This window comes from Leiobunum rupestre, chromosome 6, assembly GCF_980474605.1.
Source record: "Leiobunum rupestre chromosome 6, qqLeiRupe1.1.hap1, whole genome shotgun sequence".
Lineage (NCBI taxonomy): Eukaryota > Metazoa > Arthropoda > Arachnida > Opiliones > Sclerosomatidae > Leiobunum > Leiobunum rupestre.
Window position 1 is genome coordinate 41,522,997 of NC_143389.1, and position 121,896 is coordinate 41,644,892.

At 37.5% G+C, this 121,896-nt stretch overlaps 1 protein-coding gene across 1 annotated transcript; it reads right to left on the reverse strand.

Annotated features, from left to right (window-relative positions):
- Positions 1-59,350: 59,350 nt before the first annotated feature.
- Positions 59,351-118,327, reverse strand: LOC149940986 (histamine H1 receptor-like). The gene is made up of 5 exons (XM_090177881.1): positions 117,836-118,327; positions 116,038-116,556; positions 66,205-66,527; positions 61,532-61,854; positions 59,351-61,472 (listed from the first exon to the last, which is right to left on the reverse strand). Exons 2-5 carry the CDS (start codon positions 116,476-116,478, stop codon positions 60,553-60,555), a joined length of 2,007 nt encoding a protein of 668 aa, XP_090034007.1. The 5' UTR covers positions 116,479-116,556; positions 117,836-118,327; the 3' UTR covers positions 59,351-60,552.
- Positions 118,328-121,896: the final 3,569 nt, after the last annotated feature.

Genomic DNA, 121,896 nt, shown 5'->3' on the forward strand with positions numbered 1-121,896 from the left:
GAAAATCCAGGCCAACTTAGGTGAAAATTGCAATGGAAATTGTACAGAGACACATTAACATTTTTGTTGTTGTTCGTCATCTTAAATTGAATTAGGCTGTCATTTCACTAAAAAAACTAATTTTGGTTTATTTTTTCTCAAGGTATCTAATCAAATAATGACATACTTCCTACCATTACAGAAATAACTGGTCCCAATGTCTAAATTTGGATCTCACTGGAATGAAGACACGCAGAGGCGTAGCCCTGTATCGCAGCATCATTATCCTTTGTACCCGAGCGGTTGGACATTCATAGAAATCCCGTACACTTTTCAAGAAATGCAACAAGAAATCCGAAATCAACCCTAGGTTTCTTCAAAATCCCGAAATCCGGCAAGAAATCGAAAAATACCTCATTTCTAACCATCCTGCCGTCGAATATGTCCAGTATAAAAACCCCATGAACTGATCCACAGCTAATGTAACAGATGCAATGTTTCTCCCGTTGTAACGGTGTTATGGTATAGAAGCCCAATATTTCGTCTCCAATCCACTTAATTTTAGATTAAATTAAAAATGACTAAACATTAATATTAATTTAAACTGGTAACTACAATGAAATTATGACCTAGCGTTCTAATAAAGAAATATAACTGATTAAAGTTAAAATTAATAAACATTTAATTAAACACTTAAGAAATGGCAATTGCTTAAACACTATAAAACAGTAATAAAATAAAACTATGTACTGGCTCTCGAGATAATTAATTCCACGCGAGTGATTCGAATCAAATGAAGAACGCTCTATCAGCTCTGTAGTTTTATTCTTAGCGTCGGTTCCGGGAATCATGATCATAAGATCGGCCTCTTCGGTAAACTGGGGCTCCTAAGGTCCTGGCTGATCCGGATTTGCGACTGACGAATACGGCAACGTCCGACTGGTCCCAAAATAATGCTTCTTTCAACGTGTTCGCAGTTTCATATTTTTTTTAGTTAGGGATGCACTTACATATCGGCCTATTTTTCTAATATCGGCTTAAGCGAAGCCAATATTGGCCGATACCGATATTAAAAAAAAAAATATTTTCAGAAAAACATTTAAAAATAAGAATATGATAATATTTTATTTGATTGACCGCGCCACGTACGCCAGACTTCAGAAGCTAGATCATACTTTTTTAGACAGGGGGTTACGAGTGTTAACAAAAAAAAACAACCATATTCGATTGGTGATAGAAAATATGTATCAAGTAAAATGAAAAGAAACATATTCGGATATGCTTTTGCATACTGTTTTCATGAAAAATGAGAATAAAATGGTATGACAGTGTACTGAACCGTCTTTCACAATGATTTATCATATACACCACTGTTATGATAGATAACTTTGTTAATATCGGCTGATATACTATAGATAGCCAGACGGTTATAGTGACGTTTCTAAATTCCAAGGTGTTGAAAAAAAACCTGGAATAGTACAGTTACAATAGCAGCCTCTCCGTTGTCTTTAGCGGTTGGTAGATGACAACTGTTGGACCTTGGAGGAGAGAAGGGGTTCCTGGAGGGGAAAATATAATACCAAGAGCATAGGCGATAGGTACCCGAGCGCGGGACAGGGGGAAGGCAGGGGACGGTAATTTTTGGTCGGACCTAGGACTTTAGTAGCATCTAGCGGTGGATAAATTTATTAAAAAATTCGAATTAGTCGTCTGCACATTTGGTAGACGTTTTTAGATCACACAAGGCTTAGGAATGCCCAACGGTCTTTTACGCGTTAGTTTAAATATTCATTATTATGGGAAAGTACTGTTGTTATATAGATTGTAGAAGTGCTAAGTTAGAACTCATCCAAAAATGTATTTCTAGTATTAACCGAAACTCCATTACTGCATCAAATTAAAAAAAAAAACATCATTATGCAAAAAAAAAAATAATATAGTTCCAAATTCCCCTCAATGGTGGCAGCATTTAACGAGAGTCCGACCAAAAAAAAAGTGCCGAGCTATGGTTTTCATATTTTCCCCTCCAGGAACGAACCCCTTCTCTCCTCCAAGGTTGGACGCTCTTCAAAATAGCGGACCGCTTGGCATAATCACTTCAAATGATCTTCAATATCAATAGTAAATATCCAATCTAAAACTTAAGCACCCTTCTTGAAAGTTTCATTTTGCAATAATATATATACGACTCTGGAGATGTCGCGTTAAACTTAACGAAGTACTTCTTTTGGAATCTTATAAATCAAGTTTTAACTAAATCAAGCTTCTACCCGTTCCTTCTTCTGACAGAAGAATAATTCTGGCAGAAAAGATAATTAAATTTTCGTTTGTTCTCCGCAAAGCTCCTTTAAATTTATATATATTAGGCCAAAGGCGTATTTAAGAGGGTTGTTTGGGGGTGCAACAACCTCGAAATCGATCTAGGGGTTCAAAACGTCCACATTTCTTTTTAGAGCTGCAAAACGTAAGTTACTTTTAGGTCAAAAAGTGTGACGAAATTAAATGCAGTACCCTTGTATCAGGCAGGATAGGCCCACCCTTAAAAACGAGTATGTATAACGTGTGTATGGAAATAAACGTTTTCTAGTGCGAACTTAAACTGTCTACTAGCTTTGATTTTGGTAATCAATCAAGTAACGGCGTTATTACGTTTGAATTTGTATTTCCTATTGACCACTTACGTGTATTGACATACCCAATAAAATACATGTAAGAGAATCTAAAATTCTCGAAGCTTTCAATTTGAAAATTGATAGGAGTATATAAAATTAAAATTATAATTTGGGTCGAGACACCGGCTCTGTTTGCAGTGTAATCAACGAATATTATAATATATTTGTCAAATTGATTTTGTTTGGGCTCAATAGATTTACGTAAGGCGTAGTGGGTATTCAACCGGGACTACACGATTGAAGTATATTGGAATTAAGGGTATAGAACATCGGGTGATAATCAATGTAGACGCTGTTAATCCTGAAAGATCTTTTCGGGTATACCTATTATCCAAATTGCGGAGGCTACTCGGGTCTTTCTTGGTCAGCTGCTAATTTATTCCCGCCACTTATACTGAGCTTCACGTTTCTGGCATCGCCTCAAGGGCATCGCCTTCTCTTCGGCTTTCCCTCTCCGCGCGATAACTCGCCATCTCAACTCGCTTAGCCCTCCCGACAAATTTCCTAGCCTCCGAAATATAATTTTAAAGCGCTAATAAATTGGCTTTAAAATCGGGTCGGCTCTTCGGCAAAATCGGCCGGCGACCGTTCGCAACCTCGCCTTAATTATCGACGACTTTATACGTAGTTTCTCTTTTGCTACAACCCATTCTCATTTTACACCCGTCATTTCGTATCCGCTGATTTTAGGGTACGAGATAATTTACGGTAAAACTTGAAAAGAGCGTAAGGGTTAAGAGTAAAATATAACCAACGCGTCTCGTTAAGAAGAGCCACGTTGGTCGCGCTTATTTTGATTTATTCGTTAGCTTTACACTTTAAAGTTTCGCTAAAGTGTAAAATAGCTTTAAACTTGATTCGTATACAGGAGCTTAAACACCGCTTCCGACAACAGCGAATGGTTTCTGTCATTGTTTGGCAGAAATGAAGGAATTTTATTATAGCCCGGAGAGCGGATCTTAAGATAGACCCGTCTCGTAGAGTGCTCTGAGGATATCCTGTACTCTGCGAAACATTTCCCTCGCTTAATGATCATCTTTCTCATTGAAATTAACGCGAATAAATATATTTTCTCCAATTGCGAACCGAACAACGGTGAAATGGGGTTTGGCTGACAATACCAGCTGGGAATAATTAGAAATTTATCTTCCAAATTGATAGAGGTAATCTTCAGAATTAAAGGAATAGCGGTTCCCTAACGAGATCTTTTTATTAGGAAAATACACATTTGTTTCAAGATACTCCGTTTTCCTTTGTCGTTGTCGAGACATTCGGAATTAATTTTGGTTTCGGAGAATTTAATTAGAAAAGTTTTACTTGTTATTTTAGAAGACTCGTTGATTGGGGCCCTTCGATCGTTTTATGCAATTTAAATCTCGCGGATTTAGACTGAAATGGTATCAACGAGATACCATTTTCTCAATACCGCCCAACTAACGTCAACAAAGTCGACTCTTGTTTCAAATTATCTTTTGTTACATTTCTGGATCGAGTCCCAAGTGGAATGTTGTGATCTGTACCATACGTTTAGCCGCGATATACCTTTGTCTTTTGGTTAGTGAGTTCGTTAATTAGTAATCTAAATGATCTTGTCAGAATTGTTGGCAGATGATACCAAAGATAATATAACTACGTACCCTAGATTCGAAATCACGGCGTTTCTCGATAGCGCGTTTTCTCGTGAGGCTTTTACTGGGTTCGCACCGGAAGTCGAAAAAATCGGGCTCCATAGCAGGGTGAGAAATAAGGAATTTCAATAGATAACCCAAGATTATATTACTCACCTTTAGTTTTCTTTCGTTTAGAAACATTTTTAGAGCTACAGGCATGATCCATTATTGTTTTAAAACAATATAACGCAAAAATATCTGGTATCTTGAAAACCGCGAGTCAAAAACCACGGCGCAATTTTCACTAAAACTTTACGTTTTAACTAGATGTCGGTAGCCCTGTCAGCTCCATAGAGGCAGTTTTTCCCGACTTCCGCCGGGACCTCAGTAAGCGCCTGCGTTTACGTGCAAGGAACTTGATTTCGAATCTAGGGTACGTAGTTATATTATCTTTGGTCTGGTGTGTTTATTGTGATTTTTAGCCTGGCAGTTTGGAGAAGGAAACGGTGTGTCGTTGTGAATGGTGTGTTTTTTGTGCTTTTTAGTCAAGGCCGTGTAGCACCAAAAGTCCCAAATACACCGAAACTCTACCAATATTTTACGGTGTAGTGTATTTTGAGTAAAATTGGGACGCGAATAATTTGCAAAAGCGTAAAAAGTATACACTTTTCGTCCCGGTGTAAGCGAAATATTTGCTAATATGCTAATTATATTACCAAAAAACTGCATTTTAAAAGAAGTGTTTTTCTCTTGTTTTTTTAAAGGGGCTCCAAAGTTCGGTGGCAAAATGTGTGTAAAGTCAGTAAAGTGCGAAATCTACGGTTGACTCTGCCCGCCTCTGAGGGGCGGGGGGAATGAAAAGTATGCTCAATTTTCTTTTTTTTTTTGCCACCGAACATTGGAGCCCCTGTAATGCTACGTTTTCTCATTAAAATATCCGTTGAATGATAATGTTTATTCGACATACAAATGAACTAAAAAACATAAAAATTTGTAAACGATATCTAATTAGAAAAAAATATTACATCCCTATAGCCACAACTGCCGTAGTTTTTAGTCCCTTTTTTCCTGACATTTCCTGTATTGGTTGCTTACACTCGGCATATATGAAAGATTAAAGTTAATAAAAACCAAATAAGGACTATAATGCAGTTAAATTACGCGAAGTAGTAGTAAAGTCCATAATAAAAAGGGCGCAAAAAAAGCTAAACCCTAACAAATTTAAAGTAATGATAAAACTTACGAAATACTTGGGGTCTTCGAGGATAAAATTAAAACGCGAAACTCGGACCGAATAGATCTTCGAGTCAAAAACAAATTGAAATGAAATTAAAATAGCCAGAATTTCCAAGCGGTAGACCGGTTTCGCCCTATTTCGAGCTCTTCAGTATCGCGTAGGGAATGTGGCTTGCGACTATCTAAACCGAAAAGATTATATATGACAGATAAGTATTATGGTTTTCAGTTGAAATGCAACGCCATCTTTTAATGCCTTTAAACAGGTGTCCGGGCCACAATGCGTATAGGACGGTGGTGGCAAGCCCTTCATGCCACGCGAGCAACAGCTCTCTACACTCACTATTACCGTTAAGCTCTACAAGTTTTTATCGAGGGGTCGGACATTTACCAAAATCCCGTACACTTTGTCTAAAATCGCAAAATCTTTTAACTCTCTCAAAAAATCACTTCAAAAAGTAATGATAAAATTGCCAAAATCTCTACGAAATCCCGAAATCCCGTACAAAATAATGGCAAGTGTCCGACCCCTCGTTTTTTATGGTAAGGGGAAACCGAAGATCTCGAGGGCAAAACCCTTAAGCCAGTGGGGAGAGAACTTGCAAACTCAACGCGGAAAGAGTGGTTCCGAGTTTTCACCCTAAAATGGTAGATTTCGCAAAACAAATGATTTTTTACCGATTTAAGGCTGGTTTTCATTAGGGCAAAAACGCCACGACGGTGAACGTCGACGCGAAAAAGTCCCGTTAGGCCCAATGCAATATTTTGCGTCGACCGTTGTGGCGTTTTCGCCCTAGTGAAAACCAGCCTTAAGTTTACATTTGGCATTGGGAAAAATACTAAAAATGTTAATACATTCAACAACCTATTCTCATTAACCTTGATAGAAAATTTAGAGCTACATTAAACAAAACCCGTAGACGTTTGACAGGCCTGCCAACCGACTTCACGGTGGAGAAACGTTGTTTGCGAAACCACAAATATCCGTTTGTGACTGCGGAGGGTATTTTGGTAATGACTTGTTTTGGACTTTCGCGTGTTGTCAAAAATAATTGATTATTCAAGTTAGCCTGTTTTCGTAATTATTTATCGGAAACAATTTGAATACGATAGCTGTTTGCAAATTATTGCGGTAATGGTTGAGTAGGTAGCGTTAAATGCGTTTCACTTTTGGTCGCCATCTGAATTAATGGGGTAGGGTACCACTTCGTAGAGCAAATATTGGATATGACGCCATTCTCAAAGCAGGATTTTCAATGAGGCAAAAGCAATGAAAGTACTATATTTCGTTATTGTGTCCGATAGTACTAGTAGTACAATACTAGATGGCGATATAGTCAGCCAGTTTCTTTCAATTACGTATTTAATTTCAATCCGTGGTAACCCTTCTATTTTAAAATAAAATTAACTACTTAAATCGTGGACATTATTAAAGAGATAGTGACAGAATTTTTTGCCCATATTTAATTTTTACATAAAATATATGAATATGCGTTAATAATAATTGTGGAAATAATGATTTTAATTAAATATTACGCGTTCACTATTATATTTCAGTTCTTAAATGCTTGGGTAGGCTTTCTCTGACGTCACAAATGGGTTTTGAAATCTTTTTTCTCAGCTCGCGCGCGAGTAGGACGTCTCGTGAAAGAATGACATGGAGACTGGGTAAAGACCGTAAAGTTTCAAGGAAGCCAACATAACCCAAAATTTTAAATCGAATTTTCATACTTAAATACATTTTTAAAGTACTATAACATATATATTTTCGGAATCAGGACCTAAAACGCTATCTTATGAAGAACACTAAATTAAAAAATTAAATTGTTTCCCTAGCTGACACTATCTCTTTAACTTTTATATTCTATAATATACTCATAAGTAACATAATAACCATAAGTATGACACTACCTATTGTTTCAATGCTAATTTTAAAAGTGAACCTATATTCAACACCCACCATCCCGCCCAGATCCAACTTGGGCTCGCGACTAAACTAACAAGTAAGTATAAGTATCAGGAGACTTGGAATGTCTAAGGAAGATTTTTCCGGCCGTGATGAAGCTCGTAGAAACGGGCGTGTCTTAAAGCGGGAAAACTCACGAGAAAAACTCTGGCGCCTCGCTACCCTCATTCGACGAAAACTCGTCATTAAGCCTAGTCATGGTTATTATATTATTAGCTTACCTGATTATCTCTTTTATAACCATACAAATACCTGAAATTAGGTATCACTACACTTCTTTGACGAAGAACATTATAATTACTTCAAAATATTAAGTACGATAACAAATTGAGGTTTTTAAATCCATTGTTTTATAAGCCTTTTGTGCGCGGGAAGATCGCCTATTTGTTACCATGACGACGCATTCTCTTCGCGTCAAACCTCGAGCCAATTAATTTGGAATGTTGTGTTACGTCTTAAGGCGGATGCACACATACGGTTCGTAAGCGATTTCGCCTGCGAATTTTCGCCCACGCGCCCATGCGCCATGACTTCCATTCTATTTAAGTCACGCGACGTGATGCGATTTGCTAGCGAAATTTCGCGCGCGAAGGCTATGTGTGCATCCGCCTTTACACTTGACGTATAGTTAAGCCCCGCCTTTTTCTCGACGCGCTTTCGTATCACCGTCGCCATTGGAACCTTAAATATTCCAAGTGTATCCCTCTATAGTTTCCTGGTAGTATATTATCGTCCGTGGCTTTACTATATTTCTATTTGGCATATTTTAGACGCTAGGGGGCTCTGTGCTGAACGAAACCTGGATTGTACAATAATGGTGAAAATTAGTTTGGTGATAATCTACGCTATGTTTCATACTTATATTTTGTAGCGCGTGAGTATGGGACTTAATATATCACGTCGTAAGCTATAAGTTAGATGAAGTTTGTCTAATCTTGAATATCCGACTCCACGCTACAACTACAATAAACTCCGGGTTTCGCCAGGCTTTCACTATTGGGGCCCAAGATAATATCATTATTAAAGGAAATATAAAATGGTGTCTAGGGGTATAAAATAGAGGTTTAGAGGTTTATTTAAGGTGTACCAGAGTATACCCCTTAGAATCAGGGCGGCTCTAAATGGAGCACAGCAAGTAATTACAAAGCAACGATTAAACACTGAACAAAAAATAAACTATATATATATATATATATATATATATATATATATATATAGTTTATTTTTTGTTCAGTGTTTATATATACATAAGAAACGTATAGACGAGCGAGAAGCAAGTCAAAGTTCATAGTAATCATCGGACCAAACTCAAGTAAGATAAAGCACTGGTAGAATCGATAACTTCTGTGACCTCCAACAGGACAGGATAGATTGTACAGCTCTGGGACACCAGTTCTCTGCTTCCAGCCCCAACACTACCCCCAGGAGTATGAAGGCTGCCATGAAATATTTAATTCTAAAGATAACTGTTAATTATTTAAACGAACTATAATGAAATAAAATCCTACTCTATGGTGCACCAATTTCCCTCTCATCTAATAGTGATACGTTTATAAACTTCGAGGATCTAGCGTCTTTCGTTGCCTGGAGTACGATGTCTCTCAATTTAAGCGTTTGACCGGATTCAACGCGATCGATGCGAGCACTTATTTCGAAGGTATAACGTCCGGCGGATATTTTGCCGCAGAGTTGACGATGGTGGTTTATCACTGGGATTGTTGGTAAAAGGTCCTCAACAGTCAATGTCGTCGTCAGCAACTTTTAATAATTTGTTGTACGGATGAAAAGAGATGAGTCCTCGGTTGCGAATTGGATCTCTTCGACAATTCGCGACTGTTCTTGGTTTTTTAACTAGCAATTCTAGAGCTTCAGATAGATTCGATATGTTCAGTTGGATGATCTTTTAATACATAATTAATTAAAACGATTAAAACTGGTCCTTTTCTTCTTTTACAAAAGATAAAAACGTTCTACTCTTTTTAAATTTCACGAGTCACGAGTTTCATTTCAAACGCGGACACCTTTTTTTAAAAGCAAACACAAAAATGCTTGGCAACCTCCAGTTGAGGATTTAAAGTCAAAATGGGGAAAATGAAGAAATGAAAGAAATCGCGGCAAATGACCGAAGGTACCATAGTCGAACGGGAATCGACGCATCTGGACAGATATACGTCAACACCCGATTAAGTTAAAACCCAAGCTACTGCCTCCAAGCGACCCGCACTTGGAGACGACTAAATTAGACTTAACCCAGATGACCACCGAATCTTCGGAAATTATAATTAGTTAATTGAAATGAAATTAATAAATTTTGAAAATGTCCCAAAATTTCACGTTACAAGTTATTATGTTAAGTTAGAAGAAACCACCTATGGACTGTGAGAAGGATGATAAAATACACCACACTCCCCCCTTTTCGGCTTTCCGTTGCTATATGCAACGCGTTTTGAAATTTTTAATGTTTAGGCTTAGTTTCTCTTTTTGATTTGATAGTCGCCAGCTAGATTTCCCGCACGGTACTGATGAGTTCCAAATAGAACGAAACCGGTCTACCGTTGGAATTTCTGGCTATTTTATTTATTTTTAATTTAGTTTATTACTCGACGATCTATTTGATCCGAGTTTCGCGTTGCTCGAAGACCTATCGGTACGAGTTATTAGTAAGTTTTTAAATTTCTTCAAATTTGTTTAGGATTCTACTTTTTCGCGTATTTTATCAAGTTATTATGTTACTTATTAAATAATATACAGGCATTTTTCTCTAAAACTATACTTTCTAGAAATGTGAAAATTTCAGTATGTACTCTCTCGGGGGAGATCGTTGTTATTTGTAAATTTCAGAAAAACCGTGAAATGTTTCACGGTTTTAGAAGTGATAGTTTTGTAACGCTACGTGACGAAAAGTTTCAATTTTGTTTGTTTTTAATGACCAATTATTTCAGTGACGAAATGTCTGATATCCTCCATACCAATTCCATTAAAGGTTTTCGAATATGCTCTACAACTTGCTCATTGAAACTTTGAAATTTTGCATAACCTTTTCAAACACCCTGTATACATGTATAGAATTATCTTTTGTTTAATACCATCAAGTGTTTTATATACACAAAGAATGGTACTCCTTGGTTCGTAGCTTTAGCTGCCAACAACGGAATCCCATATTACTTTTGTTTCCCGGGCGGTCAGGAATAATGCATTTGGTTTGACCAAGTACACCGGGCAAACTAGGCCTGACTTATTAATGGGAAGGGGTGAATTCCATATGGCCACGATAACGAAAAGCGAAACCAAAAGAAAAAAGCGTAATTGGTATAGCATTAAGCGGTATATCGTTTTAATTTGATTGTGTCGGTAGAGTGCGCTGCGTGTAAAAAACCTCACGAGAGGAATGCGATAGGATGGAATACGCGAACCTTTATTATCTTCGTATCGCGTTCCCTTACTCGTGATCTGCTATTCCCATTTATCCAATCTCGTTCTTGGTAACCTCACCCTTCAGTAATGGCGCTAAGAAGGGGTACAAACTATTTACGCAAACCTGCTTAGCGCGATCAACTCGGGTAGCTAATACGATATTCACGTTATTACTTCCACAAGCCTTCGCGAAATTAAAATGTAAATTAATTTTGAAATAACTTAAACTTTCAAATTATGGTATTTTTTGATGGGTAATATGGAAACCCTGAAAGGGGAACGGCCAAGCTTTTCCAAATATGGCCTTATTTCCGTGTCAAAAGATTAACAAGACGTTCAATATACTAACACGTACCTTTTTTTGTCTTGAAAAAATAGCTTTTGGCCCAAAAAGTTGAAACGAAAAATAACGCCAGGTGTTTGGGTTTGAATTTTCGCCGCCATCTTAGGGGCTGCCGCCAGCGCCCCTAACCCCGTATGAGAGTTTTGCGAACTATCCTAACTTTTAAAATCTCGCAATTTAGGCTTAGGTCTCTTATAACTGGAACGCGCCGCGCGTGCAAAACATATTTTTCACGTCTTCAGCAGCGCGCGCTTTTACGTTGTTTTTCTGTCTGACCAACTTCTCACCAGGTGTCGCGGCGGACGCGCGCTTATCGATTTCCCGAAATTTCTTTATTTTATTAAAAATTAACCACTCAATATTTTTTATGCGGTTTTCGCCATAAATTTTAGTTTTTAACGGGCTATATGGCTATCTAACTGGTTAAAGCTTGACCGTTCCCCTTTAATTTAATTTGAATTTAATATCTGAGTTTTGCAGCTTCTTTCGTGAATAGATCTTTTTATAAAATAACCTTGGCCATCTTGTTGAAATGTTGCCTCCCCGCTTCAGCTGTGGATCCGTTTTCTCTCCCACTAAAGAGCTTATGAACTCATTCTTAGGCATTGGCTGAACTACTCCAGGGCAACATTTCAACAAGTTGGGCGAGCGTAAAGACATTTTATAAAATCAACTATTGAAATGAAGTCTCTTCTTTTATTATTATGTTGAACTTTGTTCGACTCCCTCTCGTTTGTGAAAATGTCTGGAAAATGTAATCAACCGTTTCGTACAGATGTTATTGATCGCGTACTGAGTGCCAAATTATTTATTTTTCGCGAGGTCTATTCAATAATTTTAAATTTATTTTGCTATATGTTAGCAGGGAAATAGATTTAGCTGTCCCACTTTCTATTGAAATTTCCATTCGCCAAACGACTATGCAAATAAAACTGTCACAACCTGATATTTATTATTAGATTTTTAATATAATACGCATAATATTCGTCGAGATGAAAGTGGTGTGAATTGGAGAGCCGCAACGGAGCGGATTAATTCCGTTTCCGTGGAGCTGCAATGGAATCGGGAGGTGGAAGAACGGGACAAAAACGGCGCTGATTTTCCAAAAGTAGGAAAAACGGAACGGGATCGGAAGCAAACTTCTGGAAATTAAAGCAACGGAACAGAATCAGAACAAAAATCCAGAAAAATCGTAGAAACGGAACGGGTTTGATGTTGTCGGAAATAATAACTCATTCATAAAACTAAACACGAAAAAAAAACTTAGCGGAAACAGAGTAACGGACGGGAAAAGTTGGGGTTAATTAATCGGAACGGAAATGGACGGAACTAATAGACGAAAAATAAAAGGAGCGAAAACGGACGGAATTAAAAGTCGAAAAATGAAACGGAACGGAAACGGACGGAATTAAAAGTCGAAAAATAAAACGGAACGGAAACGGACGGAAATCTTACATGCGATAACGAAATGGAACAGATTCGTACAAAAAGGTTTAAAACGAAATGAAACGGAACGGAACGGAAACGGATATGAATACTACATCGGGATACATAACGGAGCGGAAACTGAATGCAATTTTGACTACCTCTAGTTAGAATTACAAATTATATTCGTTCTCAGCCTAGTTGTTCGACATCTCCTAGAGCACGAATGCGTTGCTAGTGGAACACGTTTACAGGCGCTATTAGGTCAAAAATAGACTTCGATTGTAATTGCTTCGTGGAAACGGAATAATTAACTCCCTTCTCTATCTAGGCTTTTAAATATTTGATCGTCATTGGAAGAAAGGTCATTAAAGATGATTACGAAAAACGAGACTGCAATCTAAGTATACATTTAGAGTGATTAAATCTAACTTAGCTCCGACTGTTCCGCTAACTTATTTAGTCATTATCTCGTTGTCGTGATGTAATCGGAACGACATTATTTCGTTCGCCTATTTAAGTCGGTCCTCAAAGGGGAAATTCGCCGATATTACCCAATCGCTGCTAAATTACACCCGTCAATCATTTAAAACATTCATAAGAGGGCTTAAAACTTGCCGCTTTTAAATCCGGCTGCAATAAAAAGGCCATAATGGGAATTTTCCGTCTCGACCGCTTTCGAGGCAGCCTTCGCTTCCCGAAACAAATTACCCTTTTGGCGTTACTTTTTTGGACATTCCGTTCAGGGGTGGTAAGCCTCGAGTATCCTTTCGCTCGGATATTCGAGGGGGAACTCGGCTTCGGAATAAGTGAGGAAGTTGTAGTCCCGCGCGCTGGATTCCAGAGTCTGGAATCTCTTATCTAGATCAATGTTATTTTTTGTTGGTCCTTCCCGCTGGTCGGCTTGTTCTATGGGAGCTACGGCGTATATTTATTTCTTTTCCCCTCGTTGTTTAATGCAATCGGAATTATGGCGGAGGCAAACCTCCATCAATCTAAGTCCCCCGAAAACCCTATTCCGGGTTCTATGCCCCTTTGACCGAAACCCCAAAATATATACCCTCTTTTACTATAATGGGAATTTCGCCTCTTCGATATTTATAAATCCCAAGGACGGAAAAAATCTTCCAGATTAGTGTTGCTCCGTTCTTAACCCCCCCCCCCTTAATCCGGCGCATACTAGATGGAGCCAGAATTATATTTCTGATAAAGGGACAAATTGTATAAATTACGATTTGGTTCACAGCATAGCCAAAGGTTCCAGGCATCTAGCTGCCCTTGGTTAGCAGCAAAATAGCTGGGTTTATATAAATACAGCATTAAGTTAATATTAATATGAAATGAAAAATGAGGTTAGTATTAAATTAAAATGAATTTAATATTTAAGTAAATCAAAATTAAAAATGAAGTTAATATTAAATTAAAAATTAAATTAATATTAAATTAATATTAAATTAAAAATTAAATTAATATTAAATTAATATTAAATTAAAAATTAAATTAATATTAAATTAATATTAAAAATTAAATTAATATTAAATTAATATTAAAAATTAAATTAATATTAAATTAATATTAAAAATTAAATTAATATTAAATTAATATTAAAAATTAAATTAATATTAAATTAATATTAAAAATTAAATTAATATTAAATTAATATTAAAAATTAAATTAATATTAAATTAATATTAAAAATTAAATTAATATTAAATTAATATTAAAATTAATATTAAATTAATATTAAAATTAATATTAAAAATTAAATTAACATTAAATTAAAATTAAAATTAATTAAATATGTAATTAACATTAAATTAAAATTAAAATTAATTTCATATTTAATTAAAATGAAATTTATTTAATATTTAATTAAATTGAAATTTATTTCATATTTAATTGAAATGAAATTTATTTAATATTTAATTAAATTTAAATTTATTTAATATTTAATTAAATCAATTTAAAATTAATTAAATCAATTTAAAATTTATTTAATATTTAATTAAATCAATTTAAAATTAATTAAATCAATTTAAAATTTATTTAATATTTAATTAAATCAATTTAAAATTAATTAAATCAATTTAAAATTTATTTAATATTTAATTAAATCAATTTAAAATTAATTTAATGTTTAATTAAATTAAATTAATCTTAAATGAAATGAAAATGAAAATAATATTACAGTGCTTTTCTTGCCAAATATTTGGTTTGAGGATTGCCGATAGCGACTTTAGCGCCGGACTATTTTTTGCCTTGTGTCATTTTGTTTTTTTCGGTATAGTTGTGCCCTTCCTATAAAGCCTAGTCCTTTTTGTTTTTGACGTTCGTCGGTTACCCCCCTCATTGTTTTGGAGTCGTCACTGAAGTAACATATCCGGTCACTTGCGGAGTCCCGCGGGGGTCTTCGCTGGGCCCGCTTCTATTCAATATGTACATCTATGACCTTAAATTTAGTTTAAATCATTCGGAACTTTATCAGTTTGCTGATGATAATAAAGTTTGTCGAGTTATAAAGGATGTAAGTGACTGTGACTCTCTGCAAAGTGACTTAAATATAATTAATTCCTAGTGTAAGCAAAATAATTTACCAATTAATCCCGAAAAATCTGTAGTCGTTTCATTTTCGAGAAAAACCAATGTAATTCGGTATAATTATAAAATTAATAATGATGAAATCGCTCGAAAAAGTAGCACTAAAGATTTAGGGGTTATTTTTGACAAAAACCTAGATTTCCGAGAACAAATACAGAACATTATTAGCTCCTGTAAACGGTTATTAGGAGTAATTCTGAAACTAAGCAAAAACATAAAATCTAGCAAACATTTTATTTTGTTATATGTAAGCTTAATTCGTTCCAAAGCTATGTACGGGTCATTAACTTGGGGGGGTTGCAGTAATTATCTGTTACTAAACATCGAAAAAATTCAACGTAAATTTGTAGATCAACTATATTATTTATTTTTTCGAAAACACTGCAGATATAATTACATAAATATACTTAAAGACATTGGATTAAATACACTTTTCATCATTCGTGAGCAAACCGAGCTAATATTTATGCATAAATTAATAAATAACATTACACTATGCTCGAATCTTTTACCCCATATCAATCTATGCGTGCCTAATTATAAAACAAGAAATTTTAATTTGTATAAAACCGAAAAAAGCCCATTAAATCCAATTAACAGAGCACTAAACACTGTAAATAAATTTAGTAAATAAATAGATATTTATGATTGCAAAATTTCTCATTTAAAACAAATCGTATCTTAAACCTTTCATTTATATAATCATAATATCCTCAAATTTTTTAAATTGTTTTGAAATTTTTCATTGTTAATGTGTTTAATCTGCCACAAGCAATATGTACAATTTTTAAAACTACATGTTTTTCGAAAATTGTTCAAAATTTTTAATATCATGTACTGTGTATAAACTGTGTGTTAACTTGCTGATACAACCCTGTATTGTTTTAATGCACATTAAACCACTTTTTCATTTCATTTCATTTCATTGCCAAATATTTGGTTTGAGGATTGCCGATAGCGACTTTAGCGCCGGACTATTTTTTGCCTTGTGTCATTTTGTTTTTTTTTCGGTATAGTTGTGCCCTTCCTATAAAGCCTAGTCCTTTTTGTTTTTGACGTTCGTCGGTTACCCCCACTCATTGCTTTCGCTTGGTTTCATAAAATGTTGCGTTGTTTGTGTTTTGGGTCACTGTATATATATATATATATATATATATATATATATATATATAGGTCTATATTCCGTGGCTCTTTCCGAAATTCGAAACGACAATATTTGGTATCCTCCCTAATAGGCTGTGATACATTTCGACAATAAACTCTTAATTCCGCTGTTTGAATGGCCGGTATATCTTGGAAATCCATGGACACAAATTTTGTTTTCCTTGATTGTGTAGCGTCATGTTTAAAAGCCATCAATGTAGACATTGGAATAGATTTACTTTTAGATTTGACATCTTGCGGAGGCTCCTCAAGTTTATTTTTGGAAAAAGTAAGGTAACGAATCAACATTATTTATTTTCACAATTAGATCCTTTTAAATCGATTTCATGTAAAGCTTTTTAACTAAATGAATATTAATACCATAGTTAGCTCTTTACAGTGCTAGCGAAAATGTTCGAGTACAGTTTAAATGGTGGTTTCTTAATGACGTTAGTGAAGTTAGTCTACTTCAACACTGAATGATATTTCTATAAGTGCAACCAAGAACGTATTTAGCATACTGAGATAGTACGTGTCTTGCTAGAAAGTGTGTATCATCATAAGTAACATAATTATTCATAAGTTTGCCTCTGTGTAAATTTTCCATAGACAAAATTTCAATGAGACCTACGGAACATATAATAAGTGGATCCAAAAGTTGATAATTCATATACACTTTGATATGTTGCGCAAACCATTTTATTCCCACAAATTGTCACAGTGGCGTAGTTAAGGTCCCCACCGAACAGAAATCCCGGATACACCATGGCATTGCCATAGACGTAATCAACATCTCTGTACCAATTTTTTATCAAATATTTGATAGCTTTTTACACACAATCCGAAGGGATTTGTGTGTAGTTAGATAACGTACCGTGTCGCCGATGCCGCCGCCGAATCTGACATAACGCTTCAACCATAAGGTTTAGAAGGGTCATTGATATGTCAATCGATATAAAAACTCAAATCCTCAATAGCCCGATATTCATTTTGCCACTAGGGGGCCCCAAGTTGGTAATTTGCCCATTTTATAATTTTTGTGGATTTTCGACTTAAAATGTACATAACTTTTTAAATTAAGATCGAAAAAAAATTATATTTATAGTTAGTATAAATCATTTATGAACTACTTATTCGGTTGCATTACGACATTTTTAATGAAATTTCTGGCGAACTCGAGGGACCCAACATTCAACTTACGCACTATTGTGATATTTGAACTTCTTACCAATTGATACAGCCAACTAACTCCAAAAACCGTTCGTGTTTCGCTAACTTTTTTTCAAAACCATTTAACTAGAATAATTCGTTTTGTCTAAAAATTGATTTAAATTAACGCGTTCGGGTTTCGCTACCTTATTTTCAAAACCAGGTAACTCGAAAAATTCGTTTTGTCTAAAAATTGATTTAAATTAACGCGTTCGTATTGCGCTACTTTATTTCAAAGTAAAAATTCCACTTCAACAAAAATATTCTTAAGTAGAAAATTTAAAATTTAAATCTAATATTAAAAATATATTGTGTGTATTTAAATGTCCGTGACATCTTGTTATGAGAGTTTGCTACCTAGACGCTGACTACTTGGGTCGGTAATACTCCGGAGACCAGTAGACTGGCGCTGCTCTTCGTGACAAAGTTCTGCCAGTTAAGCGTTGCGAAGTCGCTTTAGACGTATACGCGGGATGCGTAGGCGTATTTGGGCAACATCTGTTGAGTGAGGAAGAGAAAGTAGTTTCCGTCGTGCGAGCAACAAGCTAAAAGCGAACGTTCGGACAATTTCCCCACTTATACGCCTCGACCAGGCAGAAATGTATCCCGGGGCGGTTCTGGATAATTCGCTTCCTTTCCAACTGCCTCCGTAATCGTATTAAGTCTCCTCCTACGTCTTAGTACTATTCAAAATAACTGCCAATTCTGATCCATTGTAGACGTATATACCATCTTTAATATCTTTTCTTTTTCGCCTCCGTATTCTCCATTGCAGGCTTTTCGCGCCATCTGTTTCCGCCGAGTTGTTTAAGGGAGGGGCGGTTTTGGGGGTTTCACACTTTTCCAATCAAGTTCGTTTTTAGGGTCTCGCACTCCACGAACAGTTAGCGACTTTTCGCGCTTTAAACGGCGAAATAATTGCTCGTAATGCTTAAAAAAACACATCTCTTACCCCAAAATAAGTAAATGTACATTGATAAAGATGGACAAGATTCATAATTTAACTTACAAGGAGACGACCCGAAGTGTAACCCACCGATTTTGTTCAAACCCGGGGGATTGGTAGACCTTCATGTAACTTGAAAAATGCTTAAGGGAAATTATTCAATGGGCAACCATTTTGCCATGGCAACGAATAAATTTTTTGACAACAAAAATGGAAATTTTCCTATTGAATATAACATGGGAATCTGAACAATTTCGAGGGTACCCCTAATAAAAATTTTAATCCATTTCGAACTTTTCGTTCGTGACTTTAAAATTTTTATCCAAAATTTTCGTAGTTAGGACCCTGTGAAACCGAGAAAATCCCATGTTTTTTATTTCGTGACCCCCTATATGGGGGGGGGGGGCAAGAAATTTTGCATTTACTAAATAGTGGTACAAGTAGATGGTTAGCTAGTAGTGCCCGTAAAGGCGGGAGAGAACCGTTCGACATTGTTGAGAGGTCTACGGGTAACCTCTCTGAAAGAGCAGTGGCGGAGAAAACTGCAAATCAGTCACCTCGTAGTGGCCACAAAGGCGCGCTTACTACTCCGAATCCCGAAGAGCAGTATCGGTTAACCTATAAAAAAGTTCTGCGCCACCGTATTCCACAAAACTCTCCAAGAATTAGGCTTAGAAGGGCCAGGGATATCTCAATCTAAAGAAACATCATGCGCTCGGTATCCCGTTATGAATTTTAAGGATCTGTGACCCACAAGTTGTTCATTTTCCCATTTTTGTGATCTTTGTTGTTTTTCGAGTTTAACTTTGGCGATTTAAATTAAGAACGACTTGGTTGAAAATTTTATTTTTAGTTAGTGCTGTATCATTTCCGAACTACGTTTAAGAACTTTTAATTTTAAGTACCAATTCAAGATTCAGAATACAAGCGCCATCATATTTGGAAGTCTCTACGAGCTGTATCCATTGTCTTCTACAAACCGTTGGATACTTTTAGCCTCCCTTTTAGGGCACCTCACGTTTGTTATACAGGGTGCTGGCAATGCTATGTTATTATATCTTGGGTATTTCTATACAGGGGTGATTGATAATGCACTATTTTGTTGAGAAAGTGCTGCTTTTGGTAAAAATTCCTTAAATTAGATTGTTATAGTGTGCTTATCAAGTTAATATAAAGGGTGATTTAAATATTGTTCCCAATGATTAATAAAGCATTGCAGTGAATTTTTGTGAGGTAAAGGAACTGTTTGGTTGTTAAGAATTAGTGCCTGGATTTTGATAAAGCACAGGGTTATTGAAATATTGGATAGAATGCTTAATAAACCGTGGTCATGGGTTTTTATTTGAGTTAAAATTACTCTTTTCTTAGTGGGTTAGTTATGTTTTAATATACTGGGTGGTTGTGAAAAACGCCCATTTTCGACAAAATTCATCTTGGGATATTATGTTACGTTTATTAAGTTAATGTACAAGATGATTGAAAATTGGTTCAAATTTAAATTAAATATTCAAAATGTATTTAATACATCGGGGGATTGTGTTTACTCAAATGTCCGTGACATCTTGTTGTATTCTTTCTTCCGAATTGCACCCATGACATCTATCAAATTGTGTCTTTCCAATTGTTGAAATCCTAAGGTAATGAAGTGAATAATAAATATTTACATTTAGTAATTGAGAACAATAACTTATTCATTTTATTATCTAGGAAACTGCGTTAATAACTTAAACGTTAGTAGTATTACTTTATCCATTTTGAAAAGCATTAAAAACCTAGTATTTAACAATTATTTCTTATCCAAACAGAGATAATTGGTAAAAATAGAACTGCAAAGAAATGATTTTTATCGAACGCCATAGCTGAAACGAATGGTATTATAATATGAATTTATGATTCTATAAAAATGTTGCGATTTTTAGAGCTATTACCCAATCTATGTTAAGGTTAGTTCAGAGCCCGCTAGTGTCCAAATATGCCCAAGGTGAAATATTCCACTACCAAGGACTACAGTATACAACTAACAATAGGTGTATCTATAAAACCATGTATCTGCTTTACGGGCACCCGTTATTTAAGCTCTTTTAGTGAGAGCGCATGGTGATAAATTGTTCGAAATTGGTATACAGCTCTGAAAATTGATATACACGTGCCTTGAACTATACTCTCGACTACCTAAATTTTATTTTTCAAAAAAACCGACTGGAAAAACTTTTATAAGCAAAAAACGCCATTGTTGCCGAGGACGCGCGCATCTTAGTTTATTCAGGGCTGTATTTCCGCCTAGGCCCACCTAGGCCTAGGCCTAGGGGCCCATCCTTGGAAGGGGCCCTCTAGTGACCGTAACTATCGTAAACGGAAGCATGCATCTATAATAGCAATCGTAATTTAAATTAACCAATTTTCTACCTGGCAGTTAACGGTCGTAGCCTTAAATCGCGATATTGCAAAACTATCGCATGTTTAGTCCGCGTTTGTTATGAGCTTTTATTTAGTAATATAACCGCAGAGCTCCGACTTCTATGCTGAATTAGGGAAATTCAGGCACAGCCTAGTTCCAGGGATCAGAGTAACTGCAGCTCGTGAAAGAAAGGTAGCCCGGTATTCGTCGCTAATATAAACGGAAGCAAATAAGAATAAAAAGTTTTTTGCAAAGTCAATTTGGGTACGCGAAGGGTAAAATAAGAGCAATTTTAGGGTTAAACTCTACTAAAATACGTAGGTTAAATCACGGCCAACTTTGATCACGCGCTGTTTGCGCTACTACGGCCAACACATTCGTCGAAATTCCGCGAGCAAGGATTTTCCCCCTATAAACTGTACTATAATGTGTAAGAGGTCAGCGCCACGCTCGGTGGTTATATTGTCTTCAATGTAAAAACTATACTAAAAATAATAATCCGCTAGGGGCGCTGACGTCATACACATCTTTTTCTCCTAGGTTAACACAGAAACGTCAACGAATGAGATGGCCGCTGTAGCGCGAGAGATGCGCGAGAAATCAAAGTTGGCCGTGGTTAAATGTAACATCAAGAATTTTCACTCAACCCGTTTCGATTTGTTTCTAAACGGTTCGAAACGTTTTCTATCTTGTAGTGTAACAGTAGCTATGAGAGTTGTGTAGGTGTGTGTCACCTACTAGGTTAATTTTAAAGGCTTGGGCTAGTGAGCTCCTATAAAGGATTACGTCGGTTGGGTTTGTACGCTATTTCAATGAACATAATTTATATAAATAATATTTTTACATCAGGAAATTTACTATTTCAGTTTATCTAATAATATAGAGCCACGTAGCGGCAAACGTGAGAAGCTCATAAACTGCTGGACGCTTTGTATTTTTATTATGGCAAATCGTCCGCTTAGCAGACAAAATCCAGCAGTCTATGAACTACACGCGTTTGCCACTACGTGACTCTATAAAAACTATATATACTATACTATATTTCTAAGGGGGGGGGGCGGACTTCTTATAGGCCTAGGGGCCCAGCATCTCTAAGTCCGGCCCTGAGTTAATTTGTGTATTTAAAATACCTTATTCTAAGTTGCACCGCATCTCCGCAACTTTAGGAATAAAAAATGGTAAATCGCGTGTAGCTCGCGTGGTAAAGGTGGTAAAGTTATGAATTTTTTTATGGTAATACGTGTCACAGTGCTACTTAAAACCTGATATGGAACCACATTGAGGTATTTTTTTACTTGACGTTTTTTACCATTTTTCATTTTTGTCCATAGGGAAAAATGGTAAATCGCGTGTATCTCGGGTGTTAAAGGTGAAAAAGTTATGAATTTTTTATGATGATACGTGTCATAGTACTACTTAAAACCTGATATGCCATTTTTCCCTATGGAGAAAAACGAAAAATCGTTAAAAACGTCAAGTAAAAAAAATATCTCGATGTGGTTCCATATCAGGTTTTAAGAAGTACTGTGACACGTATCACCATAAAAAAATTTCATATATTTTTCCACCTTTACCACCCGAGATACACGCGATTTACCATTTTTCCCTATGGAGAAAAATGAAAAATGGTAAAAAACGTCAAGTAAAAATAATACCTCGATGTGGTTCCATATCAGGTTTTAAGTAGTACTGTGACACGTATTATCATAAAAAAATTCATAACTTTACCACCTTTGCCACGCGAGCTACACGCGATTTACCATTTTTTATTCCTAAAGTTCAACTTAGAACAGTTATTTTAAAAACACAAATAAACTAAGATGCGCGCGTCCTCGGCAACAAGGGCGTTTTTTCCAGTCGGGTTTTTTGAAAAATAAAATTTAGGTAGTCGAGAGTATAGTTCAAGGCACGTGTATATCAATTTTCAGAGCTGTATACCAATTTAGAACAATTCGGGTATAACCCTGCGCTCTCACTATTTACTTCAGATTCCGAAGGGTCTCGCGACTGCAGCGCGTGCTCTCTACCTTCAAGAGCTACAGCTATAGTGACGTAGACAAAACATTGTCACACGACCTCCCGTATTTTATAGAAGCACCTATTATAAACGGTATACTTACGGTTATTAAGTTACTTATGATATAAATGAAATAATAATTTTTATTTTGTTAGCTTAACGCTGATTAGTTTCTAAAAAGCTTTTGGTGGAATAAAAACGTCGAAATCATTAAGGGAGCCGCATTGATAAAGTTCTATCTTCACTTGTTGCTGTATATAAAATAAGATTGGATTGGGAGCTTTACGGGTCGAACGGCATTCCGTATCCCATCCGATCCCGGCTTCGTTAGAGTTGGCGGTAAACGAATCGAGTAGCGACAAACCCTCAAACTCGGGGTGAAAACGGTTTCGTTTCCGCCCTTACCTTGTTCGATTCGGTTTATTTTCTCTTCGAATCCGTCGCTGATCATCAGTGCAGAGTCGGTGATCGAAGAACAAGCCGTGTACCAATCAAAGGAATTGAGTTCCCGACGGACTACGACTACCGCGATTTATTTTTTGTTAATAGCCGGAGCTTATTGCACTCCGGCTTATTTAGGGATACGGCCCTTTTGATCCAGTTCGTTCGAAGGAACTACGAAGTGCGCGGATCCTTCGGGGTTTCTACCGATATTTATCCGATATTGGTAAGCGCCCATGTTTTTGTTCTTTTCCAAGAGGTTTATTTGGCTTTGTTAGAAAGAAGATTGAGAACTTTGGCGCGTCTTGGCTTTCGGCCCTTTCACGGAAAGGCTATTTTTATCCGTTCTCAGAGTGGTCAAGATCAAAGTCGTTGGCTATATGGACTCCACGCTCCGTTCGTTGATTGTACATTCCGAGAATTCGCTGTTCGATCAGTAAATATGTAACGTAAAGAGCCGCGTTTGAAGCGGAAAGATTACCATTCCCGCAGATTTCGTTGTCAAAATTGCCATTCCCATCTCATTCCCGTTCAAATTACCTTCCATTTTATATCTTTTTCTCATTCCCACCCATTCCCGAAATGTTTAGACCGGACTAAAAGTATCGCAACCAGAGTTAAATTCTATTCCCGAAATGCCTAGTCCAGATTGAAAGTATCGCAACCGGAGTTAAATTCCATTCCCAAAATGCCTAGTCCCGATTGAAAGTATGGCAACCAGAGTTAAATTCCATTCCCGAAATGCCTAATTCCGATTGAAAGTATCGCAACCAGAGTTAAATTCCATTCCAGAAATGCCTATTCCCGATTGAAAGTATCGCAACCAGAGTTAAATTCCATTCCCAAAATGCCTAGTCCCGATTTTAAGTATACGCAACCAGAGTTAAATTCCATTCCCAAAATGCCTAGTCCCGATTGAAAGTATGGCAACCAGAGTTAAATTCCATTCCCGAAATGCCTAGTCCAGATTGAAAGTATCGCAACCGGAGTTAAATTCCATTCCCGAAATGCCTAGTTCCGATTGAAAGTATCGCAATCAGATTTAAATTCAATTCCCGAAATGCCTAGTCCAGATTGAAAGTATCGCAACCGGAGTTAAATTCCATTCCCAAAATGCCTAGTCCCGATTGAAAGTATGGCAACCAGAGTTAAATTCTATTCCAGAAATGCCTATTCCCGATTGAAAGTATCGCAACCAGAGTTAAATTCTATTCCAGAAATGCCTATTCCCGATTGAAAGTATCGCAACCAGAGTTAAATTCCATTCCAGAAATGCCTATTCCCGATTGAAAGTATCGCAACCAGAGTTAAATTCCATTCCAGAAATGCCTATTCCCGATTGAAAGTAACGCAACCAGAGTTAAATTCTATTCCAGAAATGCCTATTCCCGATTGAAAGTATCGCAACCAGAGTTAAATTCCATTCCAGAAATGCCTATTCCCGATTGAAAGTATCGCATCCAGAGTTAAATTCCATTCCCAAAATGCCTAGTTCCGATTGAAAGTATCGCAACCAGAGTTAAATTCCATTCCCGAAATGCCTAATTCCGATTGAAAGTATCGCAACCAGAGTTAAATTCCATTCCCGAAATGCCTATTCCCGATTGAAAGTATCGCAACCACAGTTAAATTCCATTCCAGAAATGCCTATTCCCGATTGAAAGTATCGCAACCAGAGTTAAATTCTATTCCAGAAATGCCTATTCCCGATTGAAAGTATCGCAACCAGAGTTAAATTCCATTCCAGAAATGCCTATTCCCGATTGAAAGTATCGCAACCAGAGTTAAATTCCATTCCAGAAATGCCTATTCCCGATTGAAAGTATCGCAACCAGAGTTAAAGTCCATTCCAGAAATGCCTATTCCCGATTGAAAGTATCGCAACCAGAGTTAAATTCCATTCCAGAAATGCCTAGTCCAGATTGGGGTGACGGAGTGGTTAGCACTTTCACCTCGCAGCAAGAGGAGCCGGGTTCGATCCCATCTTGTGGTGAAAACTCCGAGCAACTCCTTCCGCGTTGAGTTTGCAAGTTCTCTCCCCACTGATTTAAGGGGTTTTGCCTCGAGATCTTCGGTTTCCCCTTCCAAAGAAAACTATGGTTAACGGTAATAGTGAGTGTAGGGAGCTGTTGGCTCGCGTGGCTTGCAGGGGTTGTCACCACCCTCCTACGCATTGTAACACGAATAACTGAATTAAGGCTTTAAAAGTCGCTCGATGACTTAGGCCTAAGGTGGTGCCAAGGGTATTAGCCTAGCTGATTATTAAATTGACAGTATCGCAACCACATTTAAATTCCATTTCCGAAATGCCTAGTCCCGAACTATTCCCAAACTCGTAAAAAATTATCCTTTCCATCCATTACCTAACCGAAAACCAAATATCAATCTGCAGCTACAGTGGTAAATGGTAAAAATAAATTCAAATTTTAAAACGAACAAGTATATAGGTGAAAAATGAGAAATCTTCAAAGCACTCGAGGTACTTGACGTACCAACACCGAAAGAACAGCCCCCGCATTTTGAAATATAAATCAAATGGAAATCCTTCGCCAAAAAGGAAAGCGACCATCTCCGGATTCAGTTACTCGTTACGCGTAGCTGTAAACGGCATTACGGACGGAAATTTACGCGGGCCCGCAGCCAATTGAATGGCTTGTCTCTCTTTTTTTACGATCCCCAACGATTCCGGGTTTGTGTTTAGAAAAGCCGCTTCGGTACTGTTCTATTATCGACATAGTGGATCCCCCTTTGAATAAACTGGCCTTTCCAGGCGGGCCCCGTCCCTGGCCCGAAAGGGGATTCCAAGATCCTCCCCGCGTTGAAGCCTTTTGTCTTCGATCAGTGACCCGTCCGCTTCGTTTATTCCTATTTATACCAAAACACGGTCTCCGGGAGAAAGAAGGGCCCATTACTGGCTTTAGCCGCCAACGCGTCTCCTATAAAAGCGAGCTCTAACAAACCCTCTTCTCTAGCTTGGCAAACAATTCGCTCCAACAAAGTGATAACTCGGAACTAAGTTCCCTCGTTTTAACTACACTCCGTATCGCGAAAAGAAAACCGCGCTTTCTTTTAGTTTCGGGGTTTCGCGGTTTAAGTAAAAGAGGGATGGTTCGAACCTTTCTAATAGTTTTATCGAATAAGACAACGTAGCTATATGGGCGAGGCGGACATGGTACACGGTACTTTTATCTTTTTGCTTGTTCTTCTTTGATCCGGTTCGTTTTTGCGAGTTCTTTTTTTATCGCGGTGGTCCTCGTTATTTTTTTCAGTTCATTAGAAATTGGAAGCGGCCAACCGGTCCTTTGGGCTCGGTTCCTGTTCCATCCCGCTGGGTATTTGGTCTACGAGACTACGAGACGGGATTGGACATTTTTGAAGGGTTTATTTTTAGACTTTCGTAGTTTTGGCGCGCGTAGGATATATCTCGGCCATCCTGTATTTCCGTCTTTTCTCAAGTTATAATGATATTTGACATCGGACTTGTTCGGCTTTTAATGGGGTTTTTAGCTTTTGGGCGTACGCTGCTTCCAGCTTTTATATGTACTTAAGATGTTGTTCTTATTTTTCATTTTGATCGTTTTTTACGTTAGCTTTACGGCACTTGTCGAAAACGTTCTAGTGAGCGTTCTGTTTTGTTTCGACCCTAAGAACGGAGTAGCCAATTACTGGTAACCCGATTAGCTTTTAAAGTATTAGATTTGGATTGTTATAAATAACAACTAAAATAACAACTCAGTTTTAGCCTTTGAAAATTCCGTTTATATATCCTCGAATCTTAATCACTAACAAGGAGAGTACCCGAGGTGTTTATGGCCAATTTTGTTCAAAGTCAGGCGTAATGTATATGAGATATGGAATTTACCAAAAGGAGACGTTGCACTACCCATTTGATTTGCCATGGCAACCGAAAAGGGTTTTGACCACTTAAAACAAAAATAAGATTGTTTCCTTAATTTACCCAAAAATTGTTACAATTTTACCCCAAAAATGTTCCAATTTACTCAAACTTGATCAAATTTACCTCAATGTGGTCCAAATTACCCATTTCGTGATTTTCAAATTTTTTCAAAAATTTTCGTAGTTAGGACCCTGTGAAACCGAGAAAATCCCATGCTTTTTATTTCGTGACCCCCTATATGGGGGGGGAGGCAAGAAATTTTGCGTTTACTCAATAGTGGTACAAGTAGATGGTTAGCTAGTAGTGCCCGTAAAGGCGGGAGAGAACCGTTCGACATTGTTGAGAGGTCTACGGGTAACCTCTCTGAAAGAGCAGTGGCAGAGAAAACTGTAAATCAGTCACCTCGTAGTGGTCGCGCTTACTGCTCCTAATCCCGAAGAGCAGTATCGGTCAACCTATAAAGAAGTTCTGCGGAGAAAACGGAGAAAGATAAAATGCTAATAATAAAGTTAGCTGGTAGTGCTCGTAAAGGCTCGAGGAAGGTTAATTTTCTGTTTGAAATTGAAGATATTCCGACAAAGTAACCTCTCTAAATGAAAAGGTGCGGAGAAAAAGAAAAATGGAAACAGTTACCTAGTAGTGGTGACAAAGTCCCACTTACAGGTTCAAATCACGCAGAGCAGTATCGGTAACTTGAATTTGACGGCACGGAACGAGAGAGAAGAGAGTGCGTTAGCGCCTGCTGCCGTCGGAAGGGGAAAATTCGAAAATTGTCTTCCCCCTTTTCGTAATATGAAATGTGTACACAACACTGCGATAGCGTGTTTAAAGGCCTGGTGTGGCACTTACTTATCGAAGCCGTGTATGTCCAGAAGTAATAAATAATTGTGGCACTTACTTATAGAAGCCGTGTATGTCCAGAAGTAATAAATAATTGTGGCACTTACTTATCGAAGCCGTGTATGTCCAGAAGTAATAAATAAGTGTGGCACTTACTTATCGAAGCCGCGTATGGCCAGAAGTAATATTTCACTCAAAATTAAGGTTTATTACCAATTCATGATTTTATGCTACCTTCTTAAATGCAATACGGGCACGAAATAATATTATCGCCTTCTTGGTGAACTTGTTTAAATGGAGATTTGGTATATTTTAAGTGGTCCAAACAATTTTCGGTTGCCATGACAAATCGAAAGGGTAGTGCAACGTCTCCTTTTGGGAAATTTCATATCTCATGTAGGTCTACATTACGCCCCGACTTGGAACAAAATCGGCAATAAACACCTCGGGTACTCTCCTTGTAAATATGAAATGGAGAAACTCTATGAATGTAATTTGTTTATCAGTTTTACGACGGTTTGGTTTCTCGTAGAATAGTTCTTTTTGCGTTCTTGTTATTGTTTTCATAAATCTTAAATTTGACAAACCAATTAAAAACCATAAATTTGGAATTTTTAAAATCCATTTGTTATGAGTTTGACGTAGGAAAAAGGAATGGAGTTTGTTTTATGTTGTTAAACTATAATAATTTAAAATCTGTTCAAAGCAAGTAATTTAGAGGCTTAATTATTTTACAAATATTATTTAAAATTAGCGTTTTAAATCACACGTTAGCCATCGTTTATTTATACTTATAGTGCCTAATAGATTCTGTTTTTTAGTTAATTATTACAGTTTCATAACTTCCGAACACTTAACAACTGTTATTTATTAATTGGTTAATTTGCGGCTGAGATATTAATTAATTAAAAGACAACGTTTAGAAGCGCGTGGGTTCTTAGATCTGATTAAAGAATTTTTATTTGAACTAGTGTTGTTAATTTTCCGGAAAAATAAAATGCGGAAAAATTTCCAGAAAATTTTCCGCAAATCGGAAAAATAAAAAATTGTAACATAAAATAATTTTTAAGGGTTTTTAATTTTTTTAACTTTATATCGATATAAAATGTCTAATAACAGTAAACATACTACAAAACATTAAAAGTGTTACATTGTTAATCAGTTTAAAGCTCGTCTAGAGGTTTAGTTTTACTTTTAGATTCGAAAAAATGATACGAAAATTATTTAAATTTGCAAACAATATTAGACTAATCATGGAATGAAAACTTTTTTTTATTTTTTTTCGAAAAAATACGGAAAATTTTCCGACTTATAACACTAATTATTTTGAACCTTACTCAGACTATTCAATGATGGTAAGGGAATACTAACCACTTCTGGTGGGATAAAGACGATAGAAGATTTTTCCCAATCGAGCTTATTTCGTCGCGTTCACTAACAAGGAGAGTACCCGAGGTGTTTATTTTTATTTGTTCAAAGTCGGGCGTAATGTAGACCTATATGAGATATGAAATTTCCCAAAAGGAGACGTTGCACTACCCATTCGATTTGCCATGGCAACCGAAAAGGTTTTTGATCACTTTAAACAACAAAATCTCCATTTAAAAAAGCATGGGATTTTCTTGGTTTCACAGGGTCCTGAAATTGAAAATCACCAAATGGGTAATTTGGACCACATTTAGGTAAACTTCATCAAGTTTGGGTAAATTGGAACATTTTTGGGGTAAAATAAGGAAAAACTCTTATTTTTGTTTCAAGTGATCAAAAACATATTCGGTTGCCATGGCAAATCGAATGGGTAGTGCAACGTCTCCTTTTGGGAAATTTCATAAATCATATAGTCTACATTACGGTCGACTTTGAACAAAATCGGCAATAAACACCTCGGGTACTCTCCTTGTAAGTTAGCAAACATTATCTACTTCCGACCAACCGATTTTCAGACGCGTTTGAATAGGCTAAGTAGGTATCGCCGCGAAATCTGTCGTGGTTCGTTGGTTTCGAGAAAGGGATGGCTGTACAAATTGACCATCATTTATTGGCGAAATGATTCTAATCAGACGTAATTGGATACACTTCAGCGAAGATGTCAAAGAGGTAGGCATCTCTACCATTAGTAGACTAATAACGTGCAAAATCGATCACTCTTGCTCTAAATAGAATGGACGTTTATAAATTGATTTGAGGAAATATGCTCCTCATTCAATTCTAACATTTCTGTAAAACTTTTTTTAAATCAATCTAGACTTCATTTTAAAAGCCACATCAGCGTTTGAAAAATCATCCTCATTAGTGCTCGGCATTCGACTAATTTTTATCCATGAATAAAATAAGCTCGGCGGTATTTAAATAAGTTAAGTTAGAAGAAACCACCTATGGACTGTGAGAAGGATGATAAAATACGCGAAAAAGTAGATTAGTCCATAATTAAAAGGGATAATATAGCTAAATCCTAAACAAATTTGAAGAAATTAAAAAACTTACTACTAACTCGTACCCAATAGGTCTTCGAGCAAAAAACGCGAAACTTTTATTTTATCATCGGTATTTAAATAATATTTATTTAAATAACCAATAGTTGAATAAAAATTGTAAAATGTTTAAATAATCGAAAGTGAATAAGCCTATTATTTAAATGAAACAAACAATTATTTAAATAAATACCACTTTTATTCAAATAAATGCTTGGTTGCGTAAAAACATAATTAAATAAGTTAAAATGATATTCTTTTTACCAACGTTTTTTAAATAAATCGGAAAATTTTGTGGATAATGAATAAACAATTCCGAGCACTAATCCTCATCGCGATAGCTGATACCGCCAATCATATTGTGCAGATTTATCCAGCACTATTGCCGGAGGTGGCTTGGAAAACCAAGGAAATTCAAACGCCAGTGTGTTCCTTTAATTTCAACCTTTATGTCGGTATTAATATTATATATTTAAATATTATATCCCCGTCCATTATTTCTACTTTTAATCCGTCTGGCGTCCAATCCGCGACTTAGAGACTAAACCTTTTCCTACGGTATGGAGCTACCGTGAGGTTTTGAGGTAACGTTAGGTACATTTCATAGATAAAATAACTTCGTATATAGATAGGAAACTTCATGTTGTAGAAGTGACGCCAGAGTTTTGGCCGACATCTGGTGGCGGCACCCGAATAATATTATTTGGTGAAGTTCGCACTACTCGAAGTCCGTACTAGAACCTTGGTGTAACGCAATCCCAATTGCAAAGGCTTAAGCGAGCTATATGTATTAAAAGTACTTTTTCTTGAACTGAGAGCAAAAAAATAGCACTAAAGAAATAGCATTCAGTAAAGATTTCAAGTTTGTTTGAAACGCTATTTCTGGTATATTTGAAGACATTTACCTTGAAAAATACGTTTATTCCCAAAACTCCGACCTCAAATTTCTCAATACGTTCTACGCTCTTGAGAACACAGCCAACTGGCGCAGTCCCTAGATGTCAGGGCAATCTCGTGAGAGTCAGTTTGCCCCATTGAAGTTTCCTATCTATATACGAAGTTATTTTATCTATGGTACATTTCGTAGTTCGTCTCTCTTCAATGAGAGTGAGTTTGCGCGCCGAAAGCCTTTTATACTACACGGGTTTAATTTTATTTTCTATTGAGGAAGAATTAAGAATCAATGTTCCTCATATCGACTTTATACACATTTTTTTCAATGTTGTTACGTTGTTTAATCGCAATTTTAATCCATACTTACTTGATAGAAAATAAAATAATTTTGTGTACGTTGTAATAAAAACTTAACCATAATTAGGTTGATAAAATTAGCGAATAAGTAGATTTGTCCATTATGAAAAGGGATAATAAAGCTAAACCCTAAACAAATTTGAAGAAGTTAAGAAACTTACAAATAGCTCATCCTTTGCATTGCAGTCCATAGGTGGGTTCCTTTAACTTAACCATAATTAACCTAATAAATATAAGTATGACTTATCCTATAATCTCAATGCTAATTTTTTAATGATAGTATGTTTCGCCAATGACAACATTATTCTTACGTGGCTAAGGACTAAGAACTCTCCACTAGTCGTTACTAGTCTTTGAAACTACCTTTTTATCCATGGCTTACTGAAAATTGAAACGCTTTTAAAAGAAAAAATAATAATTACTATGGCAAAATTATAACTGTGTTAAAAATCTATATAAATTTCCGAAACTTCCGATATCGCAATCGCGTTGAGACAGACTATCATTGAAGGAAACCTTTCAGTGTCATACTTATGCGTATTAGGTTACTTATGATATTATTTAATTTAAAAAATAATAGTTACAACGTTTTATTGTACACCGTAAAAACGCGTAATTAAAAATTGCGTTTTTTAAATGTTTTAATTAAACGTTTTTATGGTGAATGAAATGTAACTCTTTTATTTTAATTAAGTAACTTGATTTTAGTTTTAAAGGTTATTTTTATAGTTTTGACGACATTAACAGTAATGTGAGGTCGTAATTTCATTAATAGTTTATTTTATTTAGGTTGAGAACATTATTAAAAAACCAAAATGCTGGTTTTCAAAAACCGCATAAAAAATGAAGACCGAAATTAGTCAAATTATGAAAAATGTTACGAAAATATCCACATTTTTCTCAAATAAAATTTAATAGATGTCTATTTTTAAAGAGACGTTTACGTCGAATTAACCGCGAAATATCGGCCAATAAAAGATCGTAGCCAGCAGATAGTAAGCGGTTAATAGGCAATCAATCGGGAGAGAGGACCACTCGAGAGACCGTTTGCGCGAGGATAGTAGAGGTGTCCTAATGGAAAAGCTCAACCAAGCGCTTTCGCTTCCGAATGGACACGAGGGCGGACGAAACTGCTCGGGAGTCTTCGGGGATGCCATTCTTTCTCTTTCCTATCCCTAATCCCCGATAATGACCCTTGGTTCCCCTTCAGGGCCACCAAAGCCATCTGCCAAAATAGCAGGCGTCTCTTCTTAGGATTGATATCCGATGGATGACCCGTTTCTCTTCTTATTTATTTACGCAGTTCGTGTCCCCCCTCCCGTCACTATCCCCCCTGGCGGCACGTGACAAACCTGTTGATGACGTCGTCGGGAGCGTTTCTTTCAATCAAAGTAGAAAAATAAGTGGAGCCCTTTATAACTCGCACGAAGCTGTGGCGTTCCCCCTTCGGCCACCAACGCTCGAGTTTCTAGCGGATCCTTATTCTCCGGTTAGATCGTTTCGCGAATATTGCTGGGTTGTGGGCGGAATTCCGCGACTCGCTTGACTGTTCGGACTCGAGTACGAGAAAAGGGTAAAGTTTGAACCGTATCGATTGAGCTTACAGCCACTGAGCCACGAGTGTCCGGATATGATAATAGTAGCGGAATCAAGCCGAAACGCGTCCCGGAAATGGAGAAGCTCTCGATATGACGTGTTTCCGGTATCCATACGAGACGTTGTTTCTTTCATCCGCTGTTTGAAAGTTAATACCGCGTTTGGTCGAATTGGATCGTCGTGGACTATGATTCTTGAACCTTTATTACCTAAAGTGCCCTTACAAAGAACGTGTCCGCTAAGGACACGATCCCTTTATTATAGGTATACCCAAAGTACCATCTCTGATAAATGTACCGGTACTCTACGTGTTGCTCCATTTTAATAACTTTCGGGGTTGCCAAGCGCTTTCAAAAACCGACCAATTGCGCGGTTTTGGAATGACTAAAACATAAACTCAGAGTTTAATTATTGTCTTAAAATAAAACTTGAATAGTCGCCATTGAAAAGACATAAAACTATTCGGAAAGCTTGAAATTTGGAAGTAAAGTAAAAATTAACAGTGCGATAGAACATCGACATTTTCCGTTGCTCAGGCTTTTCAAAATTTATTATTCAATTAAAATATTAAAAGCAAATTCCGTTGTCTTATACCAATTTCAATTTTTAAATAATTATTTTGCGCAAGATAAACGCTTAATTTTAACTAATCAACTTATTTGATTCATGTTTTAAAATAAAACTTGAACAGTTTCCACTAAAGGGGCACATAATCACGTAAAGTAGCTCCTAATTGAGTATCTAACCAGTCAAATGGTAGACTTTATACAGCTTGTCTCAGAGCGATCCACCAGGGCATTTTTCTCAAAAACCATTTAATATAGAGTTTTATTTTGGGAAAGGTAACTATTTAATTTGTAAATTTCAGAAAAATCAGAAAAGATTTTAGTTTTCTGAAAATTATTTTTTCACCGATAGGCGTCAGAGAAAGTTGTAGAGCGTACTCTCGAACCTACAAATAAAATTTGTTCTATCTGAAAAGGTATATTTTCGCTTAGATATTTCGTCATGAAGAAAAACAAGTTGGTACTACCTAAATTAGCTTTTGCTATCTCTGAATCATATCAGGAGTCGGGAGGCGGCGAGCGTCGACGATTCTCTGGTGCAAGTCGTTAACAGTGGTGACAGGCGTCCAATATACGTAGATCCTAGATCAAACCTCACAGGAAAAAGTCGAGTGGGCTTAAGTATCTTGCAGGCCAAGAAACGGGACCGTTTCGACCAGTAGCGGCGCTAAGGTTTTTTCACAGGTGGGCTAATTATTTTGTGGCCCCTAAGAATTTTGTGGCCCTTAGCGGGAACCTTGGATGGACCATTTTTCGCAAAAGTGGTGAAATCGAATAAACCCAAAATTTTAAAGGAAGCGAGAAGAGCAAGGTCGTTTTATTGTTGCGGCTCTCGTCGCGTTTTCTGGACACCCTACTGACCTTGTATCTGACCTGGAGGGGACACGTGCATGCCTGGGATATTTCCCTAAATTCCCATAAGCCCCTTTCTTTTCAACTTTTTCTCAATTTCCGCTACCTTCCTCCCGAATCTATATGTTTATGGTCTACTACCTTTTTGAGTAAACAAATTGATTTTGAAAGATTTTTTCCAGAAAAACGTTTCTTGGCAATAAAACAAATTTCTAGAGATAATGAAAATTCATAAATTAAAATATGTGGCCTCTTAATTAAGAATATGTGGCCCCTCTCAGAAATGCAGGGGGGCTAAAGCCCACTTCAGCCCACCCTTAGCGCCGCTACTGGTTTCGACCAAACCATCGCTGGGAAAACTCCCCGTGGAGATATTCCACAACATCATGTTGTCGGTGGGCTGGAGCGCCGTCATGCTGAAATCAAAGCCGTCGAACATCGGCCAGTGGAATGTCTTTCAATTCTTTCGCAAGTTTGTTTGTAAGAAGGCCAAGTAGTTCTGTCCAATAAGAGAAAGTGAAAGAAAAAACCATCCAATAAGACGATTTCCTACCAGACCTGCCCAGAAACTTAGAGTAAATTGCTCTTGATGCTGATGAGGAAATCCCCAGTGAGTATTGACTTCACTCCGCATGCGTTGGCTCCCTTGGTTGAAAAGGCCATCTCTTAAGAAAATATCATTCCTCAGATACTACTAGTAGAGGTAGAAAATTCGGATATTCGTGGGCCATAAGCAGGAACTCGTTGCAAAAGTCAACTTCGTGCCATATCCTCATCGTACAACGCTGATGAGGGCTGCCCGGAAAGAATTAAAGTCGTGGTAGTCAAGAAATCTCCAGTCGTGACGCTTGCTCGAGGGTAAGCAGTCAGAACGATATCTTCATTGTTGATGGGATAATAACCCGGTCCTCGAAACCTCGGATTGACCTTACCATTAATTTCAAGGTCATGAACAACTCGGAGGACTGTGTAGTGATTAGGATAGCGTTTCTGAAGAATTGGCTACCTCTAGTAGCATTACGATTGCCTTCACCAAGAAATAACTCAAGCATAAACGCGTGCTGTTCCAAAGCAAAACGAGGCATACTTAACTTAAATGAACAACTTGTCAGAATGATTTTAATTACAGAAAACGTAACTTTAAGTACTAATTAAAAATAATTCATATTTTGACAAAGCATTAAAATTTGTCAAAAAACATGTGTGATGTATCTAGTAGGTTTTCGATGTCTAATTGTTCGATTGAATAAAAAACAATTTCCGAAAGTGTTACAAAATTTAAAAAAAGGAGGTTGAAAGAAGTCTACAAAAATGTCTAATTTATGCCAACTGAATTTCCCAAAGCTTTTTTTTTTGCATTTGAACTTCGTTTAAATTTAGGTTTCCTTTTAAGTATTTTAAGTGCGGAGTAAGGAGGAACCGATATTAAAATCATTATATCAACTCACTTCAGTAATTAAGAATGCCTCGTTATAGCCACGAACAGCGGTCCAAGATACGGGGATGGTCATCAAAACGCACGTCTAGTAAGTCAGTTATTTCAAATGCTCTATCCTGACTATTCTCCGCGCTGTTCGTGACTTGGAAGATGATGGCAACGTAAATCCCAGATTCCGTGGACGGGGACATCATAACATTAATATGGAATACACAGTTATTACCAACTTTGTCACCTACCCTCGAGCAAGTATAAGAATGGCATGCTCCGATTTGGAGTGTCCCTGACCACCATAACTTTCATTCATACCGTGCGCGCTCCAACAAGCACTTCTCGATGGTGATAAGCGACTTAGATTGAAATTTTGCACCTGGTTCAGAACCTTGGTCGATTCAAATGAAAATTTCCTCCGTTTGCTCCTCGTGTCCGATGAGTGCTCATTCTCGAGATACGGCCTGTTTAACAGACAGAACAACCACAAGTGGAGCGATGAAAATTCACATTGGCACAATCAGGTCCAATTTCTCTTCAACGTCTGGGTTGGTCTACTAGGAGATCGCGTTATTGGACCAAATCGGCTTAATGGGGAGAACTACTTGGCCTTCCTACAAAATGAATTTGCAGAAGCGTTGGAACATGTACCTTTGATCGACATCCCACACTTTTGGTTCCAGCATGGCGTTGCGCCTCCTCACCAGCAAAGAGGTGTGGTACAATTTTTTAACTGCGAGTTACCTGGGCGTTGGATTGGAAGGAACAGCCCAGTGCGATGGCGTCCTAGGTCCCCAGACCGCCGGACTCTTGCTGTGGGGATTCGTGGAGGAGGAAGTTTTATAAGACGCCAGTCACTAGCGAAGAATACTTGCGCTAGATAATTATTGCAACGTTTCGATTCGTAACTCCAACTATGGTCCGTAGTTCGTTTCGAAATATGCTGTATCGCGCGCGAACGTGTATAGCAGTGGATGGTGGAATTATTGAACCTCATTTAGTATAAGACTGGTACATTTGTAAAGTTTGTAACACTTTCGGAAATTTTTTTCTCAAAATTAATTACCAAAAAAGAAATTAGTTTAAAAAACGTTCCTTTTTAGCAGTCATACACACATTACAATTTAGAAAGGTTTCTTTTTAAAAATTAGTTGTCAAAAGGCTTTGGCCACCTACTATTACCAACTTGTTATTTTTCATGAATTAATATCTCAGTGACAAATTGACCTATTCCGACCAATCCTGAAAATTTCACATTTCTAGGTAATATAGTTTTTGAGAAAAATGCTTGGGGCCATCAAAATAAAACACCCTGAATACCCCAAAAATTCAGATCTCTAGATTAAATGGTTTTTAAGAATAAATACCCCGGCTGAGACACCCTAGTGATATTCCAAAAATCACGTGTCTCTTTAAAGGGAGAAGGCGCAATTCTTTGACTTCCCGTCCTGAATTTACTATTTTCTTCGCATAGTTTCGTTGTCTAGTTTGGACGCGTCTTTATTTTTGTCCATCCTATTTCCGAAAGAGCGCCGGAAACAAACTTCTGGCCAAATGTGTCCGCGTAGAGTCATTTTTGGGAGCGGATATTCCGTTGGCGCGTTCTTCTGTTTGCTGGGCGAAAGGTCTGGAACGGCGTTGCTGTGAGAAATGAGGTCTCCTCTGTTTGCTCCGCTTCCCTTCTCCTTCCAATCTGCTCTTGGAATAAAATCTGGGGGCTTAGCAACAGCTTTCAAACGCTCGGATCGACGAAAAAAGAATTTATCTTTCATTTGAATTTGATTTCAGACGAAGAAAGGTATTCATCTGGCTCTTGTGTATCAAATCGGGAAGAATCGAGATAAAAGTATTCCAACAGCGAATCATGATCGACGGATAAAATTGGAAATAGATTATTAGCTTAAACTGAATATCGTATCAAATAGGAATTTGTGCTAAGTCAGATTAGTTTAGCGATAGTATTGAGACATTGTGAACTACATTGTACCTGTTTCGAATTAAGACATCTAATTTTAAATACGATAGTTAATTTAATCTTCAGTCAGTCGTGATTAAATAAAAGCACTTTTAGTACCATTATAAATACGTTAGCTCAGAGGTTTCTAATGTATATCTTACGTGAGAAGTCCCAACTAGGCCATAGACGCGGGTTAGACGTAGATTCCATTGGGTGCCTCATGGTTCAAAATGTACCACGCTAATTTCTTTTTCTAACCATGTAAAATGTTAAAATTTCACAGCATAGTAAAACCTATAAATTAAGAAATCATATTTAATAGTATTAGAAACACACTGTATGACGTATTTAGTCTGAGAATGTATATGTTTCATTAGCAGGATATGATGTATACTTTCCATAAGAGATATATTTTACAATTCTGGTTCTCACTAGAGTGCGGTGCGACTAATTAAAATAGCTTATTAAAAAAAACTAAGGTTGGTAAATTTCTTTGGCTGTATTTTTGCTGAAATTTCGTACATAATATTTGATTATATTTTTTAAAACTTTTCTTCCAGCGAACTCGGCTTTAGAGAATAATGATAATCAGATATCCAAGAACTTTCTCTATTATTTGCCGCAATTAATAATTTAAATATGAATAAAGTTGTTGCTTTTAATTTAAAAAAATGTAATTAATAAGAATTTTTTGTTAAAAATTCGATTCATATCATTTTTGATTCCGGCTGTTTCTGGGATCTCGTGGAAAATTTGGCTGGCGCGTTTTTAACACTTCTAAATATGTAACAACTCTTATTTTCTGAATTCATATCTCGACCACAAAGCAAATTGCTTTGTGGTCGAGATATGAATTAAAAAAAGTCTATGTTTTTCTAATTCACCAAGGGTTGAAGAATATTTAGTTCATGCTAATTAGTCAATATAGCGTACAGCTGAGAGAGTTCTTACCCCATCTGGTAGCAGAAACCGTTACTAAACATTAGTAGAGTCAAGAATGTATTTATTTATACCTAGGGAGAATGTCTATATCGAGACGGTTTTTAGCCTTTCTCTCAATCCACCCGTTGGTCCCCCCAGTACGCTCCTCCGCTTAAAATAAAACGAATAGTCCGGGTATTTCATTGGCGGCTTAAAATTTACGTCACCCAACGCGATGGAAATCAAACGCCGGTGACGTGTTGTCTTTCCCCCCGCGCGAGACGGGGGAAAGGCGTTCAACGTGCCCGGCGATTGTCGCAACATAATCATTCTTCCTAAATATAAATAAATACATTCTTGGTAGAGTATATCCTTAAGGAAGCCATTTCTCGGAAATTCTATTGAATTTCGAAAGTTCTAGCCTATCAGATATAACCGGCCAATTTACATGTTTCAGACGAATAACATTGAATTGAATATTTATCTCTAAGAGGGAAATTATATACTTTTCCAAGAAATTCGGTTTAACCCACTAAGCAGTAGCAACCAAAGATTGTCCTGACAATCGAAAATGAAATAAAGTTATAGAATCGTTAATTCTTTATAGAATCGTTAATTCTTTATAGAATCGCTAATTCTGTATAGAATCGCTAATTCTTTAAAGAGTCGTTAATTCTTTAAAGAGTCGTTAATTCTTTATAGAATCGTTAATTCTTTATATAATCGTTAATTCTTTATAGAATCGTTAATTCTTTATAGAATCGTTAATTCTTTATAGAATCGTTAATTCTTTATAGAATCGTTAATTCTGTATAGAATCGCTAATTCTGTATAGAATCTCTAATTCTTTAAAGAGTCGTTAATTCTTTATAGAATCGTTAATTCTTTATAGAATCGTTAATTATTTATAGAATCGTTAATTCTTTATAGAATCGTTAATTCTTTATAGAATCGTTAATTCTTTATAGAATCGTTAATTCTTTATAGAATCGTTAAATCTTTATAGAATCGTTAATTCTTTATAGAATCGTTAATTCTTTATAGAATCGTTAAATCTTTATAGAATCGTTAATTCTTTATAGAATCGTTAATTCTTTATAGAATCGTTAATTCTTTATAGAATCGTTAAATCTTTATAGAATCGTTAAATCTTTATAGAATCGTTAATTCTTTATAGAATCGTTAATTCTTTATAGAATTGCTAATTCTGTATAAAATCGTTAATTCTTTATAGAATCGCTAATTCTGTATAGAATCGCTAATTCTGTACAGAATCGCTAATTATGTATAGAATCGATAATTCTGTATAGAATTTCTAATTCTGTATAGAATTGCTAATTCTGTATAGAATCGCTAATTCTTTGTAGAATCGCTAATTCTTTGTAGAATCGCTAATTCTGTATAGATTCCCTTATTCTCTATAGAATTGCTAATTTTTATAGAATTGCTAATTCTTTGTAGAATTGCTAATTTTTATAGAATTGCTAATTCTTTGTAGAATTGCTAATTTTTATAGAATTGCTAATTATTTGTAGAATTGCTAATTCTTTGTAGAAACGCAAATTCATATTATAATGCCATTCGTTTCAGCTATGGCGTTCGATAAAAATCGTTTCTTTGCAGTTCTATTTTTACCAATAATCTCTGTTTGGATAAGAAATAATTGTTAAATACTAGGTTTTAATGCCTTTTAAAATCGATAAAGTAATGCTGCTAACGTTTAAGTTATTAACGCAGTTTCCTACATAATAAAATGAATAAGTTATAATTAATAATAAATAATGTTGTTCAAATTACTAAATTAAATATTAATTATTCACTTCATTACCTTAGGATTTCAACAATTGGAAAGATACAATTCGATAGATATTAAGGATGAAACTTGGAAGAAAGAATACAACAAGATGTCACGGACATTTAAGTATACACAATCTCTCAATGTATTAAATATATTTTGAATATTTAATTTAAATTTGAACCAATTTTCAATCACCTTGTACATTAACTTAATAAACGTATTATAATAACCCAAAAATAATTTTGACAAAAATTAGAGTTTTCTCAACCACCCTGTATATTAAAAACACAATCTCAATCACCCTATCGTTTCACATAACTAACCCACTAAGCATTAATAACTAAATAGTAATTTTAACTCAAATAAAAACCCATGACCACGTTTGATTAATCACCCTGTACATTAATTTAATAAACGCAATATCCCAACCTAAGTGTAAATTTCACAAAAATATCAACCACCTTGTACAATAACTCAATCACCCTGTCCTTTATCATAATCAGGACAATCGAAGAGTAACTTTACCACCAACAAATTCATTACGACGCTATATCAATCACCCTTTTCATTAAGAACAATATTTCAATCACCCTGTATATTAACTTGATAACCGCACTATAACAACCTAAAGGGAATTTTTACCAAAAGCAGCACTTTCTCAACAAACTAGTGCATTAACAATCTTTATAATCCCGTGATTTGAAAATTGCCAAATTGTTTACTTATCTGTCCTGTTTACGATTTTTGTTTAAAAATATCACGATGCTTGTAAAAGCCAGCGGTTAAATGGTTAGGTGTGAAGGTGGTGAGAATCCCACGGGACTACGACTTAATTTTGCTTTTGAGGATTAGTCAGTCTACTAAGGGGGCTTGCGCTAGGGTACCTGACTAAATCCTCACCAGTAGACCAATGCATAAAGCGAAATTTCTTCAGCAGTTGAAGATTAACATTTCGAATGCCGTTAAAAAGTGGGCGTATCTGGCCAATCAGAGAATCGACCGAATTCTTGATGGACACTCGTGTTTTCGGGGAACTTCAGTGTTAAGCCACTTTAAATTTCCGGTTCAGTATTTTTCTCCGAAGAAATTTTAAATATTTTATCTTTTTAATCCATCCGAATTAGTCAAAAATGACCTGGCAGCCCAGTCAAAGGCTCCGACAAAGTATCCCGCCTTTATTGCAAGTGCCAGCTAATAATCTAATCTCAAAAAGGGATATACGCGTAGCCCCTTCACTTTGGCGTGAGTGAAACGCCTTCTCCGGCACGTAGATTCGCTAGTCTCGAAAAGTAGTTCCATCACGTTTCCAGCGCCCCCTCAGTCAACATAAGTTACTACGTGATCGTTCCATCAACGACCTTTTAATAGCCCGAAATTGATCCTCGGGCCAACCCGCCAAAAGCTAGCGCAGACTCGACTCCACCCCCGCCTTTGACTTCGTAATCAATTGACTACGACCACGATTGTACAAACGCCGACACTTCCCGCTGCGTTAGTGTATTCGTAGTCGCCAATGTCAAACAGAATTAAGAATTTACGCGTATTTAATTAAAGGTCCCCTGTTTTATCTCTCACCCTTAACAACGTAAGACAAATACGTCGAGAGTGTTGAGGCCAGTCCAGCGTGGCTGTAAAAACAATATCTACGACCCCTAAATTAACGTAGAGGAAATTTACAGACGTCATTTTTAAAAATCACCGGGCAACTTTCTTCTGGGAATGCGCCGATCTCACCCTATTTTCCGTCCCGAAAGATGGCTCTGCTAAATTATTTTTTAAATGGTCTCGCTTCTCCGTAAAATTCCATCAGCGATATATTAGTTTAGCTAAGTTGAGAGAGATGGCGCTAGTGACGTTACAAAAATGTCGTCCGCTGTGCTCTTTGCTGTAGGGATCGGCTGATGTTCCGAATATGAATGGTTAGTTTTATTACGGTTCAATTTCCCGTAGAAGATTTTGAAGGGCAATTGAGTGTTGGAAAAATATTTCAAGTGTTTACCTAATCTTCCTCCGCGATTTAACTTTACCCTTTTGATATTTCCCTGAATACGAAGAGTTCGGGTAAACATGGAGTTTGTTTCTTAAGCTTGATTTCCAGCGGCGGACCAAACGGAGCGTATCTCAACTTTGGCACGTACAAAAATGTTAAGTGGGTAAAGAAAAATATATTATTAACGCTTTAGTGCAAGTTAAACCTTATTCCGTCTTGGTACGTACATTGTATCTCATTCTTCCCTATAATTTTAGTTGAGCGGACGTTATTGCGCGAGTAGGCTTTTACTCCGTTTTAATTTATTATTAATGATCTTTCGCTTCTATCTGGCGACTCGATGGATAATAACTCTAATGGATAGTTTCTGCTTAATTGCTCCTCTCCCAAATTAGTATCTTTTATTTTATTGCGCGGAAAGTTTTTTATAATTTTTGGCCGTGTCAAGTACGTCAGTACCTGTTTTATTTTTAAAACAACGTTTTATAAGTTTAATGCTTTTATTAAACTAATAAAGTATTGATATGAAAATAAAGCAATCTAAATTTGTGGATTCGTAAAAGCACGGTGCAAACGAAAAGTCAAGATACTATCGGTTTTAACAAAAACATCAAAGTGTACGTTTTGTAAAATAAACCGCGCCATATGGTAACGGAAGAATTTTAAGCTAACGCTGAACCCTAATTTTATTCTTTGATAAATATTTTTTATCTTCCTTTAGCTCTTATCCCGGTTCCGACTCTCGAAGTAAACACTTTCTGCCCGAAACCATTCCCGCATCTTTAACCATCAGTTATAAGAAAACAAGGAAATCTCTTTCAACTCCTATTTTATTTATTATTTCGTTTCCTTCCATTGATATCGTGTATATCGTGGCACGTACCCTTTTTTGGACGATAAAATATCTTTGATTTGCCGAGAGACGGCTGCCTTATTCCGAAAAGTTCTTCTCCGATAAAATACCACAGCGCATGTCGCCATTCGAAAAGCTAGAAATTGATGCTTTACTGTACTAGCTAAGGGTTTGGTTTTTTTATTTGTTAAAACGCCATTGACTAGTTTTTTTACAAATAACTAAAGATAATAATAAGGCATGCATTTAATCAGCCCCTTAATAATTTAATTTTTATACCCTTTTTATTTTTAAGGGGCCTAATAAAATAAATGTCTAATAATAATAATAATAATAATAATAATAATAATCAGCTAGGTTAACACCCAAAGCACCACCTAAGTCATCGAGCGGCTTTTAATACCATTACTTCGGGTCGCCGGGTTACAATGCGTAGGAGGGTGGTGGCCAGCCCTTCACGCCACGCGAGCCCACAGCTCCCTACACTAACTATTTCCGTTAACTTCAACAAATGTTTATGGAAAGAGGAAATCGAATAACTTCGAGCCAAAGAACCCTTTAAACCCGTGCGAAGAGAACTTTCAAACACATCGTGGTTCCGAGTTTTCACCCAGTGCCACAAGCTGGGATCGAACCCGGCTGCTCTTGCTGCGAGGCGAAAGTGCTAGCCACTCCACCTTACAGATAAAGCTATATTATATTTTCAACATTATTTATAAGCCTAATTATAACAAGATGACTAAAATTATATAAAAGATTCATTCGAGTATATAAACTCATGTACAAAAACGTTCTTATTAATATTTAATTTTATTTATATCTTTCAGAAGAAATCTGTAATACAAATAGAAAACGTTTTTGACATGGTAAACTTGATTGAAACTAATATTCCACTTTTGTAAAACATATTAGTGTGACCAAAAGTGACATAATTACCATAAGTGTGACAATCCCCGTACTTTCGTATGCTAAAGGTTTAATGAATGCTCGCCTCGAGATCGACCACATAAAAGACTATTTATTGTCGCCTTCCTGGATCTTTTTTAGTCTATGGTATTATATCGTAGGTAGATGGCGATAGCATTTTCAACAGAACGACGAAAAAAAAAAATACACTAACTTTGACCAGTGCTACTTAGTTCCTCCGTTCCTCACTACGAGGCGTTATTTGTTGGTTTTAACTTCCTTCCCTCCCCAAAGCATACTTTCTATTCTCCCCTCCCAACTTGTATTTCGCTCGTAACATTCATTCAGAAATAGGTCCGATTGACACACTTTTGGTAATTATGTCACTTTTGGTGTGACTAAGAAAAAACGCTCTTACGAATCCTGGATTATTTCTCTTAGAATTCCACAAACCAACCTCTCAAATTCCTTTTCCTTTTTGGCCGCAGTGAGTGACACCATATTTTATTTCCTTTCTAGATATAATTTTTTTCCTCGTCGAAGCTTAAATTTTCCCACAATTCAATTTTATCGCGAATTTGAAAAAAACAAGCCTTCAGCGTTACAAACAATCCAATTTAATAACAGCTGACAACGAACCGAAATACAAGGGGGGGGAACAGCCAAATTTGCATATTTTTAATTCAACCTCGGAAAATTTCATTGATTTCAAAACATCCGGCGAAACAAATCTGAGATTAAATATTCCAGTTATACACATGTATCGTAACGCTCTAGTCGACTTAAGCCTCTCTTTTTTGTTTTGGTTCTCAATCGATTAGGAAATGGAATGGTTAAAAAAACGAGAAAAGCGTGATTTTCTCGTTGTTAAGGAATAAGTGATGGGCATTTTTTTAATATTCATTCTCAGCTCAAAAACCGCTCATGCTACCGTGATGTATTTGTATCTCACGCTCTTCTCAAGAGCGGTTTAGAAAATGTGTCTCTCTCTCATAACCGCTCATATGAAACTCGTTTACTGATAGCTCATCTCTTTCTTCATTTCGATTTTGTAATGAAAGCGACTGCTCTATCATTCGCTAATTTACGAATTGAATACTGCTAAAGCTCTCCCTCGATCAGCTCAAAGAAAACATAATACATTTCGCTCGTCTCATCAAACAGGTCAACGAACGTAGAAAACTGAATCAGTTCTTTAAAAACCACTAAAAACCTAAACTTATTCCCACATATAACCTATATAATCAACAAAATAAATACTAGAGCTACCAAAATAATATAACAGTCTGAAAAATCATCGTAAAAGCGTAAATTTATAAGCCCAGAATACACGCTTTTTACACTAATTCCCATTCGCTCGTCTCAGTTTGACGAGATTTCAAGATTGAAAATGACAGCTCTGCTCTCTTCTCGCCCAATATATGACTAAAGCCCCATTTTCATGCTCGCTGGTAGCGGATAAAAATCGTCAAAATTCGCTTCCGCCACTCGCAAGCGTGAAAATAAAGCTAAAATATCTGTTTGAAACAGATCGACGTGGAAATTGAAAAAGTGTATAGCTGAAGCGGATTTTGACGATTTTTACCCGCTACCAGCGAGCATGAAAATGGGGCTTAAGGGCAGCGCTCATCTCTAAGTTCCGCTCAGCTTCCGGTCGCAATAGGCACTCCTCTCTTCCGCTCATTTAATCCAGCTCAAATTTAGGTTCTCGATCGCTCTCGCTCATTAGTAACCAAATATAGAGGCAGCTCCGTTCTTCTGCTCTCAATTATTGGAAAATTACCGCTCATTCTGACTCCAAAACCTCTCTAAAATGAGCGGAGCACGCCCATCACTGTAAAGAATAGAGAGGGCTCTGATAAGAGCGAAGTAAGGGTACGGTACGCGCGTCAACCTTAATCCAGCTTAAACGGAAGAATCAGCGGTTGGCGTCGATTGTAGAAATCGCAGTTCAGAAATGATCGTCCCAGTAAACGGAGAGCATTGATCCGAGCTGCCCTGTACACCAACTGTATACGATTTTCCCTTCCTGTTGTTCACCATTTTTTTTTTTGTTTTAGCACTTTGTTGCTAAGCAATAAGCATATAGATTACTCTATTGAGTCGGGTTCTAGACCCCGAGGGCGATATAGGCCAGGTTCTTTTTTTTTGGCAATTAATAGTTTTAGCCTCCTTCTCCCGAGAATTCTTTCTGATTCTTCTTCCGAGCTTTCGATCGCCAGAAACTCCAAGAATGTCAAGTAGAAGGCCTTCTATTTGGCCGGGTGTGAATCTAATCTATGTCGACAATACGACTGTAGGATGGCTCACGGAACCAGAGTAATATTATACGCGAATAAGTAGAATAGTCCATCATGAAAAAGGATAAGAAAGCTAAACAAATTTGAAGAAATTTTAAACCTTACAAATAACTCGTACCAATAGATCTTCGAGCAAACAAAAAGACGCGAATCTTTGATCAAATAGATCTTCGATGGAAAAACTAAATTAAATAAAATGAAATAGCCAGAAATTCCAACGGTTGACCGGTTTCCTTCTATTTGGAACTATTCTACTTATTTACCTTTATTATTACTCATAACTTAACATATAGTTCATATTATTATCCACCACTCTCCCCCATTTCGGATTTCCGTTACTAAGCAACGCGTTTTGAAATTTTTAATGTTTAGGCTTGTTTCTCTTTTCGGTGTTACAGAGTACGAGCGATTGACGCGCAGCGCCTCTAGGGGCAAGCTCGCGCGTAACTTGGTTAAAAATAAATTACAATTCCCGTTGACGCTAATGTAAACGTATCGATGATTTAAAGTAAATTAACAAATCGTTTTTAGAAAAATATTTGATTAACATTTTTCCATAATAAATTAATTTAAAATAAACCCAAAAAAAGATTTTAAGATATATTTTATCGTTTTATTTTCGAAATAGGCGGGTTCAAAGTTCACGCGTATGCCTAGATATACACCTAGGGAGAGAGCGGTGATTCCCGGTGAATTTTAAATACTTCTATCTTGTACAACCTAGAGTAATATTTTATAGAAATTATATGACAATTAAAATTAAATTACTTACATTAATTGTTATATCGTAGACTTTTCAGTCACCGACGTCTTTCGTATGCATTGCCCTTGAACTACTGAGCTGTCTTCGTTCACTGTTAAATATACGATTGCCTACCAAAAGAGCTAGACCTTTCTATACGTAGATTCTCTAAAATATTTTAACGCCAAAAATCCCTCGTATATCGTTATTTGTTTCGTATTACAATTAGCGTTCGCCAACATTTAAAGATAGTAATCGGGTTTTTCCGTTTAAAAATACGCAATAGATTAAACCGAGGTTTAAGACTGGGCTAGATTCCCACCTTAAAATTTTCGTCTACTTTAAAGAATAATTCTGAACGAACCAATGGATGAAAAGTTATGAAACTAGCTTTTAAATAAACCTTGAAACTTATTTCAAGTCATATTTATAATTCACTGATGATAAAACTCGTGAAAAGTATTAATATCGTTCCGAATTATAACCTACTTTCTAAAATCTCATTTTGCTTTCTAATCCTTTTTCATTATTATCACTCTTTGCAATGCAGTCCATAGGTGGTTCTTATTAAATAAACATCACGGAAACAGAGTTGGCCATCCTTCGCTCATTTTATCACAGCATGGAGCCTTTGGAGTATAAATGAACGCTACGTAGAAGAGCCACGTCTTTTATTTAGCTAATAAATTAGCGATTTGTTCGTAAATATTAAAATTTAACACGGTTAAATAACCGTATGAGAGAGGAGTACAGCTAAGCATTATCCCGAGGTAAAATATTTAGCGGAAGAGATTTAATATTTATTTAGCAAAACAAACTTTGCAAGCAACCAATTAGACATAGTCTGTTTAGTTTAGTTGCCAGGACAATAAGCCTATATTAAAAGGTGGGTAAAAATGCCGACCCACCCAGCAAAATTTGAAACGCGGACGATTTTAAACCGAAAACACGAAACTACACAAAACAGGAAATTGGTCTCCATAAAAATTCAAAATTCGTAGGATGGATCGACATTTTTACCCACCTTTTAATATAGGCGTATACCTGGAAATAATTATAAAAATAACTAAGTTATTAAAATTAATTTTTAAACAATATGGAATCCAAAAAAGTAAAATGTTATCTAATTTATAAGTTTTGAGGAAGCCAATTACTGGGGTGGTGGATTGTTTAGCGGTTTCACCTCGCAGCCAGAGGAGCTGGATTCGATCCCAACTTGTGGCACTGGGTGAAAACTCGGAACAACTCCTCCTGCGTTGAGTTTGCAAATTCTTCCACCACTAATTAAAGGGGTTTTCCTCCGAGTTCCTCGATTTCCCCTTTCCATAAAAGCTTGTAGAGGTTAACGGTAATAGTGAGTGTAGGGAGCTGTTGGCTCGCGTGGCAAGAAGGGCTTGCCACCACACTCCTACGCTTTATAACCCGGCCACCTGTTTAATGGCATTATAAGTCGCTCGATGACTTAGGCCTAAGGTGGTGCCTTAATTAGTAATCTTCGGTGGGCTACAAAACTATTTCAACAACTTTAAGTTAATTTTTTGTTAGTTTTTAGTTCGAACTTTTCAATTAAAGACTTTGGTAAAATGATAAAAAATTTATTCAATTAAAATTTGAATTTAAAAATAAATGACAGGAATAAAAATTTATCCTTGAACATTTTGCCAAAAATTTTGACGTAGAAAATTCCATCAAAGCTATGTTTGGCTATTTAGAGATAAAGTGTCGTCTTTTAGAAAAGGCTGCTGTAGTCCGCTGAAAGAAATTGTAACGCGAACTCACGACGCAACAAAACCACAAGCTAAAAAATAAAAACTATGTTGTAGGAGCTTATCTGATTAACCGAAGTTTGTCAGTTTTCTTAATAGACGATTTTCTACGGCTTCTAACAAATCGACCTTCCAGATTATTGCGTTTTTCTTCGGAGAGCCAGTTGTTCATTCTTTTTATTACTTTATACTTCATCGTCGAAAATCGCCGAGTAGCCAATGCGTGTCGAAAAGGGGCGCTACCTGTTTCTCTTCGACGCCCGACGCGAGAGATAAAATGTTCTACTTTCCTTTAATGACCCCTGCTACAATCGACGCTAGCTTCCCCGCGTAGACCTACTCCGCCCCCCCCCCCTCCCCCACTCTCGCGCTAACGTCTTAAGGCTATGAATCAAAGTAAGAACGTTAACGGGGGAAGGCCAACTAAATATAAACGAACTACCCGTTTTCTTTCGTGGATAACTTACTCGACTATAATGGAAACTCCCGGTGTCACCTGATAGCTTAATCAAAGGTATCGTAATGGTAGACTTGTCCTTGTTTTCATCGCGCGCTGAAGTCTATATACTTTGATAACGATCTTGAGTGAACGCGAAGTTTTCCTTTTTAGGGCTACCCTCCTCGCGTTTTTAACCGCTTTTCCTTCATACTACGGTCGCTGTGATGTATGAGGCCAAGTCTTTTTAAATTCGCTATAACCTTTTATCAAGGCTATTATTTGGGAAGCTATTAAATAGCGTATATTTCGTACGTAGTCGGCTATTGGAAATGACGCTATAGGAATATGATCTTTTTAAGATGAGGTTCTGATTTAATTTCGTAGATAACTTTAAAAAGAAAATTGACAAGTATAAAAAGAGTAGGATAAAAGGTTAAAGAAAAAATCTAGTAATGCTAGGAAACTTTACCAAACCTTCTAAAATACTTGAAATAGCGAAATTCGACCAATACCAGAGCCATTGTAGTGTTTTTAGGAGAATCGATAAAAGACTTTTGTAGGCTCTTCATCTCGTTTTACAAGTCACATCCGCGACGAACAAGGTAAAAGAGAAAGTGTAGTTTTCGTCGAAACAAAAGAGGAGTCTTGTTCTTCAGCGGTAGATGACTTGTATCTCTCCTTTTTTTGAGAAAAACATTAACAAGAGGATTTCGCGAACGGAGCCACGAGGCCTCCCAAACCTCTCCCGCGCTTCAAGAGGAATTTTAGCCCTCTCGGCGATAGGGGGGAAACGAAATGAACTTTAACTCGAAACGAATGAAATTAAATACCCCGAGAGTTTTAGCTTCCCTCCCTCCCGCGAGGCTTTGGAAAACGAAAGGATGCGACTGCGGAAACAGGACTCTTTTGTTCTTATTGGTAAAAAGGGATTGCGAGAGGCTGCGGGGATTGCGTCGTCACTTTTCAAAGGGAAAGATAAGGAGAAAGATAATGCGCCTTAGACCTATTAATCAAAGGTAGAAAAGTTGGTCGGCATCGTTTCTAGGCTCAATTTTCTCTTCTTTTACTCATCAAAAGCGTTTTGTATTTTTTTCTTCGCAGATTCAGTTCTTTTCTACTCTGTTTTTCATCTTTACCACCTGCTGGGCCGAGACAATTTATCGCCCATCTTTCGCTACTTATTTATAAATATATTTTAGTGAGCGAAAGTTGGCCTTTATATAGCGAAATAAAATAGTTCCCTACTTCCCTTCTACGAAATTATTATTCGCTATATCATATTAACGTTTCGGGCTTCGTCGAAACGTCGTAGACAAAGGGCAAACTTGAAAAGGGGAAATAGAATCGAATGACATTGACGGTGGCGGTTTCAGAAACTTTAAAAAAATAATCTCAAACATTACTTTTCGAAGCCATTTAAAGTTTTTCGACTCTTTGTGAAGATGATGTTTGCTTTCTGAAAGCTAGCGAGTTTCATTTTCAAGACGTCTTCTTTCAAAGTCTTCGCCTCGAGGGGAAAGCATTCGCTAATATTTCGTCTTACAAATAGGAATGTCTCGCGAAATGGTGTTGAGACTCTTTAACGGGTTACTTTTATTCAGTTATCCTTAGCCCTTTTTTCTTAATATTTTGCAAATTATAAGGCTCTTAAAATTTTAATTTATGTAAATTAAAAAATTGTTTGAAACTGAAATACATGCGCTGTAGCGACTAGATCAATTTGGGAAACATTAAGCTGAAGCCTATCAAACAAATACTTCCCAAAATTGTAATATTTTTTCCTCCGTATTCAAATTTTAAATTGAAATGATTCGCTTAGTTTTTATCTAAATTTAGCCAACTGTAACAAAGTTAGAGTCGAATTAAACGAGAGTTGATAACGGGAAAAAACACGGCACTTCATTTAGGGTGCCTTTGTTCGAAGGCGAAAATTGGAATTGATTCGTTTATAGTTCTTCGAGATGATCCGAGGCCTGTACAGGCCCGATGCCCCGGGGGAGCGCCCTTCAAACGTTGTTTTCCCGCTTCATCACCCTCGTTCCAAGCTTCCATATTTGCTCGGATGGAGTTGTCGGTCGCGACTTCTTAACGTACCATTTTGTTTAGCTCGTGGAAAGAGCAATTGATGCGTTACGGCATTGCGGTTTACGACGGTGTTTCGTTAGGATTTTTTGAGACAACTTTGACCTGTCCAAATGGATTCCAATCTATTTTATTTTGTTTCCAAATCCAAAGTCACTTTACATTCTTTAGAAGTCTATCGTGTCTTCTTAACGTGACCGGTTAGTAACGCTAGGCTTTCTTCGAGCTCCTGTTACCGTTATGGACATAAAGTTGGAGTCTAGCGGAACAATAGACAAAGCACAAAGGAGATTTAAAATTAGTCGACGTCTGCGAAAATTTTAATTCAAAAATAAATTGCTCTCTTTGTTCGTTTCTTCGGTTCTTTTAGACGCGCTTAAATGATAAAGAATGGTAATAAAAATCCGTACTGAATGGATTTTCAATTTAACCTTTCTTATATCGAAACAATATATTATATTTGTTCTTCGGATCAAAATTCTAGACTATCTAGAATTTCGAGTAAGAGGAGCCTGTAGCCGCGACAAAGGAAACGCTCAATTCTCGAAACTATTCTTGAAATACCAAAGTTCAAATAAAATCCTCACTCTTTCGCTTTACTTTTAATGGGTAGCGTTCAAAATTTAAGTTAAGTTTAAAAGCGTTAGTGAGTGGTGGCGTGGAAATATTCTTAAAATAAGATATCAAGTCCAATCGCGGAGAAAGAATATCGCGTCGAAATCCCCGGGGTCTCCCTCCATTTCAAATATTAGCCGAGAAGTGGTAGCACGAGAGGAACTTTGAAGTGGAATTTCAAGTGTACCTATAAATCATTTCGAAAATGGTAACGTATTCATTTTAATACCTTATTTCGCCCTTAATTGGAAGCTACTCTGTATCTTTGATGTACGAGTTATTGAGCGGATATCTTGTAGAGATAAGGTGAAAATGTGATTTTAGAATATTTTGTAATAAAATTTGTAGGCGTTTTAATCGTTTTGTTTGTTAGAAATATGAACTCAAGAATTCCGAATTGTTTTTAAAAATCTCAAACATGGGCGAAATACTCTATAGCTAAACATTTTTTTCATATTACAGACATCTTTCTGGGAGACTTGTCTCAGATAGAAGGCTTGGGTTTCGATTATTTTCCTAAATAGATATTAGACTAGGATCAAAAGGGAATACATTTTCAATTTAGTCTCTAATTTTGCTTTTTAAATATTTTATATATGCACGTAAATACCCTTTAGCCATCTCGTTGTTCGCGTATATGGCCTGATTATAGAGGTCGGCGTTTGAATAAGAAATTATACGATTGTTTATATTTATCCTTAACCGAGAATTATTCAGAAATATTCGAAAAAAATTATTAATTTTGCATGTTAAATCGTTGTTTAATCGTATAATTTATTCGTATAAAACAAATAATACTAATTTTAATGATTAATTTAAATTTTTGCGGTTAATTTATTTGTTCCGCTGACCTCTAGGCCTGAATTCTTTTTATTTTGCACATAAAACATGCACGTGGCATTCATGTTATTGAATTTTAATTTACTTTCTTTATCACATCGATTTAGGTTGTAATATTTAAATTGAAACTAATTCAACAATTTAGTTTTAATTTCAAACTTTTTACTACATTAGAAAATTAGACCCGTTTACAAAGTACGTCGCTTATTTATAAGCTCGGTTACCATTTTTTATCAATATAATAAATTTACATTTTTAAAATAATAGGTTTTCCCAATTTTTAATATACTCTGCTCCAGGTCCTAAATCGCGATTTAAACATTTATTTTTATCTATTATATTTTTAATATAGTAATATTAAAAAATATTTAGTTATAATCGGTTTTTACAAGGTTTTACAAGATTACCAGATAATCTTATGGTTAGATTCAGAAATATGTGCCGCCAGGGCTGAAGCCTCGAACTTTTTTAGTCAACGGAATGTTCTTTTGAACTTTTTTTAAACCTATTTCAGTTAGTCCAATGTATTCCCTTCACACTGTATAAAATAAATTCCCGTATTATCGTCGGATTTTACAGGGTCTTTTAAAGATTTCAGATGGTTAGATTAACGGGTTTGAATGCGCTAAAAGAGTCTAAGGTGCTTGTAAAATTATTAGCAATTTTTTATGACAGTGTGGGGTTAAAAAGAAATACCAACAATCGTGTGGGTTTTTGTCATCAAAAGGCTTAGTTTAGCGCGTTTGGCCACGTGATTAGAACTGTGAAACGTCTTACACGCTTTTTATACAACTAGAGGGGAATAACCTCTGTCTATGGCTACTAATTAAAAAAATTCTAGTTACAATTTTAAATAAGTATGATTTTCCGAAATCTAATGAATCCAACTCAAATGAAGAGCCGGGAGTAGTGGCTCACCCCTGTAATCCCAGGCGTCTGGGAGGCAGAGTTTGTGGAAGGCCGTGTGAGGACGACCACCAATCCCCCAACGGGTGGTCGGGATACTTCCGGCACGGGTGTCCCCACCCATGTCCCCACGTATTCCCCCGTTGGCGTGGCCGTTACACATATCTCACCCTGATTAATCAGTTATTGTGTGCTGGTGTCTAAGGCGTGGGGTCGACACCGATGTGTGGATGTCAAAAAAAAACTCAAATGAAGACAGACAAGACGCCATAGAAAGTCGCTACCAAAGAAACTGTATAAGTGGAAGCTCAACAACAAGGAAATTATCAACCTTGCATCAATAGATTTAGTTACCCAATGCTTTGGTTTCAAGGTTGTTTAGGAAAATATCGGCTTAACGGAGACCCCATGGCGAGTCCTTCATATTATTGGTGGTTAAATACAAAAAAGGGTGGTTAAACACACGTCGAGTTAAAGTTGAAATGTCCATTTTTTCTATAGGGAAAAGATTAGCTTTAGCCAATCTCCTTTCAAAACAGTCTAAAGCTTCGTTCACGGGCACTTTGGAAAATAGCGACACAACATCATAGAAGCCAGTCTGTCCTGGTCATCTAGGTCCAAGTTTTGTCGATGAATTCCTTAGAATTTGATAAAGTGTATGTACTGGTTTTCATAAAGTGAAATAATTTTCGGCAATAAGTTGTGCTTTTTGGCAGCGTGTACAGCTTTAGCGTTTGGTAGTTTTTTGGAATAATATTTTTAATAGTGGTAGGCCATAGTAAAATACGCGATTTTACAACACTTTTAACTTTAGTGTGTTATAGATCTACAGTGTTTTTGTTAAGCTTCTTATAACAATTGTCATTTAATATAGGTTCAGAACTTCTTCATGATATTGGTATAACTACTTTTCTACCTTAATCTGATTTTTAACTAGAATTTTGTTGAAGATTGTTCTTCAAAGCTAACATTTCGGTTTAAATTTGAGTTTTTTTGCTATTTTATTTGTAGAATATCTGTAGGTTTTATACACTGTGAAAGGAATACATTGGACAAACTGAAATAAGTTTTAAAAAAAAATTAAAATAGCATTCCACTGACGTACGACAATCTAACCATAAGATTAACTGCCAATCTGATAAACTTGTAAAACCTTGTAAAAACCAATTTTAACTAAATATTTTTGAATATTACTATATTAAAAAATCCAAAGATAAAATAATAAAAAAATAATAAATAAAAATAATAAAAATAAAAGATAAATAAATGAATGGGGCATATTATATTAAAAATTGGAAAAAACTATTAGTTTAAAAATGTTAATTTATTATATTGATAAAAAAAATGGTAACCGACATTATAAATAAGCGACGTACTTTGTAAACGGGTCCTATCCCTGATGACGTAGCGATGATGTGTTTGAAACTAGTCGGGTTCTAATATTTTAAATAAAAGTACTTTTAAGCATCGTTGTTTTTTCTAATTTAGAAAATTTATGGAAGTTGATAACTTACGATCTAAAAAGATTTTTAACGTTTCGAAGAATTAATCGTATCAAATCCCCATTTTTGTCGTCTGTATACTTTCGGATTTTCCCCATCATCCGGTTAACGATCCATTCAAAGTAAATAACGTTATAATAAGTTTTATACACTCTAAAAAAAGGTTCGGTCAAAGGATACCCAAAATGAGTAAAATTTTACCCAAAACTATGGTTACTATTGCACTTATCCAAGACGTTGGGCAAACTTTAAAATACCCAAATTGGGAAAAAAGTATAACCCAAATGTGGGTCTATCTAAAATTACCAACAATTTTGGATAATAAAATATTAACCCAAAAATGGGGTTATATTCAAAATGGCCCAAATTTTAAGGTTAAAATGTTAATTTAACCCAAATATCTTGGTAGTTTAAAAATAACCAATTATATGGGTCGATTGAAAAAGTGGCCAAATAAAAGAGCCAAATCTAAGGCTTATTACAACAGTCTGGAAAGCTGCTGGTGGAGAGGTGGAAACTTGCAAATTAAATCTAATAATAATTAATTTATAAGTCGGATCCAACTCTAAAAGCAATCTTAAGTAGGATAAATTAATTTACCCATAAACAAAATCCTTGCAACGTCTGTCGCTAGTTTGTGAGGCGGGAAACGAATATTCGAAAAAGTGGGAAATCACATTTATCTTATGAACCAGAAAGTTGAGAAGATTACAAAATTTATTTTACTACTTTGTGGCAGGACCATCTTTACTTAATTGGAGGCCCCTGGGAAAAGCTATGGGCGATCCCCTGTAACAGTGTAACTCCAACCAAGTTTCTAACCTCCAGTGCGAAGTCCATTGTCACTCTAATCTACAACTATCGGTTCAAATAGTTTCACTTGTCCTACTAAAGGTTACTGAAGAAGAAGCTTATTCTGAATTTAAAAATACCAACAACCAAAAGTCTTTATTCGTTTTAGATTTACCCTGTCTATAGACGCGACTAAATACGAAGTTTACGACTTTCGAGCAATGTTAAAAACATTTTATTTATTAAAATTTATTTTGCATGTCCCATATTTGAAAAATGGGGCCCTCCAGAATCTTGGGGCCTAGGGTAGTGAGGTTTTCGCCCAATGGGAAAGACGGCACTGCTTTGTGGGCATAAAATAACCCAAGTTGGGCTGGTGCTGTAATCCATAAATAACCCAAAAGCATTGGTGAAACCAAGCTACGCAAAAAAAAGTTGTAATAACTCGAATTGGGTCAAAAGTGACTCAAAATGGATAAAAAAATATTACTCAATATTTTTAACCCAACATTTTTAGAGTGTAGAAATGTAAAAATACATCAACCGCGGAAGCTGTTCCGTCTATTTTCGAGTACCATCTCAACGTCAATGATTGTTCCGTTATCGAGTGCCTAACTCAAGTGGGATTATAGAAAGAGATTTTTTTATCTTGAGATTTAAATACATTTTGCGAATTTCGTCTTCCTAATGCAAACATAAGCGAGTATGCATCTTTGTCTTTCAGTCATTGTATATCCGAGAACGGAAGTTGGCGCGTAATCTCATTAAAAAGCGTATGATTTAATTTTACCCCTTAAAACTTGCTTCCAGAGAATCTCTAAATGCGAGAGACGCCAGCCAAGAGTTGACTCCGTCATCGACCATATACTATTTTATCAGCAACGACTGTCACCCTCGCCTCCGAAAGGCGAATAATCCCGAGACACTCTCCGAGTCGGAAGAAAGTATTGATTAATTGGAGTCCATCCTCTCCGATACGGACATGGATCGGAATAAATGAAGGCATTGGTCCTTTTATCTACGACGCCAAGTCCATTCATTCGAGTAGTCGGTAAAAGTGCCGCGAAAGGAGTCTCTTCGGGATGTTGTTGACGCAGCCTATTTTGTCGAGTTTTAATCAGGACCCGAGATTCCGTGAATTTTTTTCAGCGTTCTCATTTTTGCAACTCACCAGAGCGAAGACCTTAGTCCGGTTTAAGATCTCCATCGTTTTCTTTTCCCAGGGGAGGCCGAGTTCGGACCTTCTCCGTTAAGCATAGTTCCCACTTGGCGGAAAAAAGCAGTTTTCGCGCTGTAAATTTACGCGCGCGAATAAATTTTGCGAAAATTTTAAAATTCGCCACAAAAATCGCGCCTGTTCTATTTTATTTTGTTTTTTGCTGGCGTCTCAGCGAAAAAACATTTCAGTCAATCAGAGAAGGTCTCTGACGACACATCCCGAAACGGAAGAGCAGCAATAGCTTTTTGAAATCTGGAATTTTTCTTCTCAATCCTATTTCTCACTAGATTAAGTAATACATCGTATCGTTCTGGACTCATTCGAAAGAACCTACAAAGCAATTTCTTAATCTGTCGAACATTGTTTATTTCAAATTACTCACTTGAAAAACCTTTCTCGGTCACAATTTCTCATTTCTTGAATAAGGTTATTGAAATAACCCTGTTCCAAAAACGTCTTTAATTTTTGGGGAAAAATTTATCATATATTGTATAAACCAATAAGATATTAAGTAAAATTAAATTTATTTTATTGAAATTCTCAACATTACTCTACATTTGGTTCATTTTGAAGCGATATTAGGCTGAGCGTTTTTAAATATTCGCGCTAAATGAGAACCTACCCCCGAACGATTAGAAAATCGCGCATTTTTCCGCTACGCGAAAAATCAATTCGTCGACATATTTCTTTAAGTGGGAACTAGACTTAAGTCTTTCTTTTTCCTTTTTTTTAATCTGGAGGGGGGGGGTAAAGAAGGATAGTCCCCACCCCTCCCTGCGAGCGATCAAAATGCTGAAAGAGGGGAGTCTTAGCGTCATTATTGACTTCTCGATAGCGACTCGGATTAAGTAGGTATATCCCCCTTTAAGAAAGGAACTAAGGTGTTATATTGCCTCCTTCGCCTTAATCTCTACCGGATTTCAAACCTCTCGTAGACTTATCTCTTCTTTATTGATACTTTCTGGGAAGTAGCTTGGGTTGTTGAATGTAACGGAAATATATAAATTGTACTTTCGCGAGAGTCACCGGTTTAATTATCAGTTAACCCTGGTAGTACACTTTTTGTCGCACACCAGAATGCTGCGGCTGGAACACTTCTACAGGCGTTAATAGGTCAAATTAGACCTCGTTCCGTAATGTTATTTTGTAAGACCAGATTTTTATTTAATATTAATAATTAAATAGCATAGGCCTTTCAAATAAAAAACAACGATATTTTTGTAATAAAAATTATCTTCATTATATATTTTGACTGCACAACGTGTACGATAGAATACAAAAAATACAATAAAAACAACGAATAAATATTTAATAGTTTTTTGATTTTCTTTAAAAACGAATTGTATTTATCGAAATGATTTTGATAATAAATAATGATAAGATATATGAGGAACATTCCCACACGAACTTAATGAACGAGTTTATTACCATGAAAATGATATTTTGTTTTATGAATGAAATTGATTAATGATAAAATAACCCTGAGATTTTAAGTACCATTAAATAACAATTTAATGAAAAATCGTTAGGAATTTTTACCTATCTGCCAAGCATTGGAAAATGTAGAGGATATGTTTCCGTAGAAATAGCAACCACGGTACCTTGTCAACGAGTCAAATAGACTGATGGAAATTTTAATTTAAACCACAACACATATAAGTTTTATAATTAATATTGTTTCGCGGTTAAGCCGTAAGGAAGTTTCGTGTAAATGAACTTAACCTTGTGTGAGTGGTAAATTTTCAGAGGCCAGAATGATATTTTGGACCTCTAAGCCTCGGTCTAGGAAAATAATCTATCCTGATCTGTTTAGTCCTTTTAAGGGTTTCGAGATTTTGGTAGTAAAAAATTAATGATTAATATTTTTTATTGACGTAAACTCATTTTGCTAAAAAACCCATTAGGCAAAGTTGACCCTAACCTTGTTTCATATCGTTCAAATTTATGATTAAAAAGATTACGTGTTTTTTTAACACGTATGTTTTTTTGTTCGGTATATTAATTACTTGGTTACGTAAACTTTGGAAGGCGTTTCGAAGCAAATTTGTCTCAGGGAACGCCAGCGATGACTGAGATGTTCCGGGCCAACTCGCGACCAGAACCTCGGCTTCGCGGCTTGGGAGGCAAAGTAATGTCAGGGAGGGGGCCAAGGATAAATAAATATCACGGTAATTAATGGAACTCCATGTCGCTGGAATTATAACTACCATAAATTTTACGAGCGGGATCAAGCGCTGGAATTTATTTAATATTATTTTTATATTCTAGATAAAGTAATTTTGTATATTTGTTTCTGTTACGTAAAACCCGATTTTTTTTAAACACTAATATCTTTTGAAAATCACATACCCCAGACGTATCCGGTTTTTAACTATACAAACCAGAATAGTTTGTGAAATGCTCGTTTCATAAATATCTTATGTTTTTTTTTTTGGTTTTTGGCATTTTACGAACTAATTAACTTTACACATTTCTTTGGTTTTACCAATTTTCGCTCCTTAATTTTACAAATAAGAAAATATTTGATAAATCCTTAAATTTTCATTAAATATATTATATTATTATTTTGTAGTAATATTATATACGAACGTATATATAGTTAATTTGGAGTCTTTGTTTCCGCGCTAAGCGAATAGTTGCTCGGTGCGCGCGGCGTTGTTGCAGGCGGGTAAGAAGAGCCTGGATTTGGAGCCCCTGCGGAACATTTTTTTGAAAGCCCTCTTGAAGTTTCGGTTGCAGAGGGCGTAGAGGAAAGGGTTCATGGCGGAGTTGAGGTACCCCAGCCAAATGGAAGCCGTGTGCACGGGCGAGCTGACGCACTTCTCGCAGCAGGCCGTCACGATGAAGATTATGATGTACGGCAGCCAGCAGAGGATGAAGGCCCCCATGATGACCCCCAACTGTCTGGCCGCTTTCTTCTCCTGCCTCAGGTTGCAGGTGAAGTTTTTACGGGTCACGCGCATGCGCAGCGCGTTCAAGTTATTATTAAGTCGCCTGGAGGTGGCGCTCCCGGTTCGCCGACACTGGTTTCCGCCGTTATCGTAATCCGCCATTCTGACGGCGCTTTTGGCCTTAGACGACCTTCCGGAACCGCGCTCGGAAGGAGAATCGCCCGGACTACTTTGCCCCGCTCCATTACCGCCGGTAACGCAAGGACACAACCACGAGAGTAGCGATTTGGATTTGGCTACGGCTGACGATCGTCTTCTGGTAGGCGCGCACTTGGTCCGTTGGTAGCTTTTGGTCATGGTCATCGAGTTGCTGGGTCCTGGCGCCGCCAACTCGTCCGAATTGGGTTCGCTGCCTTCTTCCTCGACGTACTCGATGTTCACCGTAATCCCCGGAAAGTATTGACTGTCCGAGCCACTTCCGTCTGGCTCCGATTCGGGGTTGCTCTTCGACGGGGACGGGTTGGCTCCTGGTTTCACGGTCAAGAGGGTTAAACGATTGTAGCGACGTTCGGCGGGCTGTTCCATCTGACTGTGATGGTGAACGTGATTGTGAGATCGGTAGTCGGCGTAGATGTACTGACGAGGGGCTCCGCCTGCGCGACGTTAGACGCGATTAACAACGCCTTCAACTGGAATATGGCCAAGTACTTACCGGATTTGATGGGGTTTTCGTCGACTCTATTGCTGGCGAGGGAGCTTTTGGAAGAGTTTCTGGACAAACCGATAGTTTTTCCATCTCCACGAACGGACACGTCGTAGGTGGAACCGGCGCCGCTGCCTCCGAGCACGTTGCACTGTCCAATCTCCATCTTGCTCCTCTTTTTAATCTCGTAGAAGATCTTGGCGTACAGCCCCATCATCAGGAACATTGGCGCGTAAAAATTGATGATGGATACGGTCAATTTAAACAAGACGTTGTCCGCGAACTCCGTTTCGCACACGTTGCTCGGTTGCTTTCGAACGCCGTCGCTGAACCTAAGTGAAGAGACATTTTCAGTTATTAATTCCTGGGACTAACCTACTCTTTCTAGCTCCTCTTTCATTTAAATATTTAAGTAGCGAAGTTTCGGAAGAGTTGAAAGTTCTAAGTTTCTGCGCGGAAAATTCAACCAACTTTATAACGACCTTCAAATTCCCTCTTTTGTTTTAAATAACATTTTTCTCTCTTTCCGCGCCAAAATTGAACACGAGCTCCGAGATGAAAAAGTTTTTCGTTATCCGCCTTTTTACGGTGCTCTATTAAAGAGTAGTTTAGTCGGGGCTTTTGTTTAACGAGTTTTTAACTACCTATTCCTCCGTGCCTCGCTCGCGCCGCTACCGTTTCTAGCCCGAGCCTGTTTTCCCTGGATTTCCCTATTTTCTTTGGGATAGGAAAAATCTATTTTTATACCTCGGGGCGCCGATTCGTTGATGGAGTGCGAAGATCGAGAATGAAGGATACGTCTGAGAAAAGGAACCAAAAAGAGGAAACGCCAGGGATAAAATTACGCGTTCGTCGCAACCGCGTAATTTATCCGTTCGACGTTGCGTAAAGACGGGGCTTCTACAAGTTAAGGAAACGTTACGAACGCGTAGCCACGTGTCCAGCGAAAGTTAGTCCCGTTGAATTAAAACTTAGAGCTTCGCGTGGAGCGAGTCGATAAACCGAAATGGAACTTGTCGCGGTGACGGGGGTCGAGGGCGCTAAATTCGTTGTTGACATCGCCGGGAATTGACGGTACACTCCCCTACCGTCTCGACCTTCTTAGTCCGTCTCTGTCCTCCTCGTGGGCTGATCCCTGAGGGGCCAATTTGGTTGGGTCCGAAATTGGAAGCCTGGATTCGCGAGTTCCATCATGGTGGCGTCCCGCGTTTCTCCCGTACCTCCTTCATCGGCTCCCTGGCCGCCGCCACGCGTACAAGCCCCGTGTCTATTTTATTCCCGACTTTTTCTTTTTCACTGTCCGAATTTGGGCTTCTCTTCCTCTTAGTTCCGCTCTGGCTATTTTCGATTCCTTTTACGTCCACAAACGGTGGGGAGGGGCGAGGAATTTGAAAGTCGCCAGCTGATTTCGGTGTTTTTCTGGAGTTTTATTCCGCGTCCCGTTTCAAATTTCAAAGTTAAAAGTAATTGCAAAGTTAAAAGTAATTGCAAAGTTAATAGTAATTGCAAAGGAAAATTTTATCGTTTACGGCCCCGCTCGATTGGCCTTGTTTCGTAACTTCCACTCAATTTATAGTGAAATGAAGTTTGTTTCGGGATTTCGTTTTACTAAACTAGTCTTCTAGCGCTATTTTCGTAATTTACGCCTCACGGCCGTAAACCTAACAGGAAGGCGCTTTTATTTTACAAACGCTAATTAAATTCTAGCGAAAATCTCGAGATCCTTGAAAGTTCGTTAAGTTAAGGGTTATACTCGAGTTCTTAGGATTTGCCTTTAGGCGTCTCGAAAAATAACGGAGAGATTGCAGCTATGACTCTCTCAGGCAGAGTGTGATAGAGGAAAGAGTGATGGTTCTAGTCTTAAATTGATTGAATTATGTCGCGAAGTTCCAATTCGTATGAAATAGATGTATGTTAGCCCTCAATCAAACGAATCTAAATTTCCAGGAATATCATTTATATATTAATGAGTTTTGATCAAGCTGTGATATTGACAAATACGCGACAATTGGTAGAAGCGATTGGATAGACCTATATTACACTCGAGGAATTCAGTACAGTGGGGTTGAAACTTTCTTTTCAGGGTAGAGTTGTAAGTCGGAAAATTAAAGGAAAAGTCCAGGTTGGGTAAAACGTGGATCTAATTGAAAAATCATGTTTAAATATACTCAAAAATATCAGTCGTAAAATTGTATCTTTTTTTAATGACGAGAAATTAATTTTTAAACGACCGAAATTTACCCTGCCATTTTCTTTCGCGGTGACGTTTTAGGACTTTAATCACGCGCTGTTCGCGCTATAACAGTGCTCTGTTCCCTGCGCGCGCTTGCTCCGCGTGCGGTCTGTCTGAGGGAAGACGAAAGAAAATGGCAGCTTGCTTGGCGGGTAGATTTCAATCGTTTAAAAATTAATTTCTCGTCATTAAAAAAAGATACAATTTTACGACTGATATTTTTAAGTATATTTAAACATGATCTTTCAAATAGACCCAGGTTTTACGGAACCTTGACTTTTCCTTTAACTAGGCTTTTTATCCAGAAAAGTTTCCGTATTTTTCCGGGAAGAAAAAGGTTTTTATTTCACGAAATATTGTTCGCAAATTTAATTTTCGCCTCTTTTTTTAAATCCAAAAGTAAAACGAAACCTCTAGACTAGTCTAGAATAAAAACCCTTAAAAAATAATATATGTTTAATTTTTTATTTTTCTGATTTGCGAAAACATTTCTGGAAAATTTTCCAGAAATTTTTCCGAATTTCATTTTTCCAGAAAATCAACAACTCTAATTCAGGGCAATAGTTTTTGTTGTACATATGTCACTCAATCGTGTCTGGCGATGCGAAAATTAAAATTGTTTACTATTTCAACTGAATCATCACCATTTTGTTAAGTGGAGGATTTTCACCTTTCTCAAGGAGTAGAAAGTGAACCGCTTGCGTTACTCTTCGTTTGGTATCATTTCTAGTGCAGAATGTTTAGTGCAAAACTAACAAACCAACTGGCTGACAGTGTAAAACTAGAGTGATTGATATCATTACTCCGCAGAAGACAATGTTTTTGCCGAGGGGCAGGTCACTTCCATTTTGTGTGCGTCTTAATCATAGTAAAATGATTAAATCAGGGTAATCGTGATTAAATCAGGGTAATAAAGATTAAAAAATCTAATCAAGATTAAAAAATCTAATCACGATTTAAACGAGATTTAATAATTCTAATCATGATCTAATCTTTTTAATCAGGATTTAATCATTTAAACGAGATTTAATCATTTTAATCACGATTTAATCAATATAATCGGTCGAATCGAGAATTTATCATTAAAATCAAAACTAAAGTACGATTTAATCATACTAATCACGATATAATTTTTTTAATCAGGACTTAATCATTTTAAACAGATTTAATCATTTTAATCAGATTTAATCATTTAATCATGATTTAATCATTTAATCATTTAATCATGATTTAATCATTTAATCATTATTTAATCAGATTTAATCAATTAATCATGATTAAATCAGATTTAAACATTCTAATCATGATTAAACGTTATTTAATCAACTTAATCGTGATTAAATTGAATTTAATCAAAATAATCACGATTAAATCGGATTTAATCTTTTTAAACAGATTTAATCATTTTAATCAGATTTAATCATTTAATCATGGTTAAATCAGATTTAAACATTCTAATCATGATTAAACGTGATTTAATCAAATTAATCGTGATTAAATTGAATTTAATCAAAATAATCACGATTAAATCGGATTTAATCTTTTGAGGGGTGCGTCGTTAATCAAGGAAGGGACCTGCCCCTCGGTTTTTGCAAAACGTAAGACGTATTACCAGAAGTAAATGAACCCAAGTTATCGGAGTGTGCCAATATTTTAAAAGGCATTTTCCTTAACGTGGGGAGATGAAAAACCATCGGAATCCCTCCCCCCTTCTCAGTTCCCTACTAAAATTTCACTAGGGAATTGTGGGTATCCACATTCGATATACACGTCATCACCTACTAGTCGCTAGATGTCGATAAAGGCGTGAAACTTGAAAACGTTGATTAAAGGAGATCCCACCCTTATAAAAAATATTTTTCAGAATGGTTAATAAAAAGTAATGGAAATCTTAAAGGTTTTTCTTGATAATCTTTGGGAAATTTTGAACCATTTTCCCAAAACGATTCTTAAGGTTTCCTTAAGAAATGCTCCTTAAGAGTTTCCCTAACGCATTCTTTTAACTATCCTTAAGGGTTTCCTTTACGTATTCCATTATTATTATTCGCAAATATGAATTATTGCTAATTAAAACTTCACCAGTAGTTACATGATTTGGTCTAATCTTAATAAACAAAGAATTCAATATTCAAATTTGTATTATTGAAAAGTTAATAATATTTAAAACAAAAGTTACTAAAGATTTTGTTATATATAGGGATAAGATTTTGTAAGCAAACCCAAAAATATTGTAGATAAATATACAATTGAGCTTTCTTAAGAAAACTACGGAGAACTTCCTTAAGGATATATTCAATTGGAATTTCTTATGAAAAATATTGGGGAAAAATCTTAAGAACGTTAGTGAATTTCTTAAGACATCTAAGGGAAAAGTTTCGTTTGAACCCATTCCCTAAGGCGCCTTCAAACTCCCAAGAGGTTTCTTAAGAATGTCTAATTCTGGCCTTACCAATAATGCCATCCGATGATGGGTACGATCCAGAGAGAGGAGATGAGCCACACGATGGCGATCATCACGATGGCTCTTTTCTTGGTCCTCTTGCGAAGGTACTTGAGCGGGTGCCGGATGGACCAATAGCGATCGAGACTGAGAATGAGCAGGTTCAAGATGGAAGCCGTGCTGGCGGTGTAGTCGGCCGCCAACCAGAATTGGCATAAGACCAGTCCAAGCCTCCAGTCGCCGGTGATGGCGTACGCCGAACTGACTGGCATCACGATCATTCCTACCGTCAAATCGGCCACAGCCAGGCTCATGATGAACATGTTGCTTACCTGCGCGGACAACAGAAAAAAAGAATATTAATCCCAGGGGTCGTGTACTTAGCCTTTAAGACTAGAAAACCACCGTTAGTAAACTCGTAAAGAAGTAAGGCTTGTAGCGAAAAACTTATAAAGTTTCTTTTTTGGGCACCCTTCGATGGGAATAAAGAAGATTTAGCCGTTTCGAGGGACTGTGTTTTTTGTAAAACACGTACGCGACTACATCTATCTGCACCTACGGGGAAAATAGCGGCACCTTACGCCGTAATGAGTACCTAGAGGCTGAATCTTTATTAGTTTCTAGAGACGTCTATTAACTGACACTGATAACGGCGTAGACTTAACAATACCCAGCGTCGAATTGAGCTTTCAGCTAAGGTATCTCGTCAAGCTACGTATAAGGTGAGATCGAGAACTTGAAATCGATTCGAACGAGCTCTGTTGATGAAGAAGTTGTCAGGGAAGTGATAAAATCGCGATTTACGAGCGGACACACTTTTTATTTCGCTCGCCGTCCACGCCACGTGCGGCTGCTTTCCTTTGTTCGTGATTACCGGCTACTCTGACGACCCCTTAACTATTGTTTACGAGTATTTAATGGACGAGTACCAGCGTGAGCCGATAAATACACTCTCCAATTACGCGTCTAAAAAGTAAAACAATGTCGGAAACTCGCGACTGAAAGGCGGTTGAAAATTTATTCTTCAAAGTCGTTGACCGGTGCTGGATCTCGAGAACGTTTTTCGGGACATTCTTTATACCAAGTAATTGGCTTAAAATAATTAATTTGGGATTAAAATGTTTTGATTTCTTGATAATTATAAAGAAGAACTCTAAAAAGATTCGAAATTTTTCAATTGAGACGGACGTAGTTTTAATTTAACGCTTCGCTTAATATGATAATTATATTAAATAACGCTCGGCTGAAGCGAACATTTTTATCTTTTTAAGGAGAAGAAATTTGCGAATTAGTTTGGCGAACTTTACGCGTGGCTCTTTTCCGCATCGACCACTTTCTCTAGCCTGCTACGGCGGCTGCCATTACTAACTAAATACCGTAAGCGACACTCTCCGATGGTACGTAATGGCGATGCTAGAAATTTTATATTTAATAAAACGGCCTATCAAAGTGAACGTCGTAGAGTTTCCCATTAGTAGCCATTAAAATCTTGAGTAATTAACTCGGTATTTTTTGCACTTCCTCCATTTTCTTTTCCACTTTAATTTCTTTTGTCCACTGCAGCCTCAATTCCTTTGTTTCGTTTTCCTTTTCTTCCAATTAGTTGTGCGTGGCTTTTTTGCCCGACAGATTTTTCGCCCGTAATTACATTTTCTCGCTTTTGCACTTTTATATTTTTTCTCTAAAGATTCTTACGAAAGAAAGCTCAGCTAGAACAAAAAGGGTGAGTTCTTGATGTTCTCATCTCCGGGTCCGCACTGATTAAGAGTCCCCTCGCGGGACCATTTCCAACCTCTTGGGCCGCTGCTGTAAGGACATTTTCCTGAAATGAAGGACACCTCTTATACTTATACTGGTAAGGGTCGTTTGAGAGCACTCTGAACCGCGACTTCCACTCAGGCGTGGACTGGTGACGTTTCATTCGGCTGGTTATAGCTGCTTCGAAACTACAAACCACTATTCAAAGCCAGGGCCGATGAGAGCGGGCCCGAGCCCTGGTACAACGATACTTCGGGGCACCTAAAGAATCGTTACTACCGGAAATAGCGATACGTTTTCAGGGAGCAGCCTGGGACAAGGGACCCCGGGCTTCCAAGGCTTCAATGGTCCGGGTAATTTGGGTTCTCGTTGGATTATATCAAGCGACCGATTTCCGAATCAAACATTTGTGGCGTCCACGTCAGATTTTAATAACATATTTCATCCAAATTGTCCGCGTATGGCTTACTAGAAAACGGAAAATTTTGCGATAATATAAATAAAATATTAATATTGTTCGGTGAAGATCCGATTAACTTAATATTTTTTTCCAGTAAATATAAATAATTTATTGATGTTTTTACGTCTTCTACTAAATTACATTCCAAGATTTTGAATAAAATATGAAACAGTTTTTAATCTGGATGTTAAAGGTCAAAAGCGAAATATTTAAAATCGAATCGGTTTGGTTTGAAAATTTTAAACTTTAAAAACCTTTTTTTATGACATCGTTGAAAAAGACACAACTAAATGGTTAAGACTACTTTTAAACATTTTTCAATGTCTATACTACAAGCCAGGAATCCATACCGCTACTTGGAATGCTTATCGCGACAGATTTTCGTCTGACTGTAGCTGACGGTTTTTTTTGGCGTCACTATGTTAACTTAAACGCACTCTCGCCAGCTGAATTTTCTCACATAGGTAGCTTTTAGTTCATTGATTAAAAAGAGATGGCGATGGAGTCTATCGCGAAGCGTGCTACGAGCTATTCCAATCTCACTTCAATCTTTATTGCGAAAGTCGAACCTTAGAGTAAAGGTATATGTGGGAAGGAATGAACTATATGCCCCAAAGAGTTAGAAATCAGTCACTCCAGGGGGCTGAAAATCCTCTCTCCGCTACCTTTGGCTGTACAGCGTAGTTAGAGAAACCTCCGCTACTCTCATTGTCGCTACTATCTAATGGAAAAAATTGAAAGAAAATAAGTAGTCCCGAACTCGACGCTAACACAAATTTTGAGCTTGCGAGAGTGCGTTTAACGAACAACAACGTGAGAGGGGAGCGCGCGCAAAGGGGATTTTTTATCTCGTAGGCGGGGCTAAAGCCGTCAGAGTGATCTTACCATACGAGATACGCCGTGATAATCATTCCAAGTAGAGGTATGGATTCCTGTACAAGCTTTTACTATCGCCCAAAAAACAAATCCCTCCCCTTCTCAATAAAAATTAAAAAAGTTAAAATTAATCGAATTTCATTAGTTGTGCGCACAGTCGAATTCGTAAGCTGATTTTTTTATTTTTTATAAGGTATATCATAAGCCTATCATAAGTAAAGGTGTAGCATAGAGCCCCATGTTTACGGCATTGTCCATTGAATTGGGAATAATACTGCTAGAATTACAATTACGATTTCGGTTACCATGGTTACGCGGGACCTGTTCTGGTAAGACTGTACGAAATTCATCTTTATAATTAGGCGGTAGCGCCATCTATACTTTGTAAAGTTATATGGCTAAAAATAAATAAATATTAGCTAACTCACCGTAACTTGAGTTAAAAAGGATCGTGTTGACAGAATAAAATTATTTTTAAACAACTTCAAAGGTTTGTTTGTTACGAGTAATCATACATTTCAATTTCGCATCAGATTCGCGAAAAAATTCGATAGGGCCGTAGCGACATCTTCTTTTGCAAAATTTCTACATCTAAAATATTATCTTACTTGGTAGAGCAGCCACGCTCGGGTTGATAAATGCCACAAAAAAAACGCGTCTAAATCTCAAATTTGAAAAATAAATACCTTCAGAAACACAACTCTTATTTCTAATAGCCAGTTTTAGGCTCTGATGAATCATTTTGCAAAGACAAGTGTTAATATTAAGTTTACAAGCGATAAAATTGTGAATTAGCCTTGGCTATGGTGCTAAGCAGACTTGTAAATAGCGGCAGTCCACGAGTCAAAAATCCCTGAAAAAAATCATGGGACTCCTAAAAAAATGTCTTTAGAAGGGGGTAAAGAGTCCACGGGACTCCCTCAAATTATATCGTTAGCTGTGTAAAAAGAGGGAAAATTTCGATAATTAAATAAAAAGTAGAATTATTTTTCTCTTTGAGGCATCTGTATAGTGTATACTGACCAGGCTTGGAAATAAGGTTTATTTCTAAACTGGTCTATTTGGCCAGTGACTCCCAATTCTTGAATTATTTAAGTGGTCACGTAGACCAGTTGGTTAATAATACGGCAGATAATTTTGAATTAATAAACTGGACACTGGACCAGTGAACCCCTAGCTTTTGAATAAAAAACTGGTCCGAGCAATTAATAAACTGGTCTTTGACCCAGTGACCACCGCTTATTTCCAAGCCTGATACTGACCGCCACTATTTCAGCTCTCCGAATATTAGTCGGACTCCCCATGGAGCTAGAGCTCCGCTTCAGAAGCTTTGGTGGACCGTCCGCGGTGAAAAACGAAAGGCTACGCCATAGTGTTGCCCCCTCTGACCGTGTTATACGTCACATTTTACCATTTTGTATATATTTGTATATAGCACTTGTTCATTTAACTTAAGTTTTTTTGTTTTTTTTATTTCTTTTTTTATATTAACTCGAAACTAATTATATCAACGTTTCTTAATGTTGTTTCTGTGTTATCATTATGTACCTGCGAGCCTTTGCTCCTCCCTGATTTAAAAGGGTAAATAAAATTCATTCATCATTCATTCATCATTCCCTATCTACTTATCTGTGAGGCCTATAGAAATTTACAATGACCAATGAAAAATTTGGAAAACGTGGGCCTACTAGGGAAAAACCCCAGGTGTGGCCCATTTGGGGAAAAATTTCCATACTTCGTTAGTCTTAGTATGGAAATTATTAGTCCATAATTAATAGTCTTGCTCTGTATTCCATTAGGCACAGTAATTGTAACAGTGCCATTGAAGACCAAAATTTTGCTTTATTAAAATGAATAAAGGTAGAAAAAAATAAGCTCTATGGGTTTGGAATGAAGATTTTAATGGTTAAATTAATTGTGATAATATTTACGAGCATTTTAATTTACCCGATCACGATTATATATGAAAATATGTAAACTTTGATGTTGGGAATATATAATGAAATAATGCTGTAGTTCGATTACTGACTGTCTCTTTTATAATTACAATAAAAAATTTATAGGCTCAGCCTGGTTAGGTGACATTTATTTTCGAATATAATATGGAGGAATAAAGAGAGATTAAAGAACATATAAATTTAAACGAGGGGGGGCGAATAAAGAGGGAAGAGTCCTGGACTCGTCAAAAAAATAGATCGGCGGAGGGGTCCGGGTCCAGTGGACTCTCTTAAAAATATACACTATTTACAAGTCTGGTGCTAAGGGCTCGCGGCGGAGATTTATCCCGCGTGGTTCTAAGTTTATAAACGTTCGCATCATGCATTTCGCGAAATTTATTTCAGAAATGCATAGTTGAGGACGTAGCCACTAGGAGGTGCAGATTTTGAATACCTACCTCTTAATAACGGGTATGGGACCTTTGCTTATGGGGACCTTATGATAGGCTTATGGGTGAATAGATAACGAATTTTCATTTCTGCAAATACCAAAACGAAGAAGGCTATTCGGTAAAAATTAAAGACAAAAATCTCGATCCATCAAAAATGGCAATGCGCAGGAGGTGGAGAAGGGGCGGATATTGAAATATCAAACTATCGATTGTGTAAGTTCAATTTTAAGTAGTGGCAGTATGTTACGCTATATCCTGTATTTGAGTCAAATCATAAACTAAATGCGGACGTAAAATACGTGTTAATTTTTGGTGCCCAAGGCTTAAATTGGTACCATCGACCGTATGTCGAAGCATTTCATTAAAATCACTTACGTCGTCATTACAGACCGCCACGATTTTGAATTTGACCAATACCATCGATAGTTTGACATACCCGTCTCTTCCGCACACGCGCATTGTCATTTTTAACGGATCATGATTTATTTGTCATTTCTTATTTTTTTACAGAATAGCCTCCCAGGAGTTGAGTCTAAAATGGAATAACTCGATAAATATTATATCTTTACTATGAAATAGATCCACAATTCTACGAGGGACTGATACGGAACGGACAGCTAGCAGACAACGCGTTTTTTTCTGGATGCGTTAAGTTATAGCGCCATCTTTCCACCAAAAGCAAAAAAAAATACACGTGACTTAAACTCCACGTTACTCTAGGGCAGCGGTTCCCAAAAGGTGTTCCGCGGAACCCTGGGGTTCAGTAAAAGGGTCGCAGGGGTTCCGAGAATTCGCAGCGCGGCCATCTTTGATTGTGTCAAGAGTTTAAGATGAGTAAAAAAATGAGTTGGGGTTCCGCCAGAATTTGGTGGATAATTTTGGGTTCCATAGCAAAATAAAATTGGGAACCGCTGCTCTAGGGATATCAACATTATTAGGCCTAATCTCCCGCCTTCTTTTTTCCAAATACTAATTTTGAACACCGATAGATGGCACTATTACGTAGCGCATCCAGAAAATATTTTCTAAATACTAGATTTTGTCGCCGATAGATGGCACTATTACATAGCGCATCCAGAAAATATGGGTCTTCTGCTAGCTGTCTCTTCCGTGTTCTTCCTACGGGCCCGTATGCTATTTCATATATCTATGGTCAACCAAAAACATAGAAATTCAAAAGTCGTCTGCTATTTTTTCACATATTTAGTTGACGGATATTAAGGCAGATGGCGCTATATTTCCTTAGGCGGGTTAAAATTACGTCGTATTTTCCCTTGACTGCGAAGTCAACTTACTATTAAACGCCAGTGTCAAAAGCGAACCTTAAACACGCAACTGTTGTTTTTCGAAATCTTTTGCCGGAGCGTGACGCTGTTATATTTAATCGTGTTCTATCCGGTGTCGAGCGAAACTTGTTTCTATATCTTTATTATTTTTTCGCTACGTGACATTTAAACTAGCCAATATTCCTCGACGGTCAAGTTGGTCAATAGTGGATTGCGAGTAAACAGTATATTAACGAAACGCGATAGGGTCTTGATCACGATCTCTTCGTTGAATGCGCAAACTTTACCGTCGTTACCGCATACTCTTCCACGTTTTAAATTAAGCCTTGTCCAAAATACACGAGTATCGGTACCGAACTAATAGCGTTCATTAAGAAAGTAAGCCTAATTGGAACCGCGTACAAACAAGGAATATCCATGACGACGAAAATGGGGGATCAGACGAGGACTAGAGGGGGCCCGAATGAAAGGAATTCAATGACTCCACTCTCGAAATATGGAGCCCAATATGGGCGAAATAAAGCGCGGGTCAGATGGGGAGGGGTACGTTCATTATCTTGTCGTCTGGGTAATCGAGAGGCCTTTATTTTAAGGAAAGTGACTTTGACAAATGATGGATTGGCGCTCGTAAAGGGCCAAACGGAAGAACACACCACCACCCTTTCTTATATGCTTTTTCTTAGAACCCTTTTTTCCCTTTAAGTCGGTTTATATTATCCGTTAAGGTTGTCAAGACGCGTAAAGTAATCGAGAATACACTTCGTAACGCGTTGGGTAAAAAATGTCATCCTTGGCGCTTTTTATATATACCTGGAAGATTAAAGGAAAACGGTGTAAGCGCCTCTACGTCATTTGAGATACCTTGAAGAGTACGCGCCGCGTTGGGCTTCGGGGAATTGCGCGTAATTATCCACTCTAATTACCGTTATTGGATCCGTGGGGAAATTTCAAGCTTACTTCCGTCACCTTTTTTAAATTGAGTGAAGCTGCTTCTTTGATATTAACATTGGCGCGATAATTTAGGAGTAGCACTCTTCCCGTCTACCCCTTCAATAAAAACCATTCTAAAGACTCTAAAGACTCGCTACTTGAAAAGGTTCGCCTGAAAAATTCAAACTCGAGCTGACTTCTTCTAATTATCTGTATTTTTAAAAACCCTCGTAAATATTTTACTTTTCATTATAATAAAAATCAATTCCAATTTAATTATTTGTTAAAACCAAGAATGTATTTTTTTATACCTAGGGAGAATGAATATCTCGAGACATTTTTTGACGTTTCTCTCAATACACCCGTTGGTCCCCCCCAGTACGCTCCTCCGCTTAAAATACATAAAATAGTCATTGGCTCCGTAAAATTGACGTCACTCAACACGATGGAATCCTCGCCGGGACGTTTTGTCTTTCCCCCCGCGCAAGGCGGGAGAAAAGGGGCTCAACGTGCCCGCCAATTGTCGCGACATAATCATTCTTCCTAAATATAAATAAATACATTCTTGTTAAAACTAATAATATAAATTAAAATTAATAATTAATTCTGATGTTGGTTGCGCCGCGGTGTGAACATTTCTCAGGCGCTAGTAGATCAAAATTAGACAAACCACTTTTGATTTATTCTGATAATTACTATTTCATTTACTGAAAATCAACGGTCGATAAAAACATAAATTCAGCTATTTAGATTTTGGCGTAAATTTGCGGAATTAATTGCAGATCCCGAAATAGATCCAAATTAAAAATAAAATTTTATGTGGGAACTGGAAAAGTTCGCGTTTGATATTAAGTTTAAAGAACTTAAATAAAATTATTTCTATGAAATGCGTGTCGGGACTTTTGATCAAAAATCATCAAGGATTTATTCACGTATTAAAAAATATATATTTCTGTCGTTTTGGCGACTTTTCCGCCGAGCTTTTCAATTCGAAATGCGACATTCGCTTGGCGCGAAATATCTAACTCACCTTCTTCCGTATTAAGTCAAATTTATCCATCAACTGTACCCTCGTCCCTCCTTATATTTAACTATCGGGTAGCGGGCATTTTGAGCGTAACGCGATAGAATCCGCGTGAAAGGTACGCTCGGGAAGAAGCGACAGCGGCGGGTTATTTTCCGCTCTCTAAAGACCGATTTCAAACGTGCTCGGCCTACGGTGAAAAGCAATAGTACTCGAAAAATATACATATAATATCGTACTAAATGTTTAAAAAAAAAGAATTGTTTGCTCGGAAATAGTAGTGCATCTGGAGTGATTCGTTTTCCAGCGTGCACTTTTATGGTCGTTTTTTTTTATTCTTTAAAGTTTTCACTTTTTTTTAAAGTCGAGTCTTTTGACGTTTTCTTATATTCATCTTTCTTCTTTTCCGCGAAACGCTGAGATTCAATATAGATTGGTTATTGTTGATATTATTGTCCTATGCAAATAATACATTTTATTATTCCCTATGCCATAGTAGAGCAATTTTAAATTTGAGATTTACGCGTCGAACCAAAGTTTTTCAATGGGGCTCCGGGGTAAATGTATTGCATATATTATTGTATATCTATCCGAATTTAAATTTATAGTTTGAAATTCGTGGTAGGTTTGGTAGCATAAGTGATAGTAGAAAGCTATACAAAAGTCGGCTGAAATTTTTGAGGCTCCTATGAAAGTTTTATTTTATCTGAAAAACAAATTAATTTCCCCCAAAAGTACAAAGTTTGTCGGGTTATGGAAAAAGTCATTGAAACGAATTTTTGAAAGATTTCATATTCCATAGCTAGCTTCTAAAACGTAAAGTATTAGCGCTGTGCGAGTATTGGTTTTACGCAATCGAGTCGGGTTTCGAGTATTAATAAATTTTTCATCGGGTAGTCGAGTCGGGTAATATTTTGATCGAGTCGGGTTGTCAAGTATTCGATTATTTCCAAATTTTCCTTGTTCGAGTAGTCATGAAAACCCGTTCGGGTACTCGAGTACTAGAGTAGTTAGAAAAATCGTTCGTGTACTTGATAAATTGACGAGTTCCATTCGGGTAGTCGAGTAATTAAGAAGAATTTATAATAGCCCACTAGTTACTACTTAAATTTAGAGGTCGGCGGAACAAATAAATTAACCGTAAAAATTAAAATTAATCATTAAAATTAGTATTATTTGTTTTATACGAATAAATTATACGAATAAACAACGATTTAACATGCAAAATTAATCATTTTTTCGAATATTTCTGAATAATTCTCGGTTATGGATAAATATAATCAATCGTATAATTTCTTATTCAAACGCCGACCTCTACTTAAATGGATGTTAGGTAACAACTAACAAGTTAAAAAAGATAAAAATTATTAACAAAACGCTAATCTAAAGAACATTACTCGGGTACTCACGGCTGAGACAATTTGGGCTCTCCAAAAAGCCAAAACTAAAAAACCAGCCAGCCAATCACTCAAGGTCATTGAAAAGGATGTTCGTTTGGACAAAGAGATAATAATAATCAGCTAGACTAATACCCCAGGCACCACCTTAGCCCCAAGTCATACTCATCTAGCGACTTATAATGCAGATTATTGTCGAGTACCCGAATATTGTCAGCGGGAAAAACAATTCGGCGAGTTTTACAGGTGGCTTATACGAGTATTAGAGTATCCGATTGAGGTAAATTTTCTTATTTGAGTTCGAGTTCGAGTATCTGACCTCAAAAATCGCCGGTTACTCTTTGCTGCCTAAAAAGCATGTACATCCACTCCAAAATCTCACGATAAACAAAGCGAAATCTTTAAATATGAAATACGAAAACAGTCTGATACATTAAGTAGCTAAATATGAAAAAAGGGAAAGTTTTCCAACAATTTCGAGATTAAAAATGAAGGAAGAAAATGAAGCTAAAACGAAAAAAAAACTTAAGTTATCACCTTATTTTCTACGCGGAATAGAGCGTGGATTTAACCCATAGTCTGGTCAAAGTCTTAGATAACACGCGTACCCGACGTCGGAGAATCCCCCGCCCTTGAACGAACAATCTCGCGGTTCCCAAAGCCTAACCTACAGAATGCGGGGAGAAACTATTTTTCGGAAAGACAAATGATTTTCGGTTCCGCCGCTCTCCGGCGCTGCGAGCGGGAGTGATGATATTTCCCGGATGGAGAAAATGTTGAGAAAATATCGTAAACCGCCAATGTTAGCCCTCTTCCTCTTCCGTAATGGAAAGGAATAATAATAAAAAAAGTAACCACTCCGGAAGTAAATGGTCTGGGTGCAGCCGCGGAGAGAGAGAGAGAGAGAGTAGAAAGTTGGGCCAACAGAATTCATACGTCTTTCCCCGGCCAATGTTTCTCTTTAAGCAGCGTTCAGACTAGGTGAAAATATTACGTTTGCGTCGATCGTGTCGGTTCTTTCGATTTCTTACACCGTTCAGACTTCTCAACAGAGACTTTAAATTTTCGCGCGTGTCGTTTACATTTTTGCATTTTGTTGCGCTCAAAAGGTTCATAGCAGACAATTAGCCTTGTGCCTCATCAGCGCTGACTCTAGGTAGTGGTGACCTTTAGAACCATCGAAATACTATAACCAATCAGAGGTGGATAAAAAATTATTTCAATTTTTCCGCCGTTATTACTGAGCTCTGATTGGATGAACAATCACTTTTTATGTTAATCTCCGTGCAAGGTTGGTTCCTTTCTGAACAGTGAAATGAACGAACCGACGCGACCAACATAACCGAAACGACACGACCGATGCTAACGTAATATTTTCACATAGTCTGAACGCTGCTTAACGCCACAATTTCTTTCGATACTATTTTTGTGGCGGTATCAGGCGAGAAACTATAAATTTCCGATAGAGCATTCTTTCAGCGGGGGACCTCGGGCGCCGCCATTCGGAACCGCAATATTACCTCGGTGCCCCTTTTTTCCATTAAAGATGGCGGCTCGCGGAAGGAGATAAAATGGCCGGGTGAGAATGGCCTATAAAAAAGGCGTCTATGCGGAACTCTCGTCCGTCTGGTCGATGGAATATTAGAAAGAGTCGATTGCCGATTCGCCGAACATCGCGAATTTTCCGTCTGGCGTCACTCGCGAACGTTTTTAATGCATAAACTTTGCTTTTTCAATAATGACGCTCCCCGCTCCGAATGAGATTCTGGTTCCGCTGGCCGATCCTTCTTGTTTGTAGAGTGGAAAACCTGACCTTTGTAAGGCTCTCTTGGGACTATTTATTTCGACAGGAATCCATACCTCTACTTGGAATGCTTATCCTGCCGTATCGCGTATGGTAAGACCACTCTGACGGCTTTGACCCCACCTACGAGATAAAAAATCCCCTCTGCGCGCGCTCCCCTCTCACGTTGTTGTTTGTTAAGTTAACATAGTGACGTCAAAAAAACCGTCAGCCTTATCGAAACGAAAGTCTGCCGCGATAAGCATTCCAAGTAGATGTATGGATTCCTTATTTCGATGAATTCCCGGTAAACGAAATTGTCGCTTATTTTTGTTCTGAAATAAGTTTAGCTCCGAATAATAAAATTGCGAGTACCCAGAGTCTTCAATATCATATAATGTAGAAAAAACCTTAAAATACACGTAGTTATTGCGTAAGTAAAAGTTTTATTTATTTTGTAAACTAATTTTTATTTTATTTATTAATAAATAAAAACATTTACGTGTATTATATTGATTTTTTTCTACATTATATGAGCGTAAGGCATTTCGATTACTTTTAATTGTCATATAATGTGATATCAATGCGAGCGTAAGTAACATAGCAAAAATAAGTATGACACTTAATTTTATTTTAATACTACTAGTGGTTCCAACGGCTAACGATTCAAGTTATTTGGGTCGTAATATATAGATATATTCTGATAGATAGAAATCTGATCTCAAATAGTATCCGTTTCATTATCCCGAGTAGGGGTGTGTGAGTACTCGATAATAATCAAGAACTCGGTCTTTTTTGAGGTCGAGTAATCGAACTAGACCTACTAGAATACTTGTTGATTACCGAGTACCAAAAAATTGCATATTCGAGTACCCGACTACTCGAATAAGCTGCTCTCTAAACTCGTCGAGTATTTGTTTTTTTTTTCTATCCTCGTTGCTTCAAAGTTCAAAGAGGGGTTTTTACAACTTTTTGTGGGCCAATAAACGGTACCTATACAAAGTTATGGAAACTGTGGTTCATGTAAATTAAAGGAATATTTTTCCGCATTGAAAGTTTCTTTATACTCCTTTTAAATTTAATTACATAATTTCTGAAATAAATCCAGCTCCTAATCAAGTACTCGATAACCCGACTCATTAAAAATATTACTCGTGGTTTTTTTAGTTACTCGACTCGAATAAGAGAAAGTTTCCCCTTAATCAAGTACTCAATTACTCGACTCAAATACTCGATGAAATACTGTGAAATCGATATCTTCTGTCGGTTTACAATTAATTCAGTTTAGTTTAGGGTTTAGCCTATCTGGTTTCCATTTGAAACAAATCAACTGATCTGATAATATCTGAACTTAATTACGGATAATCCGATTGATCTTTTATATTTTATCGGTTCAGATAACACAACTGTTATCTGAGAAGCATTACTCTCTCCCAGATCTGACTTGAACTTGCAACCGAACTGAGATGTACAGTAGGTGCAGAGTGACCAGGGAAAGGCTTGGAAAATGTTATAGGAAAAATATGAATTTTAGAGGCGAATTATAGGAAAATATAGGTATAGAAATAAGCGAATTATAGAAAAATATAGGAAACTAAATAGGAAAATAATATCGGTATACTTTGACTCGAATCACCTAGAATATTGATATTTTTTTGTACACTGCTTTCTTGCATTATTGGATCACTGAGCGGATTTCAAGATTTCGTTCGAAAGTGGCAGTTTTTTCACTACATGTTCTAGGAAACGTACTTGAAAAGTTATCTCAATTTCAAAAGATCGTGGAGGAAAATAGTTGAAAATAAAGGAATTTATAGGAAGGCATTAAAAATATAGGAAAATATAGGAAATATATGAAGTCTGGTCACCCTGTAGGTGGTTTCTTTTCACTTGTTCCGGGATTTCGGAGTAGGGTTCAGACCTTTTCACGCGAGCCAACTTTTCAAATCCAAATGTTGAGTCAGCAAAAATGGATCATTGATCCATTTTGTTCTCGCGTACTTTTTTTGGTGGATCAACTCATCGAACTTTTATTCACACGAACAAACTATATAGTTAACTCATCTAGCTGGGTCAAAAAGTTGGCTCGTGTGAAAAGGCCTTAAGAAGAGTAACGATATGACGTCATTTTACTCCGATTCTGTGGTGGAGAATAGTTTGAGTCGGACTAAAACGTTATTCCAAAATGGCTGCCTGTGACCTTTTTTCAGAAGTAGTAAAAAGAGTAGCCCTAATACTCCGGAACAAGCGAATAGTTTATGGGCCTGAAGAGTACACTTTATGGGCCTGAAGAGTACACTTTATGGGCCTGAAGAGTACACTTTATGGGCCTGAAGAGTACACTTTATGGGCCTGAAGAGTACACTTTATGGGCCTGAAGAGTACACTTTTAGTCCGAGAACCACCTATAATCGGCCTTGGCAGTACTTAGTATATTTTGAATTGGATATATTTCGATACTAAAGGCTTCTGCGCTGATCTATACTCGAGAGGTAGTTCACTCCGTTGAGTATTAAAACACCCTCTGAATAAATCACGATTAAATCGGATTAAAATCAAATCTGTAGTTTTGGCTGTAAATAGATTAAAAATTATCAAATAATTATTACATTTTTAATCTTGATTATTAGGACACCATGTAATGCCCTTCGACTATAAGTGCATAATATTGTTACGTAAGTGTGACACTTCCTATTTTTCACTTGCAAAGTTTTACTGACAGCTATTCACAAGACAGACTGCAATACGGGCTTCGTCGCCGTTTTGGGTCCGCTCGCTAACGCGCCTTTGACAGCGCCTCGCTAGGGGGAGATTTTCTTCATGTGATGACGTCACTCCGTTACTAGCTCTCACTAAAATATTCCCCAAAGTGATAAACTTAAGGAACGATATTATAGACTTATGGTCATACTTATTGAAATTATGTTACTTATGATGCGAGTAACACGTCAAGACAGACATCGCTTTATTTTTATGTCAAGCAATTCATTTTATTTATTATTTTAGCAGGAACAAAATTACAATTATATCGCAAAAAAAGTAGGATAGAAAGAAAAAAATATTTAGTATGTACGTAAACTGTGTGAATAATTGGACTAATTTCAATAAATCATCCTTTATTATCTTTCTCTTAACTGTGTTTTATTTTAGCATAAAATATCCCGCGTCCAATTCTCAAGCAGCAGCACCGGCAAATGAAACATGGAAAAGCTCATCGACGTCACTAGAAATAGATTTCGAGCGCGCTTCAACAAATTTTCCACTCTGACGACCTCCGTAAAGGACAATTCTCAATACGGGACGTCTTACACCGTTCTCTAGCTATGTCCGTCGGATTCCACATTTATTCGCTTTCCAAAACGGAAACCACGCCATTTTTAACATAACACGACGGGTAATTTGTTTCTTAATGATTTTAAACTTAGGTGAAATCGTAATTAAAGGGGAACGGCCAAGCTTTTCCAAATATGGCCTTATTTCCGAATCAAAAGATTAACAAGACGTTGAATATACTAACACGTACCTTTTTTTGTCTTGAAAAAATATCTTTTTGCCCAAAAAGTTGAAACGAAAAAAAAAACACCAGGCGTGTTTGGGTTTGAATTTTCGCCGCCATCTTAGGGGCTGCCGCCAGCGCCCCTAACCCCGTATGAGCGATTTACGAACTATCCTAACTTTTAAAATCGCGCGATTTAGGCTTAGGTCTCTTATAACTGGAACGCGCCGCGCGTGCGAAACAAATCTTTTGCGTCTTCAGCAGCGCGCGCTTTTACGTTGTTTTTCTGTCTCACTGACTTCTCACCAGGTGTCGCGGCGGACGCGCACTTTTCGATTTCCCGAAATTTCTTTATTTTATTAAAAATTAACCACTCAATATTGTTTGATGCAGTTTTCACCATAAATTTTAGTTTTTAATGGGCTATAAGGCTATCTAACTGGTTAAAGCTTAACCATTCCCCTTTAACTGTAAATGTTAATTTTGCAATTATCTAATTATATAAGTATAATAATTAAATTGGAAGAATCAAGCTTCAACTAGTAGCTTGAGCGTGTAAACGATGAAAATAATAATTTTATGGTGAATATCGCATTAAAACAAATTAAGCGGTTGATTGTAATTATTTTTTTAAGTTGTATTATCTTCACGTCAGCGCTTTCTTCTGAAACTTTGACGATCATTAAATAGCGTTCTCCGAGTCCCGTTGGTAACCATGACGACCCGGCCACCACGTGATATAGATCGTGCTTACAGCGCATGCGCGTCAGTATTAACTCATGCCAGTTTGTTTTTGCGTCTTCCACCACGGCCAACTTTGATTTCTCGCGCATCTCTCGCGCTACAGCGGCCATCTCATTCGTTGACGTTCCTGTGTTAACCTATGAGCAAAAGATGTGTATGACGTCAGCGCCCCTAGCGGATTATTATTTTTAGTATAGTTTTTACATTGGGGACAATATAACCACCGAGCGTGGCGCTGAACTCCTACACATTATAGTACAGTTTATATGGGGAAAATCCTTGCTCGCGGAATTTCGACGAATGTGTTGGCCGTAGTAGCGCGAAAAGCGCGTGATCAAAGTTGGCCGTGCTTCCGCCGAGTGACTCTGCCGGTAGGGTTCCGAGGATATTCCTATTAAAACAAAAGGGCCTTATAGCGATTCAGATTGACACCGAAACGGAGATTACTATTTTGGAACAATTAACGCACTTTATAGTTTAATGTAGGTGTTTTTCATCTTAATTAGGGCCTCGGTCAACTTAAATAAGTCGGTATTTAAGATAATAAAAATCAACTTATTCGCCTAAAAACTGGATGGTACCAAAGAAATGTAGGATTGCGTAATACAATTTCCAAAATCACAACCTTTAATCATTACTAAAGCCAAGATGATAAAAAACCTCGAACCCTAGATTTGAATTCTGAGAGCTTTCCGATTGTAGTTTTGTAACGAAGCGTTTAACCAACAAACACAAGGAGAACGCAGCTAGCCTTTAAACACGCTAACGAAGGGTTGTGTACGAATTTCATTGGACGAGCGTCACGAGCCTTTACGCTGAACGTTTTACGGGCGGGGGGGAAGACAATTTCCGAATTTTCCCCTTCCGACGGCAGCAGGCGCTAATTAAGCGTCTAGCCAATGAAAAATGTACGCAAGAAAATCCACGACTTTTGACGGGTTGCGTTCTCCTTGTGTGGGGTGCTGTGTTTGTTGCTCCTAGCTGCCATAGTCTTATCATGGCCAGCTCTGATGACTCGCTGTTGCGCGAACAGCGCGTCATCAAAGTTGACCGTAGCCTTATCTATAGTTGGTTGCCATATTGGAACTCGGCAGCATGACGTATATAATACGTAACCCATGCTTTTTCCAATTGGAAAAAACGATTACCATCATGGCGTCCATAGCCAAAGACACGGCGTGACGCCAGGCTGCCAAGTCCCTATTATCTTTGACCACGTCTCTAACCGCGAATCAAGTAGCGACGACTTGTTTTACCGAGTTAAGCACCTTAGTCTTGTTTGGATCTTATGTCCTAAGTCGGGTTTTGAAATTCGAGTCTCGTCGCGTGGAGCCCGCTAGATCGAAGTAAAAGAGTACCTATAATCATCGTACAATAAAACAAGATGTTCCGGACATTTCAGTACACACATTCCTCCCGATGTATTAAATATATTTTAAATATTTAATTTAAATTTGAAGAAATTTCCAATCATCTTGTACGTTAACTTAACAAACCCAAAAGGAATTTTATCGAAAAAGAATTTTTTGAGTTACCTGGTTTTGGAAATAAGGTAGCGCATACGCGTTAATTTCAAATGGTTACCAAACAAACCGAATTTTTCGAGTTACCTGGTTTAGGAAATATAGTAGCGAAACGAGTTAATTTAAATTGATTTCAAAAAAAACTAATTTTTCGAGTGACCTGGTTTTGGAAATAAGGTAGCGAAACGAGTTAATTAATCGATTTCCAAACAAACCGAATTTTTCGAGTTACCTGGTTTTGGAAATAAGGTAGCGCAAACGCGTTAATTTCAAATGGTTTCCAAATAAACCGAATTTTTCGAGTTACCTGGTTTTGGAAATAAGGTAGCGCAAACGCGTTAATTTCAAATGGTTTCCAAATAAACCGAATTTTTCGAGTTACCTTGTTTTGGAAATAAGGTAGCGCAAACGCGTTAATTTCAAATGGTTTCCAAATAAACCGAATTTTTTGAGTTACCGGGTTTTGGAAATGAGGTAGCGACACGCGAATGACTTTTTTCGGAGTTAGATGGCGCCTGTATCAAATGGCAAGAAATTCAAATATCACAATAGCGCGTATGCGGGTCGGTTGGGTCCCGCGAATTGGCCAGAAATCTCACTTAAAATTAAAATTTGTTAATGCAACCGAAAACGTAGTTCGCAATTAATCAGTACTAACTAAAAATATAATTTACAACAAAGTCAGTCTTACAAGGAGACTACCCGAGGTGGTTATCGCCGATTTTGTTGAAACTCGGGGGTTAGGTAGACCTTATGGTAGTATGAAAATTCGCAAAGGGAAAAGTTGCAATGGGATTTTATAGGTTACCCAAATTTTGTTAAAATTTAACTAAAATTGATCAATTTTAGCCAAAATCATTGATCAATTTTACCCAAAATAGGTCAAATTAATCTTTTTGGGTACGTTTTGAAAATAAAATTTTTTCAAATTTTTTAAGTAAGTATAAGTACCCTGTGAAACCGACAAAATCCCATGCTTTTTTAAATGGAGATTTTTTGTTTTGAGAGATCAAAAACATTTTCGGTTGCCATGGGAAAACTAAAGCCCATTGCAACTTTTCCCTTTGGCAATTTTCATACTACCATAAGGTCTACCTAACCCCCGAGTTTCAACAAAATCGGTGATAACCACCTCGGGTAGTCTCCTTTGTTAGTTCAAAAAAGATATGTATATTTTAGGTTGAAAATCGCTAGAAATTAAATCGCCAACAATTACTAAAATGGGCAAATGCCCCCACTTCCAGGGCCCCGATCTCACAAATGATAACAATGCCGGCGTGGACATGATATTTTCAATTGATTAACGTATCATGTGTTGTTTTGAAAATTTTTAAAACGGTTTACACGGCGCGCGATATTTTTCATGCAGATCGCGTTTTATATATTATTCACGTACAATCGCGCTTAAATTCTAATATTTTATACACATAATACTTCATAATTTTAAAGGGTTAATACATTCCAATATAAGTTCCAACATGTGTCTTTGTAAGAGAAATCGTGTGAACACTGGCTGCGGCGGCGGCGGCGGTGGTGGCGCGGCGGACACCATACGTGAAACTAATACACACAAATCCTTTAGGATTGCGTGTAAAAAAAAAAACAGAAATAAAAGATGAAAATCCAATAAAAATTGTAAGACACTGTGAGTTACAAAGTCACCGCGGACACAATTGAAACTACGTGCAGCGACTAAGCATCGCTTTTGCAACGAACAGTATGACCGTTGAGCCTTCAGAAAGTTACGAAAGTTCTCCCAAAATTAGCTTTTTATTTTCAATTCTTTCATTGGCATTCCAACAAGTCGCGTATCCTTTAAAATTAATTAATTTTAATTTAATATGTAGATTTTTCGGGAGGAAATGAGATTGGAAAACTATTCTTCATTCCGTTTATTTTATAAAATAATTAACTAATGAGTTAATAATGTTTTTTTTTTAGAGAAAACTCGAATTTAATTGGAGCTGAATTGTATTTTTGCTTTCTTCAAGGAAAGGTGGTGTTTCTCCATCCATCTTAGGCTGAGGATGGAGAGGAATTCTCGTCATTAATAAAACGAAACTATTTTAATATCCTCCTTGAATCCTTCTCGTTTTTTGGCCTTTCTATAATCTCTCATATTAATGATAGCCTTCACGATCGAATGATGCGATGGAGCTATAAATCATAAATCACGGTGCCAGGGGCCCAGCGCTTACGTACACGCCAGATTCATCCTATAAGGGTACAGGGAAAGGGTACAGTTTACTCTCTACGTATCTGCCTTTAAATAACGTTGCTATAGGTTTCGTGCGTAGTTTAAATTTTGGTCATAAGTATCGCCGCCTACCGACTGAGTATTAAATTAAATATATGAAAGCTGTCTGCTACTCTGCTCGTTCAAAATTCTCTCCGCGCAACAGCTGGAAGTTCAACCGAAAATCATAGAAATTCAAAAGTCGTCTGCAATTTCTTCACATATTTAGTTGACGGGTATTAAGGCAGATGGCGCTATATTTCCTAAGTTCGAAGCCTATATTACGAGTTATTTTAAATTTAAATTTATGGCGTATTTTCTAATATGAGGCAGGTCTCTTATTAAACTAAATATAATTTTAAATGATTAAATTTTAGCTCAAATTATTGGTTGAAAAAAATATTTTTTTATCCGGAAAATTACCGGGGCCTTTTTTCCGGAAAATATTCCGTATTTTTACAGGGGCCTTTTTTCCGGAAAATATTCCGTATTTTTACAGGGGCCTTTTTTCCGGAAAATATTCCGTATTTTTACAGGGGCCTTTTTTCCGGAAAATATTCCGTATTTTTACAGGGGCCTTTTTTCCGGAAAATATTCCGTATTTTTACAGGGGCCTTTTTTCCGGAAAATATTCCGTATTTTTACAGGGGCCTTTTTTCCGGAAAATATTCCGTATTTTTACAGGGGCCTTTTTTCCGGAAAATATTCCGTATTTTTACAGGGGCCTTTTTTCCGGAAAATATTCCGTATTTTTACAGGGGCCTTTTTTCCGGAAAATATTCCGTATTTTTACAGGGGCCTTTTTTCCGGAAAATATTCCGTATTTTTACAGGGGCCTTTTTTCCGGAAAATATTCCGTATTTTTCAGAAAAAAAAGAAAAAAGAGGTTTTCATTCCATGATTAGCCTAATAGTTTTCGAAAATTTAAATTTCGCGGCATTTTCACCTCATTTTGTCGAATCTAAAAGTAAAACTAAACCTCTAGACTATAAGTATAAATAAATAAATTCTTGTTCCTTCCTAGGGACCTAATTCACTTAATAATTTGTCCATACAAATGTAGTTTGCTAACAGCTTAGCTCATTCTTCCGTAGAACCCTTCCCAAAGACAAAATAATAATAAAAATTAATATACATTAAAACAAAAAGATGAAACGCAACTTTTGCGCTTTTAATATTAAGAAGTAAGCACCTTAAATCTGGCCATGATAAAGAGCCGCTTCTTCATTCTCAAGAAAGAAATCTGGCCACTCTTCCCGAGACATCGTTAAGCCTTTTCTTTCCCTAAAAAATATATGATAAATAATAAAGGTTTTGGAAACAAAATTCCATAGCTGATATAAGACTTTCGGCTATAAAGTTGAAAATATTCTGGGGTTTCGAGTGGGTCTATAATATATATAGGCCTTGGTAGGGAAATAAAATATTAGTTTTAGGGGTGGAGGACTGAGCCTATGTGTTTGGACCGCGTCACATTTATCGCTTACGCGCGCTATTGAGCATTATTCTTAGCGGCGACTTTAAGCGGGGCCAGGGCCAGCTGGGCCTTTCCTATCTAAGACCCTATATAGAATTAATATCTTTCGGACAGAGAGGAAAGGGAATATTATTTAAGATATAGTTTAAGAAAATGGCTTATCCGTGAGCCTTTATTCCTTGGGGTGCCTATTTTATTGACTACTCTTTCCCCTCTGGCCGAATTTAAATGCTTAAGGGACCCAGTATTAGGAGGAACTGCTACGAGAACGTCAGAAAATGATAAGAGTATTTGATATTCTCGTTTTCTTTTTCAGGGAATTCCAAACTGAAAGGATTTAACACTAAAAAATGAGATGACAAAATTCTCTGACCAGACCCTTTTACATCAACAAACATTTCGGACTTAAAAGACCCCATTTGGGTAAATACATTAGAATATGTAAATAATATTCACTTTAAATTTTGTTACGCCGTTGCCGAAAAGTTTTAAAAACGGGCTTATATAGTTTTTTATAAAATATTATTTGGTCGTCTGGGAACACCGTTCTCCTAACCTTTGACAGACACGATGTATTTTCCAGTGTTTTTATAAAATATTATTTGGTCGTCTGGGAACACCGTTCTCCTAGCCTTTGACAGACACGATGTATTTTCCAGTGATGGGCACTTTTATTTATAAAAAACCCGCTCAACTCGTTTGTTTGATATCCACTTAAACTCGAGAAATTAAAATTGACGATCATCTCTTTTCGCTCGTTTTTGAGAGAAGAAAATGGCACTCCTCTCTTTTCGCTCGGTTATGAGAGGAGAAAATGGCACTCTTCTCTTTTCACTCATTTTTGAGAGGAGAAAATGGCACTACTCTCTCTTCACTCATTTCTGAGAAGAGAAAATGGCACTCCTCTCTTTTCGCTCGGTTATGAGAGGAGAAAATGGCACTCTTCTCTTTTCACTCATTTTTGAGAGGAGAAAATGGCACTACTCTCTCTTCACTCATTTCTGAGAAGAGAAAATGGCACTCCTCTCTTTTCGCTCGGTTATGAGAGGAGAAAATGGCACTCTTCTCTTTTCACTCATTTTTGAGAGGAGAAAATGGCACTACTCTCTCTTCACTCATTTCTGAGAAGAGAAAATGGCACTCCTCTCTTTTCGCTCGGTTATGAGAGGAGAAAATGGCACTCTTCTCTTTTCACTCATTTTTGAGAGGAGAAAATGGCACTACTCTCTCTTCACTCATTTCTGAGAAGAGAAAATGGCACTCCTCTCTTTTCGCTCGGTTATGAGAGGAGAAAATGGCACTCTTCTCTTTTCACTCATTTTTGAGAGGAGAAAATGGCACTACTCTCTCTTCACTCATTTCTGAGAAGAGAAAATGGCACTCCTCTCTTTTCGCTCGGTTATGAGAGGAGAAAATGGCACTCTTCTCTTTTCACTCATTTTTGAGAGGAGAAAATGGCACTACTCTCTCTTCACTCATTTCTGAGAAGAGAAAATGGCACTCCTCTCTTTTCGCTCGGTTATGAGAGGAGAAAATGGCACTCTTCTCTTTTCACTCATTTTTGAGAGGAGAAAATGGCACTACTCTCTCTTCACTCATTTCTGAGAAGAGAAAATGGCACTCCTCTCTTTTCGCTCGGTTATGAGAGGAGAAAATGGCACTCTTCTCTTTTCACTCATTTTTGAGAGGAGAAAATGGCACTACTCTCTCTTCACTCATTTCTGAGAAGAGAAAATGGCACTCCTCTCTTTTCGCTCGGTTATGAGAGGAGAAAATGGCACTCTTCTCTTTTCACTCATTTTTGAGAGGAGAAAATGGCACTACTCTCTCTTCACTCATTTCTGAGAAGAGAAAATGGCACTCCTCTCTTTTCGCTCGGTTATGAGAGGAGAAAATGGCACTCTTCTCTTTTCACTCATTTTTGAGAGGAGAAAATGGCACTACTCTCTCTTCACTCATTTCTGAGAAGAGAAAATGGCACTCCTCTCTTTTCGCTCGGTTATGAGAGGAGAAAATGGCACTCTTCTCTTTTCACTCATTTTTGAGAGGAGAAAATGGCACTACTCTCTCTTCACTCATTTCTGAGAAGAGAAAATGGCACTCCTCTCTTTTCGCTCGGTTATGAGAGGAGAAAATGGCACTCTTCTCTTTTCACTCATTTTTGAGAGGAGAAAATGGCACTACTCTCTCTTCACTCATTTCTGAGAAGAGAAAATGGCACTCCTCTCTTTTCGCTCGGTTATGAGAGGAGAAAATGGCACTCTTCTCTTTTCACTCATTTTTGAGAGGAGAAAATGGCACTACTCTCTCTTCACTCATTTCTGAGAAGAGAAAATGGCACTCCTCTCTTTTCGCTCGGTTATGAGAGGAGAAAATGGCACTCTTCTCTTTTCACTCATTTTTGAGAGGAGAAAATGGCACTACTCTCTCTTCACTCATTTCTGAGAAGAGAAAATGGCACTCCTCTCTTTTCGCTCGGTTATGAGAGGAGAAAATGGCACTCTTCTCTTTTCACTCATTTTTGAGAGGAGAAAATGGCACTACTCTCTCTTCACTCATTTCTGAGAAGAGAAAATGGCACTCCTCTCTTTTCGCTCGGTTATGAGAGGAGAAAATGGCACTCTTCTCTTTTCACTCATTTTTGAGAGGAGAAAATGGCACTACTCTCTCTTCACTCATTTCTGAGAAGAGAAAATGGCACTCCTCTCTTTTCGCTCGGTTATGAGAGGAGAAAATGGCACTCTTCTCTTTTCACTCATTTTTGAGAGGAGAAAATGGCACTACTCTCTCTTCACTCATTTCTGAGAAGAGAAAATGGCACTCCTCTCTTTTCGCTCGGTTATGAGAGGAGAAAATGGCACTCTTCTCTTTTCACTCATTTTTGAGAGGAGAAAATGGCACTACTCTCTCTTCACTCATTTCTGAGAAGAGAAAATGGCACTCCTCTCTTTTCGCTCGGTTATGAGAGGAGAAAATGGCACTCTTCTCTTTTCACTCATTTTTGAGAGGAGAAAATGGCACTACTCTCTCTTCACTCATTTCTGAGAAGAGAAAATGGCACTCCTCTCTTTTCGCTCGGTTATGAGAGGAGAAAATGGCACTCTTCTCTTTTCACTCATTTTTGAGAGGAGAAAATGGCACTACTCTCTCTTCACTCATTTCTGAGAAGAGAAAATGGCACTCCTCTCTTTTCGCTCGGTTATGAGAGGAGAAAATGGCACTCTTCTCTTTTCACTCATTTTTGAGAGGAGAAAATGGCACTACTCTCTCTTCACTCATTTCTGAGAAGAGAAAATGGCACTCCTCTCTTTTCGCTCGGTTATGAGAGGAGAAAATGGCACTCTTCTCTTTTCACTCATTTTTGAGAGGAGAAAATGGCACTACTCTCTCTTCACTCATTTCTGAGAAGAGAAAATGGCACTCCTCTCTTTTCGCTCGGTTATGAGAGGAGAAAATGGCACTCTTCTCTTTTCACTCATTTTTGAGAGGAGAAAATGGCACTACTCTCTCTTCACTCATTTCTGAGAAGAGAAAATGGCACTCCTCTCTTTTCGCTCGGTTATGAGAGGAGAAAATGGCACTCTTCTCTTTTCACTCATTTTTGAGAGGAGAAAATGGCACTACTCTCTCTTCACTCATTTCTGAGAAGAGAAAATGGCACTCCTCTCTTTTCGCTCGGTTATGAGAGGAGAAAATGGCACTCTTCTCTTTTCACTCATTTTTGAGAGGAGAAAATGGCACTACTCTCTCTTCACTCATTTCTGAGAAGAGAAAATGGCACTCCTCTCTTTTCGCTCGGTTATGAGAGGAGAAAATGGCACTCTTCTCTTTTCACTCATTTTTGAGAGGAGAAAATGGCACTACTCTCTCTTCACTCATTTCTGAGAAGAGAAAATGGCACTCCTCTCTTTTCGCTCGGTTATGAGAGGAGAAAATGGCACTCTTCTCTTTTCACTCATTTTTGAGAGGAGAAAATGGCACTACTCTCTCTTCACTCATTTCTGAGAAGAGAAAATGGCACTCCTCTCTTTTCGCTCGGTTATGAGAGGAGAAAATGGCACTCTTCTCTTTTCACTCATTTTTGAGAGGAGAAAATGGCACTACTCTCTCTTCACTCATTTCTGAGAAGAGAAAATGGCACTCCTCTCTTTTCGCTCGGTTATGAGAGGAGAAAATGGCACTCTTCTCTTTTCACTCATTTTTGAGAGGAGAAAATGGCACTACTCTCTCTTCACTCATTTCTGAGAAGAGAAAATGGCACTCCTCTCTTTTCGCTCGGTTATGAGAGGAGAAAATGGCACTCTTCTCTTTTCACTCATTTTTGAGAGGAGAAAATGGCACTACTCTCTCTTCACTCATTTCTGAGAAGAGAAAATGGCACTCCTCTCTTTTCGCTCGGTTATGAGAGGAGAAAATGGCACTCTTCTCTTTTCACTCATTTTTGAGAGGAGAAAATGGCACTACTCTCTCTTCACTCATTTCTGAGAAGAGAAAATGGCACTCCTCTCTTTTCGCTCGGTTATGAGAGGAGAAAATGGCACTCTTCTCTTTTCACTCATTTTTGAGAGGAGAAAATGGCACTACTCTCTCTTCACTCATTTCTGAGAAGAGAAAATGGCACTCCTCTCTTTTCGCTCGGTTATGAGAGGAGAAAATGGCACTCTTCTCTTTTCACTCATTTTTGAGAGGAGAAAATGGCACTACTCTCTCTTCACTCATTTCTGAGAAGAGAAAATGGCACTCCTCTCTTTTCGCTCGGTTATGAGAGGAGAAAATGGCACTCTTCTCTTTTCACTCATTTTTGAGAGGAGAAAATGGCACTACTCTCTCTTCACTCATTTCTGAGAAGAGAAAATGGCACTCCTCTCTTTTCGCTCGGTTATGAGAGGAGAAAATGGCACTCTTCTCTTTTCACTCATTTTTGAGAGGAGAAAATGGCACTACTCTCTCTTCACTCATTTCTGAGAAGAGAAAATGGCACTCCTCTCTTTTCGCTCGGTTATGAGAGGAGAAAATGGCACTCTTCTCTTTTCACTCATTTTTGAGAGGAGAAAATGGCACTACTCTCTCTTCACTCATTTCTGAGAAGAGAAAATGGCACTCCTCTCTTTTCGCTCGGTTATGAGAGGAGAAAATGGCACTCTTCTCTTTTCACTCATTTTTGAGAGGAGAAAATGGCACTACTCTCTCTTCACTCATTTCTGAGAAGAGAAAATGGCACTCCTCTCTTTTCGCTCGGTTATGAGAGGAGAAAATGGCACTCTTCTCTTTTCACTCATTTTTGAGAGGAGAAAATGGCACTACTCTCTCTTCACTCATTTCTGAGAAGAGAAAATGGCACTCCTCTCTTTTCGCTCGGTTATGAGAGGAGAAAATGGCACTCTTCTCTTTTCACTCATTTTTGAGAGGAGAAAATGGCACTACTCTCTCTTCACTCATTTCTGAGAAGAGAAAATGGCACTCCTCTCTTTTCGCTCGGTTATGAGAGGAGAAAATGGCACTCTTCTCTTTTCACTCATTTTTGAGAGGAGAAAATGGCACTACTCTCTCTTCACTCATTTCTGAGAAGAGAAAATGGCACTCCTCTCTTTTCGCTCGGTTATGAGAGGAGAAAATGGCACTCTTCTCTTTTCACTCATTTTTGAGAGGAGAAAATGGCACTACTCTCTCTTCACTCATTTCTGAGAAGAGAAAATGGCACTCCTCTCTTTTCGCTCGGTTATGAGAGGAGAAAATGGCACTCTTCTCTTTTCACTCATTTTTGAGAGGAGAAAATGGCACTACTCTCTCTTCACTCATTTCTGAGAAGAGAAAATGGCACTCCTCTCTTTTCGCTCGGTTATGAGAGGAGAAAATGGCACTCTTCTCTTTTCACTCATTTTTGAGAGGAGAAAATGGCACTACTCTCTCTTCACTCATTTCTGAGAAGAGAAAATGGCACTCCTCTCTTTTCGCTCGGTTATGAGAGGAGAAAATGGCACTCTTCTCTTTTCACTCATTTTTGAGAGGAGAAAATGGCACTACTCTCTCTTCACTCATTTCTGAGAAGAGAAAATGGCACTCCTCTCATTTCGCTCTTCTCTTGTCATTCTTTTTTGAGAGGGGAAAATGTTTGCTCCTCTCTTTTCGCTCATTTTTGAGAGGAAGTATTGGCGCTCTTCTGTTTTCGTTCTTTTTTGATATTTCAAAATTGTGCTCTTCTCTTTACATTATTTTTTGAGAGCAGAGAACGGTACTCCTCTCTTTTCACTCATTTTTGAGAGTCGATATTGGCGTTCTTCTCTTTCCGCTTGTTTTTGAGCGGTGAAAATTGTAGCTCCTCTCTTTTCGCCCATTTTTGAGAGGAGAAAATGGCACTCCTCTCTTTTCGCTCATTTTTGAGAGGCTAAATTGGCAATATATCTAATAAATAAAATGTACTCGCTTACGAAATTCGTCGACCAATGGAATTTGCACTTGAATTCTTCTTTTGAACGGAGCTATGAATGACTACACTGTACCGTAAAGCGCAACAACAGAAGGTTTATCTACATAGCTATTTCGACCAAATACGCCAGACTTTGAAATCGTATTGCCTGTTTCATTGAAAGAACGTACGGCGGAGTACGGGCTACGAATAGAACCGGCGGAGTTGTATACGTATAGAACGCCGTAATGGCCACCGACTTTACCCCGTTAGCGTCCCTTCGCGCTCGTATTTCCGAGTTAAGCCTTGACTGAAAAACTTCTAAAAACAAACTAAAGGTGTCAGAAGATACGTTTTTTGGTTGTTATCCTGGCAAAGTAAGGTTCGCGAAGGCTCATTCTCCGACGGAATAAACTTCCGTTGACAGCGGCTCGCCTTAAGATATGGAACGGGGGGAAACCCATAACTTAACATTTATTTTTATACCGCCATCTCTCGGAGATTTGGGTGTTGAAGCGTGTCTTCGGAAATATATTTTTCCTTTTTTTTTTGACCGAGTCGAATCCGAGTACGAGTACGGTGGTACCGGTTGCGAGGCTCTTCGACTCCGGAAAAAAAAACGGAGTCGTCTTGTATATAGATTTCAGACTACTCGGAAACGGTTTTAATATCAACTTTGATTTTAGCGCCAAAATTTCGAATTTGAAAGTTTTTTCCCGGGTGCTAGATAATTGAAGTTTAGTATTTTCTTTTGAGGAAATACTTATAAATATTTGAATCAAGGAAAAAGATATATAACCTAACGTCCCCTCCCCCCTACAACGTCGAGGAAGTCGGTGTAGAAATAAAGAAAAAAAAACATCTAAGCTAGGTACATTTTAGATTGGTTCGAAAAACCAATCATGGAACTTTTGCTTTTCAATCGATATATTCGTATATGAATTCGGAGTTTATTCAAAGGCGAGGGAAAGGGTAAAGTTCTTATCACTCGCCTTTTGCCCAAACACTTCCTTTGTTCTCTATTTCGAGCGTGAAGGTGGTAAAGGCAGCGCAGACTGAATTTAAAGCGTGTGAGAGGTCCGTTACGAAGAGTCGCGTTTGCGTCGGCTAGTTTTATTTTTGTACGGAAGGGGGCGTTGAAGTCGCCGCCTTTAATCTTGGGACTGCAGCTTATGCGTAATTAGTTTATCGGAGCGGAGACATCTTCAAAGTAATAACAGGTAGTGGAGCGGGTAATTGTTATAGCCCGCCTCGCTCCGTTCCGCTCCCACCATGGCTCGCTCCGATCTCCACATTAGACCGCTTAAGCTCGCCCTAGAAAACGCCTGGCTACAACGTGTAGCAATGAAGCCGTAGCTTCATCGCGCGCAAACGGTTTACCTTACACGTTTTCTAGCCCGGTCTATTAATTAAGGCTGGCGTCTTTTAAATTGCCTCTTAACAGCGCTGACCATCGCAGCGTGCCAATGTCAAGCAAGTCGAGATACGTTCAATTATATTAGAAATAAGAAGCCACCTGTTTAAAGGCATTAAAAGTCGCTTGATAGCTTGGGTGGTGCCAAGGGTATTAGCCTAGCTGATTATTATTAGAATAATCAGCTAGGCTAATAGCCAAAGCACCACCTTAGACCTCAGTCATCTAGCGACTTTTAAAGCCATTAACTCAGGTGGCCGGGTTCTACCGCGTAGGAGGGTGGTGGAAAGCCACGCGAGCCAACAGCTCCCTACACTCACTATTACCGTTAACCTCTAAAAAAATTTATGGGAAGGTGAAACAAAAGAACTCAGGGGAAAACCCCTTTAACCAGTGCGGAGGGAACTTTCAAAACTCAACGTGGTTCCGAGTTTTCAGCCAGTGCCACATGCTCGGATCGAACCTGGCTCCTTTTACTGCCAGGCGAAAGTGCTAACCTCTATTATTATATTATTATTTATTATTATTATTATTAAGCCTTGAATGTTTTCAGGTAAGGCTGACTTATTACTCAATTTTTTTTAAGAATCCTTTTAGAATATTTCCATCATATAATTATAATTATCGTCATTATTCTAGATATAATACCAAAATCTCTTTTTTTTTTCTCAAAAAGGCTGTTTTCGACTTGCTTGACTTTTTCTCTAATCCAGCTTGGGAAATAACCGAAAAAACTACGGCTACTGTCTTGTATCTCTTATTTCGCTGCCGGATGCAGTATAATCAGCGTCGAAAGGTTAAATGAGTAAGGCGTATGTTTGGAGTTAGTACTCTATGAGATATCACAATAGTGACATTTTATCGCTTATTACTTCAATATGGCTGTCCAGGGAATCATAAATATCGCCTTTTAATTTATTCTTATCTCCGCCCCAAAGTAAGTAAATTATAAACTAAGAGTTTTTTCATGTTTAGAAGTGTTGAAAGGGTAATACATTATATAGAAACTAAATTTATTCGGCAAAAATTATGTTTAAAGTGTGACTTACAACGTCTATTTTAAATAGTTTTTAAAAATATTTAGGAATAAAAATTTGGGAACGTATTCTAACAAAACCTATTAATTTATGTTATACCATTCTCATAAGAAAAGATACAAAATGAATAGTTTTGAGTTGTTCGTTAAATTTAAGATTTATTAAAACAATAACTAAAAATAAAATAATAAAAATTTGTTCTGAACAAATTCAAGAATGCTTAGTTTTATCTCCACAAGAAAAGGGATCCGAGACGGCATACATCATCAGATTCGCGGGGTTTTCCCCGAAGAATATATCTCTCAGAAATATAAAGCTAAACTTAATTGCTTGAAAGGGAAACTCGGATTCGGAATAATCACAAAACGCGAATCGATAGACCTCGGCGTTTTTCGTTTATCGTCGATTTAGCAATTCTAAAACTATGAAACCAGCGGCTGAGAACAAACGGGCCGGTCAGATTGTAGTGATTAGATAGCGTAGCGGTAGCTTCGAACAGAACTCCCAGGACATTCGCGATTATTACTTCGGCTGCTTAGCCTCTCAATTACTCCAGTCGCCGAAAGTTTCCTTCATCAGCGATATTGAGAAGTGAGACGATTAATAAGCGCGCGTTGGCCTCGCTCTAAATGTACGCTCATCGCGCCACCTATCGTGAAATAGAAAGCTGGCCTCTCCTAATTAAAATCACCCGCCAGAAGGTGAAAAAGAGTAATAAAACTTTTCGCCTTTGGGGCTGGCTGATTTAATTATCCTCCGGATGTATAGCCAGAGCCACCGTTGAGATTCATATTTCTTAATGAGCGAAAAGTAATTATTACTCTTGCTACCCGAAATTCTAGATGCTCTGGGATTTTCGACTATCCATTCTTCCTCCTACGTCTATTGTATTGTTTTAGGAGGAATAAAATCTAAAGCCTTGTCGTCAACTATTCCCTGGGCACCGATGTTCAGCGTGTGGAACACTTCTACAGGGGCTAGGTGATCAAAAATAGACAAAATATTTTCTTGTATATATATAAACGCGTTTTTATTGGTAATGAGACAAACTCCCCTTACAAAATCCCCCCAAAAAATCCCCCCGGACAAAATCCCCCCGTTGCCGGACAAAATACTCGAATTCTCATAGGGAAAACGATTTTATATAGAGGTAGTTATATCAAGGCTAGCGCACGGGGCGCGCAACGGTTAGGTTAGCCAGGCGCGTAGGCACCGGTTTCATGGGTTATCCGAAGAAAATGGTAATGAGACAAAATCCCCCTTGACAAAATCCCCCATCAAGATCAAAGTGTAGTATCTGTTTTCAGCTTAAAAGCTTATGTAGTATTACAGAGACTGAGATCTGCGTTTATGTAGTATTATTCGGAGACTGAGATCTGCGTTTTTTTTCAGTATATTCTTTTTTGAAGTCTTCGGATTTAATTTTTGATTTTAGCCAAAATGCCGAGAGCAGATACTACACTTTCGTGTTTTCTTAGTTTTGGGGGGATTTTGTCCGGCAACGGGGGGATTTTGTCCGGGGGGGATTTTGACAGGGGGATTTTGTCCGGGGGGATTTTGTTCCATAATCGTTTTTATTACAGACAAAAATATTAACCGTAAAATTAACGCAGATGACCTAGATAGTCATCCAAGAAAGCCTCTGGAAGGAAGGTGTTCAGTATAGACGCGGCATTAAAGCGACCGCGATACGCTGTATTAGCATGAATTTATTCATATTCAACCATGAATATAGAACAATAGGTTATCTACCTGTTACCATAATTATTAAAAAAGGCTGGACTTTCTGCCGATTTACGTCACGACTATTTGAACGAGCCAATCGGAGGTGAAACGAAATGACGCGAAAAATCCCGCGCGCGCTCTGGAGTTACAGTGAGTCAATTTTGCGTCCATTTTCGTTTTTAGACTCCCTAAGTTTTACATTAATTATAGTTTAAAAGGTGCTTTTAAAATGTCCGTTTCTACCAATACGACTAGTTCAAAAGTGAATCTTTTAAAGCCATTCTTTCCACTTCTTGGGATAATTTTAAGAATCTATCATTAGTTCATTTACGTAACTTATCGGACCTAGGCTTAGCATCATTTGAAGTCAAGCTGACTCAAAATATTTATGAACGCAAAATTTTAGGCAGACGACTGTTTCTGATGACGCCACTATGGGCGGGGTTTAAAAGCTCAGCCTTTTAGTTCCACATGATATATATATATATATATATATATATCGAGTGGAACTATTGTTTTCGATGGAAAGTTGTGTGAGGCTGTTGTTGTAGGGGCCCAGGATCTCTAAGTCCGGCACTGGGCGCAACAGCCCCCCATTTACGATTGTGGACGTTTTACGCACTCTAATTATTACCCAACTGACATGAGTGACTTAAAATTTTAATTTCTTATTTAAAATACCTATTTACGTTATCTCTAATGGTGTGCCAGATTACGGTGCCCTAGAAAAATTAGGGTCCCTTGGGCTCTGCATAAACCACATTACCGCTGACGTTCGTTTTTGCCTTACGCAGAGTACGAAAGTTCACAAAAAAATCTAACGGAGAATGGATTATTAATAAATTAGTTTCTATTGGATTTGAGATACGGGACGCAAGTTCACAAAAAATCTCCCGGAGAATGGGTTATTAATAGATTAGTTTCTATTGTATTTGAGTTACGGGACCAAACTTAGAATACAGATAAAGTCTGACGCTATGCTTAACCCTTTTAACACGCTCCGACTCCGAGGATTATTGAGCGTACGCGAATTTTCTTCGTAGTTCCTATTGGATTTGAGATACGGGGCTTAAACTTTGAATATAGGTAAAGAAGCTTACGTTTGACACTATGTTTAACCATATTAACATGTACCAAGGCTTATAACTTATAGAGCCTACATGAATTTTCTTCGTAGTTTGGATTAGATTTGAGATACGGGGCTCAAACTTTGAATGTAGGTAAAGAAGCTTACGTTTGGCACTTTGAGATACGGGGCTCAAACTTTGAATGTAGGTAAAGAAGCTTACGTTTGGCACTTTGAGATACGGGGCTCAAACTTTGAATGTAGGTAAAGAAGCTTACGTTTGGCACTTTGAGACACGGGGCTCAAACTTTGAATGTAGGTAAAGAAGCTTACGTTTGGCACTTTGAGATACGGGGCTCAAACTTTGAATGTAGGTAAAGAAGCTTACGTTTGGCACTTTGAGATACGGGGCTCATACTTTGAATATTGGTAAAGAAGCTTACGTTTGGCACTTTGAGATACGGGGCTCAAACTTTGAATGTAGGTAAAGAAGCTTACGTCTGGCACTTTGAGATACGGGGCTCAAACTTTGAATGTAGGTAAAGAAGATTACGTTTGGCACTTTGAGATACGGGGCTCAAACTTTGAATGTAGGTAAAGAAGATTACGTTTGGCACTTTGAGATACGGGGCTCAAACTTTGAATGTAGGTAAAGAAGATTACGTTTGACACTATTTTTAACCATATTAATATGTGCCAAGGCTTATAAAGAATACATGAAATTTCTTTGTAGTTTGGATATGATTTGAGATACGGGGCTCAAACTTTTAATACAGTTAATAAGCTGAAGCCTGACCCTATGCTTAACTCTTTTAACCCCCGCCAAGGGTTAGTGAGCGGATGCGAATTTTATTCGTAGTTCCTATTAGATTTGAGATACGGAGCTCAAACTTAGAATACAGATACAGAAGCTTACGTCTGACGCTATGCTTAACCCCAACACGCGCCAAGGCTTACGGAAAATTAATTTCACCTCATCGATGTGGAACTAATATTACGGCCTTGGCCAACTTGTTTTGAGTGTGATGGCGCCAGTATCACAGGAGATCTATATTCATGGTACTAGGTATATAAATATATTGTAAGGCAACATTTGAGTTTCATTTCATAATTTTCGCCGTTGAAAAATGCCTTAATAATATTGGTTTACGGAAAGGGGATCGTTCAAATCCAAATTAGAAATTTTCAATTCGTTCGTTTTGAACTATGTCAGTGGCGTACGCAATCTATAGTGTATCGCGGTGTCGTCGTAAAATGTTTACGATCGCTCCGGGAGATTTCGTCGCGTTAAACCGCGTGTTTTGAGGACAAAACAAACGACAAAGGCTTAGCTGACGTCTACGAAGAGTGTATTATCCGGCGGAATAATCTAGAGCAGCGACAGCCTGAGGCGTAAATGTATACGTTGCAGAAATTACGATTATATTCAACTACACGCTCAAAACCAGCCAGTAATCGAAGCCAACGACGAACCTATTATTATATTATTGTCGACTTTGTAGACTAGACTAATCTCGCTCGAAATGGCGTTGGAGAATGACCAAGTTCGGGACTTTATTTATTTTTCGAGACAACTTCCGAAAGTTGGCCTTAACTTTCAGGGTGAATGTAATTAGGGTTTCGAAACTGGGTTATTCCTAATACTTTAGTCTGAAAGTTTGCTTTTATCGTTGTTGTATCCAAGGTTAATCGAATTTCCTGATTATTATAACGCTCTATAACCTAGTTTGGCTTACAATTTGACTACTAGTCTGTAAGGCTGCTATGATAGGGTGTAGACTTAACACCTTTACTTTACGATACGTGTTTTTTTAATTTTGACTCGTCTAGAAATTGTTTTTCGTCTAGTATAATGTTGTGTTTTAGCTGTCGGGTCAGGGTTACAGTACTCGTGAGCACTTTTATGTATATTTGCACTAACAAGGAGACGAACCGACGTGATTTTCACCATTTTTTTTAAATTCGGTGGATAAGCAGACCTTTATGTTATTTGAAATTTCCCAAAAGGAAAAGATTCGACGGGGTTTAGTTTTGCCATGGCAACCAAAAATGTTTTTGATAACTTAAAACCTACTTTCCCCTATGGAAATTAACATGGAGAAATCTCAGATTTTAGTAGTACCCCCTTTGAAAAATTTTAAAATATTAAAAAAAATTATTAAAAAAAAATTGTACATTGGGTAATTTCAGATTAATTTGGGTAAATGCGTGTACATTGGGGTAAATAAGCAATAAGCAATAAGCAAATTGGGTATATACAAATACATTTGGATTATATTATTTAAAATTTCACATTTACCTAAATTTAACCACTTTACTTGAGTTTACCCAAATTTATCCAATTAAATGGCATTTACCAATTTTTACTTCCATAACAAAAATTTAGTAAATTTTACTTGCATTTACCTAATTTACACATTTTACTAATATTTACCAAAATGTACATGCGATTTATCCATAGGGTAAAGAAGATTTTAAGTAATCAGAAACATTTTGGTTTTCCATGGCAAAACTAAACCCGTCGAGACCTTTCCTTTTGGGAAATTTCAAGTTACATGAAGGTCTACTTATCCCCCGAATTTAAACAAAATCGGTGAAAATCACCTCGGGTCGTCTCCTTGTAAGTTTATTAAAATTGTTTTTGCACTAAGTCTCGTTTATTTAATTAGTTATAGTATAAGGTTAAGATCCTGATTGTAGGAGGATGGTCTATCGATTTGGCAAGCCTCACGTGTTTGCGGAGAGACACCGATCTGTTGCCTCGCGGTCAATATCAATATAGTAAGCCAGCATGTTCCGATATACCTTATATAATTTAGCTCTTAACTAATATTCGGACTGAATACGTAGAGACAGAGAGACTATATACGGGAATAGATGATAATTCGATACTTATTCACGGATAATACTAGGCTGTCAAACAGTGGTCAATAAACGGGCGTTCTCTCTCGACATCCATCCTCTTTAGGACTGGCAAGCCTTCCTCCCAATGGCTTCGATGTATTGTTGGAACTCTCTACATCGGGATATAACCCGATATTCGCTAGGAGGAGTTACGATTCTTTCGCCTCTTAGTGTCAGATAGGCCTCGCGTTGAAGTCGAGGCGACGCTAGGCGGCCTCCGTTCTAACCAGACTAAATCGAAAATGGATAGCCCCGCTAATGGCGATTCGCGGGCTGAACCAGTCGTGTCTATCTCGTTCGCTCTCTCTAGTTTTATTAAATTAAGCGTCAACTGAAAATAAACTGAGTTGGTTTTCCAGCTACGGTCTGACACTCTCAATACGGGTATATACCCTAATACGAGCTCAAATGCAATTAAATCTACGTGTCTATTGGAGTTTAATCACGAAGGGCTGTCTTCCATCCGTGGCGCTGATGGACTACATATTTCTATTGGATAAAAGATGTTCTCACGGTCTGTTAGAAGTTTCCCGGGGCTTGTTAGCTACTCATAATCCTCGAACGGTTCCCTCGTTTCATTTATTTGGCTCGTCAATTTAATTATAAACTTATATTTCTTCATTTTGACCGTATTATAAATTCATTAAAATTTGAAATGCAATCCACTCGCAATTTGTAAAGCTGCTGTTTTCCTTATTCCAATATGACTTCCATATTCCAGCATGTCTTCCTTATTCCAACGTGTCTTCCTTATTCCAACGTGACTTCCTTATTCCAACATGCCTTCCTTATTCCAACATTCCTTCCTTATTCCAACATGCCTTCCTTAATCCAAAATGTCTTCCTTATTCCAATATGACTTCCTTAATCCAAAATGTCTTCCTTATTCCAATATGACTTCCTTATTCCAACATGTCTTCCTTAATCCAATATGACTTCCTTAATCCAATATGACTTCCTTAATCCAACACGCCTTCCTTATTCCAACATGTCTTCCATATTCCAACATGTCTTCCTTATTCCAACATGCCTTCCTTATTCCAACATGCCTTCCTTATTCCAAAAGGTATTCCTTATACCAACAGGTCCTCATTATTCACACAGTTCTTCCTTTATTATTCCAACAGGTGTTCCTTATTCCAACCGGTGTTCCTTATTCCAACAAATCTTCCTTATTCTAACAGGTCTTCCTTATTCCAACAAGTTTTACTTATTCCAACATGCCTTCCTTATACCAACAGGTCCTCATTATTCACACAGGTCTTCCTTTATCATTCCACCATGTCTTCCTTATTCCAGAATATCTTACTTAATCCAACATGTTTTCCTTATTCCCACATGGATTCCATTATTATTCCAACAGGTATCCCTTATTACAACCTGTCTTCCTTATTCCAACCGGTCTTACTTATTCCAACAAATCTTCCTTACTCTAACAGGTCTTCCTTGTTCCAACAGGTCTTCCTCTCGTTACAATCGGTCTTCCTCATTCCAACAGGTCTTCTTTATTCCAACATGTGCAGTCTTCCTTATTAATAATAAAAATAATAATAATAATAATAATAATAATAATAATAATCAGCTAGGCTAATACCCAAGGCACCAAGTCATCTAGCGATTTATTATGCCTTTAAACAGGTGGCCGGGTTACAATGCGTAGGAGGGCAAGCCCTTCATGCCACGCGAGCTAACAGCTCCCTACACTAACTATTACCGTTAACCTCTTTAAGTTTTTATGGAAGGGGAAACCGAAGAACTCGGGGGAAACCCCTTGAACCAGTGGGGAGAGAACTTGCAAACTCAACGCAGAAGGAGCAGTTCCAATGTGTATTCCTTCTTTATTCCAACAGGTCTTCCTTATTCCAACAGGTCTTCCTTATTCCAATATGTAGTCCTTTATTATTCCAACATGTGCAGTCTTCCTTATTCCAACAGGTCTTCATTAATCCAACATGGATTCCATTATTATTCCAACAGGTCTTTCTTATTCCAATCGATCTTCCTTATTCCTACAGATCTTCCTTATTCCAACAGGTTTTCCTTATTTCAACATTTCTCCCTTATTCCAACATGTCTTCCTTCATTATTCCAACATGTCTTCCTTCATTATTCCAACATGTCTTCTTTATTCCAACATTTCTTCCTCATTCCAACGGGTCTTCCTTATTCCAACAGGTCCACACTATTCCAACAGGTCTTCCTTATTCATACACGTCTTCCTTATTCCTACACGTCTTATTTATTCCAACTCATGTTTCTTATTCCAACGCCTCTTCCTTATTCCAACATCTTCATTATTCCAACCAGGGACGTAGCCAGGGGGCAACTATGTCGCCCAACACTCTTGTCCCATCAACTAACTGACCTATTTCCTAACTACAAAATGTTGTTAAGGGGGCGTAACGAAGAGGGGTGGAGTCAGACAGTGTTTAGTTTCAGAGGGGGTCGAGTAGCTGTAGTACACCCAAAACTAGACAAGGAACTTCCTCCGCCCCTTCATCCCTCAGGGTTCGAAACAAACCGGTATGCTTTGGATTGTTAACGCAATCCGCGTGATCCTGAACATATGGTTATATCTCAATAAATGAGCCGAGAGTGAAACCACCGCTGGAAGGCAACGAAGACGTTTCACCAGAGAATAATATCAACTTTTCAAAGTAACTGTATATAGGTATAGCGCAGACGGCGGTCTTAATCGAATAGACAGCCAACAGCGCTGAAATTACATTATCACCCGATAATTGCTATATATTTTGGAGCTTAATGCGGTTGTAGCATCGAGGGCTACGTTTCCCATTACCAGAGAGCTAAATCCTCCACCAGCGTTGAACCATTACTTCTCTCTCTATCTCTCTCATCCGGAAAACGCGCCAATCTCGATTTCTGAGAAAGAAAATAACATCTGCAGGCTGCGAACAAATCCTTTTAAATGCGGTCTGAAATCCCTTTGCCATTGGCCTTTCCCGCTAAATTAGCTCGAGTTATTAAGCCCCCTTTCATCCCAGTCGGTCAGGCAAAGGGCGCAAATGGAACTCCTACTTTTGCTTAATCCACCCTGATTATGTTTTGAATGGATCTCTGCCGCCTTTTAACTTCGCCCGGAATCAAAAACTTTGTTTTCCGTTATCCGCCCGTCTGCTAATATTTTTCGAGCAATCAAAGGTAGATCTTTTCGTTGGTGTCTAAGGCTCTAGCCGACACCATACCGTGTGACTCTCAAAAAAAAGGTAGATCTTTTCGTTGGTGTCTAAGGCTCTAGCCGACACCATACCGTGTGACTCTCAAAAAAAGGTAGATCTTTTCGTTGGTGTCTAAGGCTCTAGCCGACACCATACCGTGTGACTCTCAAAAAAAAGGTAGATCTTTTCGTGCTTAACCTTTAAGAGAGATTGTTTTTATCGTCCGAATTTACTGATTAAAAGTACTATAGAACTACTCCCCGAGATTAGTTGGTAGCTTGGCTTTACATTTATTTCACCAGTAATTGCTCAAAAAGTGTGCGAATTTGCGAAACTCGCTCGCGTTTTTGCACTCTCGCGTTACTCATCTGTCAGATTTAACCCCCAGGTACAACGTACAAAAAAAATGTTTTCTAGGTAAATTGTTGAAACGAGCGCTACTCGAGTTTATATCGCGACAAGCCACGAAAGATATGAAAGAAAAAGAAACGTGGTGAAATTCCGACAAATACTTTCTTGTTAAGATTTACCGCGGACAAAGTAAGAGAAACGTATAATAAGATTCAATTTTTGATATCATCAAGATTTTGAAATCAGGAAGTAAGATAACTTAACTGAAATGGGTACAAGGTTTTTATTACTTCATTAAAAAGAAATCAGTGTCTTCAGAACAGAGGTGTGGCGTACCACTTGACGCATCAAGGTACGATTTGCACCCCTTAATTGACACCTAACACAAAATAATGTTATGATTGTCACCTACCACTTGAATTACAAAAATGGGCTTTCTAAAAATTGGGCCCTATCTCTTGAACTAGCAACCCACCTCCTCCGTAATCAAGTGGGGTTAACTAAAAAAAATCAACTACGATTCAATCCAAATCAAATCAAGTTCAAAGTTCACTTTCTGAACGTAATTTGTTCTTTGAGGCTGTAGTTTTAATTTTTCAAAAAGACGAAAAACACACAACCGCGAACGTCGACGTCAAACATTTTCGTTATAGACTTAATCCATATGTAACATAATTATTCATAAGTATGCCACTAGCTATATTTCTTCACTAACGGTTTGTTTCACAGATATTGCATAGTCAAATAAAAGAAGCAGGTTTATTGGAAAAAATAGTTGAAATTCAGGTTGAACTTTTCCGGGGCATCTACAAGGTTGGAGTCTTTGCAGATTCTTTTGAGCCTAGGCCTAACTCTTCTAGGCTTGATATGGGTTTTAATAACGCTGGTGGAATATCCCACTTCGACGACTTGTTCCATTTTCGGAAAGCGATCACTGAACCGTATTGGTCATTTCCCCCAACCTTTAATTTTTCTAAACTACTCATTATTTAACTTGATCCGCACAAACCGAGCGAGTTTATGAATTTTAATAAAGCTACATTGGGCTGACTAAAATTCCGACACCAAAAATTCCTTCTCAATTTAGAGGTTTTCCATTGGCTTAAATACATATGTTAGTAGCCAATAGTGTGACTCCCAAAATTACTAGGATGAATAAAAAGGTTAAAATCTTTTTACTGGTTCGTGGTGAAACAAACCGTTAGTGAAGATTATTGAATGGAATAAAGATACAGTGGCATACTTATGAGTAATAATGTTACATATGCTTAATCGTTTTTGCCCTTTTGATAACCAGCCCTTATTTCGGGCACCGCTTTAAGCCGCAACGGCAAGCACCACACTAACAAGGAGACTACCCGAAGTGTTACCAACCGATTTTGTTCAAACTCGGGGCATTGGTAGACCTTCATGTAACTTTCCCATTGAAAATAACATGGGATTTTGACCGATTCCAAGGGTCCCTCCCCCTGTGAAACATTTTACAAAATTGAAAAAAAAATAAAATACCAAAATTATACAAAAAAAATTATAAAAATTGTCGAAAAAAATCAAAATTTGTCACATTTTTATCAATTTTTTAAATTTTTTTCACAGGGAAATCGGTCAAAATCCCATGTTATTTTATGTTGTCAAAAACATTTTTCGTGCCATGGCAAAACCGTTGCCCATTGAATAAAATCCCTTTAGGATTTTTCAAGTTACATGAAGGTCTACAAATCCCCCGAGTTTGAACAAAATCGGTGTGTAACACCTCGGGTAGTCTCCTTTTAAGAGTAGCTTGCCCTATGTATTAATACTTAGCGAATTCCTGAATTGATTTTACTGAAGCGCCTACATTACGAAATCAAGTATTTTGAAAACTTTACTTAAGCGCGAATTGTCAGTGAATGATTTCGATTCGAAACAGAAACGGAAATTCAACATTATAAGGTAAAGTTCGTTAATGTTGAACTGGACAGCTCACAATCGGATAAGTGAAAGTAGACTGACCAGCTGGAAAAGGTGGGCCAAATCTCACGGGGCAGCGACCATTTCATAACGACTCCAGTTTCGACTACGGTCGTTTTCGTTTTAGGTACGGCCGACTTGTAAATACAGGGTGGAAGCCTCAGCTTTGGTCCAGCCGTACTTCTCCTAGTACGCCGGAGTGCTGCGGGTCGAACACTTCTACAGGCGCTGGTTTTCCAATAATAGACCAACGGGATAACTAGAAGCGCATCTTTAGCCAATCGCCCGAAAAAGCACTTGGAAGATGCGCTTCTAATTCTCCCATTGGTCTATTTTTAGACTAGGAAAAGTACCGAGGCTGGACCAAAGCTGAGGCTTCCAATTCTCCCATTGGTCTATTTTTGGCCTACCAGCGCCTGTGGAAGTGTTCCACCCGCAGCACTCTGGTGTACTAGGAGAAGTACCGAGGCTGGACCACGGCTGAGGCTTCCACCTTGTGCTTGCTGAAAGGGCTGAAGCGAATGGAAACCGTCGAAATTTTCCGCCCACTTTGCAAAGTCCCATTGAAGCAGTTAATGAGTATTAAGAATTGTTCACACTCGGGTAAATATTCCTATCAATTGGTCTGTCTGGAAACTCTCCCCAATCGCCCAAAGGAAGCCTTTATTCGCGTCAAAGCGAAAAGTTTAAATTTATCGCGTCCCTTTTAATATACCAACTAAACTGGGAATCGCCTTCGTAATCTAAGAGCACCGAGCCATAGCGCGTCTTCGCTATTGAACATGATACAATCCATTATATAAATAGAGTGTGTCCATTCTTCATAATAGCCGACTGGAGGTATGGAGGGGCTTTAAAAGATTTAAATAGCGACAACTGTTTCCGATATCTGGAATGTAGAGCCATTGTAATCCAATGGCCGATAGGCGAATAGGCTGTAGGATAAATGGAGCCCCTCATCAACAATCCGCTGACAAAGTTTCCAGAACTTTGTCCACTAGCATAGAGGTCGGGGACGGTTAATCATTATCCATGTTTAAATTGATTTTATTCGGGGAAAAATAGTAAACATAGAAATTTACCGGTTAATATTTCGGAATATGATTAAATAACATGTATTATTCGTAAAATTTTAGCTTTTTATCGATTAATTTATCAAAAAATTAATCGGATAATACAGAAATATAAATTACTTGATCAAAACGTTTGACGAAAAATGTTGAATAAAAGTTAACCTTCCCCGACTTCTACACTTGCATATTCGATAAGTCGGCACCCTGAGCTTTCGGCTTTCTATCAAATGCATTAAGTGAGTATTGTATTAAAAATGTAAGACGTTCGCTTACACCGATCGGAACGCGTTTAAATATTTGAATTACTAAAACGCTATTGCCATTTCTAGGGCTTTTAAATTTCTGTTCAGTGAAGAGGCCAGACAAATTTGGGCCCTTTTTTCCTCAAAATCTGGACTTTTATGGAAGTATAGAAAGTTTAAAAATTAAATTTATTTTCTTAACAGAAAATAAAGTTGAAAAGCCAAAGCTAAACTTACAATGTTAGTTCCCGTATTTACGGTAATGGATTCTTGGTATTGGTTGATTTTAACTGTGGTTTTTGCAACACACGGAGTTGTTTAAATTCAATAAAGTGGCTTTTAAAGCAATTTTGAAATCCTAAGAAAAAGGAATGCGTTTCTTATTGCTGATCTTAAAAATACGTTTACGGGTGAGCCTTTACTTCTACCACGGCCAACTTTGATCTCTCGCGGTACAGCGGCCATCTCATTCGTTGACGTTTCTGCGTTAACCTATGAGCAAAAGATGTGTATGACGTGAGCGCCCCTAGCGGATTATTATTTTTAGAATAGTTTTTACATTGAAGCCAATATAAAAACCGAGCGTGGCGCTGAACTCCTACACGTTATAGTACAGTTTATAGGGGGAAAATCCTTGCTCGCGGAATTTCGACGAATGTGTTGGCCGCTGTAGCGCGAACAGCGCGTGATCAAAGTTGGCCCTGCTTCTACGTGTTTGGTTCTAGCAGGCTTTTTTTTTTGTTCGAGGAATGCCAACTATTTGTTTCCATTGAAAAATTTAATTATTTAATATCAAATGGCGAAATTAGACGTTTATAAAAATATGAAAACAAAGATTAAATAGAATAGAAATTAGATGCACATCTGTTATTCATTTGAATAGATTACTGAAATCACCAGATTTAAAACTTCGAAGTCTTCAAATATTTAAATAATTTAATAAAATTATTATTAAAACGGCTTAAAATTTTATACAATACTAATAATGCGGGAGTATAAATAAATGCATTAATGAATAAACCAAAGTTTTTATTTATTTATTTTTTAGTGTGAATTAATTGTGGCTTACTAATTCTAGTCTAAACGCGGTTTTATAAGCGTCGTCTGAAAAGCTTATAAAATATTTTGGTATTTTGCGGCGCAAAATGGTTTTCGAAATGGATCGATTTGGTTTTGCGAGATCACTTACAAAAATTTCATGGCTGTAAATGGGCTATCGCGCAGATATATTCCAGCAGATTTGGAAAACTGTAATATGGATGTATTTGGTCTAAAGATTCAGCTTGCTAAATTACAGCCAAAATGCAGTCATACCAAATTTCTGTTTTGTGATGTTTTTACAGCTATATAACAGCAATCAGTCGCGTAGGCTACAATTGTAGTCAAAATACATTAAAATTACAGCAATTATGTCACGGTTGCTTTATAGCAACTTTTACAGCTTCCTTTCAGATATAAACAAATTCCCTACAGACAGTTGGCTGCTTTTACAATCAAAGTCCAGCCTATAAACAGAAATTGAAGCCACTGCAGCCAAATTACAGTAACGGCTTTTTAAATAAAATTTCGTTGAATTGTCCTGCAGGCCAGTTCAGCCTTATTATAGCCCATTTCCTGCCATCCATCCAAGATACAGCATATATTCAGATAATTTACAGTCATATATTTTTGTAAGGGGACCACCAACAGAGCGTGGTTGTGTGGTATAACTGATAACGTACGCTTTTAAATACCACAATTTCCATACAGCATAAACGATAGATGTACGGGGACTTCTCAATTATCCAAAGAATATAAATTGGAACCGAACGCGTGTGGTGTAAGGTCACCATCCCCTTATTTGTAGATTTTTATCGCGTAATTTGTACGATAACATCACGGGCCCTTCGCGAATCGATGAAATCAGGAAGGATTGCAGGCTGAGATTAGCGTCGAGTGGCCGGATCCGTGGCAGACTTATTTGCACGACATTCCCTTTATATCGGAGATAAAAAAAACAGTACCAGAACGTCCTGTCGACTTCTAATCCTGGCACTCAACTGGTTCTTATCGGAATAATCGTAATTGTAATTGATGTGCCAATACGGCTGAATCAAGCTACTTTTAAGAAATGGCGAAACGTTATAGCCAAAGAATAAATATTATTTCTTACAAAGTGTGGTACGAATGGTTGACGTAATGTTTTTCTCGTAAAATAATTATGAATAAACCAGTATGCCGGGCGAGGTTAGTTTAGATGATAAACTACGGGAGTTATTGCTTTAACCATTACTTAGAATTTACACGATATCACCGGAAATGCACAGATTGAAACCAAATTGTTGTCTACATCTCGTTAAAAAATATTTTGAAACTTTCAAAACCTTCCGAGTAAAACTACAACAGTTATTATTTATTGCCAAAATAGTTCTATTTGGTCGAGACGAACTTTATTGACTCTAATAATTTTACCTATTTAAATTACTTTAAATTATAAAATTATTACAAATCTTTTAGATGGAATGAATTCTTTATAATTTGAATAGTATTTTTAGAAATTAATCGATTGTAGATTTTATTTTTAGCGTATGTCGCTTGACGGAAAAAAATCCGATAGAGGTTCGTAACAACTTAAGAAAAATCTTGTTAGACCATATTTATGGTCTAATTACATAAGGTATCTGATTAACCCAAAATAATAATGAAAACGCGACATCTCCGAAACATTTCGAAACTCTAAACATACGCTTGCAATTTACGGGAATTCCAGGAATTTCCAGGAACTATTTCTCCGCGTAAAGTGAATAATTTGTATTTCCGCTCGCCTCAACTGGTCAAATCTCTCTGCAATTCCCTTAGTACTTCCCATTTTTGACTATTGTTCTCCAGTTTGGTCTCCTTACTTGGAGACTGACCAAAAATCGCTCCAAAAAGCCCAGAACCAAATTACTAAATTGGCCAACAAAGTCTCGCGCACAGGCTCTTAAAATCCAACCTGTTATGACTCGTCACAAACTCAACAACCTATGCCTTCTACACAAATTTATCCACAATAACTTGGCTCTGGGCTTTTCTGGCTACTTTTCCCTCGACACAGGTTATCGAACCAGGGGTCATTCCCTCAAGCTAGTCAAACCCCGTGCGAGAACCACTCGACGGCTAAATGTTTTACCCCACTCCGTTATTAGGGACTGGAATCTAGAAGCAACAAACACAAGGAGAACGTAGCTAGCCTTTAAACGCAGTGTTGTGTACAAATTTCATTGGACGAGCCTTTACGCTGAACGTTTAACGGGCGGGGGGACGACAATTTTAGTAATTTCCCCTTCCGACGGCAGCAGGCGCTTAAGCATTTAACCAATGAAAACTGTACACAAGAAAATGCACGACTTTTGACGGGTTGCGTTCTCCTTGTGTGGGGTGCTGTCCCAATTACTAACTACGCTAAATTTCGTTCCGCCTTAAGTGTCCACCCGCAAACCACTTTGTAATTTCTTATTTTATGTATTTTTACCATCTTCTCTGTATTATATTCTGAATTTTGTCTTTATTTTATTATTATTTTGTACTGTAACTGCCTAATATGTACCCGTGAGTTTGCGCATAAGTCGGCTTATCGGCTTGGCAGGCCTTCATTGATTAATAAATAAATACATTCTTTATTTGGAATTTGGACTCTATCATTTTACCTAGATATTTGCCTACACCAGAAGTAAATGAACCAAAGTTATTTAAATAGCGCTCAGAATCGGAGGGCGTTTTCCTTATGAAAATGATGAGAAAATCGAGTCAAATAAAAGCTAATTTCCAACCCCGTCTTTTGTCGCGATAAATTTCACTTGGAAATTGTGGGTATAGCTATTTCTATGTATAAAAAATGGTTTCGTGAAAACAAAAACTTTTTCGAGGTCAAAATGTAACTTCATAAGGAAAACGCCTCCAACATGGTGAGTATAGCAGTCTGATAACTTCATTTCCTTTTGCCTACACCAAATAGATTTCTAGATATATTTTGTACTTATTATTATTATTGGCTCAAAATCTATTTTTACTGGTTTGGTTTTGACGCGACAACTAACGCTAGATTTCTACAAAATGGAAGCAATTTTAGACGTCTAATTTACCGTTGGTACGAGAGGGGAGAGGAAAAATGTCACCGTCGGAAGACAAGTCAGTTTCAGGGAAACCCACCTGATTTAATTTATTTAAAGGGAAGGATCTCATTCTTTAAGCGTGAGAGGGATAGGAATCAACGTCAAAATTCATCTTCACGAAGTCATTCTCCCTAAGTAGAAATAAATATACATGTATAAACAAAATAGATTTGTCTTTTATGAAATTTAGCAATAAGCTTCTTTATCAAACTGCTAAGATCGAAATGAAGTATTTTTTATCATAAGCTGTTTAACATTCAGCATTAAAATTGGGTCGATTTATACGAAATCTATGCACGCAATATTTTCGTCGTAGATTCAACTATATTCTACTTAATTTTGGTCCTTGGTCCGAGTTGGACTGAGAAATTATTATTATCAGTTATACCACACAACCACACTCTGTTGGTGGTCTCGCAAAACCAAATCGATCCATTTCGAAAACCATTTTGCGCGACAAAATACCAAAATATTTTATAAGCTTTTCGCAGACGACGCTTATAAACCGCGTTTAAACTAGAATTAGTAAGCCACAATTAATTCACACTAAAAAAATAAATAAAAACTATGTGGTTATTTCATTAATGCATTTATTTATACTCCCGCATTATTAGTATTGTATAAAATTTTAAGCCATTTTAATAATATTTTTATTAAATTATTTAAATATTTGAAGACTTCGAAGTTTTAAATCTGGTGATTTCAGTAACTTATTCAAATGAATATCAGTTGTGCATCTAATTTCTATTCTATTTAATCTTTGTTTTCATATTCTACTTAATTTCGGTCCTTGGTCCGAGTTGGACTGAGAAATGCGCTTCTTATTTGAAAGATATCTTCTAGGAAGAAGGGATTGTAGAAAGCGTGTGTATTTCAGTGGCGGAAAACGTTTTATTCTTATTAGCGATGTGAAACTCGCTATTTTCTAGTGCCAAGAAACAACGACTTCGCTCTGGCTCTCTTTATTTTCAAATAATTTATCCGATGATACATTTTACGCGGGGGAATCTTCTCCCTCGAGAATTTGAGTTCCCGGGAGGAGATAGCTCGACGAGTGACTGTTTCTTATTAAGAAAACTCGGCCCTTTCAAAAGAAAGTTAAAAAAATACCGTGTTGAAGAAAACCGCGGATGATATGACGAGGGTTAAGCGAAGAGCTTACACTTTTTAAAGGCAACTTCAACGTGCTAATGACCACATTGCCAAATTAGCTTGACGTCACGGAAGCGTTAACTTTTTAAGCAATCGACCTTCGGTTATTTTAGAGCGTAGATAAAAAAAAATATAATTTATTGTTTTTAAACTATCGTACGACAGCTAGCTAGGTTTCAAACTAAAATTGCTTCGTTAATTTATAGTTTTACTAGACGTAGTGTTAAACGAGTCGCCGTCATAGAGGTCGGAGGTGGAAGTGCGGTGGCGGAGTGGTTAGCACTTTCGCCTCGCAGCGAGAGGAGCCGGGTTCGATCGCAGCTTGTGGCACTGGGTGAAAACTCGGAACAACTCCTTCCGCGTTGAGTTTGCAAGTTCTCTCCCCACTGGTTTAAGGGGTTTCCCTTTCCATAAAAACTTGTTGAGGTTAACGGTAATAGTTAGTGTAGGGAGCTGTTGGCTTGATCGCGTGGCATGTGGGGCTTGCCACCACCCTCCTACGCAGTGTAACCCGGCCACCTGAATTAAAGGCTTCAAAAGTCCCCTAGCTGATTATTATTTATTATTTAACTTTTATTCAATATGTAAAGCTCTCAAAATTATTCGTAAAACGTTTTGATCAAGTAATTTATATTTCTGTATTACCCGATTAATTGTTTTGATAAATTTGTAAAATTAATCGGAAAAACGACGTTTTTTTCGATAAAAAGCTCAAATTTTACGAATAATACATGTTTTTTAATCATTTTCCGAAATATTAACCGGTAAGTTTCTATGTTTAAATTTTTTCCCGAAAAAAATCAATTTAAACATGGATAATGATTAACGGTCCCCGACCTCTACGCCGTCGATACATTTTCCGACTGCTTTGCTTTTCAAACAATAAATAAATTACGGATTACGTGTAGAAATGTAACTAAATTTGAGCTATTTTTGTACAATCAATATTCGTTTCCAGTATAATCCATAATCGATTAAAGCGATAAAAATCATTAATTAAACCAGCTAAACCTTTTTGTTGTTTACACTGCAATTATCGGGCACACTTTTCACGACGTCTCTGATTATCCCCGTATAGGCGCAACTCAACCCTCGCGATAAAACAGTGATCTGGCGGAACAACGAAATGAGAAGCTGGTATAAAATTTCCCTTTCGATAGATCAGCGACGTCCGGCGAGACGCAAGCCGCGTCTCCTCTCCGATATCTGAACCGGAAACCCTCCCAGGAGAGAGAAGGGTACCCGAGGAAACCCTTCGTCATAAATCAGCGTTGCCAGATCGTAAATCTTAAATTATCGTATCTAGGCCAAAAAATTATCGATTTTCCTGGAAAATTATCGTACATTTCTTTTTGGCGATAAATTTTAATTCATACATAAATGCGTTGAATTTAGATGATTTTTTAAAACACTACGGGAGTTTTATTTCAGGGAAATAAACAAAATGTCTATTATTATTATTAACTGAACTTAATATGTTTAAAAATGTTTAAAAAAATTCGGTAATAGCTAGGAGTAATAAACTCACACTCTGGACTACGCGTACAGAAAATGTATATCATTCGTTTTAAGTAGAAAAGTCATATAAATTAATAATAAAATATAAATCGTTCGTAGGTTTTTAAAAAAATCTAAAGATTATCGTACATTATAGATACGTTGAGGCAGAATTATCGAAATAATGGTACGATATCGTACGCCATGAAAATTATAGTGCGCTCTAAAAATTTTGATTAAATTATCGCACTGTGCGATAATTATCGTACGTCTGGCAACGCTGTCATAAATCAACAGAAGCGAGGAAAAGAATAGTGAGAAAAGGCACTGGTACCGTTTGGAGTCTTCGCTCGGTCCTAATCGCGTGGAGCACCATGGCGTTTCCCACGAAAGTCAAGAGGCTGAGCGTGTACAGGCTGATCCCCATGGGCGCGGCCACTCCGGGATTGTTCAAGTAGCCGCCGCTGTTGAACCGAACTCCCGGCGGAGCCAACCTAGCGTCAACTGGGTTGGCTAGCGTGGCGTCGCCCTCGAGTCCGAGGAAGGCCGTGGTGGACGCGGCCGGCACCGTGGTCATCCATAACGCGCTGAGGGAAGCGTTGCCCGTCGTCAAGTTGGAGAAGAGCGTACCCGTCGTCGAGAGAATATCCGTTTGAATGGACTCCTCGTAATCGGGGGACGTGACGTTCCCACCGACACCGGAGGAGACGGAGACCGTAAAGCCGCCGAACATGGTCCGGTTGAGCAGGGACAGAGCCGGCCCGTAGACGCTCATCTCGCGTCTCGATGATTCCGTCCGTTCTCTTCTCGATCTCCTCTTCTTTCGATTACTCTTCTCTTCCTTCTTGCCCGTCTGCAAAATTGACAAAAGTTACAAACAATTGATCAATATCGCGCGAGGGAGCTTGATTATATTTCGGGTAGGCTCGCGGCCCCGGCTTTCTCCGCTTCAGCAACGCGACTGTTTAAATCGAACCCGCGATTTACTTTTAGTCGTTTGCTATAAATATAGATTGAGAAACGGCGTGGTTTTTAAAAGGCGCGAACGCTCGCGATGTGGCGTGCGTGCTCTAACGGAAAGCTGCGCCTCGTTACTTTATTATTTAGTTCTATAAGTTTAAGTTCAAGTTATCTCTCGTTCCCTTCGTAATTAGGTTCTGGACATGAAATACAGAGCCCCCTAACGCTGTTCCCCTCTTCCATCATGAATCGTGGCTATTTAAGCTAACTAAAATTTGCAAATTTTGTTGTTTATCATTTTTGAGATGAAAATAGGATTGAAAGCGCCAAAATTGTGATTTTTTTCACTTTTCTCGAAAACTTTCCTAGTTTTTAAAACTCGAACGAATAAAATGTATTTTATTATTTGTTCATATTCAAAGTTAAATCTATCAGTGGTTGCGGAAGAAAAATATTTGGTGGGAAATTATGTATTATTATGACATATTTGCTAGTGATTTTCACGACAATAGAGCGGTGTTTAGAAATATTTAGCAAGTCTAATTCAGTATTTAATTAAATCACTTTCTTAATTTATATAATTATATGAATATATTATCTTATGTATTAATGTAATTATTATTTCTGAGGGTTTTTTAAATTATAGACCAAAATGTGATAATATTTATGAAATGTTTGTACGGCGAATTTGGGTGGTTACAAATACACTGATTGTGCCCACGCCAGCAATCTAGAAGGGTACAATGTACCCCTGTACCCCCTATTCCGCCACCCCTGAAATCTAAATCAGAATAAATGATTCATCACGCCATTGATGTTGTTGAGCTTCCACAAAAGTGAATTATAACAACAGTAATTTTTAATTTTTAACGACATAGTTCTTAATCTAGGATTTTAAATTCAGAACTTTCGAGTGAAGAAATGTTTAAATCAAAACGGTTATAAAGTTGTTCACCTAAATCTGTTCAATCAGCTTCTAAGGTCCTTACTCTAAGTTACGCGTCATTTATAGTTTCTGTCTATTTAAGCAATTCGCGTTATCTTGTCCAAAGGTACCATACGTTTTCTGATAATTGTTATCTCAATCTTCTTAAAAACGTACAAAGAATAAGCCTAGAACTTTGAAATATCAAAGTCACGTTTCTTTTAAGAATAAAACAAAGGTGATTTACCTGTGGCGACAAAGAAGAAACGATTTTAATAACTAAATCCTCCTCGAAATCGCGGCGATGTTGTTAGAAGGAATGACATATTTTTCTCCGTTTTGCGAACACTTTTAGGTAGCGTATACGTTGGAAATTACCGCGATAAAAGTTTGAAAAGTTGTTGGAAGTTGAGTAGACACTTTATCCTTCGAAAGTCAGAAAGCGAGTCGACTCGTTGAAACCTTTTCTCGGTCGATAATAACTTCGCCTTTTGATATTTATCCATTCTCGAAATCGTACGATTGCCCGAATGAAAATAAATCCGTTCTGTTTTTCGCGTCTTTTCGCCTTCTCCGAAACTCGCTGATTATTTTCTAGAAAACCAGGACGCCGTCGCGTTTTGTTTATAAAATTAATCCCCCTGTTTACGCGAACGGAAGATAAAAACAAAGTTTGCTAGGCCCTCCTGGAAGGCCGAACTGTTTCTGTTCCCCAAATGTTCCCGACGCCGAGCGGGATTGCCTCTTGAATGAAAGTGTCCCGGCTAAAGCCCCGTCGCGTACCACCCTCTCGAGCCGAGTTCGTCCCCCAGCACCTGACATCCTCCCCTTCCCCTACTAGGCTTTCGATAAGCTTCGGGACTTTGAAAGGGATTGAAGCGAGCGAGCGAGCTCTGCCTTTTGGAATTTTGCGGTATTATTCTTACCGTGGAACTGGTGCCGCCATCTAGAAGGGAAATCCTTTAATGGAAACGGATTTTATTTTCGTTCTCTTGGAAGTGGGAACTAAAGGAAAGTCTTCCGGTAATGGGGTGGTCGAGAAGTTATGATATTTTTAAGGTCAAAAATGAAAAATTGAGGATATAGTAGCACTCCGTAAATTTGGCCATGCCCGCCATTATGGGCGCGAATTTTTTTTTTAATAGGAAAAAACATGGGTGACGTCGTGTGAAGTAACACTGCCATTACTCTATTCGTCACTCTATAAAATGATATGTACAATAATTTTGAAGGGGTAGTCGAGAAGTCACGTGTGATATTTTGAGGCGAAAGATGAAAAATTGGATATACATTTATTAAATTATAATATTTACATACATAAATAACATTAACACTCGTCTATCTAAAATATCTAGACTTTCGTATATTCAATGGCTTTTTACAGATAATGGTTAGAAGTTTTGGCTTACTTGTTTCACCATAAGTATATAAGATCTCTGCGGAATAAGTATGACACTTTTTTGTGACACATCCTCCATAGTGGGCTCCGTTGCCGTTTTGTGTCCACTCGCTAGTTGTCGATTTAAGTCACATGGATGTCGTCATTAAAATATATCCCAAAACAAATGAGGCGCGTCAAAATTCTGGGAATTCTTCCCTTGATGGTGAGAATTCTCACTTCTCAAATTTTGACGGTCCTTCTCTCACGAAGTTACGTAATCTCTTCTCACGGGGTTCTCTTGAGAAGAGTGAGAGTGAGAAGAGTGAGAAAACTGAGAATGCCTCCGAGAATTCTCACTTGGTTAAAAAGGGGGGGATTTTATAAATAAAAATGACAGCTAATATTCTAATTAGTTTGCTTTATGCTGAAAAATTCAGAATTCTAACTCAGAAGATGATAAATTTTTCATTCTGAGAAACTAGACACTTCTCGCGAGCGTAATTAGAATCATTGGATTTTGACCATTCTGAGCCAAATAGTCAAAATAGTTTCTGGGTACCTCGCCGACAGAAATCAAAATGGCGGGGTGTTATGCTGCTGATATTGATGTGACCATTGACTTACTAAACTACTATTTAGTTAGTCAATGATGTGACACTATACGATCCCGAAACCGATATAAATTATATTTAACGTATAAAACAGTGGGAATACGAAAGAATGGTGAACAATTTGGTAAGTAATATTTCGTCATTATTGGTCATTGATTTTTATTGTTTAAACAGTTATTTTAGTACCTACTCATTTAAATTTGTGCTCTAGAGCCAAGGCCTAACAGAAACACGTGCTATTTGGTTTTGATTTTTTATAGATGAATTTTATGCGGCAAAGAATTCTTAGTCAAAGAAACGCGCCTGTTTAGAATCTTGCGCTAAGATTTTTGCTGACTAATAAAAAATCTTTTTGTCAGAACACAGTATGACAGACTAGACGCACTCATGACAAAAAAATTATAAACTGCCATCTGTGTTGGAATGAAGCAACTATACAAGATTTTGACATATTTATTAAAAAAAAATAGACACAGATGGCGCGAGGTGTAAGTAACTCCGATTCCGACGGCGGAGCTTCGGTGGCTCTTTAACAGTGATTGGCCATGGATTAAAAAAACTAAGGATGTTCCGCAGAGCTAGATATCTCTACTAAATGAAGTGTAGCTAGGTGTCCCAAAATTGTGGATGTCATCCCCTTCCCACCCCCTCTTTTACTGCGGCAAACGGAAAAAGAATTCTTATTACGGCGCCACCTTTCGTTTATTCACAGCACCACATCATGGATCCATGACCACATATACCTAGTCACGTCATGGATTAAAAAAACTTTTAATCCATGGATTGGCGCTCTCTGCTCTTTTTAGAGTGGTTTGGAGTCAGAATGAGCGGGAACTTTCAAATAATTGAGAGGAGAAGAACGGAGCTGCTTCTATATTTGGTTATTAATGAGCGAGAGCGATCGAGACCCTAAATTTGATCGTGTTTAAATGAGTGGAAGAGAGGAGTGCCTATGGCGGCCGGAAGTTGAGTGCTGCCCTCAAGTAGTCATAGATTTGGCGAGAGAAGAACCGAGCTGTCTTTTTCAATATTAAAATCAGGACAAAAACTCGTTGACCTGTTTGATGAAACGAACGAAATTTATTATAGTTTCTTTGAGCTTAGCGGGAGAGAGCTTTAGCAGTATTCAATTCGAAAATGAGCGCCAAACCGAAATAAGCTGTTATGAGAGAGAGACATTTTCAAAAAAGCTCTTGAGAAGTGGGTGATATACAAATATGTCACGGTAGCATGAGCGGCTTTTGTGCTGAGAATGAGCATTCGAAAAATGCCCATCACTGATCTTAACCCACTGGTGAAACCAAAATCACCTCCCAATCGCTGTTAATCCAGTTTATTCCTCTTCCAGATTGGAAAAGCCCTAACAAATCTGTCTGTAGCGCCATCTGGAAAATGCAAAATTTTGTGTGATATTTTTTCCACGATCGGATCGAAGAGTCAAAAATATTAAGATTTTTTTAATTTGCATTCGCTGACTGAATAGGTGTTTCTATAAAATACGGGAGGTCATGTGACAATGTTTTGTTCACGTCACTTAGCTGTAACTCTTGAAGGTAGAGACCTTTGGGAATTTGAAATTTTATACTTCTATTGCTTATGGTTTTATTTTATAGAAACACCTAATTATAAAAATAATAATAATAACAATAAATAATAATAAATTATAAACTCCACTTTCCATGGCTATTTGAAAACTAGGGCCCAGAGGGCGCCAGTCAATTAAATTTCATTTATTATTTCTATAGTTCTTTGATACTTCCATGGCTACTATAAGTGTATAATATTGTAACATAAGTGTGACACTTCCTATACTTCACATGCAAAAATTTTACTGAGAGCTATTCTTCACAAGACTAACTGCATAATCTGCATTACAGGCTTCGTCGCCGTTTTGCGTCCGCTTGCTCCAGCGTTACCCGTAGCCTTTGACAGCGCCTCACTAGGGGGAGATTTTCTTGTGGTGATGACGTCACTTCGTTAATAGCCCTCAGTAAAATATTCCCCAAAGTGACAAACTTATAGAACAATATTATAGACTTATGGGGCTACTTATTGCTTTTCGAATAAATGGGATTCTGTAGATTTTGATTGATTCAGTCAACTGGGACGTATTTATTTTTTACTCGATCCAATGCGAATTGAATACAACGGTAATATACCTTAAAATTCGTTACCATAGTGATTTTCAAACATTATTTTAAATACGTTTTTGGTTGCACATGGCTAGTTGGTCAATTGTTAGCTGTTTACCTGCAAATGCGATGGTATACGCGTATCTACCTTTTGGAAATTTTAGAAACTAATCTCTTCATTTCG

What these genes read in the sequence shown, in the direction of transcription:
- LOC149940986 (XM_090177881.1), bottom strand. Translation starts at nt 116,478, where the DNA reads ATGAGCGTCTACGGGCCGGCTCTGTCCCTGCTCAACCGGACCATGTTC. An exon ending in CCGAGCGAAGACTCCAAACG is followed by an intron (nt 66,528 to 116,037) that starts GTACCAGTGCCT and finishes TTGTCCGCGCAG; the next exon opens with GTAAGCAACATGTTCATCAT. An exon ending in ATCATCGGATGGCATTATTG is followed by an intron (nt 61,855 to 66,204) that starts GTAAGGCCAGAA and finishes CTCTTCACTTAG; the next exon opens with GTTCAGCGACGGCGTTCGAA.